The sequence below is a fragment of the Lutjanus erythropterus genome, chromosome 6 (genome assembly GCF_056507025.1).
Source record: "Lutjanus erythropterus isolate fLutEry1 chromosome 6, fLutEry1.hap2, whole genome shotgun sequence".
NCBI lineage: Eukaryota > Metazoa > Chordata > Actinopteri > Lutjaniformes > Lutjanidae > Lutjanus > Lutjanus erythropterus.
The window spans coordinates 2,245,589-2,368,756 of record NC_139322.1 but is presented as its reverse complement, the minus strand read 5'-3'; the positions used below and the strand labels follow the sequence as shown (position 1 = coordinate 2,368,756).

The 123,168-nt window shown below is 38.2% G+C and overlaps 4 protein-coding genes and 3 long non-coding RNA genes across 14 annotated transcripts in view; 1 reads left to right on the top strand and 6 right to left on the bottom strand.

The window, feature by feature from the left end:
• Window positions 1-5,423: 5,423 nt before the first annotated feature.
• Window positions 5,424-36,437, bottom strand: acss2 (acyl-CoA synthetase short chain family member 2). Of its 3 annotated transcripts, none has more exons than XM_084720194.1 (19): window positions 35,621-36,437; window positions 32,749-32,944; window positions 23,063-23,154; window positions 22,846-22,949; window positions 22,677-22,749; window positions 20,262-20,337; window positions 18,177-18,288; window positions 17,028-17,075; window positions 11,499-11,636; window positions 9,583-9,753; window positions 8,970-9,103; window positions 8,686-8,818; window positions 8,317-8,373; window positions 7,831-7,911; window positions 7,629-7,737; window positions 7,408-7,476; window positions 6,891-7,067; window positions 6,491-6,565; window positions 5,424-5,664 (listed from the first exon to the last, which is right to left on the bottom strand). In XM_084720194.1, the coding sequence occupies exons 1-19, from the start codon at window positions 35,745-35,747 to the stop codon at window positions 5,537-5,539; spliced, it is 2,100 nt and encodes a 699-aa protein (XP_084576320.1). In that variant the 5' UTR covers window positions 35,748-36,437; the 3' UTR covers window positions 5,424-5,536. The 3 variants fall into 3 exon arrangements, with proteins under 3 accessions (XP_084576320.1, XP_084576321.1, XP_084576322.1); XM_084720195.1 differs by having other exon boundaries at window positions 17,028-17,072; XM_084720196.1 differs by lacking the exon at window positions 17,028-17,075.
• A 2,063-nt stretch (window positions 36,438-38,500) lies between these two features.
• On the bottom strand, window positions 38,501-40,157 carry LOC146324607 (uncharacterized). Its single transcript, XR_014770660.1, has 3 exons — window positions 40,115-40,157; window positions 39,699-39,797; window positions 38,501-38,609 (listed from the first exon to the last, which is right to left on the bottom strand). It is a non-coding gene; the product is annotated as an uncharacterized LOC146324607 (long non-coding RNA).
• Window positions 40,158-41,293: 1,136 nt separating this feature from the next.
• Window positions 41,294-44,464, bottom strand: LOC146324606 (uncharacterized). Its single transcript, XR_014770641.1, has 3 exons — window positions 43,620-44,464; window positions 42,742-42,859; window positions 41,294-41,354 (listed from the first exon to the last, which is right to left on the bottom strand). It is a non-coding gene; the product is annotated as an uncharacterized LOC146324606 (long non-coding RNA).
• A 5,452-nt stretch (window positions 44,465-49,916) lies between these two features.
• Window positions 49,917-53,038, top strand: LOC146324605 (uncharacterized). Its single transcript, XR_014770672.1, has 2 exons — window positions 49,917-51,752; window positions 51,795-53,038. It is a non-coding gene; the product is annotated as an uncharacterized LOC146324605 (long non-coding RNA).
• Window positions 50,752-66,950, bottom strand: LOC146324604 (microtubule-associated protein RP/EB family member 1-like). 5 transcript variants are annotated; one of them, XM_084720191.1, is made up of 7 exons: window positions 66,867-66,950; window positions 62,665-62,795; window positions 59,821-59,966; window positions 55,237-55,438; window positions 54,993-55,102; window positions 54,672-54,824; window positions 50,752-53,223 (listed from the first exon to the last, which is right to left on the bottom strand). In XM_084720191.1, exons 2-7 carry the CDS (start codon window positions 62,783-62,785, stop codon window positions 53,179-53,181), a joined length of 777 nt encoding a protein of 258 aa, XP_084576317.1. In that variant the 5' UTR covers window positions 62,786-62,795; window positions 66,867-66,950; the 3' UTR covers window positions 50,752-53,178. The 5 variants fall into 5 exon arrangements, with proteins under 5 accessions (XP_084576317.1, XP_084576316.1, XP_084576315.1 ...); XM_084720190.1 differs by having other exon boundaries at window positions 62,665-62,798; window positions 66,867-66,945; XM_084720189.1 differs by having other exon boundaries at window positions 62,665-62,798; window positions 66,761-66,938.
• A 3,727-nt stretch (window positions 66,951-70,677) lies between these two features.
• LOC146324603 (uncharacterized) lies at window positions 70,678-90,049 on the bottom strand. Its single transcript, XM_084720187.1, is given in 26 exon segments — window positions 70,678-70,906; window positions 71,548-71,669; window positions 71,817-71,886; window positions 72,121-72,206; window positions 72,555-72,703; window positions 74,117-74,207; window positions 74,410-74,555; window positions 74,854-74,938; window positions 75,234-75,417; window positions 75,541-75,653; window positions 76,730-76,809; window positions 77,133-77,177; window positions 77,916-78,383; window positions 79,176-79,329; window positions 79,745-79,852; window positions 80,275-80,412; window positions 81,633-81,760; window positions 82,115-82,177; window positions 82,303-82,543; window positions 83,848-83,946; window positions 84,391-84,558; window positions 85,222-86,726; window positions 88,327-88,477; window positions 88,823-88,968; window positions 89,249-89,389; window positions 89,915-90,049. Coding segments are annotated over 25 exon segments (4,893 nt in total). The 5' UTR covers window positions 89,373-89,389; window positions 89,915-90,049.
• Window positions 90,050-97,567: 7,518 nt separating this feature from the next.
• dnmt3bb.1 (DNA (cytosine-5-)-methyltransferase 3 beta, duplicate b.1) overlaps window positions 97,568-123,168 on the bottom strand; it is a 52,574-nt gene continuing 26,973 nt past the window's right edge. The window contains exons 3-22 of one of the 2 annotated variants that reach the window (XM_084720185.1): window positions 123,155-123,168; window positions 122,722-122,807; window positions 121,360-121,497; window positions 119,421-119,567; window positions 116,306-116,464; window positions 115,050-115,157; window positions 111,356-111,497; window positions 111,121-111,243; window positions 109,526-109,570; window positions 109,291-109,370; window positions 108,235-108,347; window positions 107,867-108,050; window positions 105,194-105,278; window positions 104,907-105,052; window positions 100,964-101,054; window positions 100,577-100,725; window positions 100,041-100,126; window positions 99,883-99,952; window positions 99,682-99,800; window positions 97,568-98,598 (exon numbers count right to left, since the gene is read on the bottom strand). The exon at window positions 123,155-123,168 is cut by the window's right edge and continues 137 nt beyond it. In XM_084720185.1, coding sequence (XP_084576311.1) covers window positions 98,457-98,598; window positions 99,682-99,800; window positions 99,883-99,952; window positions 100,041-100,126; window positions 100,577-100,725; window positions 100,964-101,054; window positions 104,907-105,052; window positions 105,194-105,278; window positions 107,867-108,050; window positions 108,235-108,347; window positions 109,291-109,370; window positions 109,526-109,570; window positions 111,121-111,243; window positions 111,356-111,497; window positions 115,050-115,157; window positions 116,306-116,464; window positions 119,421-119,567; window positions 121,360-121,497; window positions 122,722-122,807; window positions 123,155-123,168 — 2,227 coding nt within the window. In that variant the 3' untranslated portion in view covers window positions 97,568-98,456. The remainder of the gene's footprint in view (window positions 98,599-99,681; window positions 99,801-99,882; window positions 99,953-100,040; window positions 100,127-100,576; window positions 100,726-100,963; window positions 101,055-104,906; window positions 105,053-105,193; window positions 105,279-107,866; window positions 108,051-108,234; window positions 108,348-109,290; window positions 109,371-109,525; window positions 109,571-111,120; window positions 111,244-111,355; window positions 111,498-115,049; window positions 115,158-116,305; window positions 116,465-119,420; window positions 119,568-121,359; window positions 121,498-122,721; window positions 122,808-123,154) is intronic. The other variant, XM_084720186.1, reaches the window with a different exon arrangement.

Below are 123,168 nucleotides of genomic sequence, written 5' to 3'. Positions count from 1 at the left end.
TGACTGACTTCTCGTAATAGAGAATGAAGAAAACATTTGGGTCATACCTGAACATTTTGACATCCTAATGACTTTATTTATGCATGACAGATTCTCACACCAAATTTAAAAGAATATTTCCTTGTATGTTTGGTTACTACTACTAGAGCCTGATCGACATATCGGTCAATTAATATTATTGGCCTGATATTGGCCTGTCACAGCTATAACAGTATCAACATACATTATGTCCTACATGTGTCAATATAAAAACTTTTTTTTTATTTAACAGAAGCTAATGCATTTAGTTTTATCGTCCAGGTCCTGTTTACTTCTGGTTCTGTGGATCTGTGACCATACTCAGACTGAAAAATACAGGATTTAAGTATGCTGTCAAAGAGTTCTGCACATCACATGTGCATGTTACCAGAGACTTCTAGAGACAAACGTGGTACAGGCTGGAGAATGTGCATGGCTTGTGCTGATGTACATAGTCTGAGTGATCTGTGCTTAAATGGAAAAAAATAAATAATAAAAAAAAAAGCACAATTTGACTTTTTGCTTTGTAACTTGATGGCAGACAAAGAAACTGGTGAGAAAGGGGGCCTATTTGTCCAGTGTAATAGAATTCAGTATTGTTTTGAAGTCAGTGGTTCACATGGCACATAAACTATTGACAAACTGCAATTCATTTTTATTCAAATATTTATGTAAAATTAATTAATAACACATTTGCAATCAAAACAGATGTGCTCCATGAGACCAACTTAGTCTAATGAAGTATGTACTCGCATGTAGAGTGAGCACAAAGGCGCTGAAAATAACACTGGCTGTGCGTCATTCAACCGGCAGTTTATTGAAAGTTCCTTAGTGAGCTGACAGAAGTTCATGCAGCACTTGTTCCATGTGATCAGACAGAGACAGGATGAACATAATGTGCCTTGTACAGTGACAATTCAGAGCTTATTACTGTACAATAACTCTCACACACCTTTTAATGGACTTAACAGCTTTTGACCTATAAAAGGGAGAGTTCCTCCAAAAATGGAGCATGCAGCATGATACTGCTGTTGTCTCGCATAGTCAGACCTGGATATGAAGCGTCCACAGCACAAGATAAAGTGTATAAATTGAAGACTGAGCCCCTTTCCTCTCTGTTCACGCTTTACTCACAAGTGTGTTAATTTACTGCTAATTTTACTGCCACTTCTAGTTGCATATAGGAGAAACATTAAAACAGTATTATGTTATGAAAACAGATACAAGAATTGACATTGGATTATTAATACTGAATCATCCTGCACACATCAATCTATATTGGTGTGCATCATCATCATCATATATATATATATACATATACATATATATATATATGATTGATGATTAAATTACAGTTCATGTAAATGGGTCCTTTCCATAATGTTGTAGACACTTTGAATAACAACACCTCCTGGTGGACGTACTTTGACGGGAATAACTGCTCATGAGGATCCACTTGCAGCCAGTTTTACCAATTTCATGGAAAAATAGGGTCCAGACAGGCGGATGTAGAGAGGTGGCAGCTACTGATATGTGATTATTTGCAATTAATTTGGCATATATACTTTATTTTAGCCACCCTTTAATGTCTCCATGGCAACCCATAAATATTCCTCTAGATCTGGCCCTGGGTCCAGTTTGAAAAATACCCTTTCAGTTCTACAATACTGACAGTAGAAATGTTGACACTGACAATCCTGATGTCAAAAAAAAACAGAGAGATTGGAGATTTGGAGATGACTGGACTAGTTCTGATCTCCATGCACCTTCAGGGATAAACGATATTTCTGCAGATCGCACATAAAATGCTCCCAAACTTTTTAAAGGAAAAGTTTTTAAAGGAAGAGCCAGCGACAGAGGATGAGAGGCAGTAGTCACGTCCATTTACTGTCATTGCATTACGATACAAACAGGGAAATAAAACAAAACTGAGGCTGAACAGAGAGGAAAAATAAAACAAACAGCAAAATTCTCTTTCCTTCACCTGACTTATTACACAGACAAAAAAAATCAAGCAGCTTTTAAACATTAGATACAATTATAAGCTTTATACACCCGCTCAACAGCTCCACTGTTACTTATGTTGGCACACTGAGACACAAACGGCAACAAATTAAAAAGAGACAAAATAATGAAAAGCTGATGAAATCTGTATGAGGTCCTGCTTCTGGTTCATGTCGTTCAACTTAAATCATTCTCACAATCACAGACGTCTAAAACAGAAACTTAGGAGCAGAAACCCTCCGAGCTCCACATGAGCTCCTGGTTCGGATGTTCAGTTGATTTTGACTCAGTTTTGTTGTGAAATGCTTCAACGTTCACCTCTGCCTCTCAGCACAGGAAGAATGAAGTTTAATGTGTGGACTTCTGTTTTGAAAATCACTGTTTTTATCCACAGGAAGTCTAGTTCCATATTTTTCTTATTGGCAGTAAAACCCCATGAAAAGACCAAAACCATCACTGAACTGATCTCCTACCTCTGAGCTCGACTGTTGTCCAAATATTACACATATCGTCTGAGCAGTGTTGGACGGAGCCTGAGAACCAGACGAATCTGCAAGCTTGTGTTCTAATATGATCTGATGGATCAGCCTGCCCCCCTCCTGTCAGACAGGTGTCCCTAAGTCCTGGATCTGGCTGGGTCAATCACAACCGTTCATTAAATATGGGGTGGTTTTTGATACGATGAGTTTACAGATGAATGTGACTTTATTGGCCATCGAGGCATTTTTGTCAACAGTCAAGATGGCTGCTGCTTAGGGGAACCGGTTCCAAATGATCCTGATCCATCGCAATCATGTTCCTTCAAGCTCATCAGTTCCGTTTATCGATGCAGATATGTTTTTCTCACAGCTGCACATCGCAAAACAATGACATCAACCCCTGCGTCTATGCTGCTGCAACAAGGAGTCTTGGCGGAGAGGAAGACGGTCCAAAGTGTGGCTTCATTTCATGAAGAAAGAAGACAACAGTGTTCGTTCTGAACTGTGTTCACACTCACAGATAATAAAACAGTTGAAGCTAAAAATCTGTGCCGTGTCTATGTATTTTTTAAGATTTACATCTTCAGCACGAACCAATGGGCTTAAAGATGAGAGCCACACACAGGAAGTCAGAAAGTGTTGAGAAACAGACAAACACAATGTTGGCTTTGGTGTTTTCATGGAATAATCTAACATTTCCTGCCTTATTCCTCTAAGATGACACACAGGAGATGAAATCCTCTGATGTTCTCCTGCCAACAGGAACATGAAGAAACAAATCTGTGACACCAGTGACATGTTGATCAGCCTTAGCTTTGACTTCACAATATATCATTTTATAGTACCTTATCATGATCCACACATTACGCAGCAAAGAGATGGAGCTGATTCTATTAACTCCAGAAACTGTTTGAGATCATTTTTACCAAATTCAATTCATACTTTTACTGTTTAAAGTCTGGTTTAGTAATGAAGTGTGGAGTCGAGACACGTCACACTACTGAAACATGAGAAGACTAAAAACTGTTAGGAGTTCCTGGGAAATGCATGACACACTTTTTTTTCCCTTTTCAACATTCGACCTGCAGCTGGTTTGTGGGATTTCATGAGTGGAGCCGACCGTTTGGTGTCCTGAGCCACATGAAGCTGGACACACAGTTTCCAGCAGACTGACAGAAGAGCCTGATTCCTTCTCTGCAACTTAAAAGGACAGTTTGGGCTTTTGGGGCGGGGTTGTATGAGGTACTAACCCATAGTCAGTGCATTACTGACATTAGATGGTGGTTTAAAATACTTGAACCGCTTTACTTTTCTGTCAGGCAGTACTTTCTGCCGTGTATCGCTCTCATCAAGGTAGTGATGCAGTCAGAAGGGCTGAGCTGCAGTTAATCTGAAAAGAAAAAGAAATCTCCTGGAGGCTCGTGCTGCTCGACAGAATTTAAAAGGTAACACAGACGTCAGAGACGGGTGGTGGGTGGATGATCTATGCAGATATCTGGACTCAGAAGAACTCAGGAGTTGGTTTGGTTTCACTGAAGTCATACAATAACTGAATATAACCGAACGAGGCAGCGGTAGAAAAGCAACTCATATGTTCTGTTTGGTGGTTTTGAAGAGAGCGATGTATGTCTGCTGACCCTGTCCACAGCTGTACAGTACTCAGCCTCCTACACCAGTACCACTGCTGCTTCTCCAAACTCAGGGTGTTTGGACCAACATCAACTGAAGGTAACAGAGCTGCAAGGATTAACTGGAAATTAATCTACTAATAATTTAACCAGCAACTATTTAGCTCATTCATTGAAGTCATCGTATTGGTAAAAATGTTCAAATTCTCTGATTTTCTGGTTTCTTTATTCCTGTCTGAGAGTAAACTGAATATATTTAAGTTGTAGACAAAACAAGATATTTGAGGACGTCATCTTCAGCACTGATCAACATTTTTCTGAATTTTCTGACGTTTTATGGACAAAACAACTAGACAAGAAAAAAAAAAGGTCAAATTAATCGATGATGAAAATAATCCTGAGTTGGAGCCCTAGTGGGTAATAAACCGACTGTGGATAAATATCTCATACAGCCACACTTCAAAAAAACCTGCATTATCCCTTTGACAAAAAATAAAAAAGAGGACAAAGAACATACAAGCGTGCAGACACAAACAGACACAGCCAACAAATCTCATGTCAAAAATCAGGCGAATAAAAACGAAAAAAAATGACACAAATCTACATATTTCTTAAAAAATTACAATAGAAATTAGAACTAGTAGAAACGTTGCGCTTTCTCAGATTTAGCTAATCATCAGTGTACATAACAGTACTATGGCAGCGAGCGAGGGGAGGAGACAACTTGTTATATGAACTACAGGGCAGTTTACAGGTAGCACTTCACACCAGCCGTATTCCAGCGTACACGCTCCTCCTTTAACCACAGAAATACTGTCATAGTGACCCTGTGCTGCAACAGCACTGTACAAGTGTAACTTTTATTGAGCTGTTAAATAGCAGATATTGCTGTGTGTCATTGGCTAAAACACTCGGATAAAGCCGAGTGAAGTGTTACCCCGCTCTACGTCTTCCTCACAGTTTGACTGCAGGACGGTCTTTCACAGAAACAACCTCTGGCTCCTCTCTCTCTCCCTCTCTCTCTCTCTCTCTCACACACACACACGCACACGCACACGCACACGCACACACCACTGTGTTGGTTTTAAACAGCAGAAACCTGGAAAACACTGAAGCTGTTCCTAACCTCTGTTTGTTGCTGTTAAAACCAGTTATGACCAGACAGATGTTGTATCTCTACCTGCAGCTGTTTGTTCTCACATGTAAGGACAGTGGGGTCATTTTAAATACAGGCTCTGCTGCACACCGCTGATACCTATCAGGAGCTAAAGGTTGTTTGTTGGACAAGACCAAGGTCAGGGAATTTCTTCTCCTCCTCCTGCTCTTCTTCCTCTTCCCTGGTTGGGGGTTTGTGGCCGCTGGCGTGCGGCTGCAGTCGGAGCCTCCCTGCGAGGATCCCGGAGGCCGTCACACGGCCGTGCAGCATCTGTTCTGGAAGAGCTGCTCGACGACCGAGGAGTCAGCCAGCGTGGAGATGTCGCCCAGGTCGCGCTCGTTGCAGGCGATTTTGCGGAGCACCCGTCGCATGATCTTACCTGCAGACAGAGGAGGACACGAGACAATCAAACATCAAGGAAGAAAGTGAAATCTAACCACATCAGCATAAATTAGATCAACCACACCGCAATTCATTTGGAAAAAAATGGTTCGCCTGTTACTGCTGATATTTCCTTCGTCTAGTGGCGAAGAACACCAGAGGGCTGTACTACGAAGCCAGATTAACATGTTAGTGAGGTATGTTGGCTCTCTTTTAACCAGGCTAGATCACCACGGTAACTGATGCAGAACTCTTAACTAATCAGCTGTAAAAAGTACCGCTCCTATTCTTTTCCTGATGATGCTCTTTATAGAGCTGCAACAACTAATCAATTATTAATCAACTAGTAAAATAACTGCCAACTATTTTTATTATCTATAAATTGTTTTGCACAATTTTTTTAATAAAAAAAAGATGCCAAAATTCAGCTTCCTGCATGTGCATATCTTTGGGTTGTGGACAAAAAAAAAAAGACATTTGAGGACATCATCTTGGGCTTCTGGAAACACTGATCTACATTTTTCACCATTTTATGACATTTTATGGATCAAACATCTTATCGATTAATTGAGAAAAAAAAATCGACAGATGTATGTAAATAGTGTTGCTGAAAAAAAAGCTGTGTAATGTAATTACAGCAGTACAAACTGTATACATCACGTTGCCATGGAAACGATGCTGATCCTTTATGAGAGGAAAGTGCTGCAGCTGAGCATCAGTCAGATTTGGCTCTTTGACAGCCTCCTCAGGTAAAATAAAAACCTGCCGTTATTCTGACCAAAGCATCAATCATTTGACTGTTAGTTTTTAGTTGACGTGGTCACCTGATCGAGTCTTTGGGAGTCCTGGAGCCTCCTGGATGTAGTCTGGTGTTGCGATGGCACCGATCTTCTCCCGTACTGTGAACACCAAAAACATGAAAATATATCATCAAAATCTGTCTGGAAACAAAGTTAAATTCTTAATGTCATGCAAAAATTAAAAGGCTTTATTACAGAATACATAAAATTTAGCAGAAATTTGGAAATCTTTTTTTTTCTATACATCCATGCAGGATAAAGTTTAGGGTTGGTTGTTTAAATCTTGTCCTCCTTCTTCTTCATGGAACCTTTAAGAGTTCATGGATGATCAAAAAGCAGAATTCTTCACCAACAAGAACTCGATTCTAAGGTCACACTTCATAAAAGACACAGATCGAGAACCGAATGCAATGCGTTTACCAACCTTGTTTTTTGAGTTCTGCCTCCAGCGTGCGGTTGTACGTCACTCCATCAGTGAGAGTAACGAAGCAGTAGAGGCTCTCTCCTTTGACAGGATGAGGTCTGCCGACCACAGCGGCCTCGGCGACGGCCTCGTGCTCAACGAGAGCCGACTCCACCTCTGCTGTGCTCAATAAATGACCTGCAGGGGAAAGAGAGGGAAGGGAGGTGGTCAACGGAGCTGAGGGTGTAAATCTTCTCCAGCAGAGAGAGTTTATCTTTACAGTTCAAACTATATGATCCATTCATGGTTGACAAGTTTCTGTCCTTAAGCTCTTAAAAAGATTTGCTGCTAGGCACTTTCTTTTTTTAAAGAGACAAAAAAAGCTCACTTAATTGGCAAAAAATATAACTCCTGTCAAACATTTTGCTTTTGGATCAATATTCAGAAGAATACAAAGAGGCTGTGGATGTAAAGACACAGACACACTGCACAGGTTTGATCCTTGTTTAATTTAGATAAGCTCAGCAGTCAGTCTTACCTGAGACATTCAGCATGTCGTCTATCCTCCCAGTTATCCAATAGTAACCATCTGCGTCTCTACGGCAACCTGAAGAAGATCAAAGTAAAAAAGGAATCATCAAAGAACAATTTTAAATAATAAATACAACAAAATAGGAAATTAAGTAACTAAAGACAACAATAAAAATAAAAAGCATATTCTCAAATATTCCACTGAGGACACCACTTGTCGTCTCTCACCGTCTCCCGTCACGTAGTATCCAGGAAACTTCTTGAAGTAGGTGGTTTCAAACCTCGGATGGTTTCCGTACACTGTCCTCATCACGCCGGGCCACGGCTGCTTGAACACCTGTTGGAAGACGATAAATACGCAGGACGGGTTAAAAAGAGGAACGCAGAAGAAAAGATTCAGATCACTTCAGGAAACAATAATAATCCTAACCAGGTATCCTTCGCTCGGCCCCTCCAGCTCCTCTCCTGACTCATTCAAGATGGCTGGAACAACCCCAAAGAACGGGAACGTCTGGAGAACAGGAGGAGAAAAACATATTTTTTATTTAATTCAACTTTGGCCACTGACAGAAAACGGTTAATATCATAACAAAAAGAAAAAATAGGACGTGACTGGCAAAAAGGATCGAATGCAGTCTGCATGTCTTGTTTAACTGAAGAAGTCATGAGACCATTTGGGACTGAGTTATTTCAGTTGATCCTTAAAAAGGTGCAGAGAAACAGCCCAAGTATTCATGTTCACACTTTTTTTTAATCCCATCTTTTAAAGTTAAAATGTCTCTAAAGCATTTTAAAACCACCTTACGAAGGACTGTGCAGTGTAGAAACATTTACCCTGCTTTACACTGTTCAAGCACTGGAGAAAAAAAAAAAAAGAAGAAGCATGAAATAAATACTGAGTGTTTTATCGACTCACAGCAGATCCAGGCTTCATGGGTGTGGCTGCAGGTAGAGGAGTCAACACATGTCCACCCTGAAAGACCACAAAACACCCAGTTAGAAATGTTCTTTTGACTCCACATGGTGTGAATGAAGTGTCTGTCCAGCAGGGGGCAGCACAGCCAACAGTCTGAACTCACTGGTCCTGAGTGATGTAGTTAGAAATAAATTTTAAATTTGCCAAAGAAAGTTTTTTAAGGACTGTCTTTTAAAATGTCTGGAATGTAGGAAAAGTTGTCCTCTTTAAAATCAAATAAAAATCACCTCTGACTCTTAGGATAGACAGATATTGATGTTAAGTTGACTGGAAGTCCCACAGTGGAGATCTAAGATGGTGATAACTTACTGTCTCTGTCTGCCAGAAGGTGTCGACAATCGGACATCTCTTCTCTCCCACCACACTGTAGTACCACTGCCAGGCCTCAGGGTTGATGGGCTCCCCCACCGTCCCCAAAACCTTCAGAGACTCTCGCTTATACCTGCAGAGACACAAGAGGAAGTTCAACAAGTGTTTCATATTTTTCTTTAGTATGAATACATATTTGTGTTCATCTTCTCAACAAAAACATCATAAAATATGAACACGAGATCATGCAGCATCACTGGGAGTCAGTTTGCGAGTCGACTCACTTCTGCACCGGCTCGCTGCCGTACTTCATCAGCAGCCTGATGGCGGTTGGAGCCGTGTAGAACTTGGTCACGTGATATTTGTCCACGATCTCCCACATACGACTGACATCTGGGTAAGTAGGCAGGCCTTCAAACTGAAACGCACACAAACACACCAACAGTAAATATAAAAATAATAGAAACAAAAGTTTTAATGTCACATTTCAGCAATCTTTTTCCAAACTTCTTTTGATTTTATGATGATGTTTGGTCAAATTATTTTAATGACTTCACCTAAAAATGATGCCACAGTGAAGCTTCATCAGTAAACCAGTGTTAGCTCATGTTCAGGTAACACCCTGTAACAGTGACTCATAATACTGACTGCAGGTTTATGAGCTGAGGACTGGAGCAGATCACCTCCTGTTTCCTCCTGTAAAACCATTTAACTCATATCTCACCTTTATCATACCGTCTCTAATGGCTACTTCAGAGTTTTCAGAAGTTTTAAGCGACTGTATTGGCCAGTATTCCTTAGTTGCAGACCATTACGTAATCTGTCACAATGGAACGACCGCCAGCCAAGTTGTTTGAAGGCTGTAAAAACAGGAAGTTGAGTCATGCCTGCACTCACCAGGACGCTGGTGGCCCCGTTAGCCAGCGGGCCGTAGGTGATATAGGAGTGTCCCGTGATCCAGCCGATGTCCGCCGTGCACCAGTAGACGTCATCGGGCTGGTAGTCGAACACCAGCTTGAAGGTGGTGGCAGTGTAGAGCATGTAGCCGCTGACTGTGTGAAGAACTCCCTGCAGACGAGAGCAGAAGAAAGAAGAGACGAGGTTTCAACAGTAAGCGAAGACAAAGTGGACTTTGACAGAAACGAAAAAGACAGACCTCCTCACTTAACTGGCGGAGTTAAGAGTTACAGACCGTGAAAGCGGGGCCTCATGATCCTTCTGACTTTTTGGGTTTTAAGCAGGAGGTGTCAGAAAAGTTACCACCGGGATAACTGGCTTATGGCGGCCAAGCGTTCATACTTGTGATGCACCAACATGAAGTTTCTGATAATGATTATTATTATCCTATGGTCTGGGTAAATACTCCGTTCTGATTGGCCAGCAGGTGTGCACTGAAACCGTTAAATGCACATGTAGTTTGCTGCAAGTTTAACCACCTTTTGAAATTCATCCGCTAACCAACTTGTAACCATAGCAACATTAAGGAGCACCGTTATTAAAACCAGCCGGGAAGGAAAACACACCAATGGCTGATTTTAACATTTCCTTCAATCTGTTTAGAGAATGCAATATTTCAAAAGAATGGGACGCAGCAGAGGAGAGAGAAATGAAGAAGAAAAGAAAAAGGAAACAAGTGGAAAAGAGACAAAGAGCTTAAAATGGTGGAGGGTTATTTTTGCATGCTGCAGTCTGCACCAAACAAGCATTTTCCCTCACATCTGCAGAATGTTTTACAAACCACAACACTTCATTAATAACTGTATGTCATAGAATATTTCACCTTGATCAAAAACAGAATGACCGCCTTGCCAGCTGGTGAAGTTCCAGTTTACATCCATGTCTGTACAATGTATGTAGCGCAGGCTTTGAAGGAAATGAATAAAAAGGGATTGAGCGTATTTTTTTATCACTACATTAACATGAGTGATTCCAGGTGGAAACTTACTGTCTGCACTATTTTTACTGAGGAGGACAGAGGACCGAGAGAGAGCTGAACATTATGATGTCACAGTGAAGACGACCTTTGACCTTTCGGATAGAAAATCTCATCACCTCATCATTTTATCCTATCCGATATTTCTGTGGAATTTTGTCATAATTAGTGTATGATTTCTTGAGTTATGGCCAAAAATGTGTCATGAGGTCAGAATGACCTTTGACCACCAAAATCTAAGAGTTCAAGCAGACATTTGAACCAAGTTTGAAGAAATTCCTCCAAAGCGTTCTCACGATATCACATTCATGAAAGTGGGATGCGATTTAGACATGGCACTTAGCAATATTGTGATTCTGATAAAATTTTGATTAATTATTCAGACAGAACAATTACAGACAGAGTGGCCTGTTGGTGGAGCATTCGTCCCATGTACTGAGGCTGAGTCCTCTGCAGAAGACGTGGGTTTGACTCCTGCCTATGGCCCTTTGCTGCATGTCACCCCGTCCCCCAAAATACACACAGACTGTGTAGAATCCAGATAATGAAAAAATAAGAGGTGTGTCAGGAGAGGTCAAGAAACCACAGGCTTATACAACAGCCTTCCCCTCCTGTAAGAATAACTAAAAATAAAAACTAAGCTAATATAATTTGAGAAAATGTAATAAAAAAATAAGTGCCAACAGGAAGCACACAAAATGAGCAAAGAATCAAACCAATAAGAGGACAAGAGGTCACTAAAAACAAAGAAATATAGTAATATAAAGAGATAGATATGAAGAGACATAAAAGAAAATCATATATACATATCAAGAAATAAACAGACATCATGAATTATGGGTAACCATGGGTCGCAAATCTGTGTGTGTGTTTAGTGTACCTTTGGTTTGCCTGTTGAGCCGCTGGTGTAGAGGATGAAGAGCGGATCTTCAGACTCACACCACTCTGGTTCACACTCATCTGAGGCTCCACGTACCAGAGTGTGCCAACACAAGTCCACCTCTGGGTTCCACGGGACCTGGTAACACACACACACACACACACACACGCACAAACAGGTGTGCACACAAACACACAACGACACAAACACACCACAAACAGACAAGACAACGTAAACACAACATCTTCTCAAGTCTTCAACCAAATCCCCGTCAGTCGGTCACTAAACATCGAAAACAAACGTCTCTAAAATCTTGAACACAAAACAAAAGTGAAAGAAAGTTAGTTTGACAAACATGCCTCGCAAACTAGCTCAGAGAGAAAATCATGTGAAAACTGGAGATCTGAGTGAGTAAAGCAATAAAAAGTTGTTAGAGAAGTTACAAACATGTAAGTTTTGTTGTAACTTGTGTGTCGATCAGATCTGGGTCACTTACTGTTAGATATAAAATGAAACTAAAACAAAAATATGAAGCAAATGATATAATATAGTTTAAAAAAATAATGGGGCAAAGTGTACGAAACACCTGAAAATTTTTGGAAAAACATAAAGGAGAAGCAAAACATCAAGATAAAGATGTATAGAAAGCTTTATGTCGAGAAAGACAAAGATACGACCAGAAAGATTTGGTCAAATAATAAATCATGACGCCACAAGATCTTTCTAAAAATGGATAAACAGTTTTTTGGGTCGATCTTAAGTGCCTTTACGTGCCAAAAGAACTCAATCAGTCGCAGGAAATCAAGGAAGCTCCTTTCAAACAGTAAACTGACCCAGATCTGACGTCCACTCAACAACATACATCTCCCATAATGCCGTTCTCTGGGTTAGAGAGGAAGTCGTACAGAGCCAACGTCATGTTACAGATCATGTTGGCAGCAGGGCCTTGTGTTTTCAGTCACCACCAACGTGTTTCCGACATGTTCACGTTTCTACATTATTATTTAAACCAAATGGACCAACTTTGTTACACATTTAAAGGGACAGTTCACCCCAAAATCAAAAGTACACAGTTTTCCCTCTGGCCTGTAGTGATGTTCTTCCATCTATTTTTTTTGTTGCTGCTGTTGTTGCTGCTGCTGTGAGTTGCAGAGTTTTGGAGATATCAGCTGTAGAGATGTCTCCCTTCTCTCCAATATAATGGGACTAAATGGTGCTCAGCTTGTGGTGCTCAAAGCACCAGAACATATTTGTGAAAAACTCAGTAGCAACGTCTCCTTCCAAAAATCATGAGCTGGTTACTCAAGATAATCCACAGATCTCGTTGTGAGCAGTTTCATATAGGAACTACTTTCTTTCTAGTAGTTTTGTCATTAAACTGCTCACAATCAGTTCTGTGGATTAGCTGGTCAGGATTTCTGGAAAGAGACATCGCTGTTCCACATTTTTCGAATGTTTTTTGGTGCTCTGAGCTCCACAAACCAAGTGCCATCTACTGTAGTCCCATTATTTTAGGTTTTGTGCTCCTGACTCATGGAATAATTTACAATGCATAAATCCTGAGTCTCTGATTAATTTAGATTTTAAAAATATGCTTAGAAATCTTAACAGTTTTACATGTAAATGCATTAACTAGGAGTTCATTTAAACAAGTTGTTTGAGTTCTTACTGTCTGTCTTATTTTTGTCATCTTTCTATTTTATTGTTCTTTTTGTTTTTCCTGTTTTGTTTATATTGTATTTTAGGTGAATAAATGAATTATATCTCCAAAACACCACAGCTCACACCAAAACAATCTGAACAGATAAACAGCACCACAGGTGAGAGGAGAAATGTGCATTTTGGATTTTGGAGTGAACTGTCCCTTTACATCTTTATGAGCTACATAATATTGTAATGTTCAGAAGGCGAGAAAACAAGAGCAGAACGATGCATGTATGTCACACTGACAGTCAGATAAGACGTACAGTTCACAGTGATGTGGTCGCCGATAACAGAAAACACAAGGCTCTACCTCTGGTCCCTGAGACAAAGTCCTCATTCACACACAGCTACAGACGGTGACTGAGAAAGAATCAGGGGTCTGTTTGTAACCAGGCAAAGCAGGAGGAGGAAATTCAGCTTTTTAAAAATGAAACAGTTTGTGTGATTTTATCTCATTCTGGAAAAACTAGCTGGGACATGGGTGATAAATCGCAAAGGAAAAAAAAACAAAGTGCATTTTGTTGTGGGATTGTCGCAGGAGCTTTTCTAAAAAAATTCAATGTATGCTGCAGTGTTTTTAGCCATATTTTGCAAAGAAATTGCAGGATCAGGTGAAAATTGCATAAAATCTGTGTTTTTTTTGGTATAATTCATTAAAAGAAAAAAAAATCAAATGTAACTTGTTCCATGCAGAAGAAAAGCACGCTCTGTTCTGAATGTTCACCAAAAACGTTCTGACAAAATCTGCTTCATTTGAAATAAAATAAGTGCAAAATCTTTTTGGAGCTCAAACATGACAAAATAATAAATGTGTATAAATACACGCAGGTACATGTATGAGGTTTGCATGGGGGACTGCTGTGATTGGTAGAACTCGCCGGAAGCAACGACGATTGGTCACATTTGTGGAAAAGTTGCAGAGGTCTTACAGAATTCACAGGGATTGGTTGAAATTGCGTGAACTGTCGCGATTGCAACTTCCTGGAGGGACTGATTTACAGAGAAATAATACGTGACATGGAGTGAGAGCTGAAATCAATGAAGATGCTAAAAAAAGCTGATATTGATATGAATCATAATATCGCAAACATATGCATAAACACATAAAATGTGATGCAATATGATTTGTATATAATCACTAACAAAACAATATTGTAATTGATACCATTTAACTGAAGGCTGATAAGAAATAATATTGAATTGTCGCTTGTGGATTTCAAGTACTTTCGTTGACTCTGTTATATTTCCTATTATTATTTTATTATTGACATATCAGACTTGCCACCCCTCCTGATTTTCCCAGGAGACTTCTGCTTTTCATTGCCTTCTCCTTATTTCCTCTCCCGGTTTATTTTTACAGCTTTTGTTCCTTTTCTTTATGGCAACCTGTTTCTGCCTGGCACTGTGCAGGGCGTATGAGCCCCACCACTCTAAAATCCACTGTTTCCACTCAGACAACAACACAGCTGCACCAAACCAGACTTCCTGGAAAGAAACATTCCCGTTCCTTCAGTAAAGTTTTAAAGGAGAGCAACATGCAGTTTTTTTTATTATTTTCATTCTTTAACCATTTTTCACCCGAAAACAGGTAACAAAATATCTGAAACTCAGTAGTTTTTAGGTCTAAAGGTTGGCAAGTATGCAATATATTAGTGCTGTTTTTTGGAACAATACCTTCTTCAACACGGTCATTACTGATACTTTTATAATAACAGATCAAATGAAAGACTTTGAGAAATAGACCTGCAACAATTAACTGATTATTAAACTGAGTAATTTTTTTTAATTAAAGAAAGTCCCTGATTACACTTCTCTACCAGAGCAAACTGAAAATTTTTGGGTTGTGGACAAAACCAAGACATTTCAGGATGTCATCTTGGACTTTGATCAATATTTTTCATCATTTCCTGACATTTTATGAGCCAAACAACTAATTGATTAATTTAGAAACTAATCAACAGATTAATTGTTTATGAAAATAATCATTAGTTGCAGTTATAATGTCTTCATTGTAAACAGGCATCACTGCTGACAAGAATTTATCTGACATGAATCAGGCAGAGATAAACTTCATGGACGAGGGAGACACATTTGCAAGTTTGACAACAGGCCACCAAATGAAACGCATCATTAGCTTGAATAAAAGAGGTTCTGTTTCTGCAGTGATGTTTGAGGGCTTCGCTATGTTTTCTACAAACTGAACTCACACATTAAAAAAACTAACAAAATGTAACGTTTGCATTTTGGAAGATAAAATGACAAACTTAAACTCGCAGCAATGCATCATGGGAAATGATGCAAATGAGGGCTGTTTCTCAGCTCTATCTGCTGCAGAGCTGCAACGCTTACTCGAAGAATGGATGATTTATGCTCCTTAATTGTGAATATTTTCTGGTTTCTTTACTCCTCTCTGACAGTAAATTGAATATCTGGGTTATGGACAAAACAAGACATCTGATAAAATAACTTTGAGTTTTGGAAAACACTTATTGACATTTTTCAGGATTTTCTGACATATTATAGCCCAAACAAGTCATCGACTAATTGAGGAAATAATCGGCAGATTAATTGACTATGAAAATAATCGTAAGTTGCAGCCCTAATCTGCTGCACATGTGGATGTCACTAAACACGATCTTATGGCACAGACGACCCCATTACACAAACTACACAAGCTTTCCAGATGATGAAAACTCCATCAACATAAACCGACACAAAACATTTCACCACTAAGCTGAAGGTCAGTTTCAGCCTCATGTAATGTCACTAAAACAAACAATAATATTACTAATAATCAAAATCATCATAAAAACAGTCTGCTGGTATCGGTACAGTATCAGTATCAGTATCAGCAGATATACAAGTTTAGAAATACTATAGAAATCTGATCAGAACAAAACAAGTTGACACCTAGTCTTAGTCCAGTCCTTTTAAGAAATTTTAATGCAAAAATGTTACATAGTCTGCATTTAAACCAGAAATCAAATCCCTCAGACCCCTGATTCCTCCTGACTTGTGTAAGTAAAGGAGAAAAGTGTTAAAGTAGTTACATTAGTAACAAAAACACAAAACTCTTCAGAGACATCAGCTCACTCTGGGTTGTGTACACAATCTAAAAGGTGCTCAACTTCGCCAAGAGTGCAGTCGAAGGAAAAAAGTGTTCAACCGCAACGTAAAGCGCGTGTTCACAACAGATACGAGAGAAAAATGGTGTTAATCCAAATTCCACGCCCACAGAGAATTCACTTTTTATTCCCATGAATTCAGACAACAAACATTTGAGAACACAAGTAACAATTTCCCACATTTCAAGGTTCAATAGGGTCTCAGGAAAATTAAAATCTGCTGCAGAAACTTCACAGATCAGTTTATGTGAAATTCCTAAAGCTGACAATCTGAGCTAAAATTCTGTTTTCCATCTAATTCTACCATTTATGTCTGATTCATATTTGCTTCATAGTGTCTTTAAATATCACAGATTTAAGTTCTTTTGTGTCTAAATTAGGAAAAATATTGTTTCATGTTCTCAAATGTAATCTGAACTGTTCAAAAATCACAGGAATAAAACTGCTCTTAATGGGTAAAAACAATAATTCACCAAAAAGATTTTATGAAATGTAATTATTTCAATAGATAAAATATTTAGTCTTTTTTTTTTGGAAAAATTACAAAATTAATGCCCCTAAAATATCATCTTACTTTGTTTATTCTTTTTACCCAACAGCAGTAACATGAATATTCTGCTTGTGTGTGAAATTTCCCTTTAAAAAGCAAAACCAAAGATGTTATGGGGGTTTTAGTGGAGGGAGGAGGGTATGAAAATACCTGCGGAACAGGACGTGTTTTCTTTACTCTCCCTGTCTGTTTCTCCTGCTGGATGGGAGGGAAGAAAGGAAGAAGAGGAAGAGGAGGAGGAGGAGGAGGAGGAGGAGGAGGAGGAGGAGGAGGAGGAGGAGGAGGACGAGGAGGAGGAGGAGGAGGAGGAGGAGGAGGAGGAGGAGGAGGAGGAGGAAGGAGAAGTTAATGAGGGAAAGAGGTTATTTAAAAAAACACAAATTAAAGAAAGCAAAATCAAATAAAACAGGGTCCACAATGTCACCTCAAGTTGACACAGAGAAGTTTGAGGAGCTTTAAGATGAACAAGATGTACTTTAATAAAAATAAAAGTTGATGCTACGGGGCCAGTTTCACAGCAAAAGATGCACACAGTTTAATAATCTAACACAGAAGAATTCTGAGGCATCTCTGACTTAGATAAGGAATAAAATATTTCTCAAAGGGTAAGGCTGGTTTTACTCTTTACTTCTCTAACTGTCAATAAATCCCATTAAAAGACCCAATCCAACAATGTGTTCGGCCGCCTCTCAATACTCTCTCACTTCCTGTCTGAGGCTCTCAGCTCAAAGTTCATTGGCTACTACAGAATATGTTAAAAAAAAATCCCATAAATATACATTTCAGCTGTTCACTATAACTGTTAACAAATGTTACTTAAACAGAAGGAAATGGTGCATTTTTTGGGGACTATTTTCAGTGGCGGATTAATCCACAGCAGGACTACAGTGTTCACGGTAATGAAGGATCATGTTTCATGTTTGTTTACATGCAGCCTGAAGAAGCATGACTCTATCTTTCAATTTATTGTCGGTTTTGGTCTTTTCATGGGATTTATTGTCAGAAAGAAAAATAAACCCTTTTTCCATTAAAGTGCACAAATGAGAGTAAAATTAGTATTAATGACATGTTGGTAAAACTGACCCCACTGTGTTTTATCTGACAAACATGGGAGAAGCAAAGCAATGATGTTTTTCTGAGGAGAATGTGAACTTAAATTAAATTAAATGACACATTATGATGGGGCTGCATGAGATAGTGATACCACAGAAGATCAATCTAATGTTTTAAACCGCAGGTCTCAGTGACTCTTCGACTTTGTTCCAACGGTCCAGTTTGGGGTTTTAGTTTCTGGTTTACCTGCAGATCAGGGCAGGGACGCTTGGCTGGAGGAGACTGGGAGCCCAGAGGAGTCTCATCTGCTTCTTTGGACAAGTGCTTCAACATTATACACTTCTTTACTGGGAAACCCCTGCAGAGACACAGAGACATAAACAGAAAAAACACCACAATCATTACAATCTCAGCACAGAGGAAACACGACTGTCTCATGGCTCAGTGTTTCTGGCACCCCTCCCTGATCTCTAACAAAATAACTTTTCATCTAACCAGTGACTCCACTGGAAAACTGCAGGATACTGAAAGATGTTTTAGTTAAACTGGATGGTTCTGCTCACATAACGTGCAAAGAATTATCTGTCCAAACAGGATTACACTGTTTAGTTTTGCAGGAGGGAAACTAAGAAACCGTGCAGATGCATCATGTGTGGACAGTTTATCTAATTCCAGCTCTGCTGCATTGAGTTCAGAGTGGCTGCTTCCTATTATCATCATGAAAAACACATTTGTCTGTTGCTGGATTAGATTTTTTTTATTATTATTTTACCATTATTTAACCAGGCATCAAAACAAATTCGTATTTTACAGTACAGCCTGCTAAAAGACAAAAGCCTCTTGAGGAAAGAGGCTGATGAGCGTATTAAAAATTTAAAAAATTACTATCTGAAATAAAAAGCTGTGTATTCCTGGATGAGACAGATCTCACACGTCTTTACATCATGTTCAGTATTTTGTGTATCACATGTACTTTCTGTAGCTTGTGCAAAAGTGCAAGTGTATTTAGATTAAACACTTTGTATGTTTTAAAATGTGTCACCATTATTTTGGATTTTTTTATATCTTTCTGTAGCCTCTCAGTAGTGTCACTTAAATATTATGTTTTAGCGTCAAACTGTAATTTTCCTAGATTTCTGCATGATGAGCTCTTCTTGTGTGACATTTGTATATTTTTGTGTATTTTGCACTGACTGACTCTTGTGTAACTTTTTGATATGCATATTTACCTTATTTTCTGCACTTGCATTTTGATGAATGTTGCATTGCCACTATATTGTGACTTAAAGGATAAATCTAATATATTTACTGAAATAAATCATAAAATTATGATCATGTGTCATCAGAGATCAAGGAAACTTTGGGTTGAAATACTCGCTTCTCTGACATCAACACTGTAATCACAGTGTCTTCCTTTAAAATTTCTTTTCCAGGCCAGAAATCATAAATAATCTTGTTGAAGGAGCAGATGTTTATAAAGGTTAAATTGAACAAAATGTTAATGGAATTTGGCAGATAGTTAAACAGGTAGTCACTGAACTCCCCCGCAGAGTCTGTATTTTCAGAGCAGTGGGCTTTTGTTCTCAGGCTTAACTTAACATCAGCACTCAAGTGACAGAGTCAGAAAACGCTGATCATCTGTGGACGACTTGTCCTCACTTGATATTGTCAATTTACCGTGTTGTGCGTGTCTTGAGCTCCTGTAGAGTTTCACAGAGCCTGAGGAGGACGGGGCAGGGGGAAAACAATTTCCTTCAACCATAATGTATATTAAATAGGATTTCAACCATTCAATATACAGTCTCTGGCGCCAGCTTGCTATCTGGACTGCAGTACTCATTTCTGCACGCACAATTGCTACACATTACTCCTTTAATGCAAAGCACATGATGTTGCCCTGGGCATGAAATGTGCTATGTAAATAAAGTTGACTTTTTTTGCTAACAACTGAGAGTCTCCATTTAAAAAAAAAAATTAGGAAAGAAAGTAGATGGAGTTGCCCTTTAATATGGACCTCAGGAAAAAAGAGCTGTTGCAATAATAAATGATGATGATAATTGTATCTGTAATTCTGCAGCATTTTGAGTGTGTTTTTGTACTTAGATTCATGTTAAAGGTGCAGTAAGAGATTGGGTTAGAGGTAAAATGTAGTAGTGGATCTATGAGGGCCTGCACTAATAGAGGAGTACAATCATCTGTGTGTGTAATTACAACTTACTTGACACTGCATTTCTCTGTGTGTGTGTGTGTGTGTGTGTGTGTGTGTGTGTGTGTGTGTGTGTGTGTATGTGTGTGTGTGTGTGTGTGTGTGTGTGTGTCTAGACAGCTTACTTGTCTCTGCATTTCTGCAGTGCTTCATCAGCTAAGAGCTTCAGGTTGATCAGCTTATCTCCTCGGTAGAATCCGTCTGAACCAATGAGAGATAAAAACAGAGATGAACAAAGGGACTGACAGAGATGAAGAGAGGAGGAGGAGGAGAGAGAAGAAGAAAGCAAGAAAGAGGTGATATTCATTCTGCAGCCAGACCAGTTTGAACAAGCAAAACTGTACTTCTTCTTTCAGGCTAACAGCCAGCCTCATATTAGCTTCAGATGAAGCTCAGATTGCATTTTTGCACAGTGTGAAGACTGGATTTTGTCACCCAGCTTTTACAGTGTAGTTCTGCAACAAAGAAATTTCTTTATGGACCGATCACTCAGCGCTTCACTTCCGGCACTCGGGCGGAGCAGCTGTCCCGCTGTGATACGTCACATCCAGTTTGTAGAGTTTGTAGAGAGCCAAACTGAAAACTCCCTCAGTCATTCCCAGACACTTGGTCAGGACCCACAGGCAGGTCGCAGGAGCTTTTATTTGGGTTCCCAAATAAATAAAAGATTGTGGAAGAAATTTAAGATTTATATCTGCAGTTCACCTTTAATAAAACAAGACATTAGAAGACGTCATCTTGGACTTTTTATGGATCAAAAAACTAATTGATTAGTGGAAAAAATATTGCCAGAATGATCACTAGCTGAAAAATTTTTAAAAAGTGGGTCCCCAGAAAAAAGGTTTGGGAAACACTGCTTTAGACGATCATGGTGAGGCTCTCTGCAGCTTGTCCGCCAGGTGAATCCAAGCTCTGACCAGGTGCAGCAGTTCATACCGACACATCGGTGCATGATATGTAAATTGAGCAAAGCGGAGTGTATTTATATGTCTTAAAACATGATCGAGGGGATCTTTAAAGATAAGAATATCCTTGATGAAGGCAGAATATAATACTAATCTGTTCATTGCTTTATCTATAATAGTAAAATTCAACGATACCCAGTAGAGAAAGTTTCTCCATTTCAGCACTCTCTTTCCAACATAATAAAACCATGAGTACGCTGCCGGTCGGGATGAAAGACCCCCCCCGAGCTAAAGACTCCGTGATCCGCTTACAGGACTTCTATGAATGAGAAAACTGTGCGGGGGGGGGGGGGGCTCCAACAACAGGCTATTAACCCAGTGGATTAACAGTTTTTTTATCCCCAGACTCTAATCCAGCTAATAAGACTTTGATTAGTGGTCACAACTCAGCAGCTCCGGCTGTGGAGCCAGAGGGAGGTCTCAGTGTCCTGAAACAGCCAAACTGGACAGAACAAGTTCTGCAACACGCTGAACCTCTTCCCAGAATTTTCTGTTCATTAAACCAGAGGTTTTCAATTCTATCTTTTAATTATGATTAAATGGTTTAAATATGCATGCCTGTATTTCAAGGTATTGTAAGGCTGGGTATCAATTGAAATAAGCCAATGCCAAGTAATATCAGAACTTAACCAGTCAAACGACACGTGCTGTCAGTGCTTTTTGTACTGAGATCTAGAAAAAAAACAATAGTACTTGAATGATTTTGCTTGCAGCCAATCACAGCAAGTGTTCTTCAATTTAATGCATCGTGCGATTGGCCAACTCCTGCAGCAACATACAGTCTGTGGTGGTGAAGTCGAGCGTGATGTATCTGACAGAGTTAGCACTTCTGCATGCCGAGATGACACCAAAACACAAAAAGGTATTGGATGAAGTACTCTATTGGCATCACTGTGAGGGTGCTGGTATTGTAATTTTTTAAACAATAAACGATACCCAGCTCTCGCCATGACGTTATCGTTTTTTCTCTTTTCTCTAACACACAGAATAGGGCTGGACGGTTTTGAAAAAATATTTAATTGCGATTATTTTGACTGATATAGCACTGACTGATACAGATTTGCAATATTAGAGGTAATGATTACTTTTCATCATTTTAATTATTATTCTTATTTTGATTGGAAAACATGTTAAATTGACTATGGTGTGATTTTTTGCAGGAATCTGTACCAAATAAAGATGCTTTTTTTAGTTTATAGAATCTGATGTGCAGCACAGAACATCTCTGCCTCATGACATTCATTCATTAAATGTTTTTGGCACACATTTCTGTTTTAAGGAAACATTTCACCTCCTGCAAATTGAAAATTGCAGAGAGCCACATTGTGATTTCGATAAATATTGGTTTAATTGTGCAGCCCCAACATGGAGAGAGGTCAGACACAAAGCAGCAGATCTAATGCTGCTACAGATTGAACATCTTGAGGTGAAGGACACCTGAACCCAAGTGATCCAGAACAAAGTCAACTCACACCACCACCCTCCTGTGTTTAGCTCTGCATTTTTGTGTAGATATTTTTTAGAGCCTTTTCAGTATTCTTGTGGAAACCTGTGATGTAGATTTGTTGAACCCACCTGCTGTGATTAGCAGAGAACACTGCGAGTCCAGGATCCTCTCACACAGAGACTCTGCAGAGAAACCTGCAAACTAAAAACAGCAGCACACACAGTATCAACATCTATATGAATCTCAAACTATTCATAACTCACCATGCATGTATTAAATCATGTGTTTTTCACTCACCACTATGGAGTGAACAGCTCCGATGCGGACACAAGCCAACATGGCTACAACCAGCTCCACCACCATGGGCATGTAGATGGACACACGGTCGCCCTTCTTCACTCCTGCACACAAAGACACAAACAGTAAAATCAACAGGGAAAGAGGCGGATTTAATTCATGTTTTACTGGAAGATCTGATAAAGCTGTAGCTATAGATCAGGTAGTTTGAATGTACCCTGAGTCTTCAGGACGTTGGCAAACTGACAGACCCTCTGCAGCAGCTCTCTGTAGGTCACCGTCAGCTCGTCTCCAGGCTCATTGCCTTCCCTAAAATCAACATCAAAACATACACAAAAATGTAAGAACAGACAACATCACATATTCTGAACTACTCATGAATAAAAATATACAGCAACACCATAATCGTTAAAGGACCAGTGTGTAGGATTCAGTGACACCTAGTGGTGAGGTTGTAGATTGCAACCAACTGAATACCACTCGCCTCCTTCCAAACATCACAAAAGTAACTGCTACTGTTAGCCCTGAAAATAATCATTAGCTGCAGGCCTAGTTAGGTCCATCTTCTTTATAAACATGTGGCATTGAAAAAGTATTTATACTTCAACACTTTTGACAACCTGAATTCCAGCAAAGAAAAAAGTGCACACATTGCAAAAGGACTGGTGGAAATGCAGGACCCAGCAGTCCATCTGTGACCCAGGCTTTCACCACATGTCTCAAACCACAACACAAACTGCAGCAACAAACCAAACCTGCCAAAATTGCAAACTCATTCCTGCAGCCATTTTTTGATTGGTCCAACTTCAGCTCAGTTATGAAACTCAACTTATCTCAACTTTCCCCTTTTTCACAACAGAGTATCATCCTGTGCGTTTAAAGAACTGCATACTTGCAAAAGCATCATTTAAGGTCACGTACCGCCTCACTCAAACACACACACACACACACACACACACACACACACACACACACACACACTAAAGAGCAGACAGAGAAATGAATGAGCTGTGACAGCTCTGCCTCTCCAGATTATTAAATTACAGCCATTTTCTTAAGTGAGCCTCGTCTCGCCCGTCTCTCAGTGTCACAGTCTGCAAACTGAACAACATGACTGACCAACATTTAGTGTCGATGGAGGAGGAGAAGAAGAAGAAGAAGAGGGGTATGCTGAAAAAGAGATGATGTTAAATCAAAATATTTAAGATAATATATAATATTTTCTGCTGTTACACTCCTTAGATTATAAAACAATTTGAGCTGCAACAATTAATCGATTCTTAATCGACTACTAAATTAATCGCCCCCTATTTTGATAACTGATTCATTGTTTTAAATTTTTTTTTTTTTTAAATGTCCAAATTCTCTGATTTCACCTTCTTAAATGTGAATATTTTCTGGTTTCTTTACTCCTCTCCGACAGTAAACTGAATATATTAGGGTTGTGACCTTTGAGGAAGTCATCTTGGACTTTGGGAAACACTGACCGACAGTTTTCACTATTTTATGGACCGAACAACACTTTAAAAAGCAGGAAATAACTGACTCACAATTAAATTTGAATCCCTAATTCAAATTAATATCATACTATACTGTTTTTGCAGTTAGTGTAGAGGAAATCAATGTAACAGTTTAGCATTTCATACTAACAGGAAATGATGCAACATTCAGTTATTCAATGATGCATGTCAGTAAAACTGCAGCTTTGTAATTACACTGCAAGTTAAACTTCACAAATTTATTTTGAAAGATCTGTTGTTTCCAAGTTCACCATCCACACTTTAATTTTACTTTTTGCAGCTGTGTGTTGCTCCTCTAATTCAATGTGTGACACCAGTGGAAATCTAGCAAACACTCAAAAATCATGTTGATTTTCTTCTTAACTTTGCCACATTTTTGTTATGAACGCTCAGAAATCTGTATGATGGAACTGGGACACAGCTTCAGAACTAAAGTTTAAGTGCTCCTGAGGCAAACAATAAAATAAAGTTAATATAAGAGAGAAGCAGAGTCTGAGTGCATTAAGAGAGTGCTTAGAGGGGAAAAACACAAATGGAAAGAAACTAAGAAAAAGAGAGAATGAGGGAAGTCTGAAATGCACCATGAGGAGAAAAACTATAAAAGATGGGTTGTACTGTATGTCAAACAGTTTAACAGCAAACAGACACGACACTCTTCAAAACTCAGCGCAGACAAACAGATGAACGAACAATAACACAGCTTATGAGCAGCATGAACATGTCCTGATCCGTCTCCACTGAACTGATGTTCTTTAAAGTTTTATTATGTTAGATTTGTCTGTTCTCAGAACAACCACAGTGAAGCTAAATATACAGAACAACACATATAACTATATTCTAAATTTGATACAGGTCTCAGCCTTTTTCCAAATGTAGCCTCTTCCAGTTAAGACATGCCGATATTGTTTCAGGAGCAGTATTTGTTTATTTTCATTAGCCATGTAAACCCTTAAGCTTATGGGCTGTTTCCCAACTCTGGGAAACAGCGCGGGAGACCTTAAAACGCAACTTACGAAGCACGTAGCGCTACGAAGGCTCTGGGAAACGGGGCCCTGATCTGTCGGCCACTGAGCAGCTTCAGGGTCTTGCTCTCAAGGGCACCACAGTGATCATAATGAGGGCTCCTGATTTCTCCTGCCGGTCATTGAATTGAACCAGCGACCTTCCAGTATCGAGCTCACTTCTCTAAGTTTTATGTCACTGCTGCCCCCAAATGAACACAGACAAGCTGTAAAATCATCAGGTTTTCAAAGAAACAAAAACTATTTGGTAGATAAAAACAGGAAAATGAAAACATGACAATTTAAAAAAGGGGGGAACATACAGTCAATGTCATATATGTCATGTTTAGTCTAATATGTGTGAGTTTTTCTGCACCTTCTGTCTCCTTTATTACCCAACCTGCTGTAGCTGATAATTGCAGTGCAAAACCAGCTTCATGGGAACATGCACACATGCAGACACACACACACACGATTCAGTTTCTATTCAGAGAGCTATGGTGCAAATATAAAATGATCAGTGTATCAAAAAAACAATTTTCCAGACACACACTTCTCACTGTGTGACTACTTGTTACTGTTAGAGCTAATTTGTAAAGACCCTTGATTAATTTAATAAAACACAACTTGCATACAGTGTGGCTCTTGTACAGGTCTCTCTTCCCTTCAACTTTATAGAAGCTAAAATGTCTCTTAAAAACTTTTAAGTCGGGGGACGCTGAGTGGATTGTACCCATCAACAGTAGCCAAGTTTAGAGACATGTTTACATCCGTTACCATTCAGCTTCCAGTTGGTTTAGATGTCAGAAACATGCAGCACAGCCTTAAAAAACACTACTAAAGCCGATCAAAAGAAGAATTCTGTTTTGAACTTTCAATAATAAACTTTTATGCATAGATTCATAATCTTTCAAGAGTGAATCCTAATGCATCTAAGAATTTATTTTCCCCCCATCCCTAAAACACACACAAAACTAAAACTAAATGCACTTCAACAGAAACAAAAGATTGCAAAATATCTCTTTCAGCTCACACTCAAGCTCAAGTGGCAATGATCCAGAAACACCAGCCAACACTACTGCCTCTGTGTCTGTGTGTGTGTGTGTGTGCATGTGTTCCTGCAGTGTTTCTCAATAGCACACACTGTATGAGTAAGTGAGTGTGTGTGTTTTCCAGTGAAGTGTAGGGGTGTGTGTTGCCAGTAGGAGGGGAGTTTGCATAGCTGAAAGGTCTCTGTGACCCACTTGGCACCGACAGCTGATGCATTCAGAGAACCACTGACACTACGATGAAGCTCTGACCTCGATAATCGTTTCACACATTCAATATCTGAGCTCACAAACACGTCAACATGTGTCCAGTCTGGCTTCTGTCCTGTGTGGACACATGTGGACCATTGGACAACAACACAGGGGACATGGCGGTGCCACAAATGAGCAGCCAGACCGGTGTCGAGACAAACGAGTTCACCAAAGTAAACAAAGCAGGTTAACTTCTACATCTGCAGCGTAATCAGTCCAACACTTACCATACATTTATATTAGAGAGTGACTTCAGTCTTGTTATTTTGGGGGGAGAAGCCCTTTAACTTTGAGTAAGATCAAACTGATGGTTCTGATATCACACTTCTATTAACAGTCAGTAGACAAGTTTGTCTTTTTTCTCTGATGTTTCACTTTCAACGCCACAAACAGGACTCTGTACCAAACATCTCTGCCTCACAGTATTCATTAATTTAAAAGTTTTGGCCCAACTTCTGCACCTCCTGCATGCGATTTGAAAATTGCAGAAAGCAATATTGTGATTTTTATAACATTCTGATTGTTTGCATTTGTGTTTGTCACTGACAGGCTCACAGTTATTGTTAGTGTCTGAAAACATTATGGAAAGGATGATGACAGCGACAGGCCTTATTTTAAAAGAGTGAAATACGTTTTGTTTAACCAGAAACAGCCGTTTCATTCCTCTCGCCAAACTCACCAGAATCCTTTTGCATAATCATCAGCTTCATTCAAACTTTACAGAAACTAAATAAAACTCAACAAAAATACTTTCCACTGTCCAAACTATCACCAACTCTGGTTTTGTCCAAATAAATCCTTAATTCACAGCGCAAAGGAGAGCGCAGCGCAAAGGAGAGCGCAGCGTAAAGGAGAGCGCAGCGCAAAGGAGAGCGCAGCGTACATATATTCATATAGAACAAATCTGATTCAATGACCAAAAGTCTTACACCAGGCCAGGCCTAAAATAAATCCTTATGCAACAGAAAGGCCTTTTCTCTGACTCCACCCTGAGGACAAACTTTACATTTTTGTCCTGCTAGTTGGTAAAGATTAGAGAATATCAGTAACACATTAACTGGTGTGTGGTACAGCTTTAGCTTTATTTGGCTACTATAGATTATATATCTGAGTCTTGGTTGAAATTCAGTCACAGTCCGTCCACATATGTCCTCATATTAGCAGAAATTTATTAGTGTGTATCTGCTGTGAGTTCATGTGATCAGATGACTAAACCTCTCTGTTCTCTCTCCTTCCTGTCATCACTATTCATTCTGAACTGCAGACCGACTGTAAAAATGTGACATGAACAAAGTGACCTACTGTACCCTGCTATCAAACCAGACAACACGCCTGCAAAGTCTGCAAATTAATCAGCTCCGATAAGAACAAAAAAGGTCATTTTATCACACCGATTCAAGACTAAACACACAAAGATTAAAACTTCTTTTAAAGCAAAAGTCGGACCTGTTTGGTACATTTTATTCAGCATTAAAATCATTTCTGATATTTTGAAACGCTTTGCACTTGTGATAAATGTGAAACCACAAATCTCAAAACATTTATCATCACCTGAAATAAATATTGTCTCCTGTGTAAATCTGCAATGACCAGTCGATTACAGGCTTACTGCAGGTTTCAGCTACTTAATTTAAGACCATTATAAATGTAATTTAAGAACTATTTCATGCCGATTCTTGCAAAAAAGTACAAAGGTTTCAGGGTTGTCTTAATCAGTGAACGTGGTTTGAAACGACACACCTGTCTTAACTGCTTTTATATGACTGATGTCCAGCTACTGTGTGTAAAGTCCACGAGCCGGAGGAGCTCCAACAAACTGCTCCGCACATCAGCGGTTATTGATCCCATGCTGCACATCTTCAACATCTTCAACATCTTCAACTTTATAAAAGTTAATATTAACTTCATGAATCCATGTTGAAATCTTATTCAAGACATTTCATGAGCAGATTATTAGATTTAGATTAGAAAGCCTGTATTAAATCAATAAGTGTTCTGATATTCTAATGTCAGGGATGACTTGATACCACTTTTTCTTGTATCAATACAGATATTGATACCTCAACCGTAAGTATCTGCTGATGTCGATATCAGTTCCAATTACTCTTTTATCCTTTTCTAAACAACGTAACCATATAGATGCTGTCTCGTTTTCTTACACAGATCTTTCAGCAGTATTTTTGATTGGTCAGTACATTTTAAACATTCAGCATTAAAATAATTTTTATATGTGTCACTTGTGACATCTCTCTCTATCACATCTCTCAGAGCATTTATGAAGCTAACAGACTGTATCTGATTATACTTTCTCTTTTCTCGAATATCCGATCCAGTGATTTTGGACAGTGTCAGACTGATACCGATGCCGAGTATCAGATTGGTGCCATCCGTACTTATTTTTCAAGCAAAAATGCCAAATATTCTACGTACCACACAACCACAGGAGGAAAGACACATATTAAAAGATCGATTTTGGGATTTTTTTGAATTGATATTGCACCAAAAATCAATTCAAATCAATACACATACCATAGTTTGAGAAACTATAGACTAAACTATCAATCCAGCACTTTGTCACAAACACGTTTTCCTAATCTTCTTGAGTTGAAGGAGTTTACCCGTGCTGCTAAAACATGTTGGCATGCTGGACACAAACACTTCAGTGAAGGTCAGCGGACACTGGATGTGTTGAGAGCGATAACAGTGTGTACACAAATAAACACACACAGTCAGTCCACATGCACCTATAAATACACAACAGTGAAAAACATTTTCAACACTGGGGGCTTAAATAAATGTCAGGGACCAATGAGGAAACACAAACACTCTCCTCTGAGTGAGGACATCACTAAAAATAAACCAGCAAAAAGACGAGAGTTGTATGCAAGAAAAGGAACATTAAATGAAATAGAAACAACAACAGAAGAGGAGACGTATCTGTCAGCGTGCTTTTCATTTTGTCTCCCTGTCCTCTACTGAATGTCCTCTACACTTCAGTCAAACAGTATCAAGACTGTATTTTAGTCTGCTGATGCCAAAGTGGCTCTGTTTGTCATTTTAATCAGAATGCCGTATACCCCAGTAAGACATCAGGAAATCACACATTTCCAGTTTGTCCATTCTCTCCCTGGATGAGTCTCCTTTAAAAAAACACTCTGAGGCCTCAACATTCATATCAGGACACATCAGTGACCGGAGGCAAGAGACACCACTGAGAGAGAGAGGAGAGCAAAAGAGGCAGAAAGGCTCGAGTGAAGGGATGAAAAGGAAGACGATGAAAAGAAGCGATGCTGCAGACAGACGAGAGCGGCTTTCAGGACAAACGGGAACAAGTGCAGTGTTTGGATAAAAGAAAGTCAACAAAAAGAAAGAGATGACGCTTTTCATAAAGAAAATAACACGAGCGTGATGCTGCAGTGGACAGAGGAAGAAATAAACTCTGTACATCACTTATTTACCCTGAAAAACAACCTCTATCTGTCCTGTCTGAACCTCTGTGAGCTGCTTCATTCTGTCTTTAAAACTTCAAATTTTCAATCTTTGCAGGACAAAGGTGGCCGAGACAAGAATTACTTTTTTAAGTACCTAAGACTGAGACATCAGTTCTATTAGAAGATTTATCAATAGTAGAATAAGAGTTCTGCCCTCAGTTCAATGCCAAATAAGTCAATTTCTAGATTGTACAAAGCTCTTTTTCTTGCTAAAAATGAAAACATCTTGTGCTTTAAAGAAAAGTGGGAAAAAGCAGCAGGAAGAGGGATTTCAGAGGATGCAGCTTTCAACAGTCGTCAAACGGATTACATGGAAAGGAGAGAAAACAGCTGGAAAAATATTGAGAAAAAGTTTGATGTGCTTCAATGGAGACAACTTCCATATATTCTGGGGCCGCTGCCCCAAAAATGAGTTTATGTTGAAATTATATCCCCAAAACTTTGTGCACGGTATTCAAACTTCATCTACCCCTGGAGAACTTGGAGACTCTTTATTTGGGCCACGTTCTGTTTCTGAAACAGAGGAGGGATATGAAGATGCTGCAGGACCTTTAGGCAGCGAGTAAAAAAAATCACTGACTAGAAAGTTTGTTTAGGGCTGCAATTAACAAAATACAAAAAAAAAACAAAGAAAAAGAAATCTTCACACTGCTTTCTTCTCTTTTTTTCTGGAAAATTACCAATAAATCAGTTATCAAAATAGCTGCAGATCAAATTTCTGACTAGGACTGTAACTAATGATTTTTTTTTCCCATAAAATGGACAACAATGATTGAAAAATGTCTATAAGTGTTTCCCAAATGTCTTCAAACATCTTGTCCACAATCTAGATTTTTTTTCTCAAAAACAAAAAAAAAAAGTCTCAAAACAATCAGTCAATCATCAAAATAGTTGGCAATTAATTTAATACTCCATAAATAATCAATCAACTAATCATTGCAGCTCTAATCTTCATATTGTATGTTCTGTGCTACATTCCTAAGACCCTCCTCTGTGTGTGTGTGTGTGTGTGTGTGTGAGTGTGTGTGTGTGTGTGAGGGGGTCGTCTGTGTCAGTGAGCACAATAACAGGATTGAATACCAACAGATTGAATGAATGGAGCTGCAGTCGTCCTCCCTCCTTTGTCTTTCTCTCTCTCACATTCCTTCTCTCTCTCTCTCTCTCTCTCTCTCTCTCTCTCTCTCTCTCTCTCTCTCTCTCTCTCTCTCTCTCTCTCTCTCTCTCTCTCTCTCTCTCTCTCTCTCTCTCTCTCTCTCTCTCTCTCTCTCTCTCTCTCTCTCTACTTTACTAACTACTTTATTTATAAAATGAGGGAGGTACAAAAAAGTGAAGATATTTTAAAAACAAAACTTCAGAAGTCACATCCAGTCAAGTTAGCCGGAGGAGCATAACAGTAATTGTGGACGTGTGAAGAGGGACAGTTCACCCCAAAATCAAAAACACAAGTTTTCCTCCCACCTGTAGTGCTGTTTATCCATCTAGATAGTTTTGGTGTGAGTTGCAGAGTTTTGCAGATATTGGCCAGAGATCTCTGCCTTCAACACCAATGTCTTGTTCCAGAAATCATGATCCAGTTACTAAAGATAATCCACAGATCTTGTTGTGAGCAGCTTCATGTAGGAACTACTTTCATTTTTTTTGCTAGAATCTACCAAAACTATTTTATTTCAAATACAAAGAAAAAAGTTCCCAGTGTTCAACGTTAATATGTTTTTCATGGCCTGGTTCAGGATAGGTGGGTCAAAACTCTACTCTCCTGAAGTCAATTTTTTCTTGCCCTTGTACAAACTGTTTTATCTGTCAGCGTTTATCAAATGACAATAAAGAGTTAAGTTCATTGTCATGTTAAACTAGGACTGCAAGGTCTATAAAATGTCAGAAATAATGAAAAATGCTCACCCAAGTTTTTCAAAGTCCGAGGTAAAGTCTTTAAATGTGTAATTTTGTCAAAAAAAAAAAAAAAAAAAAAAATCAAAAGATATTCAGTTTTATATGATAATAAACACAGAAGTGGGAAAACTCCACATTTGAGAGGATGAAAACAGCACTTTCTGCCATTATTGCATGAAAAACAATCAATTGATGAGTTACAAGTTTTACTTGTCCAACAAGACAATTTTCTTGCCCGAGGAAAGCAGCCTATCCTTAATGTTGTGCACTCGTTCCTACGTGAAACTGCTCACAACAAGTTCTGTCACGGCTTCTGGAAAGAGACACTGCTGTTCAAATGTATTTCTGGTGCTTTGAACATCACAAGCTGAGTGTCATTTAGTCCCATTATACTGGAGAGAAAGCTAACATCTCTGCAGCTGATATCTCCAAACCTCTGCAACTCACACCAAAGAAATCCAGATGGATAAAAATCACTACAGGCCAGAGGAAAAATGTGTGTTTTTGATTTAGGGGTGAACTGTCCCTTTAAGACATCAGAGTTCAATGAATCCAGGGCATCCACACAGCTTCAGAACCACACACTCACTCACTCACCACCGCTGTCACCCTGTTTGTGGTCACAGCCACAGACCTGCAGGTGACTGTGATCCGACTCTGCAAACATTTCTCAGACACGCAGACGAAGCGTCACACTAACCAGTAAAAGGCCACTTTGTCCCCGAGTTTCCTCTCGTGGACATTGCGGTCGAGCACGTTGTAGCAAATGTTGGTGGACGCTCCTTCCATGCACTTGATGAATATTTCTCCTTTGGTCACGTCGAAGTTGTAGTCGAGGAACTGACCCGTGTGCTTGGTCTTCCAGAAGAAATCTTTGGCGATGTCACCCCAGAACTCTGCGGGACACGAGGAGAAGAGTAAGACGGGGACTCGCCTTCTGATGAAACTATAAATATGCTCAAATACGACACTTGGAAGATGATCATCTTGAGGCCCACAGGGCTCTGACATTATCATGCATGAGTCCCAAGTGTGGTGTTTGTTTCAATTAATGAAACGTGTCAAAATTAGCAGGAGAGGAAATGAGCTTATCACAGGCTGCATGTTGCAAGAAGCATTTTGTGAAACGAATCCAACAACAGCATGACAGACAGCTGCTGCAGTTAACACACACAGCAACTGTCAATTTAGCATTTTTATTAAAGATTAAACTGTTGGTTATATCTGAAATTAATTAATGAATAACTTTATTTTTAAAAAAATCTGTAGCCTAATTTTTGCAGCTCTAAAAGAGACAAATGTGATTGTGAGCTGAATAACCAGCAGAGTTCATAAACTTTCAGGAAAGATTAATAAATGTCTAAATACGTTGTTAAAAAAAATGTAAATAATTAATTCCCTTCTTTCACGATGCAACCAAAAAACGAAACTGAATTTATCCGCCAACGTTTCACAACCAATGTTTGCAACTCCAGGTGGTTAATTAGCTTCCTTTCATTAAAATCGGTGGTTTCCTTTACAGAAACGTTTATTAGGCTCATTCACTGTTTATCATTAACTTGCTGTAAATCATAATTTCCCGTCTTCTACATCCTGCTTTACTCCATCATGATACGACTGTGGTGGATGTAATAAAAGTTATATTAAACTGCACCTGCAGGAGAAACTTGTCTGATCACCTCTCGTTACACTCTGAGGTTCTTTACAGCCTCCACACACTTCACAGGGAAATGACCTGTTTCATTAACAATAGCTGCACAGTTTCAGCATCACCCCCCCCCCCCCCCCCCCGTTAATGTTCAGTCGAGGCCCGTCCCACCCAAAGCTGAGCAGAGGCGCTTCCTTATTACCGGAAAAACCTGAAATAACCCCATCAGCTCAGGCTGTGTCACACCACATACTGTTTTTTTTTTTTTTGTTTTTTTTTTTGTTTTTTTTTTTTAAACAAAGCATGCTGACGGGCTGCAAGAGTTGTTATTGATTAATGTGCTGATCAGTTTCTAAAGTAAGTGTTTGGTCTAAATGTTAATGAAAAGAAGCAAACAGATCTGCAATAATTAATGGATTATTAATGATCGATCAGTTTGTGTCATATATTAAGAGAAAAAAATGTCAAAATTCTAATTCCAGCTTCATAAATATGAATATTTTCTGGTTTATTTTGTAATAATTAATTGTTCCAAGAGAGACATGAAACATGGGTCCAAAGATGTTCGAGAGGGGGCTGCAACTAATAGTTATTTCATCATCGTTTTATCTGTTGAGCATTTTTTTTTGATTAACCAATTAGCTGTCGATCAGCGTTTCCTAAAGTCCAAGACGATGTGCTCAAATATCTTGTTTTGTCCACAACCCCAAAGATATTCAATTTACTGTCAGAGAGGAGTAAAGAAACCAGAAAATATTCACATTCAAAAAGATGGAATCAGAGAATTTTGACTTTTTTCGCTTAAAAAATGACTCAAACTGATTGATCGATTATCAAAATAGTTGCAGATTTATGTAATAATCAATTAATCACTGCAGCTCTCGTCATTTGAAAAATGACTGAAAATGTTCATCACAATTTCCCAGAGCTCAAAGTCACATTTTCAAACGTCTTCTTTTGTCCATCAACAGTCCAAAACCCAACGACTTTTCATTTACTGTCAAATTTGACAAAGAAAGAAAAGCAGTTTAACATTTAAGATGCTGCAACCAGACAAAGTTTGACAGTTTTTGCTTTAAAAATAACAAAAACAATTAGCAGTTTGTGAGAAACTTTGTTTCTAAAGCTTGGAAAAAGTGTCAGAATGGTTTATTTGTTTAACATTAATTGTAATTTACACTGTTACTCTGATTTCTGGTCTGTTTTGCTTAATAATGGTGTCTTGTAAGCCTGTTTGGGTTGGACACATTGCTTGTGCATGACACAGTAATAAAAAATATTTAATTCATTCATTCATTCCAGTGGTGTTTTTGTGAGAAACTATAAAAATTAGTAAGCCCTTGTGACTACCAACTTAAAGAAATGGCTGTATCTCAAAAACTACAAGCTGGTATATCAAATGATTGACATCACTGGATTTTTGCATAAGAAATCAAATTTTTTTTTCTACCAATTAAGACGTGAAATGTGTGAAATCAAAATTTTGCTTCCACCTCATACAGTAAAAATTCTGAGGCATTTCTTTGAATTTAGTCGTTTGTCAACAAATAAACAAATAAAATGAAAGCATTTTTGAGATGTTTACCAGACACAGATGATTACATTTTAGGTGTGATATTTGTGCCGAAACTTTAAACACTTATTAAGACTTTGCAGACGCCCCTCTATAACAGCCTGTCAATGCGGATGTAAGATATGAATAACTCAAATACCTGTGACACTGCTGAAAACAACACGTGTTAACTCTAATGGTAACTGCAGCTCTGTACCGTTATATTTGTTGTGCTGATTATTTTAAATCAAAAGCTTTAACACCGTACTCTGGAGTCAGATGATGCTTTTTTTATTGCATGTAGCAGGTGCACTCCTCAGTTAGGACCTCTAGCTGTAACTTCTTGAATGAAAGAGCATGAAGAGGACTTACCATCTGGATTCTCTATGGATTTCAGGTAGAGCTCCTTATATTTCTCAAAGCTGGTGATGTGAGCCTCCTTCTTCAGGTCTTCAGACCCGTGGAAGACGTCTTCTTTCGGCGCTTTGTCGGGAATCATGTCTGAAGACGTCTGTTTGACTCTTTCCAAGTTGGGAGATGAGGGATGTCGTGGCAGAGCAGGCTGGCTCTGATAGATGGCGATCGATATATCGATTACACGCCAAAATGCTCTCTTAAATAATCAATATGATCAGTCTAGGAGAGGCAGCACGGACCCCCGTTCAGCTGCAGGAGGGAAGCAGCACAATGAAGCGATAAAGCTGCAGGACAGGCTAGGTGCTAGCTAGCAGGCTAGCAGCAAAGTTCATTCAGACTTCCTTGTTTTGCAGGATGTTTTCTCTTGCCGTTTTGTTCGAACTTCGCGTGCAGGACCCTCGTTTGAAGCCAACACGCACGGCTGCGGGTGTAAAGTGAAGTCCGGGTCTGTGTTGGTGCAGCTCAGAGTGGATCTCTACGCTCCTGATGCTGAAAGTCCTGCACACGGACACGGATGAGTGGTGTCCTGCTAAGCTAACAGGCTAAGCTAGCTCGCTCCAGTAGAAGAGATGCACTTCTTCTCGACGAGGCCCTTCAGTTTCAGCTCTACGGACTGAAAGTGTTTTTATTTATCAGATTAAAATCTTCCTTTCAGTCAGCAGAGAGTGTTTCATGCTGTCCTGGAGGTGAACTGTTCCTGCTACCTGCTCCTTCTTCTTCCTCTCCTTCTTCTTCTTCACTCCTTTTTCTTTTGACAAGGAGAGCGACGAGCGTGTGGCGCTGAACTCTGTTTGGCCCTCACCAGCAGCCAATCAGAGCTCACGATGCCTTCACGTACCACGCGAAAGCTCAGAATCTACACAAGTTACAGGGGTAAATGTTGCGTTCAATATATGACGATTGTCGTAAATGTTATAAGCTCAAATAAAATAAATATTTCAGGTAGCAACATACTTCCAAATGATATCTGGAATATAATAATAATAAATTGTTGTTGTTATTATTATTATTATTGTTATTGTCACTCTTTACTGTGGAGTCATAGGATTTCCATAAAATATAAATCTGTAAAGGTAAATAGAAATGTGGAAATATTAAGACAAATAAAATATAGTAACTATAAGCATTTTCACATTTCTATTTTTATTTATTTCCATAAATATTAATTTCTATTTGTTTAAAAACATTTTTATTGATTGATCAATTTGTTTTTCTTTATTTATTGTGCATTTATTCATTTTAATTTTTTCCTTTAGTTTTTATATAATGTCATTTACCTTAGGTCCCTTTATTTTTACTTATTATTACTTATTATTACTCTTTTTTATGGCAATCATATGACTCCATGCTTTTTGCAGTCATGTTACTTACTGTATTGTGGCGGACTGTGGTAAGATTATAGAGATTAAATGTCATATTTGTATTTACTTAATTTACTTAAAAATCTATGTCACTGTTTGTTCAGTTTACTTTTTTTTAGAAATTAGACAAAGTTTATGTGTCTTCAGAAAACTTCTACGACAGTTGTCAAACTCTTCCCTCTACGGACAATATTGTGTACTGCACTTATATTTTCAAGAGGAGAAAAAAAATATATAGTTCATTTCTTTTTGACTACCACAAACACAAATATTAACAAAACTAAAAACTCTTTTTTGTTTCATTAAGCCAACAAATAAAAACATACACACACACTCTCACTCAGTCACACATCTCATACACTGATGCAGAAGCAAGTTACAACCTGAAAAGTTTTACTGTGAATGAAAAAATAATAAAAAACAAATGTATTTTTAATCATCCTATATTGCTTACTTTACTTTTTTTTAACTGCCACTTTTTTGGAGGTGTGGGTTGTTGTTTTGATGGTTGAAGTTTGGTCTGAAAAACAGTAGGTGGCGATGATGTTTAACTTTGGAAGACTTGACAGTTACTTAGTGTCTATATACAATTCAAACTGTACATTACAACTAGTGCAAAGGAATAAATACTGAACGTGTATGTATGAAGTGGCTGGTTATGTACATTATGTGTATGCATACATGTCTATATAGAGTCAATACAGCAGGTAAACGAGTGATGTGTGCATCTATAAAACTGTGTTCTTTAAACAAAATATAATCTTTATTGCAGTCAAGTGGATGTTTTATTGTTAAAGGGTTACTGACACTGTATTACTGACGTCCTGTTCATGAGTCTACCGGTACGGTGCTCTGCAGCGCCTGGACACCCTGTCAGGATGTCAGATTTTCACTATAACCACAGATATATTATTGTGATATGTAGAGAAATTTTGAAAAACAGTTTTCAGTAAAAAATCATCTTTATCTTTGATTATTGTGTGTTTTGTCTCTTTTGACAAATTAATTAAACTTCAGATACAAGTGGGAAGAGCAGAGAGTCTGAAACCTTAACTGTACCAAAGTGTACAAAACCTTGTTGTGAACAGTTTCATGTCAGAACTACTTTCTTTCTGCAGTAGAATCTACTTTAATTACTTTCTTTCTACTAGAAAAGTAGTTCCTACATTGGGTGAGCTGTCCCTTTAAGTTCACATCACTGAACGATTATTTGAATAGAGCTGAATTTATCATTCACTCAAGCAAAAAGAGGAACCATTGTTGACAATTTGAATAATAAAGTGAGAAATCATACCATCATGTGTTGTGCTATTTTCTTTTTGTTAAAATGGATTTCATAAAATTGTTAAAGCTCACTGCTAGATGTTATTTTTCATGTCTTCTAACACCAGTAGCCTATTTATATGTTTTTTAATTAGTAATTAGTGATTATAATCAGTTGTCAAAAAGTCTTTCAAACACAGATTTGTGAATCTTTTGTTTTATTTGTGGAAATGGAAAACAAGGGAGATGTCACTGCACAAGGAGCCATAGATTCTCATCCTCGTCCTCATCCTCATTCCTCATCCACTTCCTCTTTAAGACTGCAACAAATAGAAAAGAAAAATTTTAAGTGACTTAAAAACACTAAATGGGGCGTCCCTATAGCTCAGTTAATCCACAAAACTTTCACAGGAAAACTGTATCGCAGAATCTCCCAAATAATGGAAGTGAATGGTGACCAGTTTTCAAATGGAAAAAACAAGTGGAAAAAAATAAAATGCCTTCATACCGCACGTCTGGAGTAATCCAAGTCTCCTAAAGTCCCAACATGCAATTTGCACACCATCACAGTGTGCATGTGCACGTGAACGTGGCTCCAAGCTAAAGATCTACAGTGCAGATTCAGGCTAAAAACATGGTGGAAATGTCTTTCAACTTAACATGTTGGAGCTTTAGGAGACACCAGATGACTCTGCAGTTTCCTGTGAAACTCCAGCAGTGTTTTGTGGACTGAAAAACTAAACCTGACCTTCGATCAGCATGAAGGTGAGGAGATAATGAGTGAATTTTCATTTTTTAGTGAATTATGCCTTTACCTTAGTTATCCTGTATCTATGTAAGAAAAAACAATGCATTAAACAACTGAATTGTCCCTTGATGAAAAGGAAAACTTAATTATCATGTGCTAAATGTAATAAAATTAAATAATAATGATAATAATAAATAATTCAGCATCAATGACTGTACAAAACAGAAAGATAAGAAAGGCAAGTTTGTGTGCTCTCATTGGTTACTTTCTTCTGTCTGTCTGCTCTCAGTTTCTGTTGTGGAAGAAACAGTTCAGACAGCTGGTCAAAATTAAATTCAAATGTGAACTTTTAAAACCATCCGTCATATTCACACAGTGCAAATTATAAGTTCAAAACCTGCATCTCTGTCCAGGTTGCTCGAGATAATCCACAGACCTTGTTGTGAGCAGTGTCATGTAGAAACTACTTTATTTCTGCAGTAGAATCTACCAGAACTACTTTCTTTCCTACATGAAACTGCTCACAACAAAGTCTGTGGATTATCTTGAGTAACGAGGTCATGATTTTTGGAAAGAAATGTCATGAGCCATTTAGTTCCACTATTAGAGAGAAGGTAGACGCATGAGCTGCCAATCTGTCACTGCACAGGAAATAACTCACCTATTGTTTTCTTACACCTAGTCCACCTCCATGGGGACGACTTCATCATCACCATCCACAGGTGCAGGTGGTGCAGGTGGTGCAGGTGGAACCTGATTGCTGTATCGTATAAAATCAGCCTTTAGTAATCACACAAACATTCAAGCATAACGTTGGTTATTGTCCTCTCTAGTGACTCTATCGTTAATGCAAACACTAATAGACTCCTGCACTCAAAACATATGTATATGTATTTTAATTACATGTACATTTTCCATGCAATTTTATTACAGAAGTTTAATGTATAAAGCTGCATTTAATGCAGTGTTATCCTACCATGTTAAGTCAGTCCTTAAATCAGATTTGATTAAGTTCATGCAAACTTTTACATAAACTGAGTTGGAGTGTTAAGTGAGGAAGGCATTTCAGTAACAAACCTTTGAGGTCGGTTGCCAGCACCAGAAACAGTCCCCTATCCAAGCAAGGAGGGAAAAAACAGAAATTAAACTACATCGCAACACATTTTAAAGGTAGTTCACCCAAAAATGAAAATTCAGTCATTATCCGCTCCCCCTCATGCTGAAGGGGGAGCGGATAATGGTTGGATTTATTTATTTTTTTTAAACTCTGCTGGAGTTTCTCAGGAGAACAGTGTTGCAGAATCTCCCAAACAATGGAAGTGAATGGTGACCAGTTTTCAAATGTAAAAAACACAAAAGAATAAAATCCTAAAATGCCTCCATACTGCTCATCTGCTGTAATCCAGGTCTCCTATATCAGTGGTTCCCAACTGTTTTTCCTACCTTCATAATAAATCTCTGACTGACTGAATTAGTTAAACTTTCTTTGATAAAGAAATAAAATAAGTCAGGTATTTGCTGAGCCAGATTGTACAAGAAGTTAATGATTAATCATTTATCAATTAATTGCTAAGTAGCCAAGTCTACTTACAGACAAGTGACACATTTTGACACAATAAACTTTCTATCATAAAACACAATTTTGGTTGATAAAAGCACAATAACATCTGATGTAATGTGATGAAGAGGTGAAATGATCATTTTGTATATAAATGTTATTTACCAGCTGTGAGGTGCTGGAAGATGTTTGAAAAATGCTTCAATTTGACTTTGGAAAAGGTGTAGAAACCTTAACATTGTGATTTCAGTTAACATGTGCAGAAGTGATTTTTAGAACCTCAGACCAGACAAAGTCTCGGGGTTCCCTGTGATTTCTGGCGCCCCCTTTAGGGGGCCTAGAGCCCAGGTTGGGAACCAATGTCCTAAAGCCCCAACATGACAAGTTGACTAAAGACGTGTTATTAACTTCATGTTTTTTATCCTGAATCTTCACTGTAGATCTTTAGCTTGGAGCCACGTTCACATGCACACTGTCTGAACTGTGTGTGTGTGGTGTGACGGTGTGCAAACGACGTGGGGACTAAGAAGACTTGGATTTCCTGTGAAACTCCATCAGTGTTTTTCGGAATAACAAAATAAATTTGACCTTTAGTCAACATGATTGTGAGTGGATGATGACTGAATTTTCATTTTTGGGTGAACTTTCGCTTTAATGTCACTTTGGTGAATGCTACACAGTAATTGGTATAAATCTTACCTGTTCAAAACGAACGGAGATTAGGCAGACCTTCACATTGTTGGCACATTCAATGGAAATCTGCAGAATTTAATGAATTTAATGAATCATACGACCTCCTACCAGTGTTACCACACCTGTATTACCTGTTTAATGTCATGATTCCAGCTGCACCTCTCCCTTCATTACTGATGCTTTCACTGTTTTCCGTGATAAAGACAATAATAAAGTAGTTTCAGTCGGCTACTGCAGGAAACTATTGCAAAGTAAAATATATCAAGAATTGTTTTGTTTGGAGCCTAAAAGTTGTTATTTGGATCAGGAGTTCAGGAGAAAACTGCCGCCTCATCAGGACTTGCAGAGGCTTGTCTCACCGATCACCTCATCGAACTTCATCTCATTCACCATGTGAATAAAACTGCTGCACACTGCTGCCAGCTGTTGTCTGAGTTCTGCTTTTGGGTCTAAAAAATTAACACTGATCAACATTTAACACACTGAACTGAAGCAGATTCCTTGAATTAACCCAGCAGCATGCTAACATGCTAATGTTTCAAGCTAACGTAGGTGACTCTGATCCATTCACAAAATTAATCCACTTCCAAACACTCTTCCAAATACAAACTTAACCTCCCAAACTGCAGAACTTCACCAAATAATTACGCTGGTATGTTCATTTCAGACTCACGTGAACTGAGCGATCATCGGTGGTCGCCATTTCAAAATGCATTGAATACGCCATGTGCTTTGCAAATCTGACCTGTCTCACGAGGTAACACCATTTCCGCACAACCTTCCGTCAGCGTGCTTCCGTCACGAAAAACGTCAGTGTTACGTATTGTATTGTACGTATTAATAAATGTAAAATGCTAAAAATGTCAAAATGCTGTTTAAATAATAACACGAAACCCTTTTCTTGGCCTAAAATAACACTTACTGTAAAGAAAATATGTAAAAGTACCTTTCTAATCACTGCTGATTATCTTTATCTTCAGTACATTTATTTATTAAAATAAATTACAAATTCAAGTTAAAAAGTGCTGTGTACAGCAGAGGTAATGTGAAAAACAACATTAAAAAGAAGAAATAAATCAAAAAACTCCTTTATGACCTTTGTTGAGACAGCCAAAGTATTAAAGTACATGTAACTCAGTCTACAAAAACTTCAAAACTTGTACTCACTTTAAGTAAACGTAGAAATACCTCAGTGTAAAAATATTCTCAAATTATCTTGATAAATTTGTATATTCCAGCTCCACGATAACTTCTTTATTCCAGTGTGGAAAAGTCCTTGCAGCGCAGTGACAAGCTTTGCTTCCTCTTTGAGCCGGAGGTATCATAAAATTTTATCTACCAAATATGCAAATTAGTCAACCTGTCCAGCTCCATCCATGTCTTTCCTTATTGACTCTTCTACATGATGCTGTTTTGTCACCAATAAGAATAAACTGTCAGAGGGACACTTCACCTCAAAATCAGACTTGCAGATTTCTCCTCTGGCTTGTCGAGCTGTTTATCCATCTACAGTTTTGTAGATATCAGCTGCTGAGATGTTTGCATTCTCTCCAATACGACAGGATTCAGTGCTACAAGGCAGAGGAAAAACATCATTGGTCATTGCGCTCAAAGTTGCTGGAGGATCATTCCAGAGGATCAGGGGGTTTTTTTAATTAAACTAAAAATTGGCTGATTGATTGATGTAGAAATCCAGTGTTTGGTGTGTAGACTGTTAAATGCATCTCTCTGTAGTGGGACTCCTGTAATAAAATGTGACTGTAAAACCTGCTCTTTGAAGTAAATTCTGTATAAATCTGTATGTCTTACCTGTTTGTGTCTATCTGTCTGTCTGCACTATCATCACTGTTGTGAAGCGGTGATGATAATGTATAAAGATAAAAGTTTGGACAAACTTCTCTCTGAATGTTGGTGCAATAAAACCCAGTCTGTAAATCAGCTGTTGCTGAGTGAGGAGTGTGATGATGTGGGGATGTGGGGGAGGAGAGAGCAGCACGGAAGTAAAGTACAGAGAGTCAGAGAGAGAGAGAGAGTCATGACAAACAGAAACGCTGGAGAGACAGGAGACTCGCTGTGCTGGAGCAAGTTATAAGTCCTTATTCCAAAAAAAGTTGTGACACTCTATAAAACAGAAATCCTGAAATTGAATCCAATGATTTGCAAAAACCTTTCAGCACATATTCAGTTGAATAAAGTACAAAGACAAGATATTTAGTGTTCAAACTGATAAACTTGATTGTTTTTGGTAAATATACACTCATTCTGAATTTGATGCTGCAACAAAAGTGACAGGAGCAACAAAAGACTGAAAATGTGACGCTCTAAAAACACCTGTTTGGATCATTCCACAGGTGAACAGGTGAGTTGGTAACAGGTGACAGGATCATGATTGGGTATTAAAGGGGCATCCTGGAAAGGCTCAGTGGTTCACAGGCATGGATGGGGTGAGATTCACCACTTTGTGAAAAACTGCAAACAGTCCAACATTTTAAGATTGGAGCGGTTTGGCGGCACGGAGTGCAGCAGGAGGACCAAGAGACATGTCGGCAGTGATCCTGGAGCAGAGGAAAAACAAGAAAAAAAGACAAGCTTGAATACATCATTCAACGCAGCCTGAAGCGTGACTGGACAACAGTGACTGAGACAACAATCTGGGAAGAACTGGAACTATACTGCAGGGTTGATCAATGGATGGTTCTCAGGTGAGCAGCAGGGAGCAGGTGAACTGGATAAACGTTATCAGAAACCCAGGAGAGTGAGGAAGGTGCCACACCCACAACACAGACACAGGACGGGGGGAGGGGCAGAGGAAACAGAGGACAAGGAAAAGCAGGGAAAAGTGGTGACAGGGCCCGCCCGGGCTGTGACCCCCAGTGTTTGAGCCAAGTGATGAGGAGGGGTGTAACAATAATTAGAAGTAACATGGGGAAAAAGAAGAAAGGAAACTGAGACAAATGTGCAAAAAAGTATTCAAGGTTTTAAATTAAATTAAGATCAAATCAAGTTAATTAAACATTTAACAACAGAATATTAACTTAAAATGTCCATCAGATAACAGGTATAAAAGACAACAAGTGTTCTGTTTACAGAACAGAACATGTGACACAAAGAACACACCTGCTAGCTACAAGCAAACTAGTCTGAAACGTGTGCCAAAGTTGTTCTGAACTTATTTATTCATTCACTCATTATGTTCAAGCTGTGAAGACAAATAAAACCCCTTAAGTAAGTTTGTATATCATCTCTAAAATGATTTGAATGACTTATGCCTTTTTGCTACACAGTGCAGCTGAAGACAGACATGAATAGAAGGAATGAGGAGGAGGACAACATGTACAGGATCTCACAAAAGTGAGTGCACCTCTCACATTTCTGCAAATATTTAATTATATCTCTTCATGGGACAACACTGAAGAAATGACACTTTGATACAATGTAAAGTAGTCAGTGTACAGCTTGTATAACAGTGTAAATTTACTGTCCCCTCAAAATAACTCAGCGGTATAGACATTAATGGCTGTGTGTTGAGTTATTTTGTTATTCTTCATATAGTTTAATCTGCAGGGTTTGTTTCACTGCTAAGAAGAAAATCTCTCATTTCTTCTTACTTTTGACAGTCAGCTGTTCTGGGCTGCTTCTGTCCTCTGTGCTCGCTCACAGTGCAGGTTTGTTTTAGCCTGACTTGAGTTAAAGTTGACCACAGCAGACTGGATTGTCTGAGTTTCAGCGGCTTCAGTCTTGACTGGAAGTTGAAGTTAATTCAAGCCAGGCTTTTCCCCTTAAGCTTAGACTTATTTATCAGCTTTGATGAAACAGACCTCAGGTCTTAAAGGCATTGGTGCTACAGTTCCTGTATCTCCGCCCAACACAGAACTCTTATTTATTCATCGGCGCCATCTTGTGGCTGCACATGATATCCTCATCAACACTATGGTCCCGTACTGAGGAAAGCATTTTACAAAGAATACAAATAAATCTTAAAACCTTTAATATATGGAACAAAATGGATGAATGTAAATAAAGGTTAGACAGACAATTAAATAGAGATCTTTGTCTTTTTGGTGGCATTTATATTTCCATATTTCCATATCCAATGAAACCGCAAAGACCTTAAACAAAATTAAACTTTGACTACATTTGGAAAAGAAAACCTCATCATCACAATTTTACACCTGGGATTACATTACAGACCATATTTTAACCGTATCTGTTCTCTACTTTCATGTAGGAACTATTTTCTTCCTGCAGTAGAATCTACCGGAGCTACTTTAAGAAAATAGTTCGTACATGAAGCTGCTCACAACAAAGTCTTTTTGGAAAGAAATGCCAGTTTTGAATTTTTCAAATGTATTTTTGGAGCCTTGAGCATCACGTGCTGTTTGGTTTCATTACACTGCAGAGAAGACAGACATCTCTACGGCTCATATCTCCAAAACTCTGCAGCTCACACCAAAACTATCACTAATAATCACTGCCTTTAAGTATTTAAGTCCATCTTACTGATGACAGATGATGAAGTAAAATTATAAGAACTTTTGCTTCAGTGAAGTATTTGAATACTTCTTCTACCACTGACCATGTGTCTGATTAAAGGGATGGGAGGGACACTGTGGAGGGACACTGTGGTGGGACACTGTGGAGGCCCTCTGCCTCTTTATTACATCACAGCTCTGGACTGCTGAAGGTCAAAGGTCAGTCACAGGCCTGGACTGAAGGCTCGTGTGATTCACAAGCACTGCTTTGTTTGCACTGTATTAAAGCTACTACAGGAAGTTTTAGCTGGTTATGAAACAGTTTAATTCTGATGCCCCAGTGAAGCACAAAGTTTTTCCCTCACTGTTTTAATAAAAAAAATGCTGACAATAAAAATTGTTCTGGTGCCTCAATTCAAGGTCACCTGATTTTATGCTTTTTGTAGAATTTGTCTCATTATAAGCTTCTTTTTTTGCTAATAATTAATCTTAGTTTAAGGTTTAGATTCTTAAAATCAACTTAATCATGAAACACAAATATTCTGTTTCAAGGAAATGTCTTACCCTAAGTCTAAATTTTAAATTAAGATGGAAATTCTTAAAATTAATGAAGACCAGATTTCTCATTTTAAATAAGTATTTCTTAAATAAGTAAAATATTTGGTCTTTTCTTCTAGTTTTAAGGCCCATTATGATCTTTTAAGTGGCTAGATGTATGAGCAAAATTGGCTTACTCAAATGGCAGATTTTTTTTTAACTTAAAACAAGACAATCTGATTATATTTAAGAATATTCTGCTTTTTTCTGATATGGCTTTTTTTTTGCAGTGTTTCCCCAGGTAAAGTTACATTGAGTATTATGTTAGCCATTTAAAAAGAAGTGATTTTTATTTAGCTAGCTTTATTTTTGATGCTGTATTTTGTGGTTATTAAGGTAGAAACACTACCACTTTTGTCCACAGGGGGACTCCAAAATCAACACAATATGAAAGCTCCTTGAGTGAAGTTCTGAATGCAGGACTTTTACTTGTAGAGAAGTATTTTTACAGTGTGGTATTCATACTTTTAACAACTCTGAATACTTCGTCCACTGCTGCTGATCTGTACATAAGATGAACAGTAACTCAGAGATTCATTTAAAAGAGAAGCAGGCCGGCGCTGACGTGGAAATACTGTTTTATTGTCTGTACCAAACTTGATTGAAGAAAATCGAGTTGTTTTTTTTTGTTTTTTTTTTAACCAGAGTATAACAAACACATCAAAGTCCAGCAGAAACAGGAGACAGAGAGAAGAGAGACTCGGGCGGCGCTCGGCCCACAGTGTACACGCTGCTCATCGGCACTGATTGTTGAGAGGGGAAAAGGTCAGAGGTCAGACAAGCACCACCATTACCTTTAAAGCCATTATTTCACTCTGCTCAGACATTTTCAGCACACAAACACACCTGCATGATGCTCCGGACATGTAAATGTATGTATGTATGATTTCTTTTAAAGGGACAGTTTGGATTACTTTAAAGTGTAGCTATCTGAGGTATTTACCCACAATCAGTGTGTTACCTACAGTAGATGGCGGTCGACACGTCCCCAGTTTGGTGCAGGAAGCTAAGCAATGTACTGCTGTGGACAGGATCAGGAGCAAAACATATTTTTAGACACACAAAAAAAATCAGTATCAGTTTTACCTTGCTGTCAGACAGCCTTTTCAGGTGGGAAACTAAAGTTACATAAGCCAAACGCCACTCTGTCCAGTGCAACCAAACTCCATTTAGAAAAGTAGCAGTTTTATCTCACAGACCAGAGGAGCTACTGGTCTATTGCTCCCTTCATGTGTTAGTTTGTTTGTGTTATTGTGCGACTTTGGTGTTTTCAAGGGTTAGTTCAAATTCACCAAAGTCACACAATAATACAAACAAACTTATCGACCGAGGCAGCAGTAGACCAGCAACTCCTGTGTTGTGCAACTTAAAAATGCTGTTTTTCTAAATGGAGTTTGGTTGCTCTGGAGAGAGTGACATTTGGAATATATAATGGTGAAAGCAGCAGTGTAGGAAGCTAATCAATATACTGCTGTAGACAGAGTCTGCAACAAAATGCTGTATTTAATGTATTTTGACCACTTTACCAAGATGTTAGACAAATATTGTTTTCTCCAAATCAACCAAACTCCACTGGTGAAATCGGTCATTTTACCTCACAGAACACTGGAGTTGCTTGTTTACATCTGCCTCAATTTTTTTAGTTTGTTTGTTTTATAATACAACTTTATTGAAATTGAACTAACCCTTTAAAACACCAAAGTCACAGAAAAATACAAACAAACTTATCGATCGAGGCAGCAGTAGATCAGCAACTCCTGTATTCTGTCAGTTAAAATTAATAATATTGCCTATGGAGTTTGGTTGGTTTGGAGAGGGTGATTTTTGACTCAAATAACTTGAGTTTTTCACCAGAAAAGGCTGTCTGACAGCAAGGTAAAGTTGTGAAAACATTCTAAATATAGATTATTTTTAAGGTGGCTGACCCTCCACAGCAGCAGTGCTCCTGTACCTCATAGAACCACACCAAAAAAAAAAAGAAAAAAACACAAACTACCCCTTTAAATCAGTCCTGACTTAATACCTGGAGATAAAGGTTATGGATCCCCACTGTGGTCAAAACTCACTCAGGTGTGTGTGACTGAAAAAGTCTTGCAGCAAAGTTCAATATCAAACACCACACACAGTCCTTCTCAGTAACACTTACAATAACACACTTTACTACTATCATTAAATCAGACAGGAGTCAACACACAACTTGAAATACTTTCAGTGAAACAGGCGATTGTCAAAACCTCTCTGGACATAATGAAAGAAAAAACAAAGAAATCTCATTATGTTACAGATCACACTGAAGTCCTGACAGTAACAGACTGTTGTTGTGGAGTTAGTGGAGGGAGGAGGAGGAGGAGGAGGAGGAGGAGAGGGGGAGGTTACATTGGCACTGGGTTCAGTACAGAGGCCACTATGTAAAGGGGGACGTCGGCTCCCCTTTAACATTGCATAACAAAAAGCACTTCTTCACTAAGGCTCCACGACACACACTTGTCAGAACAGCTCCAAATGCCAAAAAGTTGCTTTTTTTTCCAAGTGTTCCTGCATTGAGGAGACTCACAGAGGGGCAGTGTTTGTTATCGTGTGTGTCTCTGTCCTCAGTGTGCTACGATTTGTCTTGGCTAACAAACATGAGCGCCCCCCCCCCCAAAAAAAAAAAACCCATCACTACCAGGATCCACTCAGAAAACTGGTTCACGTGGAGTTCAGATAAGAAACATGGTTCTGATCTCAGATCTGTCTTCAGCAACAAGTTCAGATCTTTAACTATCTTTAACTATGGAGGCCAGTTTACACCGACGTGATGAAAAGTAATAGAAAGATCCTGTAAGTCATTATAATAACAAACTCTCAAAATAACCAAGTATCTCAAAATAGGGAAAACTTTTTTTTTTTTAAGATACTTAGTCATTAAACATAAGTTTATTATTATTTTGAGAATTTAATTTCCTTATTTTGAGATACTGTGACATGATTCTGAGAAGTACTGTCATTATTTTGAGAAATCTTTGAGAATATTCTTTTTCATCACATTGGTAGAATCAGGCTGCCATACTTTAGTAAGATTCATGATCAATTAACATAGAACATTTATTTTAACCTGCTTAGAACTGAGTGGTTTTTAACTATTAGTCTGACTTTCAACCATTCAGTTTGCTTTGTTTCAGTTTTCAGTGAACATCTTGGGAAGCACAGCTGAAACAATTAGTCAATTAATTGATCCATAGAAAATTAACTGTGATTATTGGTGAATTATTTCAAGTTGTCAACAAATATTTGCAGGTACCAGCTTCATAAATATGGGGATTTGCTCTTTAATATTATTTTAAATCAAATATCTTTGGGTTTGTTGATCAGACAGAACATCTCAATATGATTTTCTCTCTTTTTTTTTTAACCATTTTCTGGCACTTTATAGATGAAACAATTGAAGAGAAAAAAGTTAGCAGATTAATCGTGCTCATTAGTTACAGCCCCATTGTGAAGCCCTGCTCAGTAAACACATCAGTTTAAGCTCTTTTCTGCGACACAGTCTCCACAACTGCAGAGTAAATCGTCTTGGAACTGAAGATGATCCTGACAGTGAGGAGCATTTCTGCGAAACACTGCACATCATCTTCAGTAACAGTTGTTGTGTTGTTTCTCAACTTCAACACATCAGATTTAAAATCAAAGAAAACTCAAACTGTCAGGTTAAAGTTCTGGTTTTCAGCTGCTTCACCTTTAAGCCTGTTGTTTCTGAAGTTTGTTTCACTTCAGAAACAATGTTCCATCAGGACTTTACTGCAGCCAGATTCACTTCTAGCTCATTTTTTTGGCAGCTAACTCGGACAAAACTCGAGGGTTGACCTGCATCGTCCAAAAACTGGTCGACTGACTAAAACAGGCAACAAGTCCTGCAGTTTTTGCCTAAAACGGGTGTGAAAACCCTAAACTCAAAGCTGAGAGATAGAACTTTAACTCCAAATTGAGACTTTGATTTGAAATCCAGCGTGCTGGAGTTGATGAAAAAGAAAAAAAAAAAAAAACAGTTACAGCACATCACCACACTACAAGGTAAACTGTGCTTAGAAACTAGAAACTCCTCAATTCAAATCAAGTCTTTGGACTAAAAAAAAATAATCGTACATTCTGAAATAAGTAAGATTTGGAAAATGCTAAAAGGTCAAAGTAGGAACTTTTTTTTTATGATGTGGTCTTACTAAAGGCAACTACTAGAAAATATAAAAAGTGAACACCCAGGCACCCTCTGATTTTGTGCAACATTCAACCCTTCTCCTCGTGGCAGTGTTTGTTAAAGAGCTCTGCCAACTGTCAAATCATGTGACCACAATATTTAAATACTAACGATCTGCACGTTAGATCAGCTGATCTAAGAGGAAGATGCTCGACTCAGCAGCTCAAAGCCAATTGATCTTTAATTTAAATCTACAGGATTGACTGTGTAAGTCTGCAGAAAGAAAAGCAAGTAGGAAAAGACACAACTTTGATTTAATGTTAACACCATAAATATATTGTTTTTGTTGCTTCGAGAGCATTCGATGGAAGACAGGTGGTCGGCTGCACCGCGACACATCTGAGCTTTTGTCCACAATACCTCCAATGTTGTTTATTTTCAGAACACATAAAAAATATGACTAACAGTACAAACATTTGCCCCAAAAACAGCAGAGACTTACATTAAAGTAATATTTAAAAAAAGAGAAATTATGAAAAATGTTTGCTTATGAAAAAAAAAAGTTTTGTTTATGAATAAGGCCATTGATAAAGTGATGTTTTCCAATAACAACAAGTTGTGTTGCTTCAAATTAGGTACAAATATGTAAGAAATGACACTTTTACACAGTACAGTGGAAAAACTGAAAAATCCACAAAATACAATATTAGTATTAAAATTGGTCAATCAGGGTGGAAATGGGAAAAAAGGGGGAAAGACACCTGTCTTACATCCACAAAAAGCAATCAGCCTTCAGTGTGGCAGGAAACATCATCAATCCCACAATTTTTAATCAGCTTCGGGGAATCCAGCGTTAGCAGCTCAGCCGGGCGGAGATCAGGCGATCGTCTCGACCGTGGTCGGCTACATGCGGTGAACGCACCGATCGGCCGCAGGCAGAGCTCACAGTGTTTGTAATGTGGCTGGTCTGGACCTCCCATCACCCTTCAGGAACTATTTTTATTGGCTGGGGGCTGATTAAGGGCCACTGGTAGAAGAAACAGTGCATGTGCCTTAAAACAGACGAAACGTACAAAACAATCATTGCTGATTGCGCAGTTTCTCACTTGTTTTTTTGCACTTTTTTCCTTGCTACTTTTTTCCTGGAATGGAGAATTGCACATTTAGTAAATCTAAAATGTGGAACACAAAGGTTGCGTGGTGGAAAAAGCAAAAAGACGACAGGTTTGATGATTTCGATTCCTGAAATTTCTCTTACTGTCGCAGCTGGGAAAAGAAGTTTCTGCACACAAGTAAAAATCTTTCAGTGAGTGTGAGAAAAAAACTCAACCTAAATAGAAAACAAATGTATAAAGTTGAGAGCATGACTGACAAGTGCCCAAAAAACAGGATTCAAAACATTCATGTGGGAAAACACAACAAAGAAAAACAGAAATAAAATGGAGTGATGGTGGTGGGAGGGAGGGGATCATGTGATAAAACTAGAGATGCACCGAGCGTGAAATTCTGGACCAATACGATGTTTTAAGTGACACTTTGGCCGAAGCAAATTTGATTTAGTTTTTGTTGCCATTTAATCTGGGAGACAAAGAGTCGTGTCCCTCCAGTGGCTTCGTCTCTGAAACAGCAGCTTGGCTTGCAGGCCACCGCCGTCCGACCAAAAATCACCAACACAACATGCCGCATATCGGTGCATCCCTAGATAAAACAGTAGATTAAATTTACAAAAGCTCTTCTGAAGATGAAGAGGACAAAATCAGGATGGTGTCCTTGGTGGAGACGATTAGTCACGAGGTGGAAAAAAGGCCGAGAGAAGACCCGACTGCTGCCTCGTCCCAGACTAAACCCTGAGCCCTTCAGTGTCGGTGTGTGCAGCCACACAGGCTGCTGTTTTTACTCCATTCAGTCTGCTTAGAAACTTATCGGCTACATCTGACTGGCTAATTCTTTCAGCAGTAGTTTTTAGTTAGCGACTAAAATTAGGACAAGTTGTGAAAAACACAAAATACACTACAGATTTGGTTCTTATTGGGAATGTGTGTTTTTTGTCTTTACTTAAATGGATCTTCTGCAAATGATTAAAACTCACCAGGAGAGGCACAAAATGGCAGCAGTGCCGTCGAACAGTCGGGGTTAGTTTGGGACAAATCGACAGGTGAAGTGACAGCCGGGTCTTCAGAGGAGGTTCTTCATGTTTGATTTGTTTCAAATTGATTTTTACACACACACACACACACACACACACGCACACAAATAAACACACATACATAGAACATCACCGTGTTTTTCACACTCAAGTCCGTTACAAAAACCAGATATGTACTGCTTGATCTGGTTTCGGGAAGGATAGGGGTTTACAGGTGAGGGTGGGGGACTGACAGGTGTGTAGGAAGAAGAGGCAGTGACCGAGGCTTTGTTGATTATCGGTTAAAGAAGGAGCTGAGCTGTACGGCGGCTGGAGGCTACAGGAAGAAGTCCGGCAGGGAGGGAAAGGAGGGAGGGAAGGAAGGGAGGGAGGGAGGGAAGGGAGGGGGCCACAAGTCGAGATCGAGTTTGGCGTTGGATATAAAACCAAACTGGCTGTCTTGGCTTGAGGAAGGATCTCGAGGACCAGGGCATCTAAGTGAAAAGTTGCTTGCAGTCTTGAATATTAAAATTCTTCCTGCTCCTCAGCATCTGGTATCACGAAACCCTCCTGGAGAGACAAACAGGGACACAGAGACAGAGACAGAAGTGAATGAAAAGCACAGAGACTCAGTGTAGAATCAACACTGCCATCATCAACCTCGTCTATTTGGAACCAGGAAAAAAACAAAAGAGGCAATGTGACACAGACACTTCTGTTAAGAGAGACGAGGCTGGATTTGATTTGTTTATCATCACAGAAAGATTCATGTGCTGCTAAACGCTTAAAGGATATTTATTACTATATAATATAATATTTAGCATTTTTTGCTTTAAAAAAGGGCTGCATGATTTGGTGAAGAAAAAAGTCATATTGCAATTATTTTGACTGAAATTGCAATTCATGATGTGATGAGTTTTGAATTAACATATTTCATGTTCAGTTGAAAACAAACTTTATTTGGAGAAGAAGATTTTTAGATCAGGTCACAGTTTTCCTTTTTCAAAGGACTGTTTTGATTCTGTTATTTTGATATTACACGTGGCTATATTGTGATTTTACTGCAATTAATTATGCAGCCCTTCTGTAAAAACGATTAAAATAATAACTTCAGTATCAAAATAGTTGCCAATTAATTTTTTGTCTATCAGTTAATCAATTTACTGACTAATGGTTGCAGCTCTGGGGAAGACGATTTTGAAATATTGATCCCCAGGAGGAAATCTGTGTGTGTGTGCTTTCCATGTTGTCTGCAGAACTAACACAACTGAAAGCTTCCAGCCTGGTGGAGCGGGGTGCATGCCATTCCTCTGCTGGAATGTACACTGGCATCAGCAGTTGTTAACAGCAGAGCAAATGGGTTTTAATCTGGTACTGAACTCAGAACATAAAGTATTTATTGGCTTATAGTGGATATTCTGAAGAATAAATCACAGAAAAAGACCAAAATCAACAAAGTATAACTCTTAACAGTTTCCCACCTGACCATCGTCCTGAGACATAATATTTATTTATTAAGAACTCACAATTATATAGTTTCATTCTAAAGAAATCCTGAATTTTTCTACAACAGCTGGTCAATGTAGTTTTCAGAAGCGGACTGACAGAACTTGGTGCTCTTATCTTTATAAATTTTTACTTGTACACTGCTGCACACATGCCATGCTCTACGGTTAAAATGAAGAAATATCTATTAAAAAAATTGTAATGCTTAATAACAGGATTAGTTACAGGTGCTCCCGCTCATTAATGGCCAACTATTTTGACAACTGATTAATCAGTTTGAGTTTTTTTTTTTAAGGAAAAAGTAAAAATTCTCTGATTTTAGCTTCTAAAATATGACTATTTTCTGGTTTCTTTGTACCGCTATGACATTTATCAACATTTTCTGACACTGCAGAGACCAAACAACTAATTGATTTATCAAGAAAATAACTGACAGATTCATCAGTTTTACAAAAAAAATACATTTTTACACCAACTCTTTTGATCTTGAAAAGCAGTTTCATAAAACTCACGTCTGTGGCGTAGAGGATGTCGATGATCCTCTGCAGCGTGGGGTCGCCCTCGCCTTCCTTCTCCTGGCAAATCAGCTCAATGTTCCGCAGCTTACCAAAATAAAAGTCTCTCTCCTTCTCCATGTCCTGAATGGTGGATTTGAGGATTTCCATCTGAGGAAAAAACGGCCAAAGAAACACTATTTTTTTCAGCTCGCTAACTTTACATTTTATTTTCTTGTAAAACTAACAAATTATTTCATTTTTCAGTTGTGTTTGTTTGGAGCTGGACATTTTTTCAGAGAGAATATAAAAATGAATTCTTCACAGTAGTGTTCGGACCTCATTCAGGAGCTCTGCCCTCTCCTCGTCGCCTCCTCCCATCCCCGGCTTCCTCGCGCTGACATTGGACATCTTGGGCACGACCTTAGCGACAGGTGGCCTCTGAGGAGCTGAAGAGACGAGGAACACGAGGTTATTAACAAGAGAACAGACTTTCAAAGTGATGAGGCTTACCAGCATTTGTTCCACCGTGTTCAATAACCGAATATCAGTTTCAGACGGTTTGACCAACCAGAGCTCGGACCTTGATTGAGGGCCTTTTTCGGGGGTTTGTTGAGAGCTGACATGGCAGAGTTGGGTGTGGGCATGGCGTCCTGGCCCTGTCTCGCCTCCACCGGGTCGTACTCCTTCCCATCATAGTTGGCATCAAAGAACTTCTTGAACCACTGGACGAACTCAAAGTTGTCCTGGAACTTCCCCTTCACCAGTTTGTCCACTGGAATGATCTGGAAAATAAGAACAGAGTAAGAATGACAATTAACTCACGATCGATCAATCGTCAAAGATCATGTAAAATTTGATCGATCTATCAAATAAACATCTGAAATATGCAGCCCTTTATATGTTCCATAGGCTACACTCTTTGAAATAAGGGTTCCAAAATGGTTCTTCCTGAAGGGCTGTGGTTCTACCCAGAACAAAGATCCAAAGGTCATTTTTTTTAGAAGAAAGAGTTCTTCAAGAATTATTTGAATCATTAAAAAACTCTTTAATGATTTAATTAACCCTACGGTTTGTCAAGGGTTCTTTGTATCATGTATAATGTGAAACGGTTCTCGGTAGAACCTCCTAAATGTATTCTAGATAAAACCCTTGGAATATAAAAAACATTCTAGGTAGAACTCTGATTGGATTCTTGTTGGCACCCTTAGAAAAGTTCTGGATAGAACCTCCCTGAAGGGCTGTGGTTCTACCCAAAACAATTTACTCCTGACTTTAGGAAGAAAGGGTTTGTCAGGGGTTCTTTGTAAGACTAGGCTTTTTCATTAAGAACCTTTTTCATCCAAAGAACCTTTTTTTTAGAGGAAAGTTCTTAAAGGATTACTGAAATCCTTGAAGAACGCTTTCATCAAGGTTTTGCCAAGGGTTCTTTGTAAAATAATAGAAGACAGTTCTCAGTAGGGCTCTACAGACAAAAACTAAAAATAAATGCTAAAGCGACAGTTCACCCCAAAATCAAAAGTACATATTTTACACATATAACTGCTTCATCATGAAAATGTTTATAATTTCATCCGTAACTATTATCCAAGTTTAAAACTCATCATTTATATCATTATTTTTATTTTGAAAAATGACAATTTTGTTGACTACAGTGCGAGTTTTTTTTGCAGGAATCTGAACCAAATGAAGATTTTTTTTTGGTCTACAGAATCTGATGTGTAGGAGGACATCCCTCATTCATTTAAAAGTTTTTGACACACATTTTGCCTTTACAAATATTGCACCTCCCGCAACTTGAAAAATGCAGAAATCCATATTGTGATTTCAATAAAATTTCAACTAAGAGCTGTGCTGGTACATGCATTAAAAAACAAAGCTGTCCAGAAGTCACAGTGAAAAAAGGAGAGCAGCAGTAAAACAAAAACAGAAGTCATTGCAAAAGTCTCAGCAGTAAACATCATTACTCAGCAATGGAGGAAGCTGACATCATTGGACAATACACACTCACAAAGCATGAACAAGGGACGCAATGTCAACACAATGCCTGGGATTATAACTCTGACCAGCTGTGAGTACACTGATGTGTCGTCTACATGTGCAGGTATCTGTTACTCTGATCTGACGAAATGCTGTCCAGGCTCCTCAAACAGCAGATCTACAGTAATGAGTTCAAATGAAGGGACAGCAGGCAGGAAGTGGAGCCATGAATAAATGATGGCTGCTTTGTCGATAGTTCTGCAAGCTGCTGCTTGTCCTATCAGAAAACAAATGATGACTAAGCTGGATCCGCCCTGCCCTTTATAATCTGTGCTGGCCTTTTGACAACATCAAGGCATTGTGAAGTGTCCAGATCTGCAAAATGTTTAATTACAAAAACTTATAAAAGCGTTGAAGACCTGCCAAACAGCTTACATGTCAGTGAAAGAACGATTCAGTCAGCACTTTCGTCACCACCACTCAGTCACTTTAACAGTTTATCTCTTAAGATTTTATTTATGTATCGATTGTATTGTTGTTCTCCCAATATGACAGTGCCAAAGACAAATTTACATTTTATGTGAATTTAAAGGACAATAAAGTAATCTGAATCTGAAATTGTATTTTAAAAAAGGACAGTCCATCCCAAAATCAAAAATACCTATTTTATCCCTGCTCTGTAGTGCCGTTTAACCATCTAGATAGTTTTGGTGTGAATTGCGAGTTTTTAAGTATCAGCTGCAGAGATGTCTGCCTTCCCTCCAATATAAGGGAACTAGATGGCACTCAGCTTGTGGTGCAAAAACAAATGGAGGAACTATTTTCTTTCTGCAGTAGAATCAACCAGAACTATTTTAAAATCTCCTGGAACAACTTTCTTTACACTAAAAAGAAAGTAGCTCCAACATGAAACTGTTCACAACAAGGTCTGTGAGTAACCGGGTCATGATTTTTGGAAAAAAAAGACACTGGCTTAGATTTTCTCAAAAGCATTTTTTCACACTTTGAGCTCCACAGCTGCCATCTAGTCTGTTATACTGGAGAGAGGGCAGACATCTCTACAGTCAATATCACCAAAACTATCTGGATGGATAAATAGCACTGTAGGCCAAGGGGGGGGGAATACATATTTTTGATTTTGGGGTGAGCTGTCCCTTTAAGACATTTTAAAATTCAGATTATTAAATTTTTGACTTTTTTAAGGACCTGCAGAAAACCTGAGATAGTGTACTTTCAGTGCTAGCAGACTGCTAGAAAACATTTGCTCATGTTGTCAACTAGAACATGACTGTTTCAGTCTAAAGAACTTCATGGCACCAAAAAACACGGTTTATAAAATACAGCTGATTGTATTTCTGCCTATGAATCTGTGTCTCGGACCTACTGACAGTAAATAATGTCCAAAGAGTGACAGACGAACTAACAAAGTGCTGAGACACAATGAGTCATGAGCAGATCAGCTGGCTGGGAGGGATGACAGAGTTTCAGTTTGCTTGCCAAACAACAGTAAGGTACGACTGGTGAGGTCACTCTTCAAATATTTTATGATACTGCTCTGATGAAACAACCAGCCTGCATGATCAAGAGACAAAACACTTCGTTTCCTGTCCTGGTAGAGGAAGGATTGTTACGCAGTTTCAATTTCAAAACTCTGGATTTTAAAATACTTGAAATGTTTTCAGTCTGTCATACACCACCGCTCCTCTACAGAAAATGATTCTTTATGCTGACGCAGTGAGAGGCCGAGTGTGTGAAAAGTGAAGGTAGTATTCTAAGTATAGCTTCAGTGTTTTCCCCACCACAGGAAAGAGAAGGCGGGTTTCAGAATAATCTAGACCAAGTGCTCGCTAATCTTCAACAATCAGGCGACATGATTAATGTTCACTCGTTTTCAGTGATGACGGCTGCAAATAAGTCTGCTGCTGTTCGTGTCCTCTGAACACTTCCTGCAGTTGTTCCACATGAAAAGCTTTTCATCAGACAAACACTGGAAGGTTAAGTCTTAGTCAGATTTGGACATTTCTGTAGGCTGATTATGTTTAAATATTTATTCACATTTTCAGGCAAAAATTGGGGGTTGAAATGGGCAACATTACATCTTACAGGTACATACAGAACATGTAGTCCAAAGTATCATGAAGTTTCATATCGATCAACATCATCAATTATTGATCATGTAGGTCGTGACTGGCGACATGTGGTATACTCCGGCTTGGTTTGCTGTATTAGCACTGGGCATTATAAACTAGATCAAATATCACAATATATATTTATCAATACTGTGACCATATTGTAGGGATGACAGTTGGTGCTTTCACAAACTATTGATCCAATGAGATTTATCTTAAGTTATCTTAGCCGCCCCCACCCTTTGAAGAACATAACATGCTGTCAGTCACAAGTTACATAATTGATAATTATTATTATTATTATTATTATTATTATTATTATTATTATTATTATTACTATTATTATATTACAACTGGAGTCCAGTCACCTGTTGATGGAAGGTTTGTCTGCAGCCATTTCAGTGTGTGATGGCATTCTTGCTAGCAGCGAGAAATATTCATCACGTCATATGCTGATCTGGGTGTTCAGGTGTAATGAAATTTATAATCTTTTAAACAACACAAAATGATATGCTATTAAAAAATAAAGGAAAGCGCCAAGCTTAAAAAAAAAAAAAAGAAAATTGTCAGCCATCTTTTTAAACCACACTGCCTCCAGAATTCATTTTGGCAGCTTTTGTATTAACTTGATTTTTTGGAGTTAAACAAAATCATTTCATCAGTTGCTCTGGGATTTCACAGGCCTTTTTTGTGACTGATGGGTGGAACTTGTGGGAAGCTACAAACATTGGTCGTATTTGTGGAAAAGTTCGTTTGGATAAAACTGCAAGGCTGCACAGTATTCACAGGTTTCAGTTGAATTAGTGTGAACTGTTGCGATCGCAACTTCCTGGAGGGACTGTTTTAAGTTCTTCCAACAGAACTCTGCAGATTCCTTACAAATATCATGAGGGAAAAAGAGGAAAAAAGGTTTGTAAGGTCTCTAAGCATGTATTCAAACACCAAAACAACCCTCTCATTTCAGAAATTTCCTTCATACACCTTCAGACCTTCTGCTTTTATGCACAACAGGTAATTTAAAGCTGACGTGTGTGCAGTAAGCGAACGCTGTTACTCACTTTCTCAACTCCCATCCTTTTGAAGGAGACCTGCAGAAGCTTGAAGTTGTGGATGTATTCAGTCTCCAGCTTGGCACCAAATTTAACTTTCTTCAGAGGGATAGAGCCGGGAAACAGCATGTCCATGAACTGGCAGTAGGCAGCACCTGGACAAAAACAAAAAGAACACCCCCATAAAATTAAATTACAAGTCCTCTCATGCCTGACACAGTTAAAACGCTAGAAGCGTGTGCTGCATGTTCAAATAATAATTACAATGAGAGACTAACAGGATAACAACATAACTATTTTTTCTTTCAAGGGTAAATTGAGAAAACAGACAGACACCACTATATTTAGGAAAAAAAAAAAAAAAAAAAAGTAGTTGTGTGTAACTGAACCCAAATCCTATCAAGGCAGATTTCATGAGATCAGCAAATATTGTATCATACTTGTGATTTACACCCTGAAGTGCCGTCATAACACCCAACTTAAGATTCACTCCTTCCAAAAAGTTCTCTGCCACTACTTTTTTTTCAAATATATATATATATATATGTACACATACATACATATATAAGGATGCAGTAAAAACATAATGGTGTAACAACACAGGTCCAAGTCACATATGCATCATTCTGTATCTTCCCACTCTTGAACTGCAGATGAAAACCCAGCTGACTGATACACCCGTCCACCGGGAATTAAACCAAGCTCTGCTGCCCTGTTCTGACAGGCCACACAAAATAACTGGAGGTTAAGATATTAACAAACCAGAAAGACAATCTGCAGAGGTACAACACATGCATGCACAGGCAGATGTGTGTGAAACAAAGGAGAGAAGGATTTTAGCTGTTCATAGGCTTTAGGCTATACGATATTTTCCAATTGGCCTCCATCACTCTTTCAACCAGCGACAGACACTTTTATATTGTGGATTTTTCTTAACTGATCCTTCTACCAGGAGCTTTTACATTTTGTTGATTTTGGCCACTGTGGACACAAGCAGTAGTGTTTCCACCACCAACATACAAAAATGTTAAATACAGAATGATCTACAGAAAAATTAATTCCTGTTTCATTTTAACTTGCCAAAATACTGACCGACCAACCAACTGTAACGTTAAAGCACATTGATTGGTTTTGGATGATACTGACAATCGATTACCTGCTTTGCACAGCTGATAATATCAATAAGAATAACCTCTAATTTCATGTTTCTGTACTTTACAAATAAGTTCAAATAACATATAATCCATGGACACCTGAGGGTAACAAAGGCTCATACTCATAGACACAATGACGACATACATACTCAACATGTACTTCAAATGTTAATTCAGTTTTTTCTAGTGACATTTATCATAAAACTCATAATTGCACTTTAGATTTTATAGAACATTTTGTCTTAAAATTCAAATTAAATGCTTTGACATAATAATCGCTGCAACATTCATTAAATCAAGACTCATCTGTAAACAAATACATGTAAACAGAGGAGCTGCATTTTTCTGTATAAAAAGCACAATGTTGTTGTTCTTGTTCTGCTCATTGGTGGATCACAATCCAACTTTAAAGGTGCATATTATCACCCACTATAGTCAGTAACAGTAATTTGGCATCATATTATCTGCACTATTAATCACTATAATTTCATTTATGGAACAATACACAAAATATATTTTTCTTATTATTATTAAAGTTATTATTTTTATCCAAAACCTCTAAAAGGGCCGCAGTACATGTTGAGGTCCTGGCAGCCAGTTACCATCAAAGATGTCTGGCTCAAATATTATAACCGGCTAAACCAAAGCTGGTGTTACCCATCCACATCTGTGTGGGTCCCAAGTTTTAGCAACACATTAAAAGGTCCATTTTAAAAAAAACTACAGCAGTTTAAGTGTATGCTTTATTTAGAATATTTTCACTCCTTTACCTTGCTATCAGACAGCCTTTTCAGAGGAGAATATGAGACATTAAATGAGACAAATATTGCTCTCTACAAACCAACCAAACTCCACTGCCAAAATCAGTAATTCTACCTGACAGAACACAGGAGCTGCTGGTCTACCACTGCCTCCATCTGTTAGTCTGTGCAGCAAAAGACCAGCAACTCCTATGTTCTGCAAGGAAAACTTACTGATTTAATCCATGGAGTTTGGTTGGTTTAGAGAGAGTGATATTTGGTTTATACACCAGCAGCTTCCTCTCAAAGTAAAGTGAAATTATTCTATTGATTCTTTTAAGGCTGTTCTTTTTTAAGTGGCTTAAATAGCTTTTACTGCTGACCCTGTCCACAGCAGTTCATTGCTTATCTCTCCGTTTCTCCAAACTGAGACATGCTGACTGGCATCTACTGTACGTAATACACTGACTAACAATAAGTACCTCATGCAAGCCCTCATTAAATAATCTGAAATATCCCTTTAATGGTCATAAAAGGCGCAAGGCCATTAATGCTGATGTACAACATCAGGACATCCGCACCCATTTGAAATAAAGAATCAGACTTTCCAATCCAGTAAACATAAGAACACTGTGTACAGTTGTCAGCTGTGTTATTAAATTAGTGCATCATTGATGAAACAAAGCCTCGACCTATAAGAACACTGCCTCATGTGATAAAATCAGAAGCTGCAGTGTTCTTCTCTCACACTGTCAACATATTCAGCATCAGTGACATCCACCCTACTGTTCCACACCACCAGCGACGTCACACAGTCATGTAAAATATCAGGCATTCTCACACATGTCTATGTTCCAACATGGACACCCGACCTGAAACTGTTCCAGGAGGTCTGACAGCTGTCTGCTACACACATCTGGTCATCCCACAACCAGAGGAAAATTTAAAAAATTTCTTACCTGAACACAACATTTCTATCTTGGTGAGGTTCATCTGTAGGGACTCGTTGATCCAGACCAACATGTCATGACGACTTAAGTTGTCGCTGGTCACTGAGGTCGAGTACACGTTCACAGCCATTGTCGGTCACCTGCTGACACAGAGGAGAGAACAAGTGTGAAATGGAGACAAACATTTACATGATGACTGGTTTATTATCTGTCGGAGTGGCTGGTAGAGTAGACACACAGCTAAAGCCTACCTGCACATTTATCTGCACCCTTGATATAAAAAAAAAAACTGGACTCAAAATACTAGTTTGTAAATGACCAAGAATGGTCTAATGCACAAACACAGGCAAAGAAATAACTTGAGAATTTATTTCTGTGGAGGCAAATGCTCAGGTTAAACAGTGGCCTTTGAATACTTTACTCTTTATTTTGTAGAAACAATGGGGCTGTAACTGACAATTACTTTCATTATTGACTAATCTACTGAGTGTTCTCTCGATTAATTATTTGGTCCGTAAAATTCAAGACAACCCATCACAGTGTCTCAAAGCCCAAGCTGACATCTTTTAATTAATTCCCCGTTTTGTCCGACCAACAGCCAAAGATCGGAGAATACTTAGTTCTATGTCATAGCAGACAAAGAAAGACAGAAAATATTCACATTTGACAAACTGGAACCAGTGAAAAAATGACAATTCATTGATAATCAAAATAGTTTCTTTATAATATTCTGTTTATTTACTAATTTATTAATCGTCAAGTAATCATTTGAGTTCTAGTAAAAAATAAAGCATACAGTACATTTAGATTTAATGTAATCTAATCACATGAAATATGAAGGAGCCAGTCTGAACTACGTCTTCAACTAATAATTATTTTCATTATTGATTAATCTCCTGATTATTTTCCAGATTAATCCTTTCGTCTATAAAACAGTGTTGTCATGATACTGGAATTTCTAACTTTGATACAATACCTTGACATGCAGATATTTAACACCCTTTTCAATATGATGAGGAAAAAAGCACTGAGGGCATAATGATAAGTACAACAACACTATAACATGACAATGAGAAACCCTTTGAAAAACGTTATTTTTTCTCTTTAGATCAGGCCTGAATGACCTATTAACTTATTTTAGAAATTAAATTAACAGTGCTGTGTGTTAAGCACAACAGCATGGAAGTTAGTTAATTTGTGACCATGAGGCGGAGCACATGTGGGCTGCTGCAGTGTCGACTCACTGTCAGAGAGAAGAGAGCGAGCAGCACAGCTGGTACCAAACTATCAATACCGCACAAAGTGAGGATTGAAAGTATTTTATATGTTCAGCCTAGATATGTATCAATAATCAATATTTTTGACAATACTACTAAAAAATGTCTTATAAACAAAACCAAAACTGTATTAAATTTTTCCAACCAAAAGTCCCAAAACTAAAAGCTCTTCGTTTATCATCATAAATTACAAAAAAGGAGTAAATCCTCACATTTAAGAAGCTGTAACCTGCAAATGTTTGAAAGTTTTTGATTGAAAATGCCTGACAGGCTTAATAAATCATTAAAATAGCTGGCAATTAATTTTCTTTTGATCGACTAGCCAACTACTTGTTGCAGCTCTAGTCTGAACCACTGATTCTGGCAAGTTGATATCTTGTTTTGGATTGGCCTGAAGTCTGAAACCTTCGAACAGAGCGCAGTTGCCAGTGCAACACTTTCTGGCAGTAAAGTGTTGCACTGGCTAGCTCCCATCAATCAACACATAATTCTACACTGAAGACAAGTTCGCAGGCACACCCAAACATGCTGGCATTCTAAACAAAACTTAATCATGTGCATGATTTCAAATCAAGCAGAATTTGTCTTAACTACCACTAACTAAAACAAAATCATATTTTAGTCAACCAAAGGGGCAGACAGCAGTAGTATTTTATTGGATAGCGACATCATTAACCATTACTTAAGTCAGAAACTAGAAACTCATCATATCTGTGTGATCGATTATGATGAAAACGCTGAAAAATGTTTTTGTCTTCCCCAAAGCCGTTAAATGCCTTGTTTTGTCCACAACTCAAAGATATTCAGTTTAATGTCAGTGAGGAGTAAAGAAACCAGAAAATACTCACATTTTGAAAGCCAGAATCAGAGAATTTGGACTTTTAAAATTAAAAACTACTCAAAATAATTGATTATCAATATAGTTGGCAATTAATTAGCTAGTTGATCAATTGATCGTAACAGCTTTAAGTATTATCATAACAGACATATTCTGGTTTGACTCTTTCATTCTTTTGAGGGCCAGTGCTTTTTATTAGTAAGAGCAAATATTTGGAATTGAAAAAAGGAAAATCTTGGCATAAAAAATTTTGAATAACACAAATTCTAACACAGGTATAAGTTCAATAAAAACTGAACTTTTCAACATTATCTGAAAACAAAAAGTGCAGATAGCTGCCTGCAGTATTTCTTAAAGTTAACTGAAATTTGTTAGAAACAAAATTACTCTCTATAGTTTTAGAAAGTGAAAAACAGTGACTACAGATGTAGAGCGGCAGCTGCATCAGAGCCTAAATTGCAGATGAACTTATCTTATTGGCAATCGATTGAAAAAAAGACAGATTCTGATAATTGTAAACCTGCTGAAAATCTGATCTGTTGACCCCCATTTAGATTCAGTTCAAATCCAAATGTTAATTCAGTCATGTTTTAGTGAAAATGTTTGTTCATATGAAAAGCTGTCATGTCAAGTGGGGCTGCAAAATTATTCAAAATATTACCAAAACAACAATAAGTGAAACATCCAAATCACAGAAGCTACAATTTTTTATAAAGTTATAATGTGTGAGGAAACAGCATTTTAATGAAGTACTATAGTACTGCAGAGATGCCCTGGCCTGCAAATCTTATTCTACAGATGTAAGAAAAAATATTTGTTTAGTTCAGACCACAACAAATGTCATATCACCGTGATTCGAGATTTTTCTTCAGTGAAAATGAAAAAATAATCACAATATGATTTCTTTGTACCATTCTACGCAGCCCTTCTATGAAGTTATTCTTACTGCAGGGTTGGGTGCCTATTCATGAAATAATCGAGAACATAATGGGCAGATTAGGCCTAATCCACAATGAAAAAATTGTTAGTTAAACCCTAAACACAAGCAACATGACGACCTCAAATTGAGCTCTCAGAGTACTTTTAACACAACACCAATTTCATGGTCTAAACTTTGAAGTAGTCACTACAATAATCGGCAGATATTCAGTAATAAAAATAACTATCAAACTAGAGCTCTACCAGTCAAACTGCTAACATGTTGACCAATTCTAAATAACAGCCATCAGCTCGCTAAATGAAGGGTGGGATTCACTTTTTAAAATGTTCCAGCAAATGGCACTTCACATTAAAATTTCAAATTTTACAGCCACTGAATATTAAATAAGTATTTATTGTCTGACATCTACCAGCCATTCTCATATTGTACGAGCATTTAGCTGCTAATGTCCGGCTAAATGCAACAGGGCCCAGTGAGGAAACTTAGAGCTAACGGTAGCGGCAGTTAGCCAACTTAGGCTAGCTCCCTAAATAGCTAATTTAGCTATACGGCAACTGAACAGGTTGGATGAGCAGTTAACTGGCAACTTATTATCTAACAATTCATTAAATTGTCTGGCAATTTAGGCTACATACATTCACAGCCACGGGGTATCAACAATGAGCTCAGTTCAAGTGACTGTCTGAACTCGACCACCGGTTTATCTCACAGACATGAAGACGTTTTCCCCGCCCTGAAATCCATCAGGCACCCTGCTAGCGTCAATTAGCTTCTAACTGTTCATGCGACAATTTTTCAGTTATGGGTTTAGAAAGCGCAGGATTAGTCCAGATTTCAAGAAAGAGCTCAGAAGTGGCCTATACGCCTCGCTGAGGTAGTTTTACTCGGGAATCAAACCGACACATCCCGGTCCTGTTCCTGCGAGTCACAGGCTAACAGCTAACATGTTAGCTAACAGCGCCGAGCTGCGCTGAGCCTCCTCAGACAGCCGTTCGTTTCACATGCCGGCAGATAAATGATCCCGTGTTTAAACTCCGTATATAAACCTACCTTTGAGTGGATTGACTTTCACAGTTCTCGGACACGATGATTTATTCTTCTCGTCTGTAACCTTCTGTCATATAAAGCCTATCTGTAATTGTTTCGGCGTTATTACCACTTCTGCTTTTTCTTCTCTTCTTCTTGGCAGTTCACGCTCGCTCTACCGGCAGCGGAAGAACCGACTTCATTACGTCAGGACGTAAGGGGTAACGCCTAAACGTAACGACGGCGAGCTACAAGACAAAAAACAGACGCAAAGGTTTAAAAAAAAAAAAAGAAAACGCATAAAAATCTAATTTCAATAGAGATATGTATGTACTGCCTTTATGTCTTGTTCAATTATTGTCACTAATTGTTTTCCTCATGTTGTTTGTATCCTTTTATCTTCGAATAAATATACTGATATTCTACAAACAGGAAACAAAGGACAAACTAACCTCTATGTGCAGTTCTGATTGATTTATCATTTTGACCAAATTCCACATATCAAACATTTCATTGTTTTTAATTTCATAAATTAATGTGTTTCTGTAGAAAAACTAGGTAACTGTAGGCTGTAACTGCACAGCTGTAGGCAGGGTTTTAGAAATACTGGGATCTTAAATAAATGAAAATATACTCTGAATTAAAACTGGATTTTTAAAAAATATTTATTTCATTTTCTGTTCCAGTATATTTTTCTGTATTTTCACAAAAGAAGGTCCAGATGCAGTATGAGAGGACCTCGATGGCAGCTACATCTGTGTTTTTATTTAAAAACCTCAACAACAGATGACAAATGTCACAAATAAATCAAATCTCTGGGATCATTGTGAGATTTCTTCTCTTTTATTGGTCCTGTCAACAATCACAAGTAAAAAATCCTATATTTTCATTCAGTCACTTGGCAAAATATACAATTTGCATTGACAATAGACAACAGAGCACCATTCTATGTTCAGACATTAATATATTCAGAAATACTGCATGTCCTTCATTTATATATATAAAAAAAAAAAACAGCACAGAAATGTTGATCATGGGCAGCACAGACCAGACGGACACTTCAGTTTCTCCACACCAAAAGGTCGAACAATAAAATCCATCCCTTCTGCAAAAACCCTGTCCAGTCCAGTTAAACTCCCTCAACCACAAACAGTTTTCAAAGTGTTCAGGATACAATCATCAGTCAGGATCAATTACAGTACTCTGTACTAGTATTATTTACAATTCGGACATGTTTCTCAGTGGTCAAGGATACTTTATCAGCAAAAAACACAAAGAATAAAGGGAAAAAAAGTTTAATATAAACATCTGGTATCAATTCCATAATTTCCCGGTAACAATATCAGATATAACCTAAGTTAAAATGACAGGATAGTTAGTTATAATAGTAAAAACTGACAGTAATGTTTCTGTTGAAACAAAGAATCACCTGAATACTGTAACAAACTTACAGACACATTTAACTAGGGCTGAACAATATAGGGGAAAAAAATCATATTGTGATTGTTTTTGACAGATTTTGTGATATGAGTCATGATTTTAGTGGGATATATAATTTTTACATTCAATTTTTACTGAAAAATATATAAAAATACTAATGTGTTTGCTAAACAAGTAACATGACTCCAAAAAAGAAACCACTGCAGCTACTGGACCTTCATCATCTCCTGGTTGACGATGTGAAACAGCTGTAATTTGGTTTAGGCACCAAAGGTACTTGGTTAGGTTAGGAAAAGAACATGGTTTGGGTCAAAATAAGTACACGAGTTACGTAATGTACCTAAATTCAGCTACGTTACCTATGTTACATAAGTTGGGACAGTTCACCCCAAAGTAAAAAAAAGCTTTTGAGATAACGGCTGTGGAGATGTCTGTCTCCGTCTGTGGAGACCTTACAAAGATAAAATCAGAGGTTTTATGTGACAAAATTCACAAGTAAAACATGATACAGATGATCATAAAGCAGCAGTTAACTGCAAGCATCTGTATGGCTTTGTTATTATAGCAGCACATCAGTGTAAATGCTCCAATTACACCAGGTATTAAAATGTGATCTGTATCTGGACATTACTGCAGGTGTGTAACTGCTTGATGATCTCTCTGACCACATCTGGAATCTTGAACCGTGTTTGTAATCTGTACAACAATCTGGATATCTAATCTGGACAGAGATCACATTTTAATATTAGGTGTAAACGAGGTCAAAGACTCTTGAGGCCCTTTGTGTCCATCACAGTGTTGTTGGTGTAAAAGTGGCAATGCGAGCGCGCACACACACACACACACACACACACACAACATCCTCCTAACACACAAAATTCAGATTATACTTGATTATTTTCTGTTTCCCAACTTTTAAAAAGTGGCAAAATATACAAAGATATTACTAAGGGATGAAGTTAAAAACTGATTAAAAATACTGATATTGTTTTCTCCTGGAAACAACATTCAAATACCACAGTAACGCAGCGAGACAAACATTTCATATATTTTGTAGCAATGTAGCAGTGGTGTTTGACCACCATGTGATCATTATTTTTTATTTAAAAATCTCAAGGTCATATGCCATATGTAGATGCATGTATGACCTTAGAATATGTAAATATTAATATTCATGTTAAAGGGATAGTTGAGGTTTTTTTGAAGCTGGGTTGTATTGAGGTTGTATGAGGTTGTATGAGGTTGTATGAGGACAGGGTCAGCAGCAAACCATATTTTAGCCACCAAAAAAAAAACTACTATCAGTTTAAGTGCATGTTCCATTTAGAATATTTTCACAGCTTTACGTTGCTGTCAGATTTTTCTGATGGGAAACCACCATACATCAGTCATACAACAGTCTCCAGTTGGAAAAGGCTGCCTGACAGCAAAGTAAAGACGTGAAAATACTCTAAATATAGCATACACTTAAAGGGGCACATCACCCAAAAATTAAAATTCAGTAATTATCTATTCACCTTCATGCCGATTGAAGGTTGGGTTTAGATTTTAAGTCCACAAACACTGCTGGAGTTTTACAGGAAAAGTCTGTTGCAGATTTTCTCGGACAACTGAAGCAAACAGTGATCAGTTTCCAAACAAAAAATAACCATAAAATACCCGCATACTGCTCATCTGGTGTAATCCAAGTCTCCTAAAGCCCTGACACGCCATTCACTTGTGTGTGCACACGTAGCACCACACACACCCAGTTCAGATGGTGTGTACGTGCACCCGAATGTGGCTCCAAGCAAAGGATCTACAGTGAAGATTCAGGCTAAAAACATGGTGTAAATGACATATTTCAAGACAACTTGGCATATTGGAGCTTTAGGAGTTTGTCTGGCTTCACTGACTATAAGTATCAACTTCAGATAATCTGAACTGTATCTTTAAATGCCAGCAATATAAACACATGGCTTAGATGGTTATTGACTCCACAGCCCTTGAGGAAATAACCTGAATTTGATAAAAAATCATCAGCATACAGCACCATTAATTTTGACCTTTGACAAATCTCTGCTCCTGCACAAGTTTCATGCACAGAATTAACAAGAAGAAGGTGTAAAAAGGGAAATAATATATTACCTGTCTGGGCACTCTGTTCCTGCTTTTTAACAGTGTTTTAAGCTGAAATGTGTTTCAGGTTCACAGGACCTTTGACAGTCCCTGATCATTTGGAGGAAAAAAGGAAGGACTGGTCTTTTATCTCTAGTAGGTGGAGACGTTCAAGTGGAAAAAACAAAAACTGGATTGGCTGTGCACAGAAACTGCATGTGTGATATGATGCAAGAGTCCTGAGCACACACTGGACAAAACGTCCCTGCGGCAGTGATTCAGTGTCTGTGAGCAGACTTTGTTTAAGTCATAGTACTGCATGGACCATTTATGCTCCACCTAGTTCTTACAGCGGAGGAACGAACCCACAGTAACACAGTACACAATAGAAAACAGAACCTCCCCTATCTCAGCCGCTGCAGTTACGGGGAGGCAGGGGAGGGTGGGCTGGTGGAGGACGTGGAGGAGTTGGAGTTGGTCATAGGCGGCAGCTCCTCACAGGCAAAATAATCCTTCAGGGGAGCGAAGAGGTGACGGATGACGGGAACGCTCCAGGCCTTTCCCAGGACCTTCTGCCTCTGCTGCCGGTTCATGTTCCTCACATCAGTGTAATGTTTGGGGAAACCAAAGATTCTGGTGGACAAGAAGGGAGAAGGCACAGGTGTGTGTGAGCTGTGTGTTAATACTCTCTGGCTCTCAGCTTCTTATATGTAAATATATGGTTTATTTTATGACAGAAAACAGAATTTCTTCAGGTTTTTGAATGCTGTTTGGACATCACCTTAAGCTCTGGGACATATTCAAAGCTGATTTTAATCTGTGCAAACTGAACTTTGAGCTAGTTCTTTTAAGTGTGAACTTGCACAACACTGCTGAAGGCTGTCTGAGACGGGCAAATAGACAGAGCTGGTCCGGTGAGCGAGCTGAGCTGTGTCGAAGGGAAGGCAGCAGACATCGCAGATAACAAATATCATTATATTATAATTTATCTATTCCTATTAGGGCTGAAAATACCAAATTCCTATGATGACAAGCATGCCGAGTTTCCCAATAACATGACTGAAAATGCCCCAAGTCACAAGCTGTGTGATGACAACAGCTTTTAAACCAGTCGTTCTTGAATCAATGATTGCACTTAAAAGTAAAATACAGCACATATTCATCTTGTCACTTCAACTTTGAGATTCAGGGAATTATCACTTTAAAAAGTAACATGACAAGTAAAACTATATTTCACATTATAATGGTTACATTTCAAGTATCATAATGCCTACTTTTCCAGTTCAGTGATCCAGAGGTTGTCCTCTTTGCCGTTGTAGAGGACGGGCAGCAGAGAGATATTTTTGCCCTGCTTCAGAGAGTTTGAGTTGGTGGTGATCGTCCTCACCTTAGTGACCTGAAACACAAACAACAATACAGCAGTGATTATTTGTACTTTAAAGATTATAATCGTTATTTTGAAAAAAAAAAATATTAATTACAAAACCTGCAAATAAAACAAAATCATGCACATGAAATTAAAGCTTCAGGTTCAGTCACTGACCCTGGCTTCTCTGCCGATCTCTAAACAGTCCTGGAGACACAGCTTGTCACTCTGGGAGGCTATAATGGGCCTGAAGGGTGAGAGGCAGCAGAAAAACTTTGTTCATATAATATTAAGAAAAAGAAGAAGTTGCCAAAGTCCTTTACAAGATGAAGAAACATGAACAAGGGAAGTAAAAGAGCAGAAGACAACACATCAAAGCAAGAAGAAAGTATGTGCAAACCACCAAATACAGTCAAGAATGCACGCTGAAAGCATTTGTTTTGAGAAACTCTAATAATTCATAAATTGTTGAGGGTCTTACCTGCTCATCCCTGGGATGTTTCCCCAGAAGTACCGAGCTCTGTGGGCAGGGCTAACTCTGACTGCATCCACCAGCACCGGGTTGCACTGTTAACAAATCAGACAACAGAAATAAGTACAAATACATAAACAGAGAAGAAGAAAAATACTTAGAAGTATTTAAAATAGTGTAAAAAAAAAATATCAATTTATAAATGATTAATGGATTTTAAAATGATTATTTGTTCCTCAAGAGTCTGTATCCATAGCAACCACCCATCATACAGGAAAAACAGACATTAGAATGCTGTAACTGACCAATTAGAATCAAGCATTTAACAAAGCCATGTTATAATATAATATCGATCTATAATAGACCAGGTGTAGAAATGAAAGTAAGAGCAGTCAAGATAAAAGGATCAGACCAGAAACTAAAAAAAAGTGGATGCAGCAAACCTCGAGGAAGCGGCAGATGTTCACTTTGTCGTGTGTGTTCATAAAGACGACATTCTCAAACAACCAGAAGAACGGCCTGGGGTCTCCTTCTTTGGGCTTCAGCAGCTGAAGGATGCGGTAGAACTCAAAGAACAGCCTGCCAGTGCCCTCTGGTGGAGAGAAGAGTAATAAAAATAATAATAATAATAATTCATTAAACGTATATAGCGCTTTTCAAAATACTCAAAGATGTTTGACAAAAAAAAGAAAAGAGAAAGGAAGAAACAACATACAATAATATAGCAAACAACAGTGAAGAGTGAATTACAGCAGAGATGAAACAATAAAATCATCACTAGAATTGAAGCATCACAGTGGCCTGAGGCCACAAATATTCTTTACTGTAATCTCATCTCATCTCTCATATAATAACTCTGCAATTTAAGATCATCTTATTTTTGGTCCTTTTATATGATCAACTAAGTAATCGCTCAGTCAACAAATGGAATCTATAATTATATTATAATGTAGACCAGAAATGGCAGTAATTGTTTTGTCTGGTTTGAGGCTTTTATAAGAATAATAATGAATAAGGAAAGGATAGTTTACCCAAAAATGAAAATTTACTCGTTATCTGCTCACCCTCACAGTGTTGCAGAATCCCCTTAACAATGGAAGAGAATGGTGACAAGTTTTCCAACTGAAAAAAACAAACAAAAAACATAAAATACCTCCATACTGCTTGTCTAGTGTAATACGAGTCTCCTAAACATGCTGGCCACATGCCATTCACTTGTGCTCGCACACCAAATGCACCCAGTTCAGACAGTGTGTACACGCATGTGAATGTGGCCACCAGCTTAAGATCTACAGTGAAGATTCAGGTGTGAATGGCGTCTTTCGAGTCAACTTGGCACACGCCGGACAAGCAGTATGGAGGTATTTTCTGTTGGTTTTCCGTCACCATTCACTCTCGTTGTTTGAGAGATTCTGCAACACAGTTTTCCTGTAAAACTCCAGCAGGGTTTTGTGAACTAAAAAACTAAACCTGACCTTCAATCAGCATGAGGGTGAGTAAATAATGACTGAGTTTCCTTTTTTTTTTAAATTAAAATGAGATAAAGAGGGAACAAAATGAAGAAAAACATGTAACTTCTATCTTACTGTGAATGATTGTTAGCATTTTCAACTAGTAGTTAAGGAAAACATGCAGGGCAGTGGGCCCTGAGGACCAGGACGGTGAAACACTGGGTTAACCACACCACTGCTATAGTCAGAAAAACCCAACAGAACCTGTGTGGCCCCGAGGCCAGAAGTCATAAAGGACACATTACATGCACACAAACAGCCTGTCCAGCCTGTAACAGGACTCACAAGTCTAATCCGACCCCGGCGCAATTTTCTACAGAAACTGTATGCAAACTTTTTACTGCTTTTGTCTCCTTACATTATTATTTAATTATCATATATTCCATTTTCTACATTTTATTTCATTATCTTAAGTTTTTATTTTACTGGTGTGACAAACATCTTGAACATCTCAATTTCTTGAAAGCTGACATGCATACAACAGAGTAACGTACCATAGAGGCCTTTTCTGAATGGGTTGACGATGGAGAGGTCATTACAGGGGCTGCCACCGATCAGCAAATCAAACGGACCCCACTGCTCAAGCTGCACGATCGAAGAAGAACAAGGGGACGTCAAGACAACAACAGAATGAAAAACTCAAGGGATTCAAATAAAAAAGTCAGATGCCACCGTCAGCCAAAGCAACATTTTCAAACACAGAGAAATACGGTACGAGGGAAGAGGAAGGACTTTGATTAAGGGGATGTGAAAACAGAGAAAAATAAAAACAAGTGTGTGAACATACGTGTTTCTCTGTGATGAAGCGGGCGTCACCAACATGGATGATTTTCTCATCGTGGTTGACGGCCGCCACAGCGATCGAATCCTCACAGACCTCTGAGGCAACATATTTCTCTACCTTGAAGCCGAGCTCCTTCAGCACCAGGTGGCCTGAAAACACAGACAGAGAGACACAGAGACACACAGACTGGCTGTGAGCTGCAGACAGCTAATGACAGGCTCACAATAGATAATGCCCATATTCATGAAACTTACAGAAATCATTTTCCTTTTAAGTTTAATATGAGTTTAATGAGTTAATGTCAGCCTCTAGCTTTGTTTTCACATTATACAGTAATTTTGTTTACCACACTTAAGCTTTCTGATTAAAAATGTATATTATGATTCAATATGCAGAGTTACTTAATTATTAATTATTGGGAAATGAGGCCAATGTCTGTGTACTCACCTGTTGCGATGCCATCGAACAGGGAGAGAACTCTAATTGGTCTGCGCATGTTGGCAGGGATGGACGCATAAACACGGTGCGGCTCCTGCAAGGTAAAACAATGTAGTAACTGATTCTTTATTTATGGAAAAAAGGAGATTTAATTTGACATAAGTTTGTGTTTACAAGACTAGATTACAAGATCACTATTTTCTGATATTCTATAGACAAATCGATTAATCAATACAATAACTGACAGATACATATAATTGTACTCTGCAGCCCCAGAGTACGTATGTAATATTTTAAAAATTGTAAACCACTGAAAATATCTGAAGGTGTTCAGAGAGCAGATGAGTTTGCACAATTGTAGAAATAATTAAAATCTGTTGATGACTCACAAACTCCATGGCGCTGTTGTTGGCGAATAATTCCTGCACACGGATGCTCCAGTCCTCTCTGGGAATCAGAGCTCCGTGGGGTCGATGAGGTTGACACAAGTAGCAGATCCACGGGTCCAACAGCTTCAGCGATTCAAACGTCCCCGCACCGACGAGGATGTTCAGACAGTCCTGACAATAAGATCTGCAAACGTAGAGGACGATGGAATAGAGAAAGACAATGTAAGGAAGAACGAAAATGCCCGTTGCCTTTTTTTTTAAAAAGCTAGCTAGATTAGAACATATAGAGGGAGATGAAGAGACGAACCTGCAGCAGCTATCGTTGCCACACAGTAAGACCTCCAGTCCATAGCAGCAGATGGTACAGTAGGACTGATATCCATCTTCATCATAACGAAACAGAGTTTCTGTGAAGTTATTCTACGGGAAGAAGGAAGAAATACAGCATTCAAAAGGAATAGTTGGGATTTTTTGAAGTGGGGTTGTATGAGGTATCCAGAGTGAGTGTATGATCTACAGTAGATGGTGGTCAACATGTCCCCCGTTTGAAGACAGAGACAAGCACCAGCATGGAAGTTAAGTGAAGTTCTGCTGTGACATATTTTAGACACCTAAAAGATTCATCATCAGTTCAAGCATGTGCTATATTTTGAATATTTTCACTGCTTTATCTTGCTGTGAGTCTTTTCTGATGGGAAACCACTGTTATACAAGTCAAATATCGCTCTCTCCAATCCAACCACACTGCTTTGACAAATCAGTCATTTTACCTCATGGAACACAGGAGTTGTTGGTCTACTGCTGCCTTGTTTGTTTGTTTGTTTGTTTGTGTTATTGTGTGACTGTGATGAATCCAAACTACCCAGGGACAAACAATACGGATTGCTTGTTTGCCTGAGAGGGAATTAATCTATTAAAATATTTTGATAGTTGCTTGATCGTTTGTGATTTTTTTCAAGCAAAATGGCAGAATGTGTTGTTTTCAGGCTCTCGCATGTGGAGATTTCTGTTTTTCTACATTTATTACCATATTACACTGAATATCTTTGTGTTTTAGACTGACAAAACAAGATATTTAAGGACATGTCACTATATTGCAGCCCTAGATTAAACATAACAAATGACTTTTGTCTTTGTTGTCATTTAATAACAGCTAAAAAATACTTTCCTGTCAGAAAAGTCTGCCTGATGGCAAGATAAAGTGGTAAAAATATTCTAAATATGATGTACACCTAAATTGATATTTGTCTTTTTGGTGTCCAAAATAAATCCTGCTCCTTCAAACTGAGGGCGAATCGACCTCCATCGATTGAAGGTATAACACTGACAGCGTACCTTATACAACCACACACATACAAACAAACAAACTCAAACTATCCTGTTATTACTTTAAGTTCTCAGTTTGACACATTTAACACACATTCACAGTGCAGTAAGGAACTCTAACTGAAGGTCACTGCTGGCTGTAACATAAAGAGAAGTGAATGATTTCTTACTTTACACTTTAAGCAGAGACTTCCTTTAAAGAGAGGGTGGAATATTTCAACTTTTTCAGTTCCACAACACAAACAGAAGCCTGTAGACACGATACAGAGACAGAAGAGAAGCAAGTGAGGAACAAACGAGTGAGTCAAGTTATCTATACAGACAAAACTATAGTTACACAGCCCAGTATGCGGATTATGTTTTATATAAACAAATGTGAAGTACTTAAACTTAAGGTAAATAAGAGATTCACTCGAGTATCAGCAGTTCTTACAGCGCTGACTGATTTGATGTGAGGGACTGATTTCGTTGTGGTAAATGGAGAATGATCATTTTGATAATTTTTGTTAAATATTTATGCGTAAAATGGAAACAAATTTAGAATTAAAGTAGCATACAACAATAAACCTTCACCTTCAATGTCCAGCTGCGTGTCCATGATCTTCCGGATGGTCTCCTCTGCAAGGAAAGACACCAATTACTCTGATTTTCTTGGAAATTTTGTGTAAAGCAATTTGAGTTGCATTTAAACATAGGAGTGGTGTTGTACAAATTAAGTTCAATATTCGTGTGGTTAATTCTTTCCAACTTGTCACAGCATATTTTAAGTGGAACAGTTTACTTTGTACAAATTCCAAGCTTACAATTAAATCTGTTGCTTTAAGTGGCTGACTGCTCACTGGAATATCAAAAGGTTGATGCATTAAGAGCTCTGCAGGACCAGTCACACCAGCTGGTCTAAACATAGCCTTTTTATGTGTGGCTACAACGTGAATATTTAGGCCTCACAGACCATATTAAGTTTAACTCACAAATTAATGTTAAAAAAAAAACAAAACCTCAGAACCAGTGTTTTTTTTTTTTGCAAAACTTTATACTATACAAGGTCTGTGGATAATCTTGAGTATCTGGGTTGTGATTTCTGAAAAAGAGACTTGTTTTGAATTTTTTTTTTTTTTTGGTGCTTTAACCACCACAAACTTAGTGACATTTAGTCCCATTATATTGGAGAGAAGGCAGACATCCCTGGATAAACAGCACTACAGGTGAGAGAAAAAAATATGTATTTTCTATTTTGGTGTCAACGGTCCCTTTGTGTGTTTCTTAGTCATTTGAAAATGTTTCACTGCTCAGTTTATTCTCTTGTTTGCACATAATTCAAATTCATACATTTTAATGATGAACTTGTGTTGATACCTCTGAGTTTTTGGTCCGGCTGCGTATAAACGCTGGACACCTGGTTGATTTTATTGTAAGTTTTGGTGAAGGACTTCTTCTTGTTCAGCACAAAGTCTGGTGATGCATCATTACCGAATCCATCCATCAGGCTGCTTTTCTTCTTCAGAACCTTCCCTCCTTTCCACCCTCCCTTACCCTTCCCTCGTCCCCACCCTGCTTTCCCCTTCTCAGATCCTCCTCCCGAGTCTTCTTTCTCTCCCTCACATCCTCCCTTTCCCCGTTTCCCCGTCTCTGCTGCCCATCTTCCTTTGGCTCTTTTCTTCTCTGTGGAGCGGCGTGACAGTTTGCTCTTGGAGTTGGCCACGTCATTTGTTACACTGCTCTTGCTGCTCATCGGGGAGGAAGAGGTGGCAGAGCGAGGAGGTGAGGCGGCTTTCTGGAAGAGGCTTTTCTTCACCTTTGGTTTTTTGTTGGTTTCAGTGACACCTGAAGAGAGGACAATCATGCATGTGATCATCTGATATATTAGACAACAGAAAAGTCACTACAGTAAATACAAAACAGCAACTTTTCTCTAAGCTGTTAGCTCATGTGTGAACTCTTTTTCTATGTAGTGTTGTGTTTAAAAACTAAGTGAGCATGAGCTGAATGTTGAGCAGGGGTGGAAGTAACTAATTACAAATACTCTAGTTACTAAAATTAAGCAGACGTTTTTGGGCATATAGCAGTACTGAGTACGGAGTACAATTTAAAATGATATCCAAACGTTTCACCTGAATTTTTCTTGCCATAAGGTCATTTGATCACAAACAGGGTAATGAAAACCATGACATATGAACAAAAAAAACAACAAAAAACTAACAATAAACACTGCAGCAGCTACATATTTGGAGTAAGAATGTTCACGATCAATCATTTATTGCTGCTAAAAAATGTCCAAATAAAAAAGTATGAATAGATATTTGCTCAGTCGTCTACAAATGGAAGCCATTACACCGTATTTGACATTGTTTTGTCTGATGGAGCCATTTGTTGAAAACTTAAAATGACAAAAAAGGGAGCAAAAAAAAGGGAAAAAAGAAAATGAGAATAAAACAAAATTAATGATGATTAAATGACTGTTAGCATTTTCAACTCTGGGTTGAGAAAAATGCACAAAGCTCCATGGTTCAGTTAGTCCCTGAAAACTCCATAATATCTTTAATCAAAATTATGTTTCCCAGGTCAGTCTGAAAGTAATGAGTGAATCTATTCAAGCTCTCAATCAGATGTTCCTACCTTCTATAGCAACTGGTGGCGCAGCCAGTGGTTTGAATCCGTCTGGACCAGTGGGTTTAAATCCTCCACAGGCCCAGTCCAACATCTGTTTCAGCAGGTCGTCTCTGTCCTCGAGACATGCAGAAAACTGCTTATCACAACGTACAGCTGCCTCCTGACAGAAATGAATGAACACGTGTCAGCAGGAGGACGAATATGCATCACATACACACTTTCTGCATCCTGGTTTGAATCTGATCTGATCAGAATCTGTACAGATTCTGTGAATCTGTAAATTTGATCCCACAGACAGGTATGTTGTCTGCACAGTTAACACGAGAGGTGTTCTGTTCTTTTTTAACAGCTGTATATGCCTATGGTGCTGGAAAGAAGCAGGGTCCTGTTTTGGAGCTAATAAATGATGTGATATCAGATTGGTACATGGGCCCTAGTACTTGGCAATAGCAGCATTTTATGCTGTATCTGAAGCATTTTCCGATACTGGTATCAGTATTGGAACAACCCTAGTTATCACAACACCCACTTTTCTTTTAAGTCCTTTTTATTTAAATCAGAAAATACACACAAACCTGCAGGGACAAGAACATGGCTTCTCTGTAGGTGTCAAGGATGGCAAAGGAGTTGCTACAGAAGTTCTGAGCGAAGTTAGTGAATGGTTTTAGAGCCTCCATGCTGATCTGGAATCAGAGTCAAGAAATCGGTACAGGGACTATAAAGAGATAATATATATCAGTGACTTATCAGGCAAAAAAAAAACACTGATGTAAAATGTGGGAGTCCAACAAGCAACACAATAAATCATTAAAAAGTGGCTCAAGAAATTGTTTTTGATCTGTAAACCTGACCTGACAGGTTTTACGGATTAAAAAAACGTAAAAATCTTGCTGGGCATATTTTTAACATTGGTTCAGACCTTCATATTAAGTTGATATTGTAACAGTTTGTGGAGTCACGTAGAGAAAAAGGGTACAAATCCAGTACAAGCAGTGGCAAAAAACAGTACTGTCACTTGACATATGAAGCATTTATGTACACGTGTATGTGCTATAAAGCAAAAACTGCCTCCGTGAATCATCTTTCAGTATGACATCTGACTCACCTGAGAGGACATGCTCTGTCCGTACCAATCAACTGTCCTCTTCTTTTTAGGTTGATTCCCTCCCTTCCAGGGTACGATGATGGCTGGCCAGGGAGAGAAGCCCTGCACTTTACCCCAGACCAGCTCCCCCTCCTCACCCTGTGCATCATACACACAAACACATAGACACTTAGTTTCCAACATTGTACACAGAAACAACTTTTTGAAAACTTCCTTTCTGTTTGAACTTGTAATTAAAGCACTGTATCACTGTGCCAATGAGTATAACTTGAATAATGTAAAAACAAAGTGTAGGCTTGAGCAGTATAGATATATAACAGTATACCGGGGTATTAAGAAATCTCAACAGCAGGGATTCAATAATATATTGAATATTGTGATATCACGATAAAAAATGTCTCAATACCACACAGAACTGAGACAATACCTACTGTAATATTCCCTGGTTAACTATTTTATTTTATTTTTTGATGAAACTGCTACTGACTGCTGCATTGTTTCTGTTTTGCAGTTGTACATAATTCAAGCACTGACAAGGACAAGTGATACAGTTTTTTGCAGATGCTTAGATCATGGCTGATTTTTATTTCATTAAAAAAACTTTTAAGGAAAACAAATTTTATATTAACAAGACAAGATACTGCAACTGAGCTGAAAAACCTGGAGTATTTTAGGGGTAGTCCTGATGATAAAGGTGAGCCGGCAAATACTGCAGACCACTGATTAGTCAGAGTAACAGTGTAGTGAGTGTGTAACTTTGGTTGAGCGAGCGTAACGGAGTGAGTGACACTGAATGTGCACTGAGTGGAGGAAAAGGTGAGCAGATGTTGAAGTTGTCTGTCTGACAGTAAATGTACAGTTTAGGTCTGAATTTATCAGTGAATAAAAGCTGCAGCTTCTCAGCTGTGTGTTGTTTTCCAACTCTCCACCTACATTGAAGAAGTACCATCTGCAGCGCAGTACAGTCGAATTGGGACGTTTTGCACAAGTTTTTTTATACACCCTGGTAAAATTTCAAGAGGACATGAAAAGTAGATACCATCCAAGCCAAACACAGTGTTTGAGAACATCTAACAATTCAAAAAGATAACAGATAACACTTAACTCATGTGTTGGCTGACACAAAACCAAATATCAATCAGACAAAAAATCAGTTCTTTTAGAGTCAAATGTAGCTTTGATTTGATTAAAAATCATAAAATCATGCGTCTTTAAACATAAATACCTACTGTAAACATTCTCTAGCTGGCAAAGCTGAAAATAAAACATTATGTTAAAAACATGATTTATATAGTAAATACAGTAAATTACCATTTATAACACTAAGCTAATGTGAAAAACCCCAAAGCAGATTTTACCAGCAGCGGTTCCAATTTGGGTGGTGTCCGTGTTGAAACCATGTCGTCTTCGTCATCTTCATCATTGTCATCGTCATCGTCCTCATCATCCAAAACGTACACAACCTCTGCACGTTGAGGTGTTTCATCTGCAAAACAATGGCAATGAGCTACTGAATCTACTGCAGGATAAATTCTGAATATTTCTTCCTACACATATAAAGACTCGACTCACTGTAGTGTGAAGACCCGGACACTTCACCATGTTGCTCATACTTTTCACAAATTAGTTAAGACAATGTGTAATTTACAAAATTCAGAGCTAAAGCATTACATTTGCAGTACTTCATTTAATGCAGCTCTCTCCCTTTGAGAGATGCATTTAAAGAAGAGGAGCCATGAACTGTTCACACCACTGTGAGCCTGCAATAAATGTAAACTAATCTCCTTATAAAAATAGCCCTTTTCTCACTCTGTTACAAGAAATATTGCACATTTCTTACTTTCTGTCTTTATTTTTCTGTCGGCCGGAAACATTTTGGACTTTTCAGTGACATCAACCACATCTGATAAAACAGAACACATGTTATTGTTATGGTCATTATCAACAACAACATTCAGAAATGGCATCTCAATGTATTTATTCATCAGTCAAATTTATGATGAAGCAGCTGGTAACTGGCAGTCTTACCTGAGGAATTGTCTGTGTAGTCGGAGTCCTCAGCACTGCTGTTACGTTTGATGGCAATCTGCAGACTGGGCATTGTTGTGTAACTGTCACTATCCTCCGTTGAAGTCTCTTCATCGTCCTCTTCTTTCTTAATGCCGTCATAACCTGCCTGGACAGGTACTCTCCTGCGTACGCGGGGTCTTCCTGCCCACCTGCCTGGTTTCAGTGAGGCTTCGGAGGTTTCCTTGCTGTTGTTGAACACCTTAGACAGGAGCAAATACCAAGTTTCAGTGGAAGTGGGAGAGAATTTGGATGGAAGTGTCACAAGATTAGATTTCTTTATGACCCTGAAGCAGAAATCACACTTAACAGGAGATGATTCCAAGTGCTAAAGACAGTGTGAGAGCCAGAATGTCAATTACTGGAACATATTTGGCAAAGTGGTAAGACATTTATGGTCAGAGATGCTCAAAATATTGGGAGGTATATAAGAATACCGTTGCAGTTTAACACTTATTTTCTTATTCAATTGATATTTATTTCCTGTTCTGATATGTGTTGGTAAGAAAGCCATTACTAGGGGCCGGCTGCATCCTAACTCCACCACAATAGAACTATGCACTGATATTGTTGATGAAATAAGGGAAAAATTACTTTCTCACTTTGTTTATGAAATGATAGATCGACGATGTTATGGTCTAAAAAATAAAAGCATGCCTTCTTTTTCTCCTAAATAGGTTTCTCATGTACGGAAGTCACAAGTAAACAAATGAATATACCTGTTTTTTCTGTCCTCTGCTGTCTAAGGAAAAGGTTGCCTGGTCTCCTAACCATTTTTTTCTATATTATTTCTTTAGAAATTAGATTACTTACAGGATTGTCTCCCAACTCAATGCCCTTCATTGTTACTAGGCAATACATCCCTAATTCAGAATGTAAAATAGTCTCTAGGATGGATATTCCTCAATAAAGAGAATAATGAAAAGGGAACAGTGCTATGCCATATAGTTTATATGTTGCAGACTTGTAATGCTCTCTGTAATCACGAGGCTGTGTCCATCTCTAAAGTTGGTGAAATGCTCTCAACTATCCTTTAAATAAGAATTACACACACATACTCTTCACAAACCCCTCAAAATAAGTGTTAATTTTAGGACTCCTAAGTTATTGGCCTGACAGTTGTCCACAAAATATTCTAGCTCTAAAAGTAGCTCTTTAGTTTGTGAGTCCAGAGGACTCCTGAGTCACAGAGCTGCTCACAGCCAGTAACATGCTGCAGGTAGAGCGTCTCATCACATTACCTTTTATACAAAAAAGGTCTCATAGCAATAAACTTTTAATCCACTTGTGGTGGGATTCAACTGGCTCACCAACAAATCAACATGTTGAGGGTATTTGATGCCAGATGCAATCGACTTCTACAACCTACAAATAAATATTTTATTTTATGTATCTGTAACCTAGTTTGCACAGTATCTGAAATTTATATCTTAAAAATAGTGAGGATCTTCATGCGATATCATCCAAGCAACTAGGTCAACCTTGGACCAACCTTTCAACACTCACCTTAGCGAACACCTGCGTCCTGCTCACAGAGCTCGGCAGGGCCAGGAGGGTGAGAAGGAATCTACGCAGAATAGAGTACGGTCTGATGCCAGGCAACATCTGCACAGACAACACAACACGGGAAACTCCTGTAGTGACATCTGACATTCAATAGCAATGTTTCAAAAAAATAGCTACTGAACTAGCACTTCATCTGCATGAACTCGGCAGGGCCAGGAGGGTGAGAAGGAATCTACGCAGAATAGAGTACGGTCTGATGCCAGGCAACATCTGCACAGACAACACAACACGGGAAACTCCTGTAGTGACATCTGACATTCAATAGCAATGTTTCAAAAAAATAGCTACTGAACTAGCACTTCATCTGCATGAACTGGGTTTGCCTCTGAAAACATACCGACAACATATAAAGTAGGTTCATTTCTATAAATTATTAAATGTAATTATATAGTACATCGTTATAATGATAATTTGTACTAGAAATTGAGCAGACAAAAAAATTTTCCTACTGTATGACCTTGAATCATCGTGTGGTTGGGTTACCTTCGCCCAGCAACGACCTTTTCCTGTTCCACTCATCTCTTCCTTCTTTATTGTTTTAATGACACTGAAGTATTCGTATTCCAGTTGTTGAACTTCTGGAGACCCAGAGTTACACAGACCCAGCTGAACTCCCAGATCTGATGGCGCAGGTCTCGGAAGTGAATGACACTGACAGGAAAACACAGATATCACAGGTAAGTGGAATATACAGATTGATACAGACATCAGATTAAGTGTAGAATAACATCGGAAACTCATTTTAGAATTATTATTACGTACAACACGACCAGCACAAGTCAGGGGGTGAGGATGGGGTTATTTGCTATTTCTTAGCTTGACGCAGTTACCAGAAAGTTACTGATTTGTGCTAGGCTAAGCTAACAAGCTGCTGGCTGTGCAGTTATGTTTAATGGACAGATACAACAGTGGGGTCGATCTTCTCATCCTCTCTCCACCAAAAAGCGGAGATGCAGATTTCCCAGATTGTAGAAATAGTTCAGATAGATTTGACTTCAGAAAGTAAGTAGTTTTTACATCAAACTGGTCACATCAATTCTGCTGATCTTGTGTATTACTAGTTTTGGAAAGAGACACTGCGGTTGAGCTTTTCTCCATTTTGTTTTTGGTGCTTTGAGTGCTTCAAGCTGAGTGACATCTAGTTCCATTACACTGGAGAGAAGGCAAACATCTCTACAGCTTATATATCCAAAACTCTTCAACTGACACCAACAAAAGTTTTACATGGACAAATAACACTCCAAGTAAGAAGAAAAATATATATGAACTATTGCTTTAAGTCTCACTTAGTATATCAGAAATAAATCTTCTTACATAGACATTTTCAGGATGTTTCAGGATATCGCTGATGTTCCTCAGGGCCATGTCTCCCAGATGCTCTGGAATACACTCCACTAAACTCTGCAGTGCTGCTTTATAGAACGCTACCGCATCATTCAGGAAGTGCATCCTCTGCTGTTGCCCCATATCCTTCACACGGGTGGACAACATGAAGTCTCTGGCATGAGGACCTAGGGACACCTCTGCTGCAGGGCGCAGGTCTTTCTCATTGTGGAGGATATTCACATCCCACGTCCTCAGAAAGCGGTCGGCGACAGAGGGACGGAGGAGACTGGCTGTGTAGGTGTGAGCCAGCACGGAGGTCAGCTGAAGCTCCGCAGCCACGTCCGCCGTGCCGTTCTGCTGCAAGTCTTGGACCGCTTGGAGGGGCTCTAAAGCGTGGGAGAGGAACAGGAAGGACAGCTTGACTTTGTAATCCATCAGCTGGGTTCCGATCCGGGCAGGAGCCTCTCCTCGCTTCAGTGACTTAAAATACTCCACCAAATCCTTCCAGCTGCTGACCATCTTCTGCACAGTGCTGATGACAAGTGAACACTGCGCAGAGACAGGATGGGATGGGTTAAAAGACTCTGCATCAGCAATTAGCCCTTTCAGACAGACACTGTTGGGAGGACGGATTGAGAAGTGATAGTGGATGTCTCTAATCAGGTCAACCACACCCCCAAAGGAAGCACAGAGTCCAGCCTGGCAGGCTCTTCCTGCGATCCCAGGGAGGCCACAGAGTGATACTATCCTCGGGTTGAAGATCTGGAGCTGGGACACAAACACCTTGCTCACTGGGTGTGGAGCATCACAGTAGAACACAGCCAGGTTGGACAAGGGAAGGGAAAATTTCTTAAGTGTCTCAATCAGAAGACAACCATCAGAATCCGCACTGTGGTCGGTGTCCATGTCTGCCGAGCTCTGTGAATCAGTGTCAATACTCATCTGCAGAGTGTGCAGCAGCCTCACCACACTGACCCCTGAGCTCTGGTCGAGGTAGCCAATTAGGATGACGCTCGTGGTCTGTCCTCCACCCAGGTTAATGCCCACATACAGGTAGAGGCAGTACGGCGTGCGGTAGCAGGTCTGAATGATGTCTTTGGGGTGTGTTGGACTCAAGATGCGAGGAACTGAAGCATCTGTACTTGTATTGGAGTTTGTGTCTGCATCGTTACCACGGTATTTTCTGATAAAGGACAACAGAGTATCACTCCTGTAGAAACTTTTCTCCTGATTTCCCTTCTCCGCTGTGGCTTCTACACTCTCCACCTCCATCATCTGCTGTTCCTGCATACACGCTTCTTTCACTTCTGTCTCCATTTGCTCTGGTTTCTGCTCCATCATCACATCCACAGCATCATCATCCTCGTCAGATACTAACACAATCACATCTGAATTCCTTTTCAAATTCTCCCTGGGTTTTTCTTTTCTTGGTTCTTCCACTGTTTTGTCACCCATCCTCACAATAATCTCCACTTTCTGATGAGACTGACCATCTATAATGAGAGTGAAAAGACAATGAAATAAGTGCTTTGCAGACATAGAACACATAGTATCACTGGCTTCGTATATATGTTTAAGGGACGGTTCTCTCCAAAATTAAAAAACATATTTCTTACTCTGAACTATGGTGCTATTTATCCATCTATTTTTTTTGGTGTAAGTTGCAGAGTTTTGGAGATATCAACCATAGAGATGTCTGCCTTATCTCAAATATAATGGGACTAAAAAACAAAAGTGAACACAAAATACATTTGAGAAACTCAACAGCAGTGTCTCCTCACAGAAATCATGACCTGTGAGCTCAAGAGAATCCTTGTTGTGAACATTTCATGTAAGAACTACTTTCTTTATAGCAGAAAAAAATAGTTGCAGTAGTTTTAACAGCAGATTTCTTTGGTGAGAAGACAAAGATGAGTACTATCTAGTCCCATTATACTGGAAAGAAGGCAGACATCTCTTTGGCTGGCATCTCCAAAACTCTGCAACTTGCACCAAAAAGCATCTAGATGGATAAACAGTACTACAACTCAGAGGAAAAATATGAATTTTTGAATTGGAAGAGAACTGTGAACTGTCTCGCTTTAAAGTACAGGCTTTTTGTCATTCAGACATACAGAAGGTTGCAAAATATTTGGTGCCTGGTGTGACAGAGGGTGTGATTTTTTTAATATTTATTTATTTTTTGATCTCTTTGACCCCGCACTGAAAGGACACAAGTAAAATCATTTAATAAACTGATCTGACAAGGAAAAAAATCTTCTACTGAGATTGTTGTTGATTCTTCTGCATAAAAGCCATTTGGATGTTGATTCAAACATGATGAAATGCTTATCTTGCTGAAGGGATGAGCATAATTGATCAACGTGTTATTAAATGATACTGCCTTCACAAATCTGCACCAGAAATATTAATCAGTTAAACTATTTATTAATATTTTATTAATGTACAACACCACTAACTGCCAGTTGCCACTAACCTGGGCAGGCAACAGCCCCTCCTTCCTGTGCTACAGGTTTACACCTCGTACCACCTCAGAATATAATGAGCTCTTCAAATACTACCTTACTGTTTTGTGCCGTTTGGGGTGCCTCTTCAGGAACCACTATCATTTGCGCTCTGTTCACTGTCATCCATTTTATTTTCAACAAAATAGCTTGAAACATTCTCCTCCTGATCTGCACCTCTATTCGGAATAGAAGCAGTTCAGACCCACGACTGAAAATGTTTGGAAGCAATCACTTTCATTCTCCTCATTTTTCCTCTGCTTACTATCTTGCCATCACAGTTTAGCTCAAAACATAACCACGTTCAGCACATGTGGACAGTAACCTGCAAAAGGAGCAGACTACTGCTGCTACCACTAGCATCAACTGTCTTGTTTTTAAATGTGCTCTATAAATAAATTTGGAAACGACAGGAAGGTTAGAGCTCCTATCATGTGAGAACAAGGTTCCGTATTTCTGAGAATCACGCCTAAATCAAATGTTGCGGTCCCAACGTAACAGTCTTAGTGCTATGTATGTCTGAAAAATAGGAAAACTTTGCCATGTAAGATATCTGTGGGATTTATCCACCGACACACACTGCTCTTACCTGAGTCAGGAATCATACTGTGTCCACCTCTGGCCTTCAAGGGATGGTAATCCCTGCCTTTGTCGTTCTTGTCAAAGAACAGCTGAAACCACTGCAGGAAGGTCAGAGCTACAAGAGCGTTCTTCTTAATCAAAGCCTCAGTAGGGATGAACTAAAGAGAGGAGAGAGGCGGGTTTCAGTAAAGAAAAGATGTTAATGTTTAAGGCAAATTGCTATCTGCTTGTCTGAAAAGAACAAATCAGCCTCTTAAATACTGACATAAATCAGAAAACATCTTCACCAAAACATGCAAAAGCTCTCAGGTGAGCCATCTGGAGCAACTGTTTCTGATCTACCTCAAAAATATCATTTCTATTCAGTAATGTCTTGGTACTTAATGGCCAGCACATACAGCAATTCCAGCATATCAGGGATTAGCTAGCATCTGTCTGAAACAATCTGAGCAAATTTTCAATATGATTTAATGGTTGTTCGCCACTTTTGTAGAAGTACTCACTCGGACCACTCCGACTTTTCTGAATGCAGTCTGCAGTAAACCATAGTTGTGGATGGTGTCCACCATGTTACTGCTTTGGAACCGGACCCTAGAAAGGTCCAGGGACCCAGGAAACAAGTAGTCCATCAGCTGGCAATAGGCTGCACCTGGATATTCATATAAACACACACACTCACAAAAGTAATCACGAAAAGGGACTAGTGACAAGCAGACCTGTTCAAAATAACTGTGAGATATGACCCACACAAAAAAATTGAAAAATTCCAAAGGGTGGCATCCGGCCCCCGGGCTTCTAGCTGAATACGCTTGATCTATGATCTGCAGCCAGGTGATGCTAAACAAGAGCACAAAAGCTCAGCCCATGATTCATGATTGTTTGTTAAGGTTTCATTTGCACATTAAAAACATACATAAATGTTAGCCTACCTGTGCACACCTGCTCCAGCTTGGTGAAGCTTGTCTGTAAAGTTTCATTGAGCCAAGCCAGCAGCTCATAGCGGTTTGCTTTCCCTGAAGTCACAGATACATTCACTGCCAGATTCTTTGCCATCTCCTAAAGGGATGGACCTGCACAGAAACATGCAAATGAATCTTCACACAAGAGCCAGAAACATAAAAACCGATTCATTTCTAAACAAAGCAACAAGTTTGACTTAGAATTCACATTGCTGAATGTGTCACAGTAACATAATTGTGTTTCCTGATATTTCATGATATGGAGTGAACACACAGGAAACATGGGGATAGTATTTTAAATTACACTGTGCATTTAAAAAACTTTCTGGGCTTTTGGTATGGCTTCTGAACAGTGGTGAAATCATAATTAGCCATAACCAGTCAATCAATTGTTATTTATATAGCACATCTCAAATGCAACTCCAAGAATTTAACATAAAAGGAGCTTAAATGGCATGAGTTTAAATAAAAACACTGAATGAATAAATTAAAACTAGGAGATACACGTAACAGTAAAGTGCAAGTAAAAATCAACCACACTAGATAAAATCCAGACTAAACAGGTGTATTTTAAGTTTTCTTTTAAAGGTATCCAAGTTGCCAGGTCACAGTCCTACAACCGACAGCTGTACTTACATTTCAAAAACATGTTCAAAACCTTCCTTAACTATTTTTCGTTCAGCAGACAAGTAACTTTACTAAATGCATGATACAGTCACAATAAACTATGCTCTTAATTGTCAGGAACCAGCTCGAGGTGTGCTGTATGGACTGTTTACACTCTCCTACACATCACAGCTCACTGCTGGAGCTTTTCCCGCTAAAATGCTGCATTCAAGTCGTGTCAAAGTGCCGTTCACCTCGGCTTCAACAGATGAAAAGCAAGCCACTACCAAGGACCTCGGGATTGGCGATGTTCTCCAATATATTTTCCTCCCTTTAGTCAACAACCTGCTAATTTAAGTTTATCTGACGTTAAGAATGGGCTTAGAAGTAAAATTAAACATCCAATTAATTAATTTTAGCTAACAGCAACTTCTACTAATCATTTGTATTTGACAATAGACTGTTTACCAACACAGCAACGATCTTCAAGTAGAAAACAACTGAACAACTCTGAACAACTGTGAACTGTTTCCAAATTAGTTTTAGTAATAATGAACTTTATTTTGCAGTGGTCGTTTTTTACCGCGCCGTACGGGCGTGAACGCAACCGTACGTGCCCACGTTACTGCGTCTACACCAATCAGATTAGAGCAAGTATCACCCTAACCAATAGAATCAAGAGAATCAGTCCACATAAATTCTTGACCACGGAAGTTGTTTCCACACGGAAACTAAAAACGAGGGACTAGTCATTACATCACAATTGAGCGTCCAATGCCCTGCTTGTTGTCAGTTCTATTGAAAACACACAATACGCACAATAAAACTTTATGACCTTTTTAAAAAAAAAAAAAAAAAAAAATAGTCTGAAAAATGAAAGAACGCACTTCAGACAATCCATTGCAAGTCGTAAGTCGGTAGTTCCGAGTCGGTATTCCCGACTTCCAATCTAAATGCGTCCCACTGCATGCTACATTAAACCGACGTTTGTATGGGAAGTCTCTGAACTTCATAAGCATCTACAGATTATGGCAAACGTTAAAAGAGACGGAAGGACGAGGCTACCGCATGTTCACAACTGAATGGAAATAGCAACTACAAGGTTGTTACAGCACGATTCATTCATTTAATTGAGAGGGAACTCTGTGTCTACGCTGCCGTAATGATGTGACGTCATGTGTGTTTATGTCGCCGGACTCGGGATCTTTCCCGAGTTTGTTGTTGATGTTGATGTAAATGCCTCTTCCTTCCTTCCTTCTTGAAGTTTCATTAGAGAGAAGCCATGATGGGACGTTTTACTAGAGGAAGCCATGCCAGATGTGGTTCAAACAATAACACATAAACAATAGACACGCATGTTAACGTGCCCTAACCATGTGCTAGCTTTGACAGCTACACAGGAACGACCAGTTAACACGCAAAAACGAGTCTCATTGTATTTAAAACTAAACTTTGGTCATGTGTCGAAAACGGTTAGCTAACTAATAAAACTTCACTGCGACTGAACTACGCGAAGTCAGACCACAAGTAATGACAGCGTTAGTTAACCGTTTATAAAACCCTCCTAAAACTTTACTCAAATTCAGACGCAGGCTAGCTAGCTTGTATGAACGTCCTGCGATTTAGCTACATTACTTTACTTTAGCAGCGAGTTCAGTTGAACATGTAGTCGATCAAACAAGTGCATACATTAGCCGCTGCAGCTACATGTTGTAAGCTAACGCTAAATCATGAGCTAACTAACGTTCACATAATTTCACAGAACTACAACGTACGTTAGAACACGGCGGGTTAGAACAACGAACAGTTAGGCTACCTTAACAAACTTTTTTCGTGTTCCACAAGTGATTTTGAGTTTAAAATCTTTGGAAAATATAATCAGAATACGGTTGGGGAAACATGGTGAACTCACCCTCTCTGTGTTGACCCTCGTGGGTATTTAAATTACCGGTATCAGCTCGACCAGTCCCTAGACCCTCCCTCTTCTCCCCGGGCTCAGCTAACGTTACCGCGCTGCCTGTTTACTTTTCAAAAAATTGACAAAGACAATGTAATGTTGCACACATGGTTAGAAACACAACGAAATTTCTAGTGTGCGTTCATAAATGTGTTACAGATCAAAAAATAGCGGCTAGCGTGTATAGTTTGCCACCAACTATAGTGTGAATATTAAATTTTGTGTTAGCATGCTCAGCTAAGCAGGCTAACGAACAGTTAGCAAGACTGCCTGGCTAGCTGCTATAGCTAACTTTAGCAACTGTAGCTAACGTCACCCTAATGCCCGGCCTCCCATTTTAATTAGCCGCTAACATTAGCTAACGTAGCTAGCACCATACAGGCGATAGACTAAAAAAATAGACGATAATTTAAGTTTAATTATAATATTCCAGTGTATATAATTATTAACTTCTTCCCCAGAAAAAACGGTATTGCGGCGACAACTTAGCGTCATGCTTTATTAACTTTAACCCAATACACTGAAGACAAATGTCACACCAGTTCAATCTGTTATTTGAGACTTTAACAGTCAACCAGGGTTGCAAATTGTAAGCACTTTTCTTAATTAGTCATTGGTAACATTAATTATAAATTAATCTATTAATTCTTATTTAAAAAAAACATAAAAATTTGCTATTTGCTAATTTGTTAGCTGTCAAGTGTGCAGTAACTGAAAGACCTTGTGTTCAGTAGAAAAAAAAAGTTATTATAGCAACCTCCTGCATTCATATAGTAGAGTTGCTCCAGACTCTATAATGTACAATGTTCACCAGCACTTTACAATAAATATTGTGTAATAACACCAGCACTTTAACTCTAATGGTCTCTTTTTGTCTTAAACAACGTCTCATAATTACTTATTATACTGTTGTTTGTGTGTCTTTGTCTATTTCAGTGCAGTTTTTGTTTTTCCTAATCTTCTATTTCATGTTTTACTTATTTTCCTGTTGTGCTATTTGTGCAAAATTGTTATCTGTGAAGTTTGTTTTGTAACATCAGCGTGCCAAGGGACTACAGATGGTCAGGTACACATCAGGCAATAATCTTGCATATTTACATGTAAATGTCCATTAAAATGCACTCTTCCTATTTTAAACAAATAAATAGATGAATAAAAAAATAAAGTTAGCTAGTCAGCAGCTACGAATCAGGACAAAGTCAATTAAAACTGCCTAAAATCAGCGGTCTCTTGACAGTTCACAGTAAAAGGTAGAATACTTTGTTTTTTTTCCTTAAAACAGGTCAGCGCCCAATTCCAATCCAGATTTGAATGTGAAAAAAATCCTACAGAGCCTCTTTATTCCAGTTGTGTTTTAAATTCTACCAAAGATATTCAAGGAAGTCAGAATTGTTTAGCACAGGGGTCTGCAACCTTTACTCTTAAAAGATCAATTTTTGGCCTAAAAAAAGAAATATTAAATTCTCATTTTTCCTCAGAGATTTTTCTTTTTTTGGATTTGGCCTCCATAGTTAGCCTAGGGTGACTCAAGACTATCCACTGGAAAAATGTAGATAAAAAGGCATATAGACTGTCTTCTTTATCTTTTTTTTGTTTGTTTTATTGAATTAGACAGGCTGTCCATTCTTTTGTCTACATTCCAATGGAAACTATAGTTATTCTGGTTTTAGGAGCATTCTTTAGACATTCTGATCATGTGTGACACACAGCTTCTTCCTGTTTACTGTCAACTCTGTGCTGCAAACAAACCACATAGCTGACAGTTTGCAAGGCTGGAGTAGTGATGCAGCACAAAACAAAACCCCAAATTTCTGGTCAAAGCGCGAAACAGTCCCACTTTTAAATACTGTTGCACAGATACCACAATGCCAATCTTTTCAAGAAGATGATTAAATGAACAAAACAAGTCCACCACCAGTGGAAAACTCTGACACAAAGACTCGGAGTATGCATGGCTGCATGTAAATGGGAATATTGGGGGAATATTCATTTTTATTAGCCATGTTCTTTTTCAGAATAAAGGCAAAAATCAGAATATTGTGTGCTTGTAAATATAGTCTATGTCATGTGTCTCATGATTAACTGCTACTGAAACTAATCGACTAATTTATAAACAAAAAAAAAGATTTAAACAAATTTAAATTAAAAATCATTTAAGTCGCAATATAAAATTCCAACCATTTTCAAGTGATTTCTGATAGCTGGTCAACAATTTAAGACCTCACTTTATGAATAAGCTCTTTGAATTTTATGGAGTTGAGTATTCAAAGAAAACATAAACGCACACAAATGGATAAACACTTCACACAGGACACGTGTCGTTTTTTACCAGCTAAGCTGCATTTTATTGAGTAAAAATTATATATAGGTCGCTATAAGAAGTACACAAACATTTTCCACTAACAATTCAAATGAAGTATAAAAATAGCACAGAATCTGTTCTTTTTTAAAATGCTTTGCACCTTAGGCTCATAAAAAAGCCAAAAAAAAAATCCTCAAAAGTGATTCTGATAACAGATAAAAGCACAAAAAGGTTATTATAGTAAAAAAAAAGAAACTTTTCTCAGATATCATTCACACTCAAGCCTACAATTACACACTCACATGGTTTACATCTAAAAAACAGAAGATATCAAAAAGCTATTGATTAATATGCTCTATACTATACTGTAACATTTTAAGCAAGCTTTATACTGTGTTAATATATACTGTGTGTGTTCTCAATATAAAAAGTCTTAAAAGAGCAGTTACAAAAAGAAAACTAGATTTTTTTGCGTACTGTTTTCAAGCAAAACATTCAACAAGTTCAGCAGTATTAATGAAGCATGTAAACAATAATTTTTGGTTTTTTAAAGGGAAAAATCAGACTGGAAAATGAAAAGAGGTTCCTGATGGCACTTTAAGGGGCCTTTCACTTAAACATGAAAGAAAAAGTTCTTTAAGAAGGCTTGTGCATTTTGTGTAAAAAAAAAAAAAAAAAGAAAATGTAGTTTGTGGTCAAACAAGAGAGTGAAAACACTTGTAAACCTTTTCATTGATACAGTACGCAAAACATTGTGTAAAAAAAAAGTTCCAGTGATAAAATACAAGCTATATATACAGGGCATATGGGAGCAGAAAGCTACAGTATATATTCACAGAACAGAGATCCTATAGGAGGAGTGATGTACAGTTGCCCCTTTGTCTGAGGTAATGCCCGTTTTGTTTGATTTGGTGACAGCCTACAGCATTTAAAAAGCTTCCAGTTATTAAAACAATTAAAACAAAGATATTTCAACGGACTGCACAGAGTTTTTTGTGAGTTTGGTCCATTGGTTACATCAAGAGAACTGATGCCAGTAAATATCTCTGTCTGGTAAGCGTACTAAAGCTTGAGTATACAGTATGATGAGTAATTATAGGTGAAAAATATTCATTAACAATTCAGAAATGGTACTGACGTGGAGATTCATTTGAAAACAATATTTAACATTATTAAAGGGATCCTTTTTTGACAGTAAACCGCCATTCTATAAGTCAAATATCACTCTCTCACTCAACCAAACTCCATTTAGAAAAACAGTAATTTTACCTCACAGGACACAGGCGTTTTCTGATTGCCTGCTGCCCTCATCTGTTAGTTAGTTTGTCTTACTGTGTGACTTCAGTGCATCCAAACTAACCTTTTAGCACTCAGGAGTCACACAATAACACAAACTAACTAACAGATCAAAGTAGCAGTAGAGCAGCAACTCATGCGTTCTGCAAATAAAATCATTGTTTTTACTAATGGAGTTTGGTTAGTTTGGGGAGAGAGAGAATTGAGAGAGCGGTTTCTGGTTCGAAAAGGCTTCAAGACAGCAAGGTAAAGCAGTGAAAATATTCTAAATATAGCATACACTTTCACTGATATGCTCCACTAATGTACTGACTGGATAAGTGCCTCATACATCCCCAAATAATCTGAACTATCCCTTTAAGAAGTATTAAAAATCTGCACCGTGGAGAATCAGTTATTCTGGCAATGAAAGTGTGCCACACTACACATTCATACTTTTGTTTTCTCACCACAGTTACTCAGAATTATTAATGCATACTGTATACCAAAGCATGTGCAGCACACAGACCAAAGCAGAGAATCAACCAGCATCACAGAGATGAGTTTCATGGCAGCACCCTTGTGAGATTTTTTAGAAGAAAAAACTCCTTTGAACAAAAAGTAGTCAGTGCTAGTTTATGAAAAATATTGCGTGTTCACCAGTGTTTTCCCACCATTTCTTTTTGTTGCTGTAAAACCACAAGTACACACAGTGACGTTCCTGGATTTAAATGAACTTCTTTTAACCAGCGTCCCCCACATGTGGAGACACTGACATCCAGCACATTACAGTAAAAAAAAAAATTCCTATAAGATAAAATCTAAACATCTGCAGTAAGATAAATGCCATCACTCTTTAATTCTTTAGCTGTCTGGAATGTTTGGCAAAAGACAAAAACCCCGTTCTTTATATCTCTGTTGTTGCATTGGCTTGTTTCAAGTATTTGTTTGTAGCTATCAGGGAGATGTCGCTGTGACATTTAAACAGTAAAAGTTTCACACTATCTACACAAAAACATTTTTATATAATCTTTAATAAAAGTATTTTTTCTTTTTTTTAATGAAAGTCATGTTGCATGTATGAACTCATCTCAAAGCAAAAAGTAAAAAAGTAAAATTATTGTTTTCTTTTTCTTTCTTTTTTTTTTTTTTTTACAACAAAAACTATGAAAACGAACTCATCTAAAATATAAAGCCAAAATCCTGCTTCATTTCCAGGTCAACTTGTCATCCACCAGCCTCCATTGCTGAATGTATTTTCCTGCAGGAAGCTTCTTTCTTTCTTTGGTCTTCTGAAAAACTCAAACATGGTACTAAAAATTCCTTTCCAGATTTCAATCTAAATACATAATTTTCACTATTGATTAATCTCTCAATTATGTATTCAATGAATCGATTAGTTGTTTGATTTATAAAATGCCAGAAAATTGTGAAAAATGTCCATCATGTTTCCTCAAATGGCTAATGGCCAAATGGCCTCAACCGGCTTATGCTGCGTTCGAGACGTCGTCTTAGATCGGACTTTGCCTGCAGAAACGTCCAGCGTCTGACCTTGAAGCGTTCTTGGTGCACAGCACCTGAAGTAAACAAAAAAAACATGGCTGACCATGATAAATTGCTGAGTTTCACTGGTGAGTGTTCACACATTTGAACACTCAGCAGTGCAGAAAAAAATGATGCATGAGGTAAGAGATGCCACTATAAATTTCATTTTATGGGACTTTAACACAGTAATTTTTATTATATGATAGTATTTGCTATCTTAGTCTTCAGTGGGTGCTGCCATTGTTGCGTGATGTCATACGACTTCTTCCTGATGTCGGGGTAGATGGATTTGCCCTGAGTTCGTAAGTAGGAACTGCATGTAAATTGATGCTTTAATATATCACCAATGTTATTAAGAGACATAAAATAAAATGAAAGTGGTGTCTGTCAGATCACGCATCATTTTCCTCCTCTGTGTTGTTTATTGCACTGCTGAGGGTTCAAATGAGTGTAAACTTGAAACTCAGTTTTTCAGGATAAGCCATATTATTTTTACTTTAGGTGGGAAACGCTTTTAGGTCGGAAGTTGGAAATTTCAACCAGGAAATTCCAACCTCTGATGAAAAATGGGATATGATGTCATTGAATGCAAACACAGGCAGAAAATAGTTGTTTCATCTTTCTTTAAAATGCTGCTGATGCTTATCTTTATCATCTTAAAATTCAGAACTTAAACCAGTGTCATGTCTTTGCTTTTCGAGACAGATCAATGAAAGAAACTTTTTTTTTTTTGAGAAAATGCATTCGGGTCGAGGCTAGTGGACCAGCAGGGAGCCAAAAAATGGGAGCAGAACTTCAACTGTCCATCTTATGACTTTGGTTCAAGTGTTTCTGTTTTAACAGCCTGTATGAGCAGCCTGCTCGTCACATGCGTTAAGAATTGTCAGATAAACTGAGGTGAGGTGGTTGATCCACCTCTGAAATCTTTCCTAAAAAGAAGTTACGGATGCAGAGCCGTTTAAAGAGTTGTACCATCTGTGCCATGTTGCTCTATTTTCTACTACCAAGTGTTGTCAGGCGAGAAACAAAGCCTTCAGAGGGTGTATTAAAAGAAAAGAAATCCTATTAAAATTATTGTACAGGTCTAATGTTAATAAAGAAAGCAGAAAAGTCAGGCGTCGTCATGTTTCCCTTTTAACTCAGCTGAAGCTCTTCCTGCTGGCTCATGAATCACCTGACCGTCGACCCTCCGTCTCTCTCTGGGGTAGTGATGAACCACAGCCAGGGTGCTCACCTCTGCTGTGTGTCTCTGTGTTAGTGTGTGTTATGTGTGTTTAAGGCTGCAGTGCATTATACAAACTAACAGCTACTTTCACTATTTCCCAGCTACACTGATTTTTTTTTGAGTGACACTGGCCCTTTTCCTGCCAAACTTCCAGCTCTTTACCAAACTTGGCTGGCGGCTGATGTTTTCCAGAGCCAGTTTCACAACAGTAAAGCTGGTGTTTATTCGTAAGTGGCGTCTGTTTGCTGCTGGTGGCGTTGGGTGGGGTCTATTCACAGGCGAAGTAGTCTTTCAGCGGCGCGAACAGATGCCTGATGACGGGAACGCTCCAGGACCGGCCCAGGAGCTTCTGTCTGGCGCCGCGGCCCATGTTGGACACGTCTGTGTAGTGGACAGGGAAGCCAAAGATCCTGCAGGGCAACAAATACACAACAACCACCATTACAATCAGGAGGTTTCAATCTGATGTATATCTGCATCATTAGCCTCAATCAAAGTTTTCATTCCAGCTTAACAGCTCCTGATCTTAAAGGAATAGTTCAGCCCAAAATCCAAAATACATTTTCTGTGCTATTTATCTATCTAGATTTTTTTGGTTTAAGTTACAAAGTTTTGGAGATATCAGCCATAGAGATATTAACTTTTTTCAACCCGAACTAACCCTTGAAAACAAAGAAGTCACACAATAACATAAAAACGGATCAAGGCAGTGGTAGACCAACAACAACTCCTGTGTTCTGTGAGGTAAAATGACTGATTTTGTCAAGGGAGTTTGGTAGCGATATAATGGCTGATTTAACAGCAGTTTTTTGTCAGAAAAGATGTGAAAAAATAAATTAATCTAAATTTAGAGTAAACTTAAACTGAGGTGTTTTTTTAGGTGGGCCTTTTTTAGATGCCTAAAAAATTGTTTATCTTTTATTAAACCAGGATGTCCCTTGAGATTTTGAGAATTATTGTTTTTTTTTTCTTATTTTGTTGTTTGAATTTATTTTTCAGTCAGTACTGTCTGCTTATAATAAACAAATAATTACAAAAACAATTAATAAACACACCAACAGTAAATGAAACACACTGTTCACTTATTTTTACTGAATTTGTGATTGCAATATGATTAGTGGAAATGATCAGTTTTATGTTACAATTTTCATTTTGACTGAAAAAAAAACAAAACAACAAAACTTTTAAAGTCATGATGTTGTGGTATTTATTGAGGTCTGTACCAGACAAACATGTTTTCTTTCATCTGGAGAAAAAGATTTTTAGGCCAGGGCATCTATGTGGCTCTACAGTACCTCATATAAAGCTGTTTTCTCACATACTTTTCCTTTTTCAAAAAATTGGAATTTGGTTCTGGTTCTACAATTTGGTTATTTCATGATTTTATTACAACCCCACTTAAAAAAGATGAAACATCCCTTTAAAAGCTCGTCAGCAATAAATCTGAAGTCTTTGTCCTCATTTAACAGTGCATGTGTGTGTTTTGTTCTCACCTCTCCAGCTCAGTGCACCACAGTATGTCCTCCTTCCCGTTCATGAGGACAGGGAAGTGCTGATCCTTCCCTTGTTTGATGGAGTTGGAGCGGGTGGTGATGGTGCGCACCTTCCCAAACTATCAAACAGCAAATATACAGTCAAACAAATGCAACCAAATGTGACCTGTGAAGACTGTCTTTATTCTGCAGAAGTCAAACCTTTGCAACTCTGCCGTGCTCCAGACAGTCCTGCAGCTCCAGCTTGTCCATCCCAGAGGCACACAGAGGCCTGAGACAGGGAGGAGGAGGACACATTTAGTCTTATATACTGCACTACTGTATATATCTGATGACTCAAATATGTTTCAGAGTCCTACCTGTTCATGCCCGGCAGGTTTCCCCAGAAGTATCGTGCACGGTGAGCAGCAGAGACCTCGATAGCATCAATCATCACAGGGTTACACTGCAAAAAATTATACATACAGCACTTGAAATGATTCTCAGGCACTTTCCTGTTTTTTTAATCATCCTTTCTTGTAGTTTCTCACAAGAAACCAAACAACATGTGGGTGGTAATGTATGTTTTACTATTTTATGTTCACTAGCTGCTTAAATGTGCAAAAGGGTGAAGGTGTTATGGCTAAAATTAGGCTTCAGGTTGATGTCTTGAGCTACATGATTATCAGACTCACACTGGGAGGAAATTTGCAGCATTACAACAGCAAAATGAAGAGTAAAACAGAATTAAAAAAATATATAAAAAACGATAAATAATAAACAAGAAAGCAAGCAATATACACAAGAGGAAATATATATCAAAAAGGAAGAATTTAAACAAGATAAAATAAAGAATTTTCTTCTGTTCATGGACATCTCTGTGATCTTTCCACCTATTTTTACTCGACAGACTCACCTCCAGGAATCGTGAGATGTCCCTCTTATCGTTGACGCCCATGGCGACCACGTTCTCAAACATCCAGAAGAACGGCCGGTCCTCTCCTTCTTTGGGCTTGGCCTCGCTCAGCAGACGGTAAAACTCGAAGAACAACCTCCCTGTGCCTTCTGGAGCAACAAAACACCGTCAGAACACAAAAAAAAAAAAGAAAAAACATGATCAACAGTATAAACCTCCCAGTGTCACTCCAGATCAGATTTTAAAGATGAAATCTTGATGAATTCTCAGTTGTCTCAGTATTTTTCTTAGAATTGTTTCCACAGATTTGTAAATCATCAGAAACAGCCTTCAGACAATCACAGGAAAGAGAAATGATTTAACACAGAGTCAGATATGATTTCCTACCATAGAGGCCTTTCCTGGCAGGATTGACGATCGACAGGTCGTTGCAGGGACTTCCTCCGATCACCAGGTCAAAAGGACCCCACTCCTGAAGCTGAGACAGAGAAACAACAGCACCGCCAAGTGTCACATTGAGGGAATGACAGCTACAGCATGAATAAAACTACAGGACGACACTGGAACAAAAGTTTTCCTATTTTTCATGCATCGGCTACAAGTTCACTTGGAAAAAGTGAGATTTTAGAGTCAAAAATCATCAATATGTAGATGTCTGCAGTATGAATCTTTAAAGATTATTGAGTGTATTCTCTCAATAACAACTGACATCATCAAACATCATTGTGGCTGCAACTGATAATTATTTCCATTTATCTGTTGATTATTTTCAACAGTAATGAACTGATTGTTTTGTCCATAAATGTCTGAAAATAGTTTTAAATGCAGACCACAATTTTTTTCTGACAAACAGTCAAAAAAACCCAAAGATATTCAGTTTAATATAATAAAAAGCTAAGAAAATCTGTGAACATTTTAACATTAAAAAATCTTTGCCAATTGAAATAGTTGCTGATTTTCTGTTAATTGACTAATGAATTAAATCGTCTCCACTCTAAATGTGATTTATTCATTTTTACCAGACACAAGAAATTTAATCCATGACCGAAACTCTAACATCTGTTCACTCTTTGTCCTCTTTGACCCTTTCACATACTGATCATTCCCTCCCCACACACAAGAGTCTCTGAACAGAGGACACTGATGAAGGAAAGAAAGAAAGAAAGAAAGAAAGAAAGAAAGAAAGAAAGAAAGAAAGAAAGAAAGAAAGAGAACAGGAGGAGCAGGTGGGGTGGGGCTCTTAATCTCTTACATAACAGCTAATAGAGAGCAGGACTGTGAACCCCTAAACACACACACATACGCGCGCACACACACACACACACACACACACACACACAGTGTGACTAACAAGTGAAAGACTTCCTGAGGGGATTTACAGCGGTTGAAGCTGCTCTTTGTCTCTGAACCATGTCACTGCAGCTGCCAGCCTCTGTGTGTGTGTGTGTGTGTGTGTGTGTGTGTGTGTGTGTGTGTGTGTGTGTGTGTGTGTGTGTGTGTGTGTGTGTGATCATGTTAAAATACACTAGTTAGACTGATACCACTCTCATGTCTGTTCATTAAATGAGGAGCTGGAGGAGACTAGCTTAGCTTAGCATAGCATCTGTTTGTAAACATACACATAAAAACAACCCCAGAGATGCACAATATTTGATTTTTTGGATATTTTCTGACTCATTTTGCCTGATTACAGAGAACAACAAGTCTCTCCTGAAGTGAAATTATATTATTTGTGATTGCTAACATCCAGTCAGAACTGAAGTCAGCTGAACAGAAGTCTGCATGGATAAAAAAATGCACGTTTTCCAAAATCAAGGAACTATTTTCTCATTCATACTCCACCACCTGCAGAACACTGTTAAAACATATATGGAAAATTCCACGCATTTCTGCAGTAACCATGTTGAAATATACATACATCTTACAGTGACAGAATATTTACAATAAAAAATAATAATTAATCCCAAACGGACAAAAGGGAATGGCTTTGATTGGAAACATGATAAAAGAGAGTGTGGAAGACAAAAGGAGAAAAAAACACCAAGAATTACTGCAATTACAGTTGAGCTGAATGATTTTGAAAAAATAATCTAATTGTGATTATTTTGACTGATATTGTAAATGCAATATGATTTGTGATATTAAAGGTAATGATAACAGTCGCAGTGTTTGGTTTCCAAGTGAGAACTGCTGCCAGTGTTTTGGTCCACAGAGCTTTTTTTTAGACCTGCTGCATGTTTTGGTGGTTTGAGTGAGTTTCTGGTGAAACTTGGAGAGTGGATCATCAGACTGCTGCTCCTGATGATGAAGCATTTTTACAAAATGGTTTAATGTTTACTGGTTTCATTATTGCAGCAAGAGTTATTTTACAACACACAAAACCCCCAAATAAATAATAAATACCTAAAATAAATAATACAAAAAGGAAATTTGACTGCATTAAATTACATTAAAGTGCATATGGATGTTTTTGTAAAATGTTTTAGATGTTGTAAGTGACTATCTTTCTGTTTTTGTCTTATATTTTCGCGTGTTGCTTGTTTTTGTTATATGTATGTCTGGAAAAGCTGACATATAATATTGACAATAATGACATTTATGAGTCATGTGATCGTACATAGACTGATGATTACTGCTTAAAAGAAAGTTAATAGAAATTTAAATGGCAAAATAGTCATTTTGATATCGGTTTCAGCTTCAGGAACCTCTTAAATCTTATTGGCCTGTACAATATTTCATTTTATTGCCTTTATCAGCTAATTTCAATAATGTGTGACATCTTGCATCCCTGAACAATAACTTAAGATTCTGGGAGAGCTGTGTGCATGCTTTAACTATTTATTTAATTTTTTTATTTTTTTTGCAGAATAACCATGTTTTCCTGGGTTTTTTATGTCACACTGAGGTTGCTAGGCAACCAAAGGAGAGGCTGCACAGAAGTACCAGATAAACAATATCAATTTTTGTTTACCGATTAAACAAATAGGATGCAAATTACTAATTAGTTTTAGAGATGTTGCACATTTTTAAACGTTGGCTAGCTACTTCCTTCTGCTTCCAGCCTTTATGCTAAGCTAGGCTAATCTCCTCCTGACTCCAGCTCCAAACTCAGCACACAGACATGGGGTCAAAGTTCTCATCTTACCTTCAGAAGAAAATTAGTAAGCATATTTCCCCAACATGGAGAATTATTTCTGCAAATATTAAGTAGAGGTGATGTCTGACTTCTCAGTGAAACATGATATGTAGGTTTTTGCACCACAGCTGTCTGTGTAACAGAGACACAAAACTAAAATTAAAAAGAACTGAAATAAAAACAAACAATTGTCTCTCTGATTCCAACCTTCTGACAAAAAAGTCCTTAATGTACGCTTGATTTACGTCCCCTGACACCTGCACTGACACCTGCGCTGCGTTCAAAGGCAACAAATCACTCAGCCCTTATTTGTAGTGAGATATGAGAGCCACATTTCCCCAAAGTGACAAAAGACAATCAAAGCTTCACACACACAAACACACACAGTCCTCTGATAGACTTGTCAGAACATGAATTCCCAAACCCCCATTCTCATATTTTTCAAACCTGAATGTAAATGAAACCAAACCGGGTTTGATGCGGTTCAGGTGTTTTTCAGTCTCAATCAGCGATCTTTAATTGGATCAGCTCATCACCTCCAACACTGCGGCTTTCATCACACACACTTCTTCTTCATAAACAGTGTGAACATTTTAGAGCTGCTGCAGATGATTGTGGTGCCGTGTGTCTGAGAATTCATGTCAATCAGAAACTAAACACCAAAAAACAACATCTAGCCTAAAAATAGTCACTGAAAATTATTATGTGTTTGGTCATGTTTGGGTAGAAACGCCACCAGTGACCAAAAATTCATTCACAAATACTGACTACTGTTTATTATCTGACCCCTGGTCTCCTGTCATTTTGCAAAAGTCACCCTTGTGCAAAAACAATTTAAGTATCTCTGAATAAACAAAAGCCAGATGTTTATTATAAAATGTATATTAGATGATGAAATAGTTCATCAGTTTCAGTTTTGTTTTTAATGACCATGTTTGCATGAACAAAATATTAGATTTTTTTGCCCTTATTCCTAAAAAGCAAATATTCCTACTAAGCTGCTTAAATGTCTGATGAAAATTTATATTATATGATATTATATAATATGAATATTAGATATTGTAGTATTTTGAAAAATAGTGTAATGTTACTGTGCATGTAAACACAGTTAGATGTTCAAACGAGGAACAACAAAGTTTTATCAAAGTTTTACCAAACAGGAATGTTTTTTTTTTTTTAAACTGTCTTTCTTACGTTTTTCTTTGTGATGTCTCGGACATCGTGGACGTACTGGATCTTTCCTTCATGTCTGACAACACCCACTGAGATGGAGTCCTCACACACCTCTGACGCCACATACTGGTCCACCTTAAAACCCAGGTCCCTCAGAACCAGGTAGCCTGAAAACACACACACACACACACACACACACACACACACACACACACACACACACACGCACACACAGTCTGTGTGACGACCTGCTCAACATCAGTACAGATTCACTGTCTGTCTCTCTTTGTCCACACACTCGTCCTCACCAGTGGCAATGCCGTCAAACAGGGAGAGGACTCTGATTGGTCGTCTCTGCTCTGCAGGGACTGCTGGGTAAATCTTTGGTTTCTCCTGGAAGATAAACAGAAGAAGGAAAATCATTTTTCAGGCATCTCAGAGACCGATTCTTTATCCAGAAAGCAGCAAAATTATCTGTAATGTTGCTGCATGAAGCAAATAATGCTCGGATCATTTCTCGTCTTTTGTTGTCTGTTTTTAATATATTTTAATCCTGTACTTTTTATTTTTGCACTTATTTATATTGTCATTACATGATGTCATCTTATTTCATTTCTTTTATTTATATTGACTTGACAACATCATGTAATGTCTCTATATTCTCCTCCCTGTGTTTTCATTTATTATCATGTTTTTCTTGTTTTCTTTTACTGTTTTGTCTTATTTTTTACTACGTTTTAGTGTCTTGTTTGTCTTATTTTACTTCAATTTCAGCTTAATTTTTCTTCCTCCAGTTTGGCTTCATTGTGTTGCCCTCCTGTTGATAATTTATATTTTTTGTCTGTTTTGTGACTTAATTTGTTGCTTTCTGTTTGTATTTGTTTGTACTGGTCTGTGTGTGTATTTGTGTCTACTTGTTTCTGTCCTGCAGACAGGGAAGTGCTAATTAATTGATAACCAATGAATTGATTCAAATTGATTCTCCTTTGCCTGGTCCAATATTCATTCATAAAATCCCCAAATCAGTCTTTTCTGCTGTGAATGTGTGGCATGGCCTACATTTTTAACTCTTTGGCATGAGATCTCGTAGGGCAAGATCTCGTGGCATGAGATTTCACTAATGTTGGTGTGTTGGTCATGATTTGTGTAACTGCTTTTGGGTCAACTGTCAATGTAAACATTAAATATTTTTAATAATTCATCAGGTTAGAGTGTTCCTTGTACAATTTTACAGCATTAGTTCTCTGAGAATGTATGTCATATCCAAGCAAAGGTGAGGAAAGTTTCACCATCACTGTTACTTTTCATTATTATCATGTAAAACTGGTGCAATATAACTTTTTTAATTACCTCTAAATATCACTGCCAGTGTTACGTCTAATGTAACTGCCAGGACTGATTTGTTAGTTTTGTACTTAACTTATCTTACTTTTGTTGTTACTCTATTAGGCATTGTTTCTTAACTTTTACTCCTTATACAACTTTATATTTTTTATTTATATTTGATGCTCTATTTTTGTTATTATGTTATTATATTACTGTAATTTTGGCACAAGAATTTACTTTGTGATTAATAAAATTCTATCTTATCTTAATCTTATTTTTACATATCTTATCTTATCTTTAAGACATTCTTTACAGTTTTCAGTCTGCAGCATTAAACTTTACACCTGTTGAAAAAGTATCTTTTGCTGTTTTTCAGTGTCTTTTGGGAACAGTGGGGACCTGATCTGCTCTTAGCCATTCTTGGACCAACCTGCTCCTCATCTTTTGCCAACAAGTCTGAAAAAAAAGTCTGTTTAGTTTGGAACGGTGATTGCAAAACAGTTAATTTTAGGGAGAGTTGAGACTGGACCCTGTAGCCACAAAAGATTTGTGGATGGGAGAAATGAAAAACACAGAACACCTGCAGAGTCCTGCAGGTTTTAAAAAGAAGATAAAGCAGGTATGTTCAATAAAATGTGTGATCCAGAGTTATTATATTTTCTTATTTTTCATTAAGTTTTTGTCTTCAATTCACTTTAAGTTCAGTTGGTTTCCAGACTGGGTTTTGTCATTTTAGTTCAAAAATGTTTAAGTTTTAAGTTTTGTTTTTACTAGTTTCAGTATTAGTTGATTTTCTTTTGTTTTTATTGTAATACAGGAAATATGTGTTGGGTCAGATTCAACAAGTTCAGAATAGTGATTACAATACAAACACAACACTGTGTGACTGCTGTACTTATGTAATTACACTTGTGTTTTTAATTTAATGTGTGTCTATAAATGATCTGTATGTCTGTTTAAACTCTACAGGTTTATTTTTGTACACAGGTCTCTATTGAAAAAGAGAATCCCATTTCAATGAGACCTTCTCAACCTTCTCATCTGCTCTTTTCCTGCAAATATTAAACTTTGAAAGTTTAACAGAGTTAGTGTTTCTTGCATTGTACTGGATCACACGAAGTTATTCAGGGCTTTTATTTTGTTGACTTCCTGTACACTGCTGGTGTGACCTGACTCAGTTTGTCTTGGCAAGTCTGGTTCTGGTACTTGACTTAAATTCAGTTGCTGTATTTCAGAAATGTGGCTTAAAGAAGAAATAAGAGATAAAGATAGTTAAGATATTGATCAGTGGTTTTAAATCTTTTTGACTTGTGATCCTGCAATTTTGTTTCCTGTAGTTCAACCACAGAGTGACGTTCCCGCTTTAGATTGTTTAATATGAATATTTTTTAGAGGCCAGAGGATGTAAATCCATCCAGGATTTCAAAGTAAAGGCAGAGATTTGAATGAAATACATGTAATTTGTATTTGTGTCTTGCATCCTCAGGCTGAGAACCACTGATAAAAAGTATAAAAACTGATTTTTACATTTACAGATATATATAGATTTTTTTTTCCTCACAAAAATGAAAATAAGAGTGACTGCTTGCTCAAACAGACAATAAAGTTTTGCCAAATCTTACACAAAGCCTTTTAAAAAGACCAAAGTGACTCACAAACTCCTGTCCGTTGTCGTTGGCAAAGAACTCCTGCAGCTTGAGGCTCCAGTCGTGCCGTCGCTTCAGGACGCCGTACTGCAGCAGCGGCTGGCACATGTAGCATCGCCATGGGTCCAGATACCGAGCGTTGTTGGACGCTCCGGGATCGACCAGGATGTCCAGACAGTCCACGCAGAAACACCTGGAGGAAGAGGAGGAGGGATGAGAGGAGAGGAGGTGAGCGGACAGATACACACATCAGAGGAGGAGACATTGTTCATGTGCTCTTTGTGTGCTGTTTCTTTAAGTGTGTGTGTGTGTGTGTGTGTGTGTGTGTGTGTGTGTGTGTGTGTGTGTGTGTGTGTGTGTCTGTCTGTGTGTCAGACCTGCAGCAGTTGGCGTTGCCGCAGAGCAGAACCTCTCGACCTCCGCAGCACACGGTGCAGTAGGACTGGTAACCGTCGTCATCGTACATGTAGGACATCTCCAGGTAAACGTCCTGATCGCACACACACAGAAAAAAAACAAACTTACTGACACGACTTCACATGACTTTAAAAATAAAACATCATGTAAAATGTGACACAGTTAAAGATTTAAATTTCCCTACGGATAAAAAGATAATTTATAGAGCTAATTTATTTAGAAATTCTAATTTATTTATTATAGGACTACTTCAAGGTGTCCCTTAAAGTTTAACTGTTTTTATTTATTCTTAAAATTTTACTGTGGCTTTTTTTTTTTTACTTCTTGTTGCCTCTCTGTGGTGTTTTCTGTGTCTAGGAACTTTTACTTTATTGTTTTGCTTGGCCACATCATTAAAAAGGTCTCTGCATCTGTGGATTTCCGAGTTAAAATAAAGGTGGAGTGAATCTAACCTTGAGAAATCGGTCATTTGTTTTCTCGAGATAACAGGATAAATTGTCCCGTTATTATGACAAAACAAGCTTCATTGTCTCGATATGATAGAAATCTCGAGATAACGGCATAAAAAATTAAAATTGCTCACACGTCCGTTGTTGGCTTCCTCAGTGCGTCTTTATGTGTGTGTTTAATGAACATGCACGCTTGTTTTCCGAGACAAACTTGGGTGTGTAACCCTTAATATGAAGAACAAGCGCCCATATGAATGAACATCTGTAAGTAATCCTTCACCTCTTTATTTCCAGATGTGAACAGACAAGTTTATCAGTATGATACTGAATGTGTGTGTGTGTGTGTGTGTGTGTGTATTTCATTATTCTAGGTTGAAGTTCTTATCATTTTTTTTTTTATCAGTTCCTGACAGTTTCATTTTATTGGCATCAGTATGAGCCTTTGGACTCCTGTACTGGTCAAGTCCCTTTAGAGTGTTTTCTTTGTACTTATTTGATTTTCTGCTGAGTTCAGGGAGGTTTCATCACTCTGAGACACTGATCACAAAGTGCTGCTCGTTCTTCTACCTTGCACGTTTGGCACAGGCCTCCTTCAAACAGCGGGTGGAAGGTTGCTGCTCTCGTCTTTCCACAAGAGAGACAGAACTCTGCCAACACACACAGACAGACACACACACAGACAGACAGACAGACAGACAGACAGACAGACAGACAGACAGATTCATCAGTCAACAGTCAGAAAGTGAAAATGAACCAGCTAATAATTCACTAACTCGTTGAGTGTCAAAGTGTGAGTCTTTACCTTCTATACTTCTTTTCTTCTTCAGAACTTCATTCACCATTTGTTCTGAGAGAAAAAGCAGAACGAAGCATTTTATAATTGACACATTTTCATGCATATTTAGTGTGTTTAGTGTCTACACTCTTTCAACCTACCACAGGGAAGTTTGAACTGGTTATGAAACAGTTTGAATTTAATGCTGGTGCCTCTATATGACCTTCATACACAAACCAAACCATCAGTGAGAAGATCAGCTGTTTCTGTGAAGTTATTCTTGATGTCAGCCACCGGGTCGGATTCTCCGTGAAATCAGATAAATCTGCTCACAGCACACAGACCTGAAGAGTTTACGGCAGCAGCTCAGGCCGTCAGGACTTGATTTTGGGGATTCTGGCCAAAAGTATGAAATGACTGGTAGCTGGAGACGTGCCAGTTTCACCTCCTGGACACTTTACCACTTCTCTCACAAACTGCATGTGTGCGTTGAATGATGAACAATGGAGTGAAAAAAAAGGAAAAGTGGAACTTCCTGTCTGAAGGGGAACTAATAAAGGATGTTCTTCTTAAAAGAGTTAAGGTTAACCAGTTAAAAAGGAACAGAAGGGGATTTTTTATGTCTTTAATTTGATTTTTGACGTTGTATTTTGTGTTTACGATGGTGGAAACTGTACCAGTTTTGTCCACATGAGGCTCCAAAATCAACACACTGTGAACGTTTCTTGTAGCTGCTTTAACTTGAACAGACAGAAAGCAGGGAAACTCAAACCTGAACATCTCGGGATAAAATCAATATTTTAAAGTCTTTAATCGATACGATTTTTTTTTTCAACTCATATTGAGATGAGTCAAATGAAGGGTTCATTTTCAAATATAGATCAGGTCTACAACCAATCATTATTTTTCTTATCAATAAATCAATCACTTGTTTGGTCCACAGAATGTCAGAAAATGGTGTTTTCTCAAAGTAACATCCTTAAATATCTTGTTTTGTCCACAACACAAAGATAAGAGTTTATTGTCGTAAAGGACTAAAGAAACCAATGAGTTTCCATCTATCATCAGATTTGTTGGTGATTAATATAATAGTTGAAAACTAATCGACTAATTGTTGCAGCTAGAATTTTTTTCTATTTATTTTTGGTGCAATCCGAAGAATATCAATCAAACAGATGTTGGTCTGAATCCGTTTTTTCAAATAAACTCCTCAAGAATCATCATGAAAATTAGTATGTGGTCACGAAAGCAAAAATAATTATATATAGATGTTTTACAAACATAACATCTGATCCTAAATAAAACTGGCCTGTTGTATCTTATATCAACTACAGAATATAACAGTTATGTTCTATAAAAACTAAGGAAAATAACACATTTTATTCTATAAAAATGTATCATGTAAATGTATAAATACTATAGAAACAGCTGCATTCTTTAAAAACTACAAAATACAAATATTCTTTAAAACCTAAAGAATATAACAATAGTGTAAAATAAAAATGAAACTGTACACGTCAATAAAACAGAAATGACACAAAAACAAAACTCCATATTTATAAAATGTCCACAGTATATTTCTGTATATCTGCAGTGTTTTGTGAATGTCCTCTGACGTGTACCTCTGCTGTACGACTCCTCGGGAGCGGCCTTGTTCTTACACAGACTGACTCTGGGTCGCTTCCCGCTGGGGAAATACTCCGGCAGGGACACGTCGAGGACCTGGTGGTCCAGAGGGTTACTGTCTGCAGGGACACGCACACACACAGACTGGATTACTGGCAGGTAACGCGTGATTAAATTTAGACGTCCAGCTTGTTTGTGATGGACAGTATACGACTCTTTGGTCCTGCTCACCAGCGGTGTGCGTAGGTTTGAGTCCCTCCTCTCCTTTGGGCAGGAAGCCTCCGTTGGCCCAGTCCAGCATGGGTTTGACCTGGTCCTCTGGATTGTCCGACTCGCAGGGGGTAAACGTCTTCTCTGCCCGGATACTGGCCATCTGTGGGAGACAGACAGAGACATACAGAGATGTGAGACAACGTGAGACAAAGTGACAACTAAAGGTGATCAAAATTAAATACACAAAGAGACACAGCGGCAGTTTTAGACGAAACAAACGAGGTGTGAGGAGAAGCATTCAGATCCTTTACTACGCAAAAATACTCCATTACATCCAACATTTCTGACTATAAAGTCTTAGTAAAATATACTTGAGTATCAACACTAAATCAAAAATTAATAATAAATTAAAACATATAACAAAAAACAACAACAACAAAAAAGAAAATATTAAATTTGCCGATCATAAAAAACAAAAAGCAAATGTAGAAAAGTTATGTGTCTACTACAGTGTCTACTCAGGAGAGACCAACAGGCAGAGAAAAGGTGAGAAGACAGAAAGACAGAGGACGCTGTTATCTTAAAAAGACGCTTGAATGACAGTCAAGGGCCGAGGAGGAACAACACAAAGGCATGATGGGACGCTGACAGAGTAAATGAGACAGACACAGACAGACACAAACACAGTGGCTGCAAGGAAAGACAGAGAGAAGACAAGACAGCAGCACACACACACACACACACACACACACACACACACCTGTCAGCTAGATGTAGACACACCTACAGACAGACAGAGATTCACACACGAACAAGAATCTCAGCAAAACTTAAAGCACTGAAAAACAAACACAGATGGGAAAGAATGAAAGACAGTGACTGAAACTATTACACTGTAAAAACAAAAAAGTTGAGAAAAAATAAAATAAAAAAGAAGTTGAGAAAACTTTCAAGGCCATGGACTGAGTCCACCTCAAATCTGAGAAACTTTTACCTACTACTGAGCTTTTGTTGAGATAATTCACTTTTCTTCTTTAAATAAACTTAAAACTTTTGAATTTTAGAAACTCAAAATGTGTGTGCTTTGTGTTCAAAAGAATAACGAAGTGTAAATGTTAAGGTTTTAATATTTTCAATCAAAACTATTTAATTTTTCAGGCACTTAAAAAAAGATTGATTTTTTTTTTTTTTAAGATTCTGAAACTCAAAGATTCAAGTTCATCTAAAGAATTAAAGTAAATGATCTCAACTAAAGATTATCTTTTAAAACTCCAGAGTTTGAGTTATTGCATTGCGTTGCCTTGAAATTTTAAGTCTCAAATATTATTTGATTTTTTACAGTGTAAGTGTATTTTCACAGAACAAGTTTGGACATCTGTCTGTCTGTCTTTCACCTATGTTTGCAGAGCTGCAATGATTAATAATCAATTATGAATTGCTTATTAAATTAATTGCCATCTACTCTGATAATCAATTAGAGAGATGTTTTTGTTATTATTATTATTTTTCTTCTTCTTATTATTATTGTTAAAAATGTTCAGCCCTGTGAGCCCCGCCTCCAAAGTTCCTGTACTTTTGAAATTTGAAAATAGAACACCCTCTGCAAACGCACACACACACACACACACACACACACACACACACACACAAACAAATAAAATAAAGTTTCTGACAAACAGTACAGTGAAAAGAGCCATTACACGATTGTGTCTTGACTGACTGATTGTCCGAGGGTGAAGTCATATATTTTTACAGTGGTGGTTTCTGCGTGTCTCTCCACCCTCATCCTGTGTGTCTGCTTCATAGTCCCACTGAACAGCAGACAACATTTTTCTCTCCATTTTCTTGTCATCCGGTCTGACACTTGTTCACTCCTCTCACTCGTTTTAATCGACAGGATGAGATCAAGTAGATAGCGAGGCGGAATCCCTCTCAGACATACATCTGTGTTTGTTTTACTTGGCTACTGGTGCACACACACACACACACACACACACACACACACACACACACACACACACACACACACACACTGTGGCATACAGAAAAAATGCCTACATGCACTTCCACTGAACCAGTGTGTTCCTGGCAGGGAAACCACAAAGCAAGTTTTTACACACACATTTCTACTGCACTGGATCCAGTGAGATCCAGATCTCACAAAACAGCAGACTTCACACTTGTATGTAATCAGTAATGAGTAAGTGTAATCAGTAATGTAATCCAAGTATCAAAACATAATGTAACTTTTTTTATTTTATCTCTAAACTGTTTGGCCTAATTAAGTGTTTTTAGGGCTGCAACCAACGATTATTATTATTATTTTCTTAATTAATAAATTAGTTGTTCAGAACATAAAATGTCAGAAAAAAGTGAAAAATGTTCCACAAAGTCCAAGATGATGTCCTCAAATGTCTTGATTTGTCCACGACTCAAAGATATTCAGTTTACCGTCTGAGAAGAGTAAAGACATTATAAAATATAAGAAATATTCACATTTTTTAAGAGAAAATATTCCCTTATTTGTCCCACAACAAGGAATTTTATGGTGTTACAGCAGTAAAGTGGAGAAGATATAAAGAAGCATCAATGATAAATGAGAAAAAGATAAAATATAAAAATATTGTGAGAGGAAATATAAAAAATATTAACAATTTAAATAAAGGAAATATAAAATTTCAAGTTGTAAACATTGTAAATGGGGGGAAAGTAAATATAGGAACAATACATACAATATAAGGAGAAGAAGAAGAAACTGAAATTACTAGATTAATTAATCTGACTTATTAGATCAATTTTCTGCCAATGTGATCTTAATCGATTAGAAATTAATACTAGAAATTAAATGTTTAATTTTTTGTACTTTTATTTGGGAGATGATGGGACAAAAGTGTGATGCCTGAACCCGACATTCGGTTATTGAGTCTTCAATAAATGACACGGTGAAGACAGAACCTGTTAGCTGAGTATTCTTAACCTGAAATAATTTGATTCATGGTTTTCTCTCTTTGTTATGAGTTCACAAATGTCTGTCAAATTCTGACATATTACCACTTAGGCCCTCTGAAATGTTCTTGCATGAATGACTCTGCCAAAAGAAAAAATAACTGAAGAAGAGGAGGAGGAGGAGGAGGAGGAGGAGGAGGAGGAGGAGGACAGGCTAACTCTGCCCTGCAAATGAAAACAAATAAAAAGATTACATGACTTCTCCTGGGAAATTTAACAAAGTCAGAGTTCCAGAAAATTCACTGATAATGCTGTAATAATGCTGTACTGTATTTTATCTACTCTTCTCTGTCTATATCAAAATTAATATCGATTGTTTTTGTCCTTTTTACTGAAAACCACTTTTATATAAGAAAAACATCGCTCCCTCCAAAGCCACCAGACTCGTTTGGAAAAATCAACAATTTTACCTCGCAGAACACGGTTGTTGCTGGTTCAACGCTGCCTCAATCTGCCAGTTTGTTTGTGTTTTCAGTGTTAAAATGTTAGTTCAGAGCAGCAGTAGACCAGCATCTCCTGTGTTCTGTGAGGTAAAATTACTGATTTTTACTGAGAGAGTGATATTCAGCTAATGTAACAGCAGTTTCCTGTCAAAAACGTCTGTCTGACAGCAAGGTTAAGTGGTGAAAATCCTCTGAATACACTGTACACTTAAATTGATATTTAATATTCGTGTTGCTGCTGACCCTGTCCACAGCTTCCTTACCTCCAGTGCTTGGAAGATGGCTCTGCGGTAGGAGGCCAGTTTGGTGTAGGAGGCCTGGCTGAAGAACTTGGGGAAGGCAGTGATGGAGTCCAGTTTGTCTGCTGAAACCTGGAGAGAAAAAACGTGTTCATCAAACAAAGAACGAGATCGAAGAAAACGATTTGAGTTTCCTCTCTGCTCCTCCTTCAGTCCGTCCGTTGTTCAGGGTCTGTCCAACTTTTTTACAGTAAAATTCAACTATGAGCGACAGATTGTTTCAAATATTAAATATTTTTGTTTTACATGACTGACTTTGTAGTTTTAATGCTAGATTATGTTGGAAATCAGTGGGTATATTCAAATTCAAGCATATTTTATTGTAAAATAAAGTTGAGAAAACTTCAAGGCAACTGAAAAATTCCAGGCAACCATCTTCAACTTTTTAAAGTGTTGAATTAAACTCAATCTACTAAGAAACCACAAAATAACGTTGTTTTGCTTTTGTAGAAATAATTTACGCTTCTTCTTAGAAAAACTTTAATCTTTGAGTTTTCAAAACAACAAAAACCTAAATTCAAGTGAAAGTTTTAAGCACCCAAATAATGACAAATCTGCTTTGCAGGTCACTGCGAACAATCTTTGAAATAAAGAATTTTTGGGGTGTTTCTAAAACTCAAACTCGTTCAAGTTCAACTAAAGAAGAAGAGTAAATTATCTCAGCAAAAAAAAAAACTTGTTTTAGTTTATTTTAAAACTTAAGAGTTTGATTTTGACTTTAAATTCAAAAGTTTAGTAAATGCACTTGCCTTGAAATTATGATTATTTTTTTTCAAATTTCTCTGCAGAAAAAAAAAACAAATGCAAATCCAACAGAAATCTCCAAATATCAGATTTTTTTTATATTAAATGACAGAATGAATTTTTGTGATTTATGTTGATCCTCAAGGTCTCGGTGTCTTAATATTTTTGGAGGGTTGTTTTGAATACTTATATCTGACAGGTCAAAAATCGTAAAATTTTCCACCAAATCTGTGTAATAAATGGTATCAACCACAAAATTGCAGCAATAAACTCAATACTTCTATCACAATTTTAAAGGTTTGAATGGGCACCAAAGATAAAAAGACTGTCCCTTTAGTTTTGAAATGATACATATAAATAATATAGAAAGTTAAGTTTTTAAGTTGCCTTTAAATGATTAGTTCTCTCAACTGTCATTTTTTTTTGCAGTGTAACAGTTAAAATTAAACATTTTCCAAACCTCCTTCCCTCCTCACCTCAGAGAATTTGCCGTCTCCAAACCACTGCAGCCACCTCATGCCGTGGCTGGCCTGCCGTTTGCCGGTGGCGCGCCACGTCACCACGATGCCCGGCCACCATGAAAAGCCTTTGATCTTCCCCCACACCAGCTCGCCGATGCCGAAACCCTTGTTGTCCTGGACGGAGGAGGCAGAGAGGACAGAGGTCACGGTCGTGTGCTTCATACAACTTTAGCAGAGCAAAATGTTTATTTTAGTGTGGAGACCAAATGTAGAGACATTTTCTGTCTTTGAGACAGGAAACAGGAGGTTTGAAGTGTTGAGAAGACGATCTGAGGGCAGAAAAGTAGATTAACTGAAGAGTCAAATTACTGGTTTGACATTTTTCTTTCCCTGATACTGCAGATGTGGAGAACAGAGGAGAGAAGACTGGACACGCTGGCATAAAAATCTTCTTGTCTTAATGAAAAGAGGAGAAAATATCAGCGAAGAATGAAGATAAAATTGAAAGAGATCTGCGATCATATCTGTGATATGCAAAGCCTGAAATCCCCCTACTCAAGTTATAGTAAAGTAAAAGAAGAAATAGAAGAAGAGACAGAAGAAAAAAGATGGGAAATGAAAACAATAGTCTGCACATAAAAAAAACCCCTTCCTGTTGTGGACATAGGTGAAGAAAAGAGAAATCTAAAGAAGGGGGGGGGGGGGGGGGGGGTCAAATGTCTGCAACAACTAAAGCTTAAAAAGATGAGAAATGATGATAAGCGGTGAAAGAAAGAGACACAGTTTATGCAAAAGTTTGGTTTTCTGAGAGAAAGACTCAGATAATGGATGTCAGTATCATAATGAAATATTTCAGGAATCTCCGTCTCTGGTCCATATTACCAAACCAAAAGTGTTAATGGGAAAAGGAAGAGGAAGAGGATGAGTGAGGTAAGTGTAGAGGAGAGGGTTTTGCTAATGTCTTCAATTGTATAAATAATGATGGTTTTAAAAGGGACAAATGCAAACGTTACAGAAATCTCCACACGTCCGTGTCAGTTTGTGATACCAAATCACAGAATGAATTTTTCTATGGTGCTGTCTTTGTGTCTTAATGTGTGTGGGGTTTTTTTTTTTTTTTTTTGAGGGATCAACCACGTAATTCCTGCGATTATTTAATACTACAAAAATGTGAAATGGCATCTAAAGAAAACAAAACATTTCATTCATTCTTGAGAATTGGGTGAAAACAGCCCCTTGTCCCAGACAGGAATTCACAAACAATTTAAAAATAATAACAATAACTACTGATAACAAAGGAGTAATTATAATCATCTTTGTTTTAAAATAGATTTTTTAATGAAAATATTGGCCCAGATTTCTGTCAGCTCAATCGGATTTTCAAAAAACATGATTTAATCAGGCATACAAAGGGTCAGCTATACCCTAAGGACCCCTGTCTCACTTCCTGGTTTTAAAAAAAGGCAGGAATACTGTTCAAACCCTGGTCAACTTTCTATTTTTGGACAATTTCATGAAATAATATTCATCTCAACCATAACATGTCGACTCTGTTGCCTTCCTACATCAGAGCTAAATAAGAATTATGGTTTAAAAATGTGTATTTTGATTAACATTAAGAGAACTCTGAGACACTAAAATAAAATGGCTGTTCACTACAACTGTGCTGTGAAACGAAAAAAAAAAATCTTAAATGTAATTTTTCTAGCAGAAAGGAAGTAGTTCCTACATGAAACTGCTCACAACAAGGTCTGTGGATTATCTTGAGTATCTGGCTCATGATTTTTGGAAAGAAAAAATAGTTTTGAATTTTTCACTTGTATATTTTTTTTGTGCTTTGTGCACCACAAGCTGAGTGCCATTTAGTCCCATGATACTGGAGAGAAGGCAGACATCTCTCATATCTCCAAAACTCTGCAGCTCACACCAAAAAAATCTAGATGATGAATACGTATTTTTGATTCTGGGGTGAAGTGTCCCTTTAAGATCCTCTGTCCCCTGCTAAAAATGGCTCTATGGTGGATTGGAAAAGGTTAAAGCATCACAAACATAAACTGAAGAGTGGCTGAAAATACTGTGAATCCCTGTTTGCTCAGCTGTTTGTTTCAGTGCTGCTGTTAGCTCTGCACTTGAGTCTCTTTGTGGGCAGAACCTTTAAAGAAAACATCCAAACATGTCTGATAATACCATAATTGACCCATTTTTCTTTCTGTCCCTGTTTCTTTTGAAAACTAATGCACGCTGGTTTATGAGCAGATGGGATTTCTATGCTTGCAGACAAATCCCAGTTGAGCCAAGACTACGTGATCCTTCAGTCCTCCTGAAGAGACAAAAACCCATTAGTCTTTGTGATGGAGTCCGACTCCATTAGAGGATGCTACGCTCCGCTGAGTTCAGCAAAAACACACCGAGATGCATCAACATACACACGAACACGTGTGCTGTGAGATGGCGTGCACGCAGAGGTAAACACAGACACACACACACACACACACACACACACACACACAGGCCCCGCTGTGCAGACTGGTGGTCGTCCTGACCTGAATGAAACTATTGATACAGAGCAAACACAGCTACACTCTGTGTGTGTGCATGTGTGTGTGCATGTGTGGCCACCTGCACTAACACAAGGCCAGGTGGAGGAGGTTCTGTGGTGTGTGTAGGGAGTTACCCATCTCCTCTTTCTATCAGTGCCAAACCTTCACTTCCTTTATTTCAGATATTCTCTCACTCCTGTCTTCTTCTTCCTCTTCTTCTGCTTATCTCATTATGACTCGGATGCTTTCAAGGTATTTTTTCACTAACTTTTATGGTATTTCTGAACAACACTGCAGCTTAAAGGAGGAAGCACTCAGACCTCATAACCTCCAAGGACACAGGGATGAACTGTGTAAAATTTAAAATGAGAGCAAAGATGATGCAAAAATATGTTTTAAGTCATGCTCAGCACCTGCAGACATTTTTGTTTGTCTGAAGTGCTTCCAAGTGACCTATCTGGCCGTCTGAGTGGTTGTTTCTAGTCCTCTTATCTCTTCTTCTCTCCTTTTTCCTTCCTCCTCCGTATACAGTATATAAACACTCATTTGTCAATGTCTCCATCATACACACACTTTCTCACACATCTTACATTGTACTCTGGCTGGATTTCAGAGCTGGATGAGGTGGTGCTGCTCTGAGCCGAGTCCTTGGAGTCTTGTTCCATCAGCTCCAGGCGTGGGGCCTCAGGGACGCCGCCAGACCCGACCACAGCCATCCGAGGACCGCCGCCGCCACACTGACAGAGACACAGAGACAGAGGGACGTTTATTAAACTTAAGATGTTACGTGAGAGAAAACGGGAGAGGAAAAAGATGTGTAGACTTCAGAAGCTATTCATAAATGAACAGAGGTCAGAGGAAATGGCATGATAGCTTTTGTGCTTATGTAAAAGGACAGAACACCGATAATTATGTTGTATTTTCACTCACTCAGCTGTCATTATCCTTCCACATACCAGAGTTAAGTGTGTTTTCAGATGCCCTCTTCACCTGAGGACAGGCTTTTTTCAAAACACACACAGCCAAAGTCACCTCCGCTATAAATCACTGTAGCTTCCTCAGAGACAGTTCATAGGAATTTGGCCCTTGCTTCTAAAGGGCAAGTGCAATCTTTTAAAACCTGAGCCCTGTTTTTACACATTTTGGGGTCTACATGACGAATAAAAAAGTAGACTGCCTCCAACAGCAGCCACAAAACGAGCTGCAATGGCTGCAACGTAAGCCTTGAGTAGAGGGTCTGTTGGTCTCCTCAACGCTACCAAACTCCACTGACAAAAACAGTCATTTTAAAACGCAGAATACGGGAGCTGCCGGTCTACCACTGCCTTGATACAAGTTATAATGCATTTCTGTTGAGTAATCAGTGAGGCCCAGCTCCCAGACACAAATGTGTTGTTTTTAACCTGAGTTCTAACCTGAATTTGATGAATTAACTGTTTTAATGTCTTTGCAAACGGAAATGATATACACATTTATTTGCATATATAGCAGGGAAGTGAGACTCGAACACACCTGGTCACTCGAGGCGTCTTTTAACGCCAGGTGTAAACTGGCGCTTTATGTGTTGTCGTGTCCTCTTCAGAATATTTGCTTAACAGTAGATAGAAAACCACTTTCTTTTGCTGCATTATCTCTTTCAGACTTTTTGGAAAATTGCTTATGATTTGCACAACATTTGGATGAAAATTCAACCAGAAAGAACACCACAGAAATAAGATTAACAGAAACACAACAGAGGAGGATTAAACAAAAACCCACTAAAATAACAGATGAATTATTCTTATTCTCTGATGTATTCAACAAGTTAAAACTGAAAGATTCTGAGGCACAAGTCATATGTTTTCACAGCTGGGATACAACCACATTTTAATATGTTGGACACCATTCATCTTACTCATCTCACATGTGGTGAGGTGAGTAAGAGGGTGTGGATCAGGGGAAGTAAAAGTAACAGATGAAAAGATATCAGATGAATCTGTCTTTTTCTCTGATGTATTCATCAAGTTAAATCTGCAAGAGTTTAAGGGACAAGTTATACTTTTTACAGCCTGGGGACAACGACATTTTCATGTGTTGGACATCACACCTCTTAGTGACCTCACATGTGGTTGAGTTGAGTAAGAGGATGTGGATCTGGTGAAGTAAAAACAAAGTTGAACTAACTGAACTGTCTGTTATAATTTTCCACTGCACTCGGTCAAAAGAACATGTAGCTGTGCTCGTGTCTATCCTGGCGTGTGCTGACAAGTAGGAGGTAGAGCACTTTAAGATTTATATTAGTCTGATGTTTGGTAAACTCAGAATTAGGCCCTGAGGACCGAGATTCAAATACAGAAGCACGAACAAGGAAGAAATCTAGTTTTTCATCAGTTTGTGTTTAGGAGTTTGAGCAGTCAAATGGAAAACATCACCTGGTTTGTGGTTTTTAATCATTACACATTTCTAAGGACTTTAGATCTTTAAAAAAAAAGATGCACAAGTCATCATTTTTTAGCCCATGCAGAGATGTTAATCTAGTTTTTGGTTTACCAGTAGCATGCTGTGCTCCTGTTTGCGGTTCTGTCTGCGAGGTTTGGTGTTTGTGTGTGGCGTCAGACCAGCCTGGAAGATGGTTCTGGGTCGAGGCGTCTGTCTCAAACCCAACTGAGATGCTCCTGAAGATTTCTCCTGGAAACACACACACACACACACACACACACACACACACACACACACACACACACACACACACACACACAGTTTATACTTCCCCAAAGAAGATTTACACATTTTAGCAGCAAAATTAGCACGTATATGCAGGATAAATGCAAGTAAATCCACTATAAATAGGCAACTGACTCCTTTCCAATTGCCAGCAGACGAGTTGCCCTTAAAAGTGTTCAGATCTCAGTACTTTTGTAGAATCTAAATGAACCTCTGTGGTTTGAAGTTAAGTTTCTCTCCTGCATTGCTGTTTGTACTTTCAGATATCTGCTTTATTTTACTGTTCCACATTCACTGTCAGATGGATAGGAACTGTGTTAAGTTCCTGCTGATGAAAACACAACATTTTCTGATTTTTCTGCATCACAATAAAAACTTTTAGGGTTACAGTTCTGAGGCATGACACTATCAGCTTGCAACAGTGTGGAGACGGTGCTTTTTTGTATTTCTTTTAACGTCCTAGTGTGTTAGGCGTGTTTCAATGCTCACAAAAGCTTAGCAACGTGACAATAATGTCATTCATTCTCCTCTGGGTCGTTTGGCTCTGGCAGTAACACTGAGCCACGACAGCAAGGGCAGCCAGAGCACACAGAGCAACCTGATGTATGTGCAAACACCTGGTGCTCTTTTTAATGCAGCTTCTATTGTGTCTATATATAAAAGTATTTTAATGTGTTTTGTTTCGATATGATATGTTGTGTTTTCAATGTACCTGTTTTTTTTCTGCGCATGTAAGCAAAGACACATTTCTGCCATTTGCATGCAAATAGTTGACAATGAAGTATTTTTCTATTCTGTTCCGCTTTATTCAAAATATAAGACTTTTATTGTTAAGAATCTATAGGAAATGATTGTGTTTATCCACTGTTACAGACTCAAGGCATTGGTTAAAGACACAACTGCAAGCAGGTGCAAATTCCTTGTGCACATGCATGAAAAAGGAGCAAAGGAGCAAAAAAGTTGCAGAAATTACCCATGCCGCCAAAAATTAGGGTGTCCATTAGGTGTCATGTTGACATCACTGCTGATCAGAGCTGCAACTAATAAAAAAACCTTTCAAACTGCAGAGTCATGTGACCCGGGACTGAAGCAAGATGATTAGTGGGTGTTAGCAGGTTTTTTGCGGTGTAAAAGAGGTTTTATACAGGTGCTTCCATTAAAGTAGGTGTGTGTCTGCTGTGGTTGTACCTCGCTGTAGGAGTCCCAGGTCCTTTCTTCCTCTTCTGACTTCTTCCTTCTTCTCTTCCTGCTTCCCCTCGAGCACTGGTTATCCTCTGTGAAGAGACAGACAGAGAGAGCAACAGATGGTTAGACAGATGGCAGAAAAGAAACTCAATATTTTCAAAAGATAAAGTGCAGGCGGTCACTTCTTCTCTGTTGTTTGCCTTTGATAGGCATGGCGACCAGGTACTTTTTTGTGTATTGTTGGTCAGTTTTGTTGTTCCAGAGTAATTCCCCTGAAAGAACAGTTCCACTTAAACCCAAGTTAATATTTTTGTTTTAATTGGAAACTAAAAGTAAAAGATATTTTTAAATTCTTTTTTAGGTACTGCAGTACAGAGAAAACATCTATAATGTGCCACTGTCCGAATACCTGACCACTGCACACTTGTTGTGTTACCTTGAGGTGAGGCA

What these genes read in the sequence shown, in the direction of transcription:
- acss2 (XM_084720194.1), bottom strand. Translation starts at nt 35,747, where the DNA reads ATGATTCCCGACAAAGCGCCGAAAGAAGACGTCTTCCACGGGTCTGAA. An exon ending in CCATGAAGCCTGGATCTGCT is followed by an intron (nt 7,912 to 8,316) that starts GTGAGTCGATAA and finishes CCTGTTCTCCAG; the next exon opens with ACGTTCCCGTTCTTTGGGGT. An exon ending in CGACATGCTGAATGTCTCAG is followed by an intron (nt 7,068 to 7,407) that starts GTAAGACTGACT and finishes TTTCCCCTGCAG; the next exon opens with GTCATTTATTGAGCACAGCA.
- LOC146324604 (XM_084720191.1), bottom strand. Translation starts at nt 62,785, where the DNA reads ATGGCTGTGAACGTGTACTCGACCTCAGTGACCAGCGACAACTTAAGT. An exon ending in AAAGGATGGGAGTTGAGAAA is followed by an intron (nt 55,439 to 59,820) that starts GTGAGTAACAGC and finishes CTTATTTTCCAG; the next exon opens with ATCATTCCAGTGGACAAACT. An exon ending in GGGCAGAGCTCCTGAATGAG is followed by an intron (nt 54,825 to 54,992) that starts GTCCGAACACTA and finishes TTTTTTCCTCAG; the next exon opens with ATGGAAATCCTCAAATCCAC.